Source organism: Durio zibethinus, chromosome 9 (genome assembly GCF_047325235.1).
Source record: "Durio zibethinus cultivar Kanyao isolate XHJ-2024 chromosome 9, ASM4732523v1, whole genome shotgun sequence".
NCBI lineage: Eukaryota > Viridiplantae > Streptophyta > Magnoliopsida > Malvales > Malvaceae > Durio > Durio zibethinus.
In genome coordinates this window covers 6,427,207-6,567,796 of record NC_143170.1, presented here as the reverse complement: position 1 = coordinate 6,567,796, position 140,590 = coordinate 6,427,207, and the positions used below count along the sequence as shown (strand labels likewise).

Below are 140,590 nucleotides of genomic sequence, written 5' to 3'. Positions count from 1 at the left end.
AAAAAATAATAATAATCTAAAAGAATAATAATAAGAATAGAATATTTTTATTTTTCTTGCTTAGATCCTAGAGGAAATAAAACATACCCTAAAAATATAATTTCGCCTAGATGTTGAAGAATTATATTATTAAAAAATATATAACAATAATAATAATAAGATTAATAAAATAAAAAAAATGATAATAATAATAATAAATCTTCATTAAAATATGTATAAAATATAATATTCTTAAAATTCATGAAAATCGAACTTACTCCGAAAATCTGCCTAGATGTTGGAGATTTTTAGAGATGTTCGCGTTTTAAAATTTTAAAAATTAAAATCACAAACCTTAAAATCGAAAACCTAAACCTCCGAACCCCAAAATCAAAATCTCAAACCTCAAACCCTAAAGTCAAAACCCTAAACCTACAAACCCTAAAATCAAAATCTCGAACCTCCAATCTTCAAAATTAGAACCCTAAACCCTCCAAACTTTAAAATCAAAAACCTAAGCCCTAAAATCTGAAACCTGAAAACCTAACCCTAAAATCCAAAATGTCAAACCCTAAAATCCAAAAGCCTTAAAATTCAAATCCAAAAATCCTAAATTTGGTACACAACTCCGAACCATTACCGAAAAAACCATTCAAACTCCAAAACTTCTAAAACCTTAAATCTATTCTGAAAATCCTAAGAACACGTGTGAAAATCTCATTGGAAGTAATTTGTTCCTGAATGCTACCTAGATGATAGGGTATTTAGGAAACTTTATTTCATTAAGTTTTTTTCACACGTATTCTTAATTCGCATTAATAATGGGATTAATAAATAAAAAGTATAATGGTATAATGAGATCTTAAATATAAATAGTTGCACCAAAGCTCCGCCTAGATGATGGGGAGTCAAGGTGGTCTAATTATATTTAAGAATCCAATTTCAAATTTGCACTTCATTATCATACACAACATTTATTGGCTTACATACATTTATTTGTTACTATTTGCACTTGTTTGCATTTTTTTTCTTTAATTGTTACTTGCTATCTGATAATACTATCATTTACTCTTTTGCACAAAAATGTTTTTTAATTTACTTACATTTAAAATTATAATATTATAAAATAAAAAAAATAACATTCTAAAGAAAATAATGCTTGATACTCTGTCTAGATGTTGAGAGTCACCAACAATTATCTTTCACAAAAAATATTATTTTTATTTTAAGGAGTATTTTATTTAATCTTAAGCGAAAAGAGTTATTTTAAATTTTGTCTAGATGTTGAAGAATTTTAAGATAATTTTTTAACTTAAAGATTTCTTCAATATTCCTAAAAAAAAATTTTAACCAAAATTTATTTTTTAAAAGTGAGGGGAATTAGTGTTAAATGTTAAATTGAAACTATTTTTATCCAATACCGAAAATAATGCATAATTAAATAGTACCAATTTATGGGCATTGTGGGGGTGTTAATCATTCCCCACACGTGATCGACTCCCAGACCTAACCTAATTTTCGCATATCGAAATTTATCTTTTTGATAAACTTTAAACTCGCTTTTATAATTTTATTAAAAATATAAACTTTTGGGTGGCCAATCACACCCTAATAAAAATTGGTGGCGACTCTATTTTATTTTTTTCGATTATAAAATATTTTACGACTGACGGTCCCAAAACCGTTACGGCATAGGTGATATAATAAAAGTTTATGAGCCTTTGGTAAAAGTGTTACACATTATGGATGATGATGAAAAAACAATAATGGGCTTTATTTACAAGGTTGTGAATAGACCTAGACAAGCAATTCAACAAAATTATCGTTATTCTGCTAAATATGAAAAGATTATTGATAATAGATAGAGTTTCGTGCACTCTGACTTGCATTCAGCTAGTAAGTAAACCTAGAGTATTTATGGTATTTAAAAAATGTGTTTATTTTTTATACTTAAATTACTTATATATTATTTTTTTATTACTTTAATATAATATTGTTATAAATTATGTTTAGGTTACTATCTAAATCCACAATATCAATTTGGAGTGAAATGTTCTACAAATGTATTTAAAAAAATATTAGAAGGTACATTAGTAGTTATTGAAAGATTAAAACTTTTTATAGATACTCAAATCAGAATGATTAATCTAGTGTTTAATACTATTTTATAACTTTGACATTTATTTTATGTATTAAAAATAAAGTTATTTTTTATTTATTCATTTATTATTGTATTTTCAATGATGTAATTGTTATTATTTCAAGACAAGTATGAAACATTTGATACTTCATAGACACAAAGAGCGTAGAAGCAAATGAATCCAAATAAATAGTAAATTAAATAATTATAATTTATTATATTTTTTAATTGTATAGCACATTCAAATTTAATTTAAATAATTTTATACACCTAGTGGTGAATGATATATAGCACTTGTATTCCTAAATTGCAAAAACTAACAATCAAAGTGCTTAGTCAAAGAATATTTGCATCAAATTATGAACGTAATTGGAGCACATTTAGCTATATTCACACCAAAGCAAGAAAAAGATTGAAGTTTGAAAGACTTCAGACACTTGTATATACCTATTACAACATGAGACTGAGGATAAGACATCAGAAAAAAATGAGTATTGACGAGATAAATAATAGATTTAATTTTATAAGCCTTGACCATATATTTTTAAGATGATCCATTAACATAATGACTGTAAAAGAAAGAAAATCCTCTGTTAGATGGTCAAAACTCTGATTGGTTACCTGCAAATAATTTTGATAATGAAATAAATGTTGAACGATCATGCCAATCTCAAGAAATGAATGTATCTCATTTAAGTTCAAGTCCAACACCAAGTCAGAGTGATGATGGTTTAAGTCTAGATGATAATGATGGTGATGGTGTAAATTTTGGTGATAATATGGATGCAAATCAACCTTACAACCCACTTGGAGGAAAACTTGCAGTTACTACTACTAGTGGACTCTTCATTAACATAGTAGAATACGGAGTACATCCAACTACTAAAACTAGTAAGGGTTAAAGTACACGTACAGTTCGATCAAAAGAAAAAGCCAAGAAGCACCACTATGATATATCTAGAGGTTCTTCATCTTCAAGTAAAAGACCAAACTTTAGTAATTTTGAGTATAGTGAATTATCTGCTAGTATTCAATGACGTTACTATCCACCAGAACAACCTAATTTTTAACCTTCTTATAGTTATCTACCTCTATATGGTTATTATCCACCATAAATGTATCATCCACCTCAAATGAATCCTTTACCATAAATATATCCCCCACGACAAATGTATCATCCTCAAATATATCATCCACCTCAAATGTATCAAGAACAAAAGCTACAAATATAGGGATAGAGTCAACTTGGCTTTCAAAGTGAAGATAGAAAATTTGATCATCCTTGTCATTCTACTATGCAAAAAATTTTGAAATATATATCAATAATTATAGTTGATGGAATTTGAAATTATTATATTTTTAAGTTTGTAATTTTTAAATATAGATGCTTGGTATTTAACATATTATATTTTGTTAATATTTGATTTATCTAGAATTAATATTGAATATGAACTTGGCACAAGAAAATTTGTGGATAAAACAAATATGAATGCTTTTGTTATAATTTAATAAAATTGTGAATAGGTTTTTTAGAAAATAAAAAACATAGAGTGTCATAAACTCTTTTTACAATTATTAAATAAGAGTTTTTATTATTATAATTATAATTATTATATTTTATAATAAATTATGTAAAAATAAAAAAAATTCACAATCGCGATGATCTAATAACCATAATGATTTTCATTATATTCAAAAATGTAATAAACACGATACAATCTAAAATATGACAGCAACCGCTATTAAATCTCTACATGCATGCTGCTAGGAAATTACTAGTATGCCAGAGTCTGGCTTTGACTCTCATAGCTCGCAACAGAACGTGGGGTTTGGTGGTGGATAAGCAAATCAAGGAAGGATTTAGCAATGAAATTATCGTTTCAGTATAACTAAGACGAAGTAGAAATGATTGAAAAAGTGTTTAGCATAAATGTATGGAAAATATTACATTAAAACTACAGAGTCAATTGTAAAACCCACACACCAAAAAATGAAAATGTCTTGAGAGAAGAAAATTTCTTTAAAATATAAACAAGCAATGCTCACAAATTGTAACGCTTAGGACAGGGTGGATGTTTGAGAAGTAAAAACGCAAGAATAGCGTTTACAGCGCCCGGCCTTTTATAATGTCAAAGCTCATTTCACTAGGATCTGTTGCCTGCAACTCAACTTGAATGCCATCCAATTCCCTCTTGAATCTGTCTTTTGAGCTGGCATACACCATCTTACTTCTCACCTTTGATGAATCGGGTGACCTGCAAAAAACATGAAAAAATATGAGAAAGAAAGACAGACCCCACTCCACCCCACTTTATTTTTTCTCTTGTTTTTGGCTTGATAAATGAAAAGAGGCCATTTCAAACTGACATTCCACCAAATGAAAGTAGTTTTATCCTTGCATTGCATCAAAGTAGTTATCACAAACTATGTTTGGTTTATGAAAATTTTAAAGAAAAAATAAAAGAAATTATAAAGAAATTGAGGGAAAAGATAAAGGACAGAATAAGAAATGGATCCCATTTTAAGGATGAATCATATTCTGAGTCATATAAACTGTTTCTGGGTATCAAAATAACAGAATAGAAATGGCTTATTTTGGTTGTTAATTTTTACCACCTCTAAAGTTTCTTTATTCAACATGTTTTCCATGACTCAAACAGAGAAAAAAGATTCATTCAAACAGGTGGGCAGCTTTTAGCCTGAAGTTTCTTATGTACCAAATTCGAGAGTGTTCCAACCTATGTTTAATGAATGGCGTAAAGGTAGATTAATTAGGGGAAGCAAATAAATAGGGTTACCATGCAATGAAGAAAATTTTGCTTTTCTGGCAGTTCTCAGCAGTAGTGAAATCAAAATCAAAGACAGCATAGCGGCACTCATCTGCCGGTAGAGATGCTGTGAAATCGTCATAGGTTTCATCAGGGCTACCAAGTTTGTCTACCACCACCTGTTGGTTCTGAATCTTGAAAGTAATGAAACGGTAGTTCCTCTTTGCTTTTAGCTCCAAGAATTTCAGCTTGCATTCATCATGCACAGCCATTCCAGATGCCGAGTTCGCCTAATCCAAAGTTTGAGTTTCCACATATGACCAAAAAAGAAAAGAAGTATATGAATCAATGAAGATTTCCAACCAGTATCTGTAATTTCTAAATTAAACAGAAAAACTAGGATCCAGTTTAGATGTGATAACAGCGGTTGCATTAATCTAATTGATACATCTGTTTTAAAATTTGTAGAAAAAGTTATTATAACAAGATACGAAACTATTGGCCCTGGAAAGTTGCAGTGAATCGATGACTTAGGCCTAATATTTGAGAACAAAGAGAAGAAACACTAGCTCAAATTGGCACATCTGATAGGAATTCCATAGGGATGATGTTATTGATGAAATAAGCATTCCTAACAACATCCTGTAGTTGTTAAACCAAATACCACATTTTTTAACAAAGGAGGCGCTGTTTGGGGATATAAATAAAGGGTTGTAATATGACAATTTGAATTTCAAATTTATTAGATATAATTATTAATTTAAAAATAGCTGCACGAACCAGATACTGTATATTTTACCAATTTGCATGCATTACATTCAGTTTCTTTTCTCTTTGCTTTTAAATTATTGCCTTCTACTTCTAAGTTTCAACAACCTAGAAAAAAAGATGGCCTCTTTCTTGGAATTTCCTAATCAATAAATAATGAAACGAAAATCAAAATAAATAAATATGGTATTTCAGATGTTAGAGAATCCAAATAATGTGATCTTTCAAAAGATCGGAAACAATGGAGAAGAGACCTTACCATTTTGTCGTCCAAGGGAAACAAACCTTGTGAGAAATGAGGAGGCAGAGAAGGAGAAGAAGAAAGAGAGAAATGAAGTATGGGATAGGATAGGAAGAGATCCTTAATTCAGGGGAGATATTATGAGGCGAGATGTATGCGGTGGTGAAGAGAAATTTGAGGGCAAAACAAGGGTAGTCAACTTTCCAAACTTCTATCTATGGCTAATCATGTCCACAACAACAGTATGTGTAGATTATCAGGAAACCACGTTGATTGCTGGTTGCATGGCCATTTTTTTGTTGCCTATTTTTATCATTTTGAGTAAAACTTTCTCATTTCGTTTGACATTTTATCCCTTATTATCAGAGTTCCTGATAGAAGTTTCATGTTTTGGCTAGAGCTCTCTCCTGGCATTTCTATTTTCAGCGTTCGCTATACTTTAAAACAAGATTAAGGTCGGAAATGAACTATAAATATATCAAGGTCAACAATATTGAAAGAATTCCTTCAAGTCAAAATGATGTTAAGGGAGAATCAATAATTCCCAATGTTTTTATTTTATCCTTCAAAAATCAAAATGTACTACTTTAGGCCCTTGTTTCTCTTTTGATCTTATCTTAGCATCTTTTGCATAACATGCATCATGGTCTGTCGACTCAAAGTCCAGTGTCATGAAGTCATCCTCGGGATCATCCCCACTTGTGACTTTTATCACTTGCCCTGTAGGCCTTTCTCCACTTTCAATTGCTGGAATAAGGAAATGATGCAAAGGTTAAGGTTAACATTTCAACATCCATAACCTGACACCATGCGCTTGCACACACAGGAAGTTGGAAAACATGATGTCATCAGATGACACGAATTGGAAGTATAGATACAAAGAATTATTCTTTGCACAAACAGGAGTGCAGTACACATACTTGGTTGATTATTGCCTGAATTGGAAGTATAGGTACCATATAGATAATTTCAGTGTTATGTTTAATGATTAAGAGTAACTTGAATTTCTTATTATCATAAGATTAAATATTTGGTCGAAATTAGGACAGAAGAGCAGTCGTGATAATGCTTATATGATGTAGGTCTGCTACATTGACCAAAGAAAAAAAAAATTGACTTCTATGTGAATAATATGGCATAGATTCCAATAATTGGGATTCAGTAGTGTAGATGTGGACTACATGGTGACAGCTTCTGGAATTTAAGGTGAAAATAGATGTAAAGCTATCATCATCGTCCCTTCTTATGTTTATGGAGTGCCATTTTTTTAAAATTCTCTAGTACAAATTTACAATTCTGATTTGAATGCAATCTTTAAATAAAATAATAAATATCTTTACCAATAAGTTAAATACTTAAATTGGAAATCTACTATGGATTCACAATTTACTTTTTCATAAAATGTCCAATTAAACCATAGAGATTCAGACTGGGGATAAAATCTGTTTCTATCATATCCTTTGAAATGATTGAACTTAGTTGGGCGTCGCACCCATCATCTAAAAGTTGAAATTCGATTAGCTTTGATTTGAAGGAATGTTTTTTTTTTTTCTTCTTAATTTTGTTGTTGTTGTTGGTACTGCATCTGCCTTCACTCAATGACCTGATCGAGGTTAGGTTTGATTGATGGTTGCTTTGCTTCTTTTTTTGTCCCTTACTCCACCATTTCAAGCCTTATTCATTGAGTTTCCCAGCAATGGCCAAATGGGCCCTCTTCGCCACCCTTGTTTGAGTAAAGGCCACGTTTAGTAAGCAAATGCAAACCGGCCTCCAACAGATTTTATTATTCGATTAGACAGATGGAAGATGAATAAATGTTAAAAAGGGAAGCGTAAATACGTAGGGCATATTTGGCCATTTATACGAAGTTATTACAAACATTTTTACCATGGTTTTCTAAAGACTGATAATAAATTTACAAATGAAACTTGTATATGTGCATAATAATGAAGTGTCAATGTGTCAAATCTCATAAGTAGTACTAAAAAGTTTCCTAAATTTATGATGGTGACAAAATGAAAATTCGATATTTAATTTCTTTTATAAAAATTCATAGTCGATGATACAAAAAAAATTACAAATGTTTAAATTTAAATTTTAATTCTTTGGATGTAAATTTTTTAAAAAATTTATATAAATCAATTAAATTAAGTTAAATTTCTAATTCAAATTCATTATTTAGTTGTATCTTGTTTATTATGTAAATAAATTTGACTTTGCACACATCATCCTACTCCAGCCAAATAAAGATTTACATTTATTAGTTTATGATCATGTTCACTACATTAAAAAGATCTGATAAACCATTACTGACCTTATTTTTTATGAAAAAATATAGTGTACATAAATTGTCATTAACATTTTTGCGTATTTTTATTTTAATTTTAAAAAGAGAAAAATAGAATCTAAAATTTTTAGTAGGGAATATTTTTAAATTACCACTATATAACAAATTATGCTCTCAAATGTTTTAAAAGATTTTAGATGTAGATATATAATTGTAAACATCCTATTTTGTTCAGAGTTTTTTGTCGATTGAGTTCGATCCAAGATTGATTGTAGTGTTTTTATTCATTTTTATTTTATGCTTTATTTTGTATTTATCCTATTTACTTACTTTTTTATTTATTTTATTTATTTTAAATATTTTGGTGGTTTATTTCTAGTTTAATTTCATTTTTTTATCATTATCTTATTAATAAAAAAAAGCTAAAAGTTTGAAATTGGGCTAAATGATAATCGTTATCAGAAAGTATGAGATTAGGTCCTAATATTTAGCTTTGTGAAACGAATTGGAACTGATCTAAAACTCTATTAGTTTTATCTTATAAATCCTTGCAATTCACAAAAAAAGATGGGGACACGACAAGTGATTAGATTGAAAAGCACAAAAAAATTAGAGTGAAGGAAAACACTAGATTCAAGGGTGAATCACAGAGATAACAATGGCAATATAGAGAAAATATACATAAAAATTAGAGACAAAAATAAAAAGTATACAGCAAATATAGAGAGCAATCAAATCCAAAATTTTTTTTAGAAAAACTGTCTGGCAGAAGTTTTTATTAGTTTTGGGAAAGCTTGATCTGGTTTTTCTAAGGATTTCAAAAAATTGAGGGTTGAGTTGGTGATCTTTGAAGAACTTTTTTAAATTTATGGGTTTTTTCTGGAAATTTCCAAATGTTGTTTGAAGATTCTAATATAGATTAAATTTTTTTAATGGGTTTTTGGCAAGAAACCCAATTTTTGGCATTATTTTCAATTTTCGGCATTGAAATTCTAGAAACTAACAACATTCTGATGATTCAACTCAGAATTTGACAGGGATTTTTCTAGAAGCTTACGGTCATTTAAAATAATTTTAGAGAGAGAATGAAAAAAACACAGGGAAGAGAGAGAAAGATAATAGGTGATCTAAGGGAAAAAGAGAAAATTTGAGCTTTTATATTACAAGGAAACGACGTTGTTTAGGGATTTAAAAACTATTAAGATCCACACATTGACCCGAGGGAGACCTATGCGCCAGCCCAACTTGTAGTGCCTTGACCTGTGGCTTGTCCTTTTAAGTTGCTTTCGAAGCTTGCAGTCGAGTCGTGATACCAGTCAAACCGAGCTGGCTTCCTATTTTTGGTACTTTCTTTTCATTTTCATTTATTTATTTATTAGTTTATTTGTTTACTTATTTTTATCCTTTATTTTTGAAATATTTTTGCTTGATTAAATTTTAAAAAAATTAAAGAAAGTTGTTTTAGAAGAAATAATTATAAAAACAGTATAAAATAAAAACTTTAATAAAATTTTAAGAATGAATAATTAAGTATCTAATGATGAAATTTTTAAAAATTACAAATAGTTAATTTCTAAGAAATTTTTAGGTGATAAATTTTTTTTCTAAATTTGACCTAAATGAAAGAAAATTCTAAATAAAGTTTCAATAATAATAAGTAATATTTATTTTTTAATTTTTTTAAATGAAAGTAATTGTATTCTTTCCCAAATAAAAATTAAATATTAAAAATATAATTTAATATTTTTTTTAAAAAATGATTAATAAATAGAGATTGAATTTTAAGAAAAATATATCTAAATTAGGCACAAATGGTGAAAATTTTAAAAATAAAACTTGTAAAATAAATAATAAATTTCAATGATGAAATTTTTAATAATTGCAAATGGATGATTATCTAAGACATTTCTAGATAAGAAAGTATTTTTAATTTTGGCCTAAATGGTGAAAAAATTAAATATATTTTCGACAAAGAAAAATTTAACAAAAATAAATGATTAAGTTTTTCCGATGATAAAGCCTCTTCAAGAAAACAAATGGGATTTTTAAATACTCTCGAGGTGACGAAATATTTTTAAGAATTTTTCGGGATTGATGAAAAATTTTAAAAGTTATTTTCAATATTTAATAAAAAATTATTAGAACCAAGATGATTGTTAGGATAATTTAAAATAAAATGATACTATATTTTAAAATGGGCATGTAGGGGTGCTATAACCTTCTTTACATGTAATCAAACTCTCAAACATAGTTCTGTTTAGAAGATCAAAACTTATTATTTAGAGACTTTTAGTTAAGCTTAAGATCTCTTTAAAATGATGAATTCATTAGGTGGTCAATCACACATTAATAAAATATTAGTGGCAACTTCTTAAGTTGTATTCGACAATAGGTCTATGGATCTATACGTTACGACAGTTTGGTGACTCCACTAGGAACTCTAAGAGTTAGGCCATTAATTAATTTTGAATTATCCTAATTTTTTGTTTGCTTGGCCTTAAATTATTTGTTTTGCATTCTTGGACTTGGCTTGTGAAAATTGTGAATAAAGATGTATGTATTCTTTCACATAGACTATTACATGTATGTGCATTACATGAGCTCTATACCCTAACTTTGTCCTCCTTATGAGGGAGTAAAGTATCTATGCTCTTGTGATATGATAATCTCCATAATGGTTAGCGAAATACTCTCACTCAAATTAAATCTTTTCCGTTTATAACCTATGATAGGCGATGATTGGAATGTCTTACTACTTTATGATGGACAATAATGTGAGAACAATTTACGAACCTTTAGATTTAACCTAAACCACATGTAGTAAAAATAAAAAGCCAACCTTAGGTTAGAATCCTATCTACCTATCATTAGAATGTAACCCTAGTTAAAACATATAAGTGGGCATTTTGAGCTTCATTCATATCAACTTCATGATAAATTTTATTTGATCCTTATTTATTATTATGTTGTGTGTTGTATGTTGTATTCTAATCCAACATCACTAGCATATGTATTCATCGACGTATCGTAATGTGACAAACATCAGTATATGTATTCATACATTGTTGTGCATACATTTAAGTGTTTATGAATCATAGTTTGTTATGTCAAGTATTCAATGCATTCATTTATTCATGCATATAGGATTCTTAAAAAAATTAGGTTAATTTTGAAAGCTTTTTCATATACACATTTAGTAATATAAATATACTAATTATGATACATAAAGTTCAAGGATAGCTCGACTATCCAAGTACCCTGCTCAACCGACCTCCCATCAACATAACACTAGAGCTTGAGTCAGACAAATGAAACAGAAAAATGTAAATTATCTTTAAAAAATAGAGAAAGCCTAAGAAAAACTTGAAGAATAGTTGAGTAAAATTTTAGAAGCCCTAAACAAGTTAAACAAAAGAAATGCTGTAGAATAAGATGCCAGCCCACAAGACCATTCATCACAATATGTTGTTGATCCTCTTTATCCTTTTAGTTATGGCTCATATCAGGTCCAGCCTACCCAAAGCATTTTTTCATAGCAATTCTCATATCCGACAGGATATACCTACTTAGGAATACTCTCTACATCAACTTAAAGTCATTTTCAGAGTTATGCCAATCATATCTTTACAAAAACGTAAAAAGAACAAACATAAGTCTCTAACTTAGATGATCCAAAAGAGAAAAAAGAGTTGAGGTCAAAGGTGGTTGAGACTTTAAAGGGCTTAAAAGCTAAATAGAAGATGAACTTGTTGGATAAAAGATTACGAATAATTAAGATGATGGATTTTTATGACTCAATGAATGCAGTCAATTTTTGCTTAGTTTCAAATGTAATAATTCATTGAAATTCAAGGTCCTGGGTTTGAGAAGTATAATAGTACAAAGTTGTTACCATATACTGTTAAAAAATAACTACTTACACAAGCAATGAAAAACTATTAATGCATGTGTTCTATGACAATCTTATTGGTTTTGTTACTAGATGGTACGTTTAATTGGATAAAACTCACATTATTTCGTGAAAAGAATTGACAAAAGCATTCATCACCCAATATCGACACATTATAGACTTGGCTCTAGACTATCTTTCTTTGCATAGTATAAAAAAGAATGTCACATAATCTTTCAAAAAATATGCCTAACGGTGAAAAGATATAATTGCTCAAGTCTAACCACCTCTTATTGAGAAAAAACTACCTTCCTGTTTGTTAGTACCTCTAAGGCTCTTTACTATGAAAAAATGATAATGCAATAAAAGACTTCGTTAATATGATAATCTAAGGAGAAATTATTGAAAATTTCATAAAAAATGACAAGCCTAATAAAAGAAAAACCACTAAGAAAAAAAGATTGCCTAAAATGAAAGAAGCTAAAACCCAAGCTATGAATTTTGATGGGCAACAATTTAGCTATACTCCATATCCACCACTTGTTCATCCTACTTACTATCCCACAGTTAATGGTATTGCACATGCCCCTTACCAACCATATCCACAATTAGCTTACCCAACAACTTGCCAACCAGCCTTTCAAATACCTACATATTAGTAAGTCATATCACTACATCAGCTTCAAGGCCTAATAACTAATTAAGTGGTTTGATAAGATCTTGAAATAACAAAAAAAGGGCCCATATTGATCTTATCCATATGACTTATACTGAATTATTACCAAAACTGGTTAAAAATAACTTTGTGCCTTCAGTTATTCTAAAACCATTGAAGTCTTCTTATCTCAAATAGTATGATGCTAACGTCATATGCTATTACCATAATGGGAACATAGGTCATTCTATAGAAACTTACCCTATTTTCAAACATAAAGTGCAAAGTTTGATTCAAAAAAGCTTGATAAGCTTTGACAAATTAAGAGAGCCAGATGTTAATAAAAATATTTCGTTTGATCACATAAGGGTATAATTTTGTGAAAGAACAACGATGTTAAGGCTAGTTAAAAGTTGCTTATCATTTTAGGATTTTTTTAAAGTAATATTAAGATTTCATTTTTTATCATATTAATAAAAAATAAGTCATTGCATTTTATTACATTTTCTCTTTCATCCAAGCCATTATTTCATGTTGTGTTATTTTCCATATCCTTTTATTCCCATTATTAAATTCCAAATGATGAATATTTGGACAATGATAAACAATAATTCTAAGATTTAATTTTGAAAACTCATTCACATTGATAAGTTCAATTTGTGAACACTATTTAAGTAAAAGAAGCAATCTATGAGTAGATATGAAATATATATATATCTTAAAAACATGTGATCTTTCATAATGATCTGTGAGTTTGTCTTTATTCAATAAATAATCTTCAAAAAAAAAAAAACATTCATGTTTGAGATGAAAATTAACCATCTTTCTTTTACCATTCATAAAATCATCCATTGTTACCCTTTTTTGCTTATTATGATTTTTTTTCTAAAAAATTTCAACCAAATATTACCCTTCATACTAGGATGAATTTTCGAAGAACCTACTTGAAAAAAAAAAGGTAAAAGATCATAAAAAATCTTAAAGATAAAAAGTAAGAAAAAAATAAATATCATAACTTATTCGAGGCAAAGTAATGATAGTCCTTTTTGTGAAGAATAAGATGAATGAAAACAGAAAAAAAAATGATGAATAATAGGACATAGTGTCAAGTTACATCACATTATGAGAAATGACCATTTGGTTTTGAACCTTTTAAACATATGTTTTCAGCCTATTTTATCCATTTTTTCATAATTCCTTACCATAGCCTATATTACAACCCTTAAAAGTCTATTTTGATTAAATGTGAATGCTCAAATTGAATGATCATGTATTGAACTAAGGTATGCTTATAACGGAGTAATGAAATCATGTTATGTTCTTGTGTTTTAAAAATTAATGTATAGAAGATATTAATAATGGATGAAGTGAAAAAAATAAAAAAGTAAAAAAGTAAAAAAATAAAAAATGAAAAAAAAAGAGTCAAATTGAAAATCCGAAAAAGTAATTTGGGTAGAAAAACATCTTAGTTGACAGTTGGATGGACAGTTAAATATATGAAAGATCAATGTTATTCAAAGATTCTCCAAAGCTGGGGTAAAGTTTGATGAGCTTAAAATGATTTTGAAAGTCAATGAAATGAGTTTTTGAAAAAGAATTATAGATTAATGTTAAAAATTATTTGAATATTCATTGTTTGGATATTATTGTACCATTCAAATACCATCCCTACTGATATACTTCAAATTTATTCCTTCACCTATTTGTTTTTATGATAGACTTATTCTTATATTGATTATCTTTTCTCTCAATTCATCTTATACTCTCTTATTTTTGTATCCCCAAAATAAATCAAAAAAATGTATGATTGCATTATATTTGTCATGAATTGAAATGGTAATGAATGAAAGATAGTGTTCATAAAATATTATTGCATTCCTTTAAAAAAAATCCACGATGACAGAGGTAAAAAGAATATGAAAAGATCTAAAAAGATGAATTGAACAAGCAAATAGGGTGACCAAGTGACGAATATTGTGATGGATGGGTCAACATAACCTATAAGTTATGATCTGATAATGAAAATAATGTGGATTAGTTGACAAAATATATTTTGAAATGCCAATGTTGAGATGCTAAAAAGGAAATGTGAGATGATGAAGTTTTAAGAACCATATTACCACAATTAATTAGAATTTCATTGATTTTATTGACATCTACATTACATGCATTACGTTTGCATTATTGTTTGAACAATATATGCACATAATTTGTTGAATATTTAAAACTTTTGTTTGGCCATACATTTACCTCATACAATGAACATTTGAATTATGGTTTAGAGTATGGCATTTGCATTATTGTGAGAATCTAGATTCTTGCACTTGCATCATTAAGAAAATATTTGCGTCATTATCATAACATTCTTTATATATGAAATTTTGACTTTGATGAAAGATTGAGAATTTTCATGACAAGAAATTTTAAACTTTTTTAGGAAAGCTTTTTAAGATAAGATTGTGAATCATCGAATGAAAAAATGTTTTATGTGGAAAATGTTTAGAATTTTAAAGTGATGGAGCTTTTTTAAGGAGCATTTTTAATGTTGAGAATGATTTATAAGACTTCAAAGCATAATCCCTAAGAATTTTTAAATAAGAATTTTTTAATTTTAAATGGTAATCTTGAAGTTTTTTTATGTGAATCTCTAAAGTTTTTTAATGAGAAGTTTTGATCTTTGGATATGAACCCTTGAATTTTTCAAATGTGAACCTTTGAATTTATATGTGAAAGTCTAAAATTTATTGAATTTATATCTTTGAACTTGAATGAGAATTTTGAAATTTTGTCTAAATCTCTAAAGTTTTTTAATCTGAATCTTTGAAATTTTGGATGAAACCCTGAAGTTTTTAAATGAGGAATATCGGATGTGAAATACTAAAATTTTAATAAGAATTTTTAAATTTTTAGAAGTGAATCTCTAAAATTTTTGAATGAAATGTTTGAACTTTTGGGTGTGAATCTTCAGAATTTTAGAATTTGAATCTTTAAATGTTAGATTTGAGCCTTGCAATTGCCATGCGAATCCCTAAATTAAAATTTTAGATGTGATTCTTAAATGCGAAACTAAAATTTTGATAATCAAATTCTTGTAAATCTTTCATTCTTGCAAATCTAAAATTCTTGTGAATCAAATTCTTTTGAATTTGAGTTTTACGAACCTGAAATTCTTACGAATCAATTTTCTTGTGAATTTGAGAATTTTGAGAATCTAAATTCTTACAAATCTAAAAATTCTTACAAAACTAAAAATTATTGCAAACCTGAAATCCTTGAAAATCAAATTCTTGTGAAACTGAAATTCTTGCAAATCTTTGAATTACGAACCTTTGAATTTCAAAATTGTGATTATTTGAACTCAAATTGGTTATCCTTAAGTCTAACTTGCATGGTAGATTGTCGAATTACAAAGTTCTTGAATACTTTAAGTTGTGAATCTTTAAAGTTTTGGGATTTTGTAACTGTTGTTAGGCCACACCTTGATATAATGGATGTCTATAGCTTTGCATAATTCCTATTTCACAGAATATGCGCAAAAGGGACAGTTGTAAATACCCCATTTTGTTTGGTTTTTCGTCAATTAGGCTTAATCCAAGCTCAATTATAGGGTTTTTATTCATTTTTATTTTAGGTTTTATTTCGTATTTATCCTATTTACTTACTTATTTATTTTATTTATTTATTTTAATATTTTGGTGGTTTATCTCTAGTTTAATTTTATTTTGTTATCATTATCCAATTAATAAAAAAAGAAAAAAAAAAGCTGAAAGTTTGAAATTAGGCTTGGTGATAACCATTATCAAAAAGTATGAGATTAGATGCTAATCTTTAGCTTTGTGAAATGAATTGGAACTTATCTAAAACTTCATCAATTTTGTCCTATAAATCCTTACAATTCACAACGAAGGACAAGGACACGCAAGTGATCAGATTGAAAAGCACAAAAAAATTAAAATGAAAGAAAACACTAGATTCAAGGGGAAATAATAGAGAAAACAATGGCAATACAGAGGAAATATACACAAAAATCAGAGACAAAAATAAAGAGTATACAACAAATATAGAGAGCAATCAAATCCAAAATTTTTTTTTAGAAAAAGTTTCTGGTAAAAGTTTTTATTAGTTTTGGGAAAGCTTGATCTGGTTTTTCTAAGGATTCCAAGAGATTGGGGGTAAAATTGGTGATCTTTGAAGAATTTTTATAAATCTCTTAGTTTTTCTAAAAATTTCCAAATTCGGTTTGAAGATTTCGGTATAGATTGAATTTTTCGACTGATTTTTTACTAAAAACCCAGTTTTTGGCATTATTTCTAGCTTCTGGTGTTAAAATTCCAAAAACTGATAACATTTCGATGATTCAACCCAAATTTGATAGGGATTTTTCTAGAAGTCGATGATCATTCAAATCAATTTTATAGAGAGAAAGGAAAAAACACAGGGAAGAAAAAGAAGGAAAATAAGTGATTTGAGGGAAAAAGGAAAAATTTGAGCTTTTATATTACAAGAAAATGACACCACTTAGGGATTTAAAAACTTTTAAGATTCATGTGTTGACCCGAAGGGGACCTATGTGCTAGCTCGACCCGTAATGCCTTGACCTGTGACTCGTCCTCTTAAGCCGTTATCTGAACCAATAACCGAGTTGTGATACTAATCAAGCTGAGTGGACTTTTTATTTTTGGTTTTTTTTTCATTTTCATTTATTTATTTTTTAGTTTATTTGTTTACTTATTTTTATCATTTATTTTTGAAATATTCATGTCTGATTAAATTTTAGGAAAATTGAAAGAAGCTATTTTAGAAGAAATAATTACAAAAAAATAGTATAAGTAAAAACTATAATAAAATTTTGAGAATGAATAATGAGTATCTAATGAAGAAATTTTTAAAAATTACAAATGACTAAATTCTAAGAAATTTTTAGGTGAGAAACTTTTTTTTCTAAATTTGACCCAAATGGAGAAAAAATTTAGATAAAGTTTCAATAATAATAATTAATATTTAGTTTTTAGTTTTTTTAAATGAAAGTAATTGTATACTTTCTCAAATAAAAATTAAATATTAAAAAAATAAAAATATAATTTAATATTTTCTTTTTGTTTTAAAGTGATGAATAAATAAATATTGAATTTTAGTAAAAATATTTCTAAATTAGGCCAAAATTGTGAAAAATTTAGAAATAAAATTTGTAAAATAAAAAATAAATTTTGATGATAAAATTTTTAATAATCTCAAATGAATGATTATCTAAAATATTTCTAGGTGAAAAAATATTTTTAATTTTAACCTAAATAGTGTAAGAATTAAATATATTTTCAACAAAAAAAAATTTTAACAAAGAATAAATGATTAAGTTTTTCTAGAGCCTCTTGAAGAAAATAAATGAAAATTTTAAATACTTTCAAGGTAATAAAGTATTTTTAAGAACTTTGTCAGATTTATAAAGAATCTTAAAAGTTATTTTTAATATTTAATAAAAAACCATTAGAATTAAGATGATTGTTGGAATAATTTAAAATAAAATGATATCACTTTTTTAGGATAAGTATTGTAAAGGTGTTATAACATTTCTTATATATAATTGAATTCTTGAACTTAATTTTGTTTAGAAGGTCAAAATTTTTTTTTTATGAACCCTTAATCAAGTTTAAAATTTTTTTTAAAATGATAGATTTATTAAATAACCAATTACATCTTAATAAAATATTAGTTGCGACTCGTTAGTTTGTATCTAATGATATTTCTATAAATTTATATATTATGATAATAGTAAATCTAAAAAAAAAAAAAAAAAAAAGGAAAATCATGTTCATGTGCTTACAGAGAACATAGAAAATAGATCCAACATAGATACCAAATCCTACTTGGAATCTTGGGGACTTGAAACAACCAAACACGCCCTTGCCACTAAACCTGTTTCTTTTGTGCTTTTATCCGAAAGTGGCAGTCACACGTTCCTCTTTCAAACTCACGTGCTCCCGTTTTCCACCCTCAACGCACGAAGGCCTTGAGTCACACTGTCACAGGAGACAAATACGTCATCGCACATAGGGAAGGCAAAAAAATCCGTACCCGACGGATTCCGGTCCGACCCGATTTTTTAGGGTCGGTTTTTTTTTTTTTAAATCAGGGGTCGGGTCGGGTAGCATGAAGACAAAGTCGGGGTCGGGTCGGGGTCGGGTTTTAGGCAAACCCGACCCTATATATATAAAAATAATTTTTTTAATTAATTTTTTAATTTTTTAATTATATATATTTATATAATGATATTTTTAAATATTTATATTTAAAAAATAATATTTTATTAATTTCGGGTCGGATCGGGTACGATTTATATAGTGTCGGGTCGGATTCGGGTTCGAGTATGAAAAAACAAAAAAAATTTTGAGTAAGATCAGATTCAGATTTTTTAAGCATTAAGTCGAATCGAATTTGAAGCGAACAAAATCTGCCCCGAACCCGACCCGATACCAACCCTAAGTCACACATGATGACTCGCAACCCGCGCATCACTCTCCATCCCATCAAGTGCGCTTAAAAATCCTGCTCTTATTAAAACCCAAACGGAACCTCAGTTTTTTTTTCCCCAAAAACTTTAAATTCAAAACTTCCCCTTTCTACCAAACAACGCCTTCCGTCGCCTCCCCACTATATAAACCATCATTTTCTCTCTTCATTTCCAATACAAATCCATATATCTAAAAAAAAAAAAAAATAAAGTCCTCAAAAATTTCACTTTGTTTGTTTGTTTTATTCTCTAAAACCTTTCAGTCTTTGATAAAATGCGTGAGATTCTTCACATTCAGGGGGGCCAATGCGGCAACCAGATCGGTGCCAAGTTTTGGGAGGTGGTTTGCGCCGAGCACGGTATCGATTCCACGGGACGGTACCAAGGAGACAACGATTTGCAACTGGAGCGCCTGAATGTTTACTACAATGAAGCGAGTTGCGGTAGGTTCGTTCCACGCGCCGTCCTCATGGATCTGGAGCCCGGCACCATGGACAGTGTTAGATCCGGCCCCTACGGGCAGATTTTCAGGCCCGACAACTTTGTTTTCGGGCAGTCCGGCGCGGGGAATAACTGGGCCAAGGGTCATTACACGGAAGGGGCTGAATTGATTGACTCAGTGCTTGATGTGGTGAGGAAAGAAGCTGAGAACTGTGACTGCTTGCAAGGTAAAGTGTGTTCCATATTTTTAAGCATACTTTTTTTTTTTTGGTTTGGATTTTTTTAGCGTAGATGATTATTAGCCCGTAGAATAAGTATTTGATGGCTTCATTTCTTTTATTGGTTGATTTTAATTTGTTTTTGCTATTACTTTAGTGTATGGACCTGAGAATTTATGGACGTTTTAGGATTTTATTTGCATGTGTGCTTTGATTTTTCAAATTAATAGCAAATTTTAAGTTTCAAATCAAGGTTCTATGTTTGTTTGCTGAAATAATTGATAGTAAATCATACTTAATTTGAATGTTATGTTGAAAAACCTGTTATCAAGCTTGTTAGATGGTCTATTCCAATATAGAGTAAGATGGTTCTTAAAAACATGCAATAACTCGTACATGGGAATTTGCTTTCCTTTATTACCTGAAATCTATTCTTGTTGATTTTGATTTGGTAATCGTTTTTTCTTTAATATTTTAGGATTTCAGGTATGTCACTCGTTGGGAGGTGGAACTGGATCGGGCATGGGAACACTTCTGATTTCCAAGATCAGAGAGGAATACCCAGACCGAATGATGCTCACTTTCTCTGTTTTCCCATCCCCTAAGGTGTCTGACACTGTTGTCGAACCTTACAATGCCACTCTTTCTGTTCACCAACTTGTTGAGAATGCAGATGAATGTATGGTTTTGGACAATGAAGCTTTGTATGATATTTGCTTCCGTACTCTCAAACTCACGACTCCAAGCTGTAAGTCAAAATACTTTTTCATGCTCTTGTTATTGTTTGTCCTGCTGATTCTTATTTCCCTTCCACTCTTGGTCGTGAGAATTCTGTTGATCTCATCACTGGTTTCTGTTTGAATGCAGTTGGAGACTTGAACCACCTAATTTCTGCCACCATGAGTGGTGTAACTTGCTGCCTTCGCTTCCCTGGTCAACTCAACTCAGATCTGCGCAAGCTTGCTGTTAATCTCATTCCATTCCCTCGGCTGCATTTCTTCATGGTTGGCTTTGCTCCACTTACATCTCGAGGGTCCCAGCAGTACAGGGCTCTTACTGTCCCAGAGCTCACTCAACAAATGTGGGATGCCAAAAACATGATGTGTGCTGCTGATCCTCGCCATGGGCGATACTTAACTGTTTCAGCCATGTTCCGTGGCAAGATGAGCACAAAGGAGGTTGATGAACAGATGATTAATGTACAGAATAAGAACTCATCCTACTTTGTGGAGTGGATCCCCAATAATGTGAAGTCTACTGTTTGCGATATTCCACCAATTGGCTTGAAGATATCCTCAACATTCATTGGAAACTCAACATCAATTCAGGAAATGTTCCGGAGAGTAAGTGAGCAGTTCACAGCTATGTTCCGCAGGAAGGCTTTCTTGCACTGGTATACTGGAGAGGGAATGGACGAGATGGAGTTTACTGAGGCTGAGAGCAACATGAATGATCTGGTTTCTGAGTACCAACAATATCAAGATGCAACAGCTGATGAGGAGGGGTATGATTATGAGGAGGAGGAGGAGGAGGAGGATGAACTCCAGGAACAGTAGTGTGCTTGTGGCTGACTTACAGTTTTCTTTGTTAATGTTGTGAGTTGAAATTTTTTACCTGAATACCTTGTTTGGGTGTTTGGATTGTGGTTATGCGTCTAGTCTCCTGGCCTATGGTTTTTGTTTGCTTATGGTAATGGTTTAGAGAGTTTTGTTTATGAACATCTTGACTTCAGTAGCTACTGAATGCATATGAATTTTCGACTTTAATTCTTTGCAATGTTTGTATTGCATGTTGCTTTTTGTTAATCTGCCTTAGTTGAGGAGAATACGTTCTCTCATTTGTTATCAAATTCCCATTAGTTTTCTGATGTGATGTGAGGAGAACATGCCTTGTCCTTCAGGCTGTATGCTTTGCTTGTCTGCTTCTGTTTCATAATTTCACACTTGCCAGGTTTTGTCTAAACTCTAAAAGCATGTGTTGCCAAAGTGATCTGTTCAGTTTTTTAGGCCTTTCCAAACAAGATAAGAAAACTCTTTGGCACTTGGTTTGCATAAAAATTTCACAATGTTATGGTAGGATTCATTCTACAAATTAAAGTTTTGCTTAATAGGAAGTATGAAAAGAGGTGAGGATGAAAATTTTTTAATCTAATGGTTATGAATTTTAATTATTGGATCAAAATGTTTTTCATCATTCTTACCAAGCAAAGCTTAAGAATCTAATTCCATGATACGGAAGTATTCATGTTATATAAATATTAGAAACCATTGTTTATAGGAACAACTCTTAATTATTTGTGAAGTTACCCTATCCCCATATGTTTGGAATGGAAGTACTTTTTGTTTCTCACATGAAATCAGCGCATATGGTATTTACTGAGGTTACAGATTTGGGGACCTCAGAGGTGGAGACTAGAGCCAAGGAAGTGATGTGCAGTCTGCAGTCTTTGGGAGATAATCAGTGATAGAAACTTTCTTTGGGACTTTGAAAGCCTGCAAAACTCCAGCACCTCTGCCTCGCCAATATTCCATCCTTCTCTTGGAACCATTCGCAGTTTATTACCCCATAGATAATTAGCATTCCTCTAATTAAAATTTCTTGTATGTGGAGCTTCATATATACCATCATACAATAGCTCTTTTAAGAGAAAGTAAATTTGATTGTTACAATGTGGGATAAATGTTTAAAAGGCAAAAATAACAATGGTGAGATAAATTATAATGAAAAAATAAAATAATAATTTTAAATTAAAATAAAAATTAATAATAAAAAATCAAAATAAAATTTATTTATTTATTTATTATACAATAAGATTTATTTTTTAATTTATTGTATAATAATAAAAAATAAAAAATAGTTAATAGGAGCGGAGCTATTTTAGGGTTTTCGTAAAAGTTGATAGGAGAATAACTGACGTTGCTATTTTTTTTTTTCTCTTTTTGAAATAGAGGTTGGTAAATTTTTAAGTACGTGAATAACTGACATTTTTAGCATCATTTGTTAAACATACTTTAATTAAGGAGTTAAAGTTAATAACCGCCGGTTGTTTATAAACATCATTAAACGCAAAAAAAGTTACTAAAAATCTATTTCCTATGGTGTAATTAATTCAAAGTACTTTTTTAAAAATAAAGTATAAAAATATTAATATTAAGGAATTAAGGTAAAAAAAAACCTTTGAGAAAAAACTCAACTATTGAGTTGAACCATGTAGTTGCTTTCATCTTCTGCAATTGGAGATATATAAATGGTCGGATTTTTTACTTATTTATTTATGATATTTGATAGGTTTTTAATTTTGGATTATTAAGTCTCGAAATTATTTTGAATAAATTTTTGGTCTTATGAAACTAGCTTACTAGATAAGGGCTTGTCGAACCTTTGTTGTTTTATGAATGTATAAATATATATTTTCTTGAAATAAATCAAATATGATTTTTTCTATTGTTATATAAAATTGTATAGATTATTTTATATTTTATGAATATGAAAATAGTTTGGAATGCATGAATTGATGATTTTATTATGTTTTGAATCTATCCTAAAATTTAACCTTGAGAATTATGTTTGAATTGAATATGATTTTCAGAAATGTTATTTGTTATTATTATTTTAAAAATTTATACGTGAACTGGACAGAACGATTTTCTGTTTCTGAATTTAACTACATCCTGAATCATGTCATTAGAGATAAATACAATTGTAGTGTACATACTAGCGTTGTACTTAGCTTCGGTGAGGTTAATTTTGGAATTTGAAACTTGACATTAGAGTGAAAGTGATCGTTTCTCATGTCTAAATTTGAACTTGCACATAAATCTATATCTGAATCTCTATTCATGACCTTTCACGTCATTTGAAGAGTAAACAATTTATTAAAATGTAAAATAGTTTAAAATTTGTTACCTTACATATTTGCAATGGTACGTGACAGCTATCATATGTTATATAGGCTGGAGTCGGAGGCATCAGGCGTGACAGAATTCATATTGGGTTTTCGGCAAACAATTTTGAAGTGTGTAAGTTCAGTGACCAGGAAAGAGCCTCCTGCTTTTGCAGCCAAAAGGTTTCGTAGAAAGTGTTTAATAGAGTATCTTCCCTATATTGAACCATGCACACAGCCAGAAATTGTTTTCATCAGATGAACCATAACAGTAGCTTTTTTTTTATGAAACAAAAATAATTTAAGCAGTATTGCCTTGAGACCTCTTATCAACAAATCAAAAACCTTCATGGATCAAAGCCGGAAGAATCCACACTTTATATCCCGGATGATCTCATGCCTTACAATATAGAGATACATACATAAAAAAATTAAGGGAACAAAAAAAGAAAACTTATCTTACTGATAAAATCCATGCTTTTTCCACAAAAGATTGAAAAAAAAAAAACGTTGAAACATGGGAAGGGCTTAGCAGGATGAACAGGAGGCTTGATAAAAATATAGAGCTAGTGATGGAAAATTCCGAAGGGATCGCATGATCCAATGAGTGAACTGAATCAACACGAGCTCTTAAAAAACAACCCAATTAATGAATTCGTTCAGGAATCCATGAACATTAGATCAATGCGATCCCTTTGGAGCTCTCCACCTGCACTAAGAACATGAAATGGCAAAATTAATGGACTCTTTTTTTCTTTGAAACAGGGATTGACAAGCGGCTTTTCTATGAAGCATATGGTAAAATCCGAGGCCGGGTATTGATTGTTTCTTTGATTTATAGGAGAAGAAAAAGGTTTGGCCGCAGCGCTCTGCCTACTATTTTGGCCTGATGTCAAGTTAGGCGGCCTGTAAGTATGATCTTTCTTAGGTGAAATTACTAAATTAGCTCCGCGTAGATATTAGTGATCTCTCACCAAAATGAAAGACCTTAATTATGTTCAAAGCACAAAATTTCCGTACGACTGCTACATTTGTGTTGACTTATGCATATGCCATATAAATACAAATTATCTTTGGCTTTTAATTCTACAAGCATCAAAGAGAAACAATGGCGCATAAAATGAACAATTATTAAGGTTGTTAATTATCTTGTAATAATTTTAAAAAGCTATCAAATAAATTTATACATTAATTTGTCACACTCATACATTCATTTATTATTTAAATGAACAGTGAATTTTATAATTCTTTTTTATTTAGTAATTAAAATTAAATAGACAAAATGCTAAACAAACAATCTTACTTTGTAGAATAATTAATGCATCCAAAGGAAATATATATTTATATTTGTATAAGATGGAATCAAGTTATATACAGACGTAAAATTAATTTGTTTTATTTATACCTAATTTTATAAGTTCATGTACAATTAATATTTTCAAATTCAATAATCTATTTATGTTCGTCATGCACCTAAAATTTCAAGTAAATGTAATATTTTTGTCATTTTAATTGAGAATAATATTCGTCTTTTTTAATCTATACATTAATTGTTGAAATTTTATTAAATCAAATAAATAGTTAAACAAATTAAATTAATTTGAAATTGATTATACATGATTTACATGAATATAACAAAAAATTCAATGTCTGAATTTTAAAAGAAAATGTATATGTAAAAAATAATGAAATTAATGTGAGTAAATCCTTCCTCAAATATATATCGAGTCTCTAGTAATTTGCAATCATATAGCTGGCAACCAATTGCTTGTATATACAGTTGTATCACATGTGAACGACTCTGGATAACATGGAAAGTAAATCTACAACAATATGCAAGGAAAAACAATTAGAGAATCGATTTAGTAGAGTAGTATTTCAGAAAGTGGGTTTCGACGTTTACATTTAATGCCATGCAGCTTGCATGTGCTGAAACAATAATCTGGAAGGTGAGTTTGAAAGCAGCAGGATGATGCGATCGCTTTCTAAGCCACGAGGGGTCTCCTGCCCAATCTTGGCAAAAGGTTCTGTCCTCATCAATGGACTTGTCAAACTATTGTTTTGTGTAGAATGGGTATTTAACCTACTGATAATTCTGGCTTGCATTGATAGTTTGATACCGTTGTAAATACAATCTTTTTCAAATTAATATTTTTATCATCGAGTTCGAGACACATGCTGAAGCTAAAAAGCAAGAGATCAATGGCATGCGAGTAATGTCGAGGAGGACAGACAAGATAATGACAAACAAATATATGGTTTAAGGCAGGTAATTAAGAGTAACAATCAAACAGCTAATGAAGTTGTTGGGAAGAAACTGACCACCAAGTTTACTTGACAAAATGACTGAATCCCTTCTCCTTTCTCTTCTTTATTATTGTTATCTTTATCCATTTTTCTGCACTAAATGCAATTTTGCACGGACTCGACATATATGCATAATTGCCAGATTGTTCTTCGAAATCTCCGCTGATCTTCAAATTTTCATTACAGGTTTGGCTTCATCAGTTGGGCAATTGGGTCGATCAATATGATAGAAACTTTAATTCTCCAAGAAATATGCTTCAGATTAATTAATCTCTTTTTCAAGCGATGGAAACATGCATGATCGGATTTTGGATCTATTTCCATCCTTATAATAATAGTAATTTTTTAGAGCTGTATCAAATAATTGGTTTGCAAGACCTCTCTAACAAATTAAAGATATCCATTGAGTCACTGACATAAAATCAATGAGTGCAGATGAGGGAGTACATTTGTTTGAAGAGTTTTCACATCAACTTTTAGAAACATTTCAGAGCGGATATAGGCTTTCGTCCTTAATCATGTCGTTGGAAAGTTTCCATCAAGTGGTGGTTAAGAAACTGTTGTACAGGGATGGAGAAACGTGACTTCTCGTGATTCTCTTCCAAATTCTAAAAAATTGTTCTGCCAGCTAAGTGTAAGTGCTAGCCAAAATGAAAAAGATAGGGCAGGACGATTCTAAAATTTACCCAAGATTTCTCCTCGAGTCACGGGAATGGATTACAAAGTTCTAGCCCTCGGATCATGGATACAAATCGCAAGTAGTATTTGCTAGGAATAAACCATAACATAAAAAAATTAGTTATTACAATTTAAATAACATATGGTGAAAAAAATACAAAAATAATTAGATTTATTAAAATTAACAAAAAAAATATGAGTTCGACAAAATTTAAATTTATCTTGTTTGGTGCATCGATAGGTTTTTTTTATATTTTATACATATTAAATATAAAATAAAAATATACGAATTGACATATCTAAAAAGGATTAGTGAACCTCCTACCCGTCATTTATTTCATTAGCTAGCTAGCTACATATGCTCGTGGTATTACAGTATTCTTTATGGAGATTTCATAATCGATTAATAAACGTGACAAGTAAATATTCGTGACTGTAAAAGATATTGCCCGAGAGGAAAAAACTATATAGTTATATTAGTTAGAAGTTAGAACCAATACGAAATGGAAGGTGCGGCCACTAAGAAAGCAGGAAAAAGCGCAAGCAAAAAGGAAGAGGAATTTTTGTGGTGGAAATGGAATGATTTGAAAGAAATTGGGCAGTGCAGAAGCTCATGAACTTCTCTATGTCTCCGCCCAATACAGTAAACAGGTTCAGATAAGGGAAGGGTTAACAAAGAAGAGTTCAACACGCACACAAATGAAATTATGAAAGCATTGATGAATTCTCTTGTGAGATGGTGAGGTCAAAGCTAGCAAAGCCATATTTGAGTCACATCATATCAGAGTCACCACTCGCACATGCCCCGCACGATCTCCTTCTGATGCTCCTACATCGATATGTCTCCTCGATTCGTTACCAGTGGGGTCTCTTTGTTCTTTTGCAAACTCAAATGGCAAAAGTTGCTCTCCACTTTTCTAATTTTTCTTCCTCCGACTTTACTAGATTGCCCACTTTGATGAACAAACCCCTTTTTAACTTTTATAATTCAGACTTGTCACAAGGATCTGGCTCCATTATTTCTGTGAGAAAGGAATATAAAATATCAATGGTGAGCAGTACTTGTAACAGTAACGACTGAGAGGAGAGAAATTTTTGTTTGCCTGCCGATCAAGTCAAGCTGAAATATTGGACAGCCGTCCAACGTACAGTTTCTGTATAGAAACTTGTAGCCATGCTTTGGTGCCTAAAATGTTCGAACTCCAATGTTAGATTAGTCCTCCTAATCCCATCTCCCGAAATGAAAATTCTTTGTTTTCCAAATTTTTAGGCTGAAATCTGTTAACCACTCACGTAAAACAGAAGCTATTGAGTTTTAATACAATTACAACTTAATTATGTTATTATGAGTGGTCGAATTGTTTTGAAATATATACTATATATTTAGGTGAAAATGATCAGAAAATTTTTACTTCTATCTTTAAATATATATATATATATATGTGTGTATATTTTTATAAAAAAAAAATAATTCAAAAATAAAAAAATATTTGTAAATATTAAAATTTAAAATTGTAGGACATTAACTCTTGAAAATGATACAAGAATTAATTAAATTAAAAATTTTCCCCTTCTTTATCTTTTGATGAACACCAAAATTTATCTTAACTCATTTACAAACAAATTTATTTTCCAAGGAATAAATTGATATATTCGTCAAAATCATCCCCGAATACGATTATTAAGAATCTTATCAACAAAATTAATTGGCTCTTCTCTTTATTAAGAAGACAAACATCATGAAAATCTTCGTTTAGGTCGGCCGTGTGGGAGTACTCATGGATGACAAAAACAGTAGCCAGGCAGTCCAAATGAACAGGAGAGATCATGTTAATTACTCATTCTCTTGAGCGTATTCAGAGATTCCTAACCCAAATATTTCCAGTTGATTAATTTGAAACAGATTGCCAACAGAGGAACAACTCTGAAATACTTGTATATAACAATGTAAAGCAGGCCTAAGGCCTGCCGCTGCAAGCAAAGTTTGTGAGTCTGTTTACCAAGGCCCTGATGTTGGCTACCTACCTGCATTACTCAGCCCAAAACAAAAGCACAGAGAAAAAAATAAAATTCACTGAATAAGGGCCCAACCGGATTCGAACCGGTGACCACTTGATCTGCAGTCAAATGCTCTACCAGTGAGCTATGGACCCGTTTAGTGGCATCGTTACATAGAAATTTCACTGAAATGTTTTTCAGTAATTCTGACCTTCTCCATCTAAGCAAGCCAAACAACCAACAAATCAAATACGCCGTCCATCTAATGCCCAGTCACTTCGATAATCTCGTCGCTGTAAATAAATCCATAACTCCCCTCAACATACAATTTATACATATACTAAATGAATTTATTGCTTTATTTGCACAGAAAGTTTGTAAATGTCTTCTCCCGCTAGGACCGTTAACTCTCCAAGCCATTTCACGGTTCAAGGAACTCACGACTTCTTAAAGGCAAGAACAGTTTCTCCTGATTCGAACACAATTCGTTCAAGCTTTTATTCTCGAACAACCTGGTTCTTCCATTTTTATTCATTTTAATTTTGTTCTTTCTTTCTCTTTTCTTAAATTAATTATTCTCTGTTTGATTGCTAACAAAATGTCAACAAGAGGGTTTAAGTTCAGTTCCTTTTGTCTGGTAAAGAAAGTAGTCAACTGGGATTGCAGATAATTTTAAAATCTCAAAATTTAATTGAATTCCTCTATCTTAGAATTTGATTGGTAGAAATAATTTGCAGTGGTGTGATCATGCAGATATATAACGTAATCCATCGTTGGAGATTTCCCAAGTCCTTGATTATTGTCTCCCAGAAACTTGATAACTAAGTAATCTCTTCATTTCTACCAACATTGTGAAGCAAGGACTGAGTAATCTCTTCATTTCAACTGGAACTCTTTCTGCAATGGTTTATAAATATCACTGCTCTTTCATTATCTATGTTCTAAAATGGAGATCACATTGTTTTGGCATGCATCCGCCATCTGCCCCCAACCCAAAAAAAAGGCAATCAAATACACGAAAAGTCACATGCTATATAAAAAAAGGTCGAAAGTTGGTGAAACAATTGGGTTATTAACAATATTGAAGAAACAGTTTTTGTAAGAACTGAATATGCTGGAAATTTTATAGTGTAACAGGAAAAGATGCATCCAAGCGTGAATAAGGAGGACCAATGAAGTAAAACAAAATTTAAAGTATGCGAAATAAAAAGGCAATTTAGCGGCAAATCAAAACCTTGTAGCCAACCAGAGATTTATAGCCCATACATTGCTGCAACAATGGGTAATGAAAATGGAGAACGTAAACTGTAAAAGACAACCATTTGATAGGTAAAATGACAGTCATAAGCACTGACTGAAATCCATAGTAATAAAATTTCCATTCATCTCATGAGTAAACCATAATGCATCAATCTGTTTAGCTTCTAACTACTATAAGTTAAGTTGAAATCAACCTTTGAGAAAGAAAAATGTACGGGCAGATGACCGGTTTCTGATTTTTCATGGCCACTCCAATATGAATATCTCATAGCAAAATTTTTCTTACATTAATCAAACAAATGAAGAACACAGGAAAACTAAATCGAATGCAGTCAATTCTAATAGTAATAAGCTCTGTGACCCTTGGGCTGCACTCTGGAAATGAACAATGCGACCTTTTTCTTCTCCTTGTTTTTTTTTAATTGTTCCAATTAGTATATCTGACTAAGATCCTTGAAATCAAGGGACCACAAACAGGGTGAAGATGTGTTTGATGCCTACCATTTGCAGATTGCCTCTCTTCATAGCCTGCTGCTTATCAGTTTCAATCAAGACAATATGTTCATTGTTCTAAGCTACTAAATTAAAGAAACTTCATTAGGGTCCAACACATTTTATCACTTCCATCATATATGAATTAAAATTCACCATCTGAGGATTGAAACTAAACTAAGAATCAATAGTTGGTGTCGCCAAATTGAATCCTGCGATGTAACTGTTTGGATTTCAAAATATGTTTCCAGGACCAAGAACAAGTCATAGATATCTTATTACCCCCATTTCATCTAGAATTACTCCCTCGTTGACTCTTCGAGAGGTACCCTCTAGATTGCATGTTTTCTTCTTATGTGTTACATTTTCTTACAATCAAACAAATCTCCTTTTTGTCCACGGAAACTCCGCTTACTCATCAAAGAAACAACAGAGAAAAAGACAAAAACAGCTCCTAAACAAATTAAACCCATAAAAGAAAAACAAAAACACTTGGAAAATCCACTGAAACCACTCGAACCTATCACTAAATTCCAATAAGAACAACCAAGCATGCATAAAACCCGAAATAGAAGAACCAAATCCAACCAGAAAGTCGGTCCAACCGCAAAATGATGATTTAAGTATATATTATACCAAGATAAAATGGGGTCTTAGCTGTCGGATAAGAGAACGGATTTTGAAGTAGGAGGTCAAACGGGTTCTTTCTCGCTTCCTCCATTGTTAAAAGAATTGGAGCCCTTTTTTTTTTTTTTTCCAACCTTGTAAATCATAAATTTAAGAGGACCAAGACCCAATAAAATATAAAGGACAACCTTTTTTGCTTCCAGCCCATAAACAGGTAATTTATTGACAGGCACGCAGGGGCCTTGATTTTTTCGTCGGCAAAACCAAGTAAAAAATTTTTTCGTTGACTCGACTGTTTCTTTGATACATGGACTGGAATCGTACTTGCTCACCCATTGGATTTAAAAAGTGTGTTTCAACTTCAAAGTCCACTATATATATATACACATATATTATTAAAATTTGGTTTAAGATAATAAGTAGTCGCATAGCAGGGTTTCAACGAAATTTAGTAAGAGCTTCTAAACAACAACAAAAAATTAAATTATATATCTCATAATTTTGAGATCAATTATATGAAATTTTTTTTAAAAATCATATTAATTCGTAATTTTAAATTTTTTTATATTACTCATTTTTATAAAATATAACAATTTCATCTATTTTTTAACTTATATTATTTATTCTTAAAAACTTTAATCTCTTTCAAATTTAAAAACTCATTTTTCTTAATTAGTGGACAAATAATTAAACCTTCTACTATTAAAAAAAATAAATTGACCAGTTATATCATTTTTTATTTTAAATTAATCGAATTTAAATTTTAATCATTAAAGTTAAAAATTTAGCATTTTACAAATAAATTTTGCAACTATGACCATACCATATTGTATCTCACTTAGAGAGACCTTTTCATTCCGATAAGAATAGGTTGTATTTAGGAGACTAGGAGAAACTTTTTCATTCAAATACCAATAGGGTTGTATATAGGAGACTATGACTAATACAAGCGGACTTAAAGAAAGTATGATCCGAGTTATTCTTTCTTTGATTTCCTTTTTGCCAAAAAAAAAAAATCACATGTATCGATTTAAAAAAAAAAAAATTGTTGTTGCAATTGTGATTAGTTATAATCATGAGTTCTATATTAATAAGAAGCTGAAATTAATAAGTTCATGATTACATTTTTCAATTTCAGTTCATGGAACCAAAAAAATAAATAAAGAAAATAAAAATCCAATGAAGTTACAGTCAACGGCCATCGGATATTTTGAGTTTTGACCAAAGATTACAAAAAAATAATTTTGTTAAAATTTTTTATGAATTAGTTTAATAAAAAAAGTTATTATTAGAAAAAAATTACAAATTTTAAAATTAATAAAAAAGTTACTTTTACTATTTTGATTTTAAAGAAGTAATAAAATCTTATGAAATCCTAATTAAATTAAAGATAAAATAGTAAATGTAATTTTTTTTATAAATTTAAAATTTATCATTTTTTAATAAATAATATTTTGTGTCAATTATTAAAATTTTATAATAACTCTAACTAAATTGAATTTTTTGGAGGAATCTTTTCATCTACTTATTACAATGAATTTTTTCAGTTAACATATTAAAAATTTTGACAAAATTGTATAGTATTCAATAGTATTACTTATATAATTTTAAAGAGTTTTAGCTCTTATATGTTAATCAGATCTGATAGTTCTTTTATCACATTTCATATCATCAAGAAATGAAATATTTAATTAAGGCCTTATAAGATTTTATTTTTTCTTTAAAATTAAAATAGTAAATTTAACTTTTTGATCAATTTTAAAATTTATGATTTTTTATTAATAATTTTTTTCATTACATTAATTTATAAAAATTTTAAGTAAATTTTTTTATATTTTTTCTTAAAATTTCACAAATTTTCCTTTTATGGAAATGAATTTCTAGAATATTATAAAGTTTACCGAATATGGATATATGAAAACTTGTGAAAAATGTATTTAAGTAATTTTACTTGTATTTTTTTTTTCAAGTAAGATGTGAAGACAAAAATTCAGGGTGCATTTAATTTGTCTTATAGTATTAAAAGAATCTTTACACATATTCAATATAGAAAATAACTATTTTATCCATTTAGGAAGTAGTTAGTATATAAGATTATGATGGAATAGGATCATATGATATTATAATTAGTATTAGATTAAAAAATGTTATACTATCTTATGTTTGATGTATGTAAGTATTAAGATAAGATAATTTAAATTTATTTATTATTCAAAATTATCCTTCCTCAAAGTTTATAATACAATTTAAATTATTGATATAATTTTTAAGGGTATAATAAGATATATAAGTTTAATCCCAAGAATTTAAAATAATCCTCTCTATTTTTTAAGGATTGAATCATCCTAGGATGATTAATCTTTCTTGTAGTTCTATCTCTTTATTTAAATACAAATAAAATATAATATAAAATGATTATCATCTTATCTTATTCTTTATCCTATTAACCAAACATGATCTTAATACATACCTTTTAAATAGATAATTAGGTAGATGGATTTCTTGCTTTGGGTTCATCCGTGTGTTGTACAATCCAATCAAATAAGTTCAAATTCATGATAAATTCAAATTAATTCAAATTCAAATCCAAGATCAATCCCAAATTAATCCAATAAAAAATAATTTTTGTAACTAAAAATCAAACTTTAAAATTTTAATATAACAAAATATAATTTAGTATTTTATACTTTTATATATTGTATTAAAAAATTTTACCTTTTAATTTGTATATAGACACACATAATGCATGAATAATCACCCTGCAACTAAATTTAAATGAAGATTCAACAAAAAACTTAGGAAAAAAGGTCATTTTCACCGCTTGTAACTTGTAATTGAAAATTAATGTAATTGTGGAGTTTTCTTGTATTAGTATAATATAATTAAGGATGTATTTAGTATAGAAATTTATAATAAGATAAGATGATATTATGAATAGTATTAAATTAAATAATATCATCTTAACTTGTATTTAATATGTATAAAGATTATGATATGATAATTTATTTATTGGTCAAAATTATTTTTCTCAAATTTTATATAATTTAAATTATTGAAGTAATTTTTAATGGTATAATAAGAAATATAAGTTTAGTCTTATGATTAAAAATAATCATCTTCACTTTTAGAGGTTGAATCATCCTATACAAAAAGGATGATCAATCCTCCTTATAATCATATTCTTTTCTTTAAATCCAAATCAAACATAATATATAATAATTATCATCCTATCATATTCATCATTCTATACATCAAACATGACCTAAAAAAATGAATATTTTGGAATTAAAAGTTGAAGTCTTAAAAGTAATTAATACCTAAACTAGATAAGAAAGATTCATGCCTAAAATAATAAAAAAAAAAAGTCTCTAAACTTTATCATTTTATTTAGATAAATTTTTATATTTTTATTATAATCAAATAAACTCTTAACCTTTACTTTACATCCAAATATACTCTTTAATTTTAATTTATATCTAAATAAGTTTTTGTCGTTTAATTTGTATCTAAATAAGTTCTTAATATAAATCAATATTTTATTTGAAATAAAAGTATATTTGAATACAAATTAAAGAATAAAATCTTATTTGAGTATAATAAAAATATAAAAATTTATCTAAATAAAAAGATAAAAATTTAAGAACTCGTTTAATATTTTAACCTTATAGATTCATATTGTAAGACTGCATGCTCTAGATTCTAGAATATATAACATCTAATGGTGATGTTTATGTTTTCTTGGCTGTTTCAAGTTACCAAAGCATTTTTTGGCCTTTTGGAGTTGTCGGCAGGGAGGCAGAAATATTAATTCCTTTCCATATTGAGAAAGTATGTGTTCATAAACTTTGTAGGGAGTATTTGGGACAGTATGAAAATGTTTCTTCTATTAATTAGGCTTCATAAATATAGTGTCCAGCAGTGTGTATGTTTAATTTGTTTTCACATTAGTTTTTTTTTTTTTTTAATTAAAATTTCAATTTGACTGGGCTTGACCTTTTCTCATCTGATATTCCAAGCAGTGGAAACCCTAAACCCAGTCAATTAAACTCATAAACAAATCATCACATAAACTAATAATATTATTACATTCCTCAAAGAATCCAAACGAATTCAACTTTTCCACGGTCCAAAATGGTGGAGGTTAAAGCCTGAGGATTTATATACGATCACATATTTGTAATTTGTTTAAATTAAGTATTTTAGTAGTAATTCATTCTATTTTTTTTATAAAGACAACTATTTAATATTTTTCATAAAAAATTACAAAATTTGAATTTCAAATTTATTATATATCATTTTTAAAATTGACTACATGAATCATCTAGATTGATTATAATTTCAACAATACTTAAGTCTTAACATAATTAAATAAATTTTTTTTATATCCAAATTACTTGAAACTTAGAAGACTCAATTCCGTAAAAGGAAGGATTTACTTAAAGTAGTAGTACATTTGTTCAAGTAAATTAAGCCTTATCTGAATTCTGATTAATTATGGTATATTTTAACTGAATATTAAGAAAGAATTGAATTACTTGTCGTTCACAATAAAAAATATATAATATATTATGCTTTAATTGGGGCGATTGAGCTTCCTAGAAATTCATGGGGTATAAAAAAGTCCATGTGTGGTGTGGAAACCAGCTCTAAATTAGTCAAAGGATCTAACGTGGAGGGAATCGATTGGGCCTTCATACAGAATATATATCCCACCGTGTATGTTGAAGGCGCATGGAGACCAAAACTCCAACGGAGACCAAGATTTGACAAAGACAAAAGCAGGCTACAGGTCGACAAAACAAACCAAAAGCAACGATAAACGTTTATATGAAAATATTCTATATATATAATTATTTTATTTATTAGCACTAGTCCTTTACTATTAATAATATTAATTAATTAATTTTTTTACTAAGACAGTATCGACAACAAATCAGATTTTTAAAAGGTTCAACATGAAAGACTAGAAAAATGTTCAAAACCCAAAAATGGGTGGAGCAATTAGTCAAAACTCCGACATCCTTGAATTCCTCTCTCTTCTTCTACAAATACCCACTTCATTCTCTTCTTTAATTATCAAATTAACTCGAAACTAATTGGGCTGATATCTTATTCTTAAGGTGCTTATAATTAAAGAGCCTGCCAGCTAGATATCGAGAGAGAGAGAGATTGTTTGCCATATACATGGGGTTTTTCATTCTATCCCTAGCTTTTTTCAGCTTAGCCATGGTGATTTTTCTTCTCTTTTTGTTCTCGAGATTGTTATTCTCTTGCTGGGTTCGCCCCATTCGAGCTTACCGCAAGCTTAATAAGAATGGGTTTGAAGGTCCAACTCCTAGTTTTCCTCTGGGAAATATTGGAGAGATGAAAAATGGTAAGAATATTAATGATTCTTCACTTGGATCCTCTGTTGTTTCCCATGACATACACGCCACTGTGTTTCCGTACTTTGCTCGGTGGCAAGAGATTCATGGTAAGTCTTTGGTTCTTTCATTTAATCAAAAGATTCAAAACCCTCTCACAAACAAAACGAAAACCCTTAATTTTGTTACTGTTTTTCTTTTTCTTTTGGTTGACTTTAAGTTACGTGGGGATAAATTAACGTTTTTTGTGTTTGTCTTGTAGGAAAAGTGTTCATATACTGGCTGGGGACGGAACCATTTTTATATATTGCTGACCCAGAGTTCCTTAAAAACATGTCGTCAGGAGTCCTGGGAAAGAGCTGGGGAAAACCCATTGTGTTTAAACAGGATAGAGAACCTATGTTCGGAAGAGGTTTGGTCATGGTTGAAGGAGATGATTGGGTTCGTCATCGCCATGTTATTACTCCTGCATTCTCTCCAGCCAACTTGAAGGTCACTCTTAATTTCTTTCCTTTCCCACACTCACAATTAAAAGGAAAAACTACTCTAAGACTCCATAATATACACATTCGGTGGTGGAAATTTTACGATAATTTTGTTCATAAAAATGCATTTTCCCCGAGTGACAGCGTCTCTTTAGTGGAAAAGGTCTAAAATTGTATACTGGGAAAGCTCCGTTCGGTTTGAAAAAATATTTTTTATTTTTTGTTTTTTAAAAAATGTATTTAGTAAACGAAAATAAAATTTTTTTTTAAATGTAAAAATAAGAAAATAAATTAAATATTCAATAATATTACTATTAATGTCATTTAATTATAAATATAATATATATTTATTAATTAGTGACATTAAAAAGTTTTTAAATATAGTAACTTACAAAACGTAAAGAAAATAAAATGTATATCTCTTGTTTTCACAATTAAAAATATTTTTTTTTGTTTTCATATTTTACCTCATTTTCATTTTTATTTTTTAAAAATTTATTTTTATTTTCAATTATCAAAAAAGTTTTCACTCATATTTTTTTATTTTTTTAAAAAATAAAAATAAAAAATAACTATATTTTCTGAAACTAAACACCATCTTAATCACAATGCACTATATTCGTAAAAGAATATTAAAATTTTAATTTTAATGATAAAAAACTAAATATTAATAATCTCAAATATATACAATAAAAAAACTTAGTTATAATTCATTTACATTATGAACACGGTGTAAGCCTTTACAAAATGATCATAAAACAATTAATATAGTCACTTTAAATACATCTTTACAAATTGAATGTACACTTATAATTATGTCTTAAAACTTTATTATTTTTTTTTCTTTTTCCTTCTTCGGATAAATGAATAAGCCAATTGATAACAACTTAGATTTGAGAGAGTGATTGTTACCGGTAAATTTAAATCCTTGCCTTTTTCTTTAGAGAATGTACCATAAGAAAAGAAAGATAACATCAAGTTAATGGGTAACCCATGTCCAAAATTGACTCTAATTTTCCTCACATCGAAGTAATATATGGTACTAATTAAAAATGGTAAGATGCTGATGAATTATATTTTCTAATTTTAATAATGTAGGCTATGGCGAGCTTGATGGTGGAACCGACCATAAAGATGCTAGACAAGTGGGCTACCCTAATAAATTCTGGTAAACCTGAAATCGATGTTGAAAGAGAAATCACGACGACGGCGGGGGAGATCATTGCGAGGACAAGCTTCGGGTTGAGCTACCAAAACGGGAGTAAAGTGTTTGAAAAATTGAGAGCCATGCAAATCACACTTTTCAACTCCAACCGCTATGTTGGTGTTCCTTTTAGCAAATGGATGTGCCCTAAGAAAAACCTAGAAGCCAAGAAACTTGGCAAAGAAATAGACCACCTCCTTTTATCCATCATAGATACTCGTAAGAAAACTTGGGATGGATCCACTCAGAAGGACTTGCTGGGTTTATTGATGGAAGGCAACCACGTCGAAGGATGGGTGGGGAAGAGCATAACGGCAAGGGAGCTTGTTGATGAGTGCAAGACCTTTTTCTTTGGTGGCCATGAAACCACCGCATTGGCAATCACATGGACATTGCTGCTTTTGGCCATGCATCCGCCCTGGCAAAACCAATTGAGGGAGGAAATTAGAGAAGTGATTGGAGATGAAGATCAGATCGATTTCTCTAGGCTTGCTAGCTTAAAGAAGGTACGATCAGTTTTGATTTGTATTATTCTTTTCTCTTTTCCTTGATTATTAGAAAAATTTTAATATCCAAATCTATTTCTAGATTAGTCGTACGTAGTCTGAGAATTTTCCTATATCCTGAAACACAAAATCTTGATCCCACCGTGTTGAGTGGAAAGTTCAACAACATGTTCCATGACAAAGGTCAAAGTTGAACCAAGGCGCCATGTGACGATGCAGATGACGTGCCATCAGCATCATAAGTAGAAACAAACTCCTTTTGATATTTTGACAACTCGCCATTACTTTGGACTTTAACCCCAAAAAAAAAAAAAACCAAAACAGGAAGTTCAACTGACGGTGCTAGTGACACTTCAAAAACCTGATACTAGTTTTAGTTTGGTTAATTAATTGGGGCCCCGGGTCCCAACGGGCCAAACTTGGAGTCATCTCGAGTCCTACCCATTTCTTTGATTTAATTTCTATTACGTGGACAAATGTAGATATAATTGTGTGGCTATGATTTGCAGATGGGATGGGTGATGAACGAGGTACTAAGGCTATACTCGCCAGCACCAAATGCACAGAGACAAGCAAGAGAAGATATAAAGGTGGGTGATCTTATTATCCCTAATGGAACCAACATGTGGATCGACGTTGTGGCCATGCACCATGATCCAGCGATATGGGGCGATAACGTTAACGAGTTCCGACCAGAGAGGTTTAAGGATGATCATCTATATGGCGGGTGCAAGCACAAGATGGGGTTCTTGCCTTTCGGGTTTGGAGGGAGGATGTGTGTTGGGAGGAATTTGACAATGATGGAATACAAAGTTGTCTTAACCCTTATGCTTACTAGGTTTTCCTTTTCCCTCTCTCCAAATTATCGCCATTCACCTTCTATTTTGCTTTCCTTAAGGCCTAGATATGGACTGCCTCTCATAGTTCAACCCCTTTAGGCTTCCCCTCTCCACCCCACCCCCCCCCCCCCCCCCCTCCTTTTTTTTCCATTGGTATACTGGAATTGGATTTGGAAAAGGGTGAAGTACTAGAATCTTAAACCATAGTTATTAAAAGGATATCCAATTCTAGACCAAACATATGTATCCTCTTCTTTTCTATTTGTTTCTTTTGCTTACGTGTGTGTATTGTTTGCGCCATGTATATAGCAAGGCTTTCAAACGTTCTTTTATGGTGAATGGAAATTAATAAAAGTAAATTTCATTTTCTCTGGATTCATCTTCTGTTCTGTCTATTCCAACATGCATATAGCTCAATTATATAGGGGATTTGGGGTATTTGATACTTTCGTATGCCTTCTTCCATCATTATCGGTTATATCACCTAACCTAATAATTTTCTTTTTCTTTTATAATTTTTAAAAATTAAAAATTTTCTAGGAAAAGGAGTTTCTAATGATTATTAAGACTATAATAGCAACTCCTTTGAGAAAGCCAATTAATATATATATATATATGAGGTTATAATTACTTGTCGCAAACATCATTTCTCGTGGTACATAACCACTAGGATTATTAGATATAGCATGATTATATTTTTCGTATTTTTATGTAAAGTATATACTATCTATTACTAAATACATTTTTTCTTATTCTTAAAGCTAGTGAAGTTTGAATTTTTATGACTTAAATTAAAAGTTTAATATTTTATTAAATATATATATTTTTGGATAATTAAAGATCTTATATACCCAAGTAACCATTTAATTTTCATAAAAATATCAATAAACATATAATTGATCATAACTTATTTATAAAATAGGCTAATGCTTTTATTTTTTTAATTTTTTATATTTAAAAATTTTAAAATTAAACTTTAATCGTTAAAATTAAAAATTCAATCCAAGTCAGCGAAAATTTTAAAGTGATAATATGTTATTGACATTTCGGCTTTCAGTCCAAAGTTTTGCAGATCCATAAGGCCCTGGGCCCAGCCCAGAGAGCACCTCTTCCAGGGTTCAATTGCAAAACTTCACAATTAACGGTTTACAGTTAAATTTTAGTAAAAAAAAAAAAGTAACGTACGTACAAAATACAAAAAAGATCAAAATACTGGGGCCTTTTTGTAAATTGACTAAAAATCTTGTTTCCTTCGCCTCCCACGAGAAAAAGCGACCTTATTAATCATCAGAGAGCAAAAAAGCCTCTCAAACTGTACAAAGTCCAAGGTTAGTGCTCTCCAAAATATCTCCTCCACTTTTTTACCTATTTTTAATCCTAATTTATTTACTTCCACTTCTCCTTTTGCTTCAGATCTTTACTCATCGCCTGTATGTAGATCAAATTTTAGCTGTACACTTTTTCGTTAGAATATGTTTATGAATTTATTTTCTTTATTATTTTTTAATTTATAAGCCCTATATTGTTAGTAGTTTTCTGGAGTTATTCCCTGCGTGATCTTAACTTTCTGATTTTTTTGCTGCGATTTTGATTTATGTGAAATTAAAATTTTGAGGTAATTTTATGTACATTGACGAAAAAGAGACATGAGATGTAAGTTTACCCTTTTTTTTTGGTTTTCTTTCTGAACGGAAATGAAAATCTTAGTTCAATGTCACTGGTTAAGCAGTTGGGTTCGGCGTAATGGACTTGGGGCTTTATAGAATTAGAAACATGTTGAATTAAGATAGGTATTTAGTTAATTTTATTTTCTTTTGGATTTTAGGTTGTTTTTGGCAGAATATTTTCCTTCGTGTTTCTGTTTGATTGTTGAGATTTTATATGTTAAATCAGAGGAAAGAATGTTGCCAAAAAGGGTTAAATAGACGATGTGGATATTACGATTATGCAGACTAAATAAATGGATAGCTCATCTTTCCATTTTGGAAGAAATCCAAATCTGGAGTCCTTTGTCTTGCTCACTTTTGTTCAAATCTTTTTTATTTATTTAAATTAAGAGTCCCCATTAGAGAATTTGATCTTGAAAGTGTAACTCTGCAGTGAAATTGAAATGCTTTCATTTTTTCTTTCATTTGTTAGTTTCAGGAAAACATGATATATTTTTTCTAGGGGTGCTTCACCTTTCCTTGATCTAGCTACTTTTGGTTTCTCCTTTATTATTATGTGATTTAATATTTCTTGTTTGGCATAATTGTTTTGCAGGTTGCATGGATTTCTCTGCTTAAAGTGTTCAACTGTTTGTTAGAGGAATAGTGCAACTTTGGTTTCAAGCTTTATCTTGTGTTGTATTTGATTTATGTGTGTAAAATACATACTTCAGATATTTGATCCAAAAGAGCAGTGTGCTTAGTTATGGAATCTTTGTGGAGGCTTTTATATTTACTTGAGCCTGCCCCTGTTACCCTGATAGTTACAGCAGTGGCTGTGACATTTGGATCTGCATTTCGTGCTCTGAATTATGGGAAAGAAATGGAGCGGAACCGTGACTTGTCAGAAGCAGCAATTACTTTAGATAGGTCCCAAGCACTAATGATCCCAGTAATGAGCTCCTGCAGCTTGCTTTTGATGTTTTACCTTTTTTCTTCTGTCTCACAACTCCTGACTGCGTTAACAGCTATCGCTTCTGTTTCATCCCTTTTCTTCTGTCTATCCCCATATGTTGCCAATTTGAAATCTCAGTTTGGTTTGGCTGACCCATTTGTGTCTCGGTGCTGTTCAAAGTCTTTTACCAGAATACAAGGGTTGTTATTGTTGGCGTGCACCCTTACAGTTGCAGCTTGGCTTGTTTCAGGGCATTGGATATTGAACAACTTGTTAGGTATCTCCATCTGTATTGCATTTGTCAGTCATGTGCGCCTTCCAAACATCAAAATATGTGCGATGCTTCTTGTATGTTTGTTTGTGTATGACATATTCTGGGTTTTCTACTCTGAAAGATTTTTCGGGGCTAATGTCATGGTATCGGTGGCAACACAACAAGCATCAAACCCTGTTCACACAGTTGCTAATAGTTTGAGTCTTCCTGGCTTACAATTGATAACAAAGAAGCTAGAGTTGCCTGTAAAGATTGTTTTTCCAAGGAATTTATTGGTTGGGGCATCCCGTGGTGGGAGTACAGCAGACTTCATGATGCTTGGTCTTGGTGACATGGTATGAAAGTCCTTCTCTTCACTATGAATGAAGTAGTTTTTGTCAGCTTTTGAAGGTGTCTTATTTGATGAAATTAGCAGTCATCAATGCATCTCATATGATTTTGAGCTCAAATTTTCTTCAACAGAGTTTTAGAATAATTCAGATCTCTGTCTGCTATGCTGCTTGGGCAGTAATTACTTGTGCAACCTTACTGGATGGCATACTACTGTTTTTCTTTTTCATTTGAAAGATTTCCTTCACTGAGAAATTTTATTTAGAGTTGAATGTATGAAGTTCATTCTTCTCTTTTCACATGCTCATACTATAAATCATGCAGCGCTCTTGAATGTTTGCATGTAGTGTCATGCTTTGTTACTGGATCAATATTTCTTAGTATCTATGAAGGTGCAGATCCTTAAATCTTCATTTCAGCTTCAAGCTTGAAAATTCTATTCTCATTGCCCTTGTTCCTGGTATGAGTGCTATTAGATGAACAAAAGAACATGTCCTCTCAAACAATTTTGGTGTGCAGATGACACTTGAACAAGGAATATCAGTGTTCTGTACTTGTGGACCAACCATATGTTATTTGCAATTCCTGCATTTGTAGAGACAAGCACTCCAACTTATGCGGGTGACTTATTGAGATTAACATTGTGGCATTGTTTACCAGTTCTAGATTACTTTGCTGGTTAGTGTCATCTTTTTTCTTATCATTAGAGGCTCTGATTAAATTTTTTATGTTCATGTAGGCCATTCCTGCCATGCTTCTAGCATTAGTCCTGTGTTTTGATAATCGAAAGAGTAGGGAAACAGTAAATCTTTTAGATTTACATTCCTCGAAGGGGCACAAATATATATGGTATGCCCTTCCTGGGTATGCTATTGGATTAGTGACTGCGCTTGCAGCTGGCATTTTGACTCACTCACCTCAACCTGCTCTTCTTTATCTGGTATTTTGTTATCACAGTTTTATTCAAGTTTACTGGTTCTCTTGATATTTTGCATTAGTTTTTGCAAATATGATGTAGTCATTCTGATCATTTGTATTCTCCTTATTTAATTGGTCAAAATTCTATGATGTTTTCAGCTGTTAATTAATTTTATAGGTTTTTTGGATTTATCGAACATCTGTCACACCTAAATAACCTTATAACTTATATCCTCAAATCTTTTACATGCAGGTACCTTCAACGCTGGGACCTGTAATAATCATCTCCTGGTTAAGGAAGGAGCTAGTTGAATTATGGGAAGGAACCATGCCAAATCTCAATGACAAGGCTAGACAAATAGAAGTCTGAACCCTTTCTTTATGTGGGATGATGCCAGACCACGTTAGGGCATGCTGAGCCTTTTGTTTGTATATTCCTATGGATGTTTTGTTATTGGAAGGTGGAGTAATTTATCAACAACAATTCAGTGTTTTACTTTGTGGAATCTAACTTTGCCTGTGAAATATTTCCCTAACGGGAGGCAGAAAAAGCAAATTTGGCGAGCCAAGTGTCTCAACAAGTAGCAGATTTCAACACTAATGACTTTCTCTAAAATGCTTTCTGGTCTTCCATTTTCGCTTTAACAAGTATAGCAAATATTATTTATGTATTATTTGCCTGGAGTATAGTACTAAATCAACCAACAGATTCAAAACACAGATGCAAGCGCCCAATGCCCTTCTACCCTCCCTTGTGGGGAGGGCAATTTCTAATTATTTTGTTCAAAATTCGGATTCCTAGTGTCATGTGAATAGTTATTGAACATATTTGATTTTTAATTGTTTATATTGGGTTATTAAATTTAATAAACAATCGTAAATAATATTTTAAATTTTGTTAATTAATTGAATAAATTATGAAATAATATAATTTATTTACATTATAACGTATATGATGTAAAGGTGTAAACTAAGAGAACGATGAATAAACGTATTTTGAATGTATTTAGTTATTATTTATTTTTATTTGTTTATTAAGTTTAATAAATAATTATAAATGACATTAAATGGAAAAAAACAATTACAAATAATATTTTAAAAGTTATTAATTAAATGAATAAATCATAAATATAATAAAATTTATTTGTATTTAATTCATTTACACATCCCACTTCAAATAATAAAATGGATCAGGCTCATAGCACTTTTTTTTTATTTGAGTAGATGACATTGCATGTTATCAAAATTCTTTTTGGATTAATATGATTAATGATTTTTAAATTATAATGAAATGTTTAATTTGATACTTAAATTTTAAAAATTTTTAATGTGATATTTAAATTATAAATTTATTAATTAATGTGATCTTTACTTTTATATGACAACATATTTTTTCATCTGTAAAACTTTAAAATTACGACATTTAATATAATAAGTTAACCTATTATTTCTTAGGATAAGGCATTGTTTTGTATTCCTATTGGTTAGCTCTATTTATTTAAGCTTACCTATCCTCCCTTTTACAATCTAATTAACAATAATAAATATATTATTAAAATAATAATAACAAGTATATTATTAAAACCTATTTACCCAAACGTTTTATGCTTGGATTACCAAAAAAAATTCCCATTTTCTATCACCCAAAAAGCCTCTCCCTTCCTATATGTTAAAATTAAAGTTGATCTCGAAAAAATACTGGATTTGAAATTTTTTTTCAAAAAGAAGTTTTGCTTGGAGCATAAAACAACAAAATTTAAGAAATCTCTTCAATTTCATCCATGACTAAAACTTCACCATCTATAGATGTTTTTGAATCTTTTCACTTTTACAGCAAAAGCAAATACACTTATTACCTAATTAAATATTTAATTTTTGGTGATAAAAAATAATGTCATGTAGACAATTCATAAAAATAATTATTTGATTAAAATATGACTTGAATTGTTTTTAACAGTTCATTATAATTATTTTTGTTATATGTACCTTACTATTTTTTTTTCATTACAATTAAAAAAATAAAAGATCAAATTGTTGGAACCATAATTTTCTTTTACCATATCAGATTTGCATAACTTGATAAGAGAAATTTTTTTTTTAACATCAAATTACTTTAGTTACATTATTGAATATAAACTTATTATTCTATTAAATTATACCAATTTTTAAATATTATATTAATTAGTAAATTTATAATTTAGATATAATATTAAAAAAAATTTTAAATTTAAATATCCTAAAATTAAAAAAAATTAGGACTATTCATGACATTTTTTTTTTTTTTTGTTTTTCTTTCATTTTTCCGCTTTTCCCAGATGTCGTTCAGATACGGCAGTCCTAATTTGCAATGCATCAGGGACACCGTTTAAGCGGTCTTTCTCCTCGTTCCCTAAAACGGTAAAACGGCGCGTGAAACTGAAATTTCTGTCTTTGCCCTGAATCTTTATTTTTACCCCTACACTGAAGTAGGGCAGAATGGGGACGTCGGTTCAGGTAACTCCACTCTGTGGAGTATACAACGAGAATCCGCTATCCTACTTAGTCTCGATTGATGGCTTCAACTTCTTAATCGATTGTGGCTGGAATGACCTCTTTGACCCCTCCCTTCTTCAACCCCTCTCCAGGTTCTTCTTCTTCTTTAATAATGCCTATTCATTGATCACCATCTAGTCTATAGAGAAAGAGGAAAAAAACCGACTGTGGCTGGTTTTTGCAGGGTAGCTTCGACGATAGACGCGGTTTTGCTGTCGCATTCCGACACGCTTCACCTTGGCGCGCTCCCGTATGCTATGAAACAGTTTGGACTCTCGGCTCCCGTTTATTCCACGGAACCGGTTTACAGATTAGGCCTTCTCACTATGTACGACCAGTATCTCTCTCATAAGGTGAAAGTTATCTTCTTCTCTTTATTTGTTTATTTTCCACGGTTATTGAGTTAGAATTTCGTTTCCAATCCACAATGTTTTAGCCATATTTTGTTGGAAATGGGGGCAATTACTTTGTAAAGTTGATGTTGTGGCCATGAATTTGTTGTGTATGCCATTTACTCCATTATGCCTAAAGTCTGAAGTTAAGCTTCTCTGTTTGTAGTGGTAATTATTTATGTTTTGTAGTTAAAAGGTTTCATGTTGACATGCTATGCTCTATCTCAATTGCAGCAAGTATCAGAGTTCGATTTGTTCACCCTGGATGACATTGATTCTGCTTTCCAGAATGTGACTCGGCTAACCTACTCCCAGAATTATCTTTTATCTGGTAAATTTTTCTAGTAAATTTACTAGTAATGATCTCAATTTCTACATTTTTTATTTTGAAACTAAATTAATCTTGAGGTCAATGTTATTTTATGGGTGAAAGCTCAAGGGAATTGAATGTTGATATGACTTAGTATTGGGTGGAGACTGTCTGTTTGGATGGATGCCATTGCCCAACCCCTTAGTTCCCTCTGTTTAAAATGTTACTTGCTTATTGGTTTTTTTTTCCCATTACAATCTTCATAGGAAAAGGTGAGGGTATTGTTATTGCTCCTCATGTTGCTGGACATCTATTGGGTGGTACCGTCTGGAAGATAACAAAGGATGGAGAAGATGTTATATATGCCGTAGACTTTAACCGCCGCAAAGAAAAGTATATAGGCTTCCTTTTATCTGATCCCAAATTGCAGTTCTATTCTATGCATTTTCTTTATATTCTCAGATGAGTGGGTTTTATCAGGCATTTGAATGGAACTGTTTTAGAATCTTTTGTTCAGCCTGCTGTTCTGATAACTGATGCCTACAATGCTTTGAACAATCAACCTCCTAAACAGCAAAGGGAAAGGGACAGAGATTTTGTTGGTAATTTATGTTTTTGGTGTTGAATATTATTAAGTCATAATATAATTCAAAGTTCTTCATCCATCCTATAATTCATTCTTTTCTAATGCACTTCGATGCCTGCACATATGGTCATGCACAAAACTTAATTGAGATACTTTCTGCAGATACCATCTCAAAGACTCTAGAAGCTGGTGGAAATGTGTTACTACCTGTTGATACTGCTGGTCGTGTGTTGGAACTTCTCTTGGTTTTAGAAGAGGTCAGTAGGGATACTTGATTAATAACTAGGTGGATTTTTTTATTAGTCTTTTCGTTAGCTATACTATTGATTGTGAAGTTTGAATCGTGATATAAACAGAACTGGTCGTTCAAGTCTTTGGACTTCCCCATCTTCTTTCTGACATATGTTGCATCAAGCACAATTGATTATGTCAAGAGTTTCCTTGAGTGGATGAGTGATGCCATAGCTAAATCCTTTGAAACTTCACGTGACAATGCTTTTCTTCTGAAGTAAGTAGTCTCTTTTTGTCGAGGTTATTGATACTTGCTAATATTCTGTTATTGTCAATTTTGTACTACTTGTGTTTATTCCTCAGTTTGTATCATTTATATGTGCTTAACAAAATGTAACTGATGTGGATGGGGCTATAAATTAGATGAGAATTATGTACAATGTATTTATGCCAACATTGCAGGCATGTCACACTTTTAATTAGCAAGAATGAACTTGATAAAGCACCAGATGGTCCTAAGGTTAGTTGATTGCGCCACTCTTAAAGGGCAGATTACCATAATCTTTGTCAGCCTAATAATATTTCTTTTTTAGGTTGTGCTAGCATCCATGGCCAGCTTGGAAGCAGGTTTTTCTCATGATATTTTTGTTGAGTGGGCAGCAGATGTCAAGAATCTTGTGCTATTTACTGAAAGGGGCCAGGTGAGTTCGTTAGGACATAGGACTTTAGATTGATTATTTTTGTCAACTTTTCCATGTTTCAACTCATGTAGAGTTTAGATGTTGATAAGCATCTAATTCATGACCAATAGAGGTTTATTTGCTCAAAGACCAAAGGTTTTAAGCTCTTTTTCACATTCAACTTGTGGTATGGAATTATTTTGTGTTTCATGCTTGTCAAGTTCATTTTCTTCTTTGCATCAGGTTTATACAGTAACAATTTGTAAAAATTGTTTACCTAGCATGTAATTACAATTTTGTTTAATCAAATGACTACATTATCTCTTCTGCCACATAATATATACTTACTGACACTTTGATCTGTTTATGTAGTTTGGCACACTAGCTCGTATGCTACAGGCAGATCCACCTCCAAAAGCTGTTAAAGTCACAATGTCTAGGAGGGTTCCTTTGGTTGGGGAGGAGTTGATTGCTTACGAAGAAGAGCAAAACCGTTTGAAAAAAGAAGAAGCTCTAAAAGCTAGTCTTATCAAAGTGGAAGAATCTAAAGCTTCTCATGTGCCCGATATCAATTCAAGTGATCCAATGGTCATAGACACTAATAATAAGCATCCATCTCTTGAAGGTATTCTTCTTCTATTCCCTGAAAGCTAATCAATGTAACTTTATTCTTAATACTGAGGAGTAATATACATGTTGGGATTTTTGAGCATTCAACCAATTCTTAATGCTTTCACGTTACAGTTTTCATGTGCATTTGAATGGTTATTTCCTCTTCAAAGTAAAAGGAGGATGAGGGGTGAGGTGGTTTGGGGTTTCACAAAAAAGGAGATATTCTTGACCTAATATTAATTGATTCTTGAAGGTCAGAGGGTCTTCTAAATTGCTAAATGCATTTGGATGAATTATGCCTTCATGTCATCGTTGTCTATGTGCATTCCTGCAGTAGAATCAACAAATAAATACATTTCTTTTAATGGTTATGTGATGATGTGATCTTTTTTATTAAAAGCTTGTTTTAATTATAATTACCTTCTCATTGGATGTAGGATTTCCCTACTTTTTTTGTGAATAAACTAGTGATGGGTTTTTGTTTATTTTCATTGATTCTTGATGGTTTACATTTGTTTAAAGAGGAACAAAATCCAATAAGATTTCAGATAATGATGAATTATAATTTCTTTTCATCAATTTGTCTCATTCAAAAGTTTCTCCCCACCCTGATGAGGTAAGTTTGTGTGGGACATTCATGACGCATTGTTGAGAGTTTGATGTATCTTTTACATCATCATGTGTATCCTCAGCTGGTATCTTTTTATCTGCTTTTACTGTACAGGGTTAGGTCAACATGGGAGTGGATACCATGATATTCTGATTGATGGGTTTGTGCCCCCCTCCACTAGTGTTGCGCCAATGTTTCCCTTCTATGAAAATACTTCTGATTGGGACGATTTTGGTGAGGTCATAAATCCTGATGATTATGTAATTAAGGATGAAAATATGCACCAAGCAGCTATGTGCGTAAGTGCCTGCTTCTTTGTGTCATCTGAACTTGATTACTTTAGAATGTTATATCTCTCTTATCTTTCTTCTGTTGATATTTGGGTTATAGATGCTGTTGTCGGTTTGAATAATGAAATTGCTTTATATTTATCTCAGACTGGTGGGGATATGGATGGAAAACTTGATGAAGGCTCTGCTAGTTTGATACTTGACACAACACCTTCAAAAGTCATATCTAACGAGTTGACTGTAAGTTGAATTCTTGCTCAAGTCATAGTATAATCAGTTCTTAGACTTCTCGTCATGAAGTTACTGGCATTTAAGTCTGACTGATGATTCTGTTGGTTTTGTTTGACAGAGTACATGAAAGCACCCAAATTATCATTTGAATTAATTTCATTTACTCTCATTATAGAATAGTTTGAAACCAGGAAAATTGATATACTAGGATCATAGAGAGGATTCATCTTTTCATTTTATCACCTATGGGTCCTTTACGGATCCCTTGGATGCCTTTATACTTTAATATTAGGGTTTGATTTTTATATTTTTTCTTCTCTGTCCACATCTTTTCCTCTTTTAATTGTTATTCTCATTCTTTTCTTCAGGAATACGTGTCCTTTCTCAAAGTCATTTTAGTATCAATTTATATGTCATACTGACATCAACATGAAGGCTACTGCTTTAAGATTGTTGGGTTCTTTTTTTTTTTTTTTTTTTGTAATTTTGCTACTTAACTTGAATTTGGTTGAGTTTGTCTGTGAACATTTCAGCAATTCTAAATTGTGATTTCATTATTTCATTGTTTTGAAACCATCAAACCAATCAAGCTGCAATATACTGAATTTTGCCGTTTACTGAACTCTGTTCTTTAATGATGGTCAGGTGCAAGTAAAATCTTCACTTATTTACATGGATTATGAGGGGCGTTCTGATGGTCGGTCTGTCAAATCAATTCTTGCCCATGTGGCTCCATTGAAACTCGTAAGAATATTTCTTGAGGCAACTTCATAGAATTCCTAGTTATATATTTGCCTTATCATCTTTATGAGCTGTCTGTGTAAATGTGGCTTATGTTATTTGAGCAAGCAGTCGGTTTCCTTGCACAGCATGTTATTACTTGCCATGCATTTATGACATTACCATGATTTTATATGTGGATGTGCCATCTTTTCCATGGACGATGAGATGTTAATCCTGTGAGGCAGAGTATGCATTAAAAGAGAATAAAGGCATTGATAACTGTAGAATAATATCAGACAGTTTATCCCTATATTTATCATAGCTCTGTCAACTTAGATATGACTCTTTGTTGGTTAAGCCATATTTAAATGCTACCTCATTTTTCTATCCAGAGCTTTTTTTTTTTTTTTTGGTTGGATCTATTTTATGTGGGTGCCTAATTTGTTGTACTAAAAGAATTATTTTTTCCACTTGCAGGTCTTGGTGCATGGATCAGCTGAGGCAACAGAGCATTTGAAGCAACATTGCTTGAAACATGTTTGTCCTTATGTTTATGCTCCTCAAATTGAAGAAACAATTGATGTCACATCTGATTTATGTGCTTATAAGGTATAATTCAAGAATATGTGTTTACTTAAGGTGAGCTGATCATTTTAGAAATCAGAATTAATTTTGTGACCTTGTGTCTAATATAGGTACAACTATCTGAGAAGCTGATGAGTAATGTGCTTTTTAAAAAGGTAACTAATTGAATTTATCTTATATGTTGATGAACATATTTGAGTTATTCAATCTTTGTCTCTTTGTCTGACATAACTGTAATTTCAGTTAGGAGACTATGAAATAGCTTGGATAGATGCTGAAGTAGGGAAGACAGAAAATGACTTGCTCTCTTTACTACCCATCTCTACCCCAGCTCCACCACATAAATCCGTTGTTGTAGGTGATCTAAAAATGGCAGATTTCAAGCAGTTTCTTGCCAGTAAAGGTGTCAAGGTACTGCTTTTTCGTATGTGTTTAAACATGTTGCAGTGAATAAATGAAACTGATCTTAAACTTCCTATTTAGAGCCCAGATTCTTGAAAATTTTAGCCTTCCCTTGATATCCAAAGGTGTTTCTGTACAGGTAGAATTTGCTGGTGGGGCACTGCGATGTGGTGAATATGTGACGTTACGCAAGGTTGGGTTTGCCAGCCAGAAGGTGAGCAATTTGGCATTTTGATGGTTGTTGTGTGGCAATCTTAGGAGACTAGTATCTTTGGTAATTTTGTATCGGCCATGTGCTTTGGATGGATATACATTTTTTTTTTAATTTCTTTGTCGATTCTATCTTTCTGCAGGGTGGGGGTTCTGGTACTCAGCAAATAGTTATTGAAGGCCCCTTGTGTGAGGATTACTACAAGATACGCGATTATCTGTATTCCCAGTTTTATTTACTTTAAATTGTGCAATGAAATCTGCAAGGGCGGAAGTCATTCTGCAACCCTACTCTGGAAAGAGTTTTCACTTTTCACTCATTACTTTGTTTCTCTGATGTATATTATTGTACAACTTTATTTATACAAGAAAAACATAAGATTTTAGGTTAGTACGTGCCAAATCATCTTACTATTCTTTTTTTTTTTTAATCTTGAACTTGTACTTCAATTTTTCGGAAGTGGGGGTATGTTTGAATGTCTTTCAATACTTGCAATTACTAGAGTAGAGGCAGAAAGATACAAATTTCCATTTTTTGAGAGGGGGGGGGGTGTTCAAATAGTATAACTTGATTGAGTGCAAATAATTATTTTGTGCATGCTCTGGAAAAAGAAATACTCGTTAATTAATCAGTATTAAAATAATAAAGAATGAAATGGAGCTTGGGTAAATTATATTACTATTTTTTAAAAAAATTTATAACATTCAAGGGGGAAATGTTAATTTTGAGTTGTAAAAAAAGATTTAATTTAAGACTCAATTGCCCAAATTGTTCGGACATGCTCAGACAAAAAATAAGCTTGGACAAAATAAAATCGAACTGGGGCTGCGGAGGAAGACAAATAATAAAAGTTAGGTCCACTCAAATATAAATAAAAAGTTATGAAGGTGTCCGAACCCGTATTTCCGGTGGCCTGTCTTGGGTTTAATATAAACAGTTAGTCAGTTTCCCTTGCGGAAAACGTCATAAATAATTTTGTACATATTAAATAAAAAACAGAGGGACAATCAAATTGAAGCAATCGTCGCGTCATAATCATTATATAGAGAGGGATAGATAAAGAAAGATGACAAAAGAATCCGAGCACTTCCCTTTTTCTCTTCCATACCAAAACAAACAAACAAACAATCAAAACCAACCAATAACCCTAGAAGAAATCACCCTTCAATCTTCTCTCTCATCTCCTGGTTTCAATTCATTTCAATTAAGCATTTTCAGGCGAGGCGGGATTTTTATTATTTTCTGATGGCTTCTACATCTACCTCGTGGTCGCCGAACTCTCCTCAGCTCCGCTTGGCTTTGCGTTGCAGGAATTGCGCGGAATCACGACCGGTTCTTATCGGGGCGCGGACGAGGAAGATCGATTATCACCGTGTTCGTCTGCTCTTTGTTGCACGAAGGAGTAAGGGACTGGAACGGCGTCGTAATGGTGCTTCGTGGATTGTGTCGGACTCCACAGCTGGGTCGGATACTTTTTCCGGATGGTCTGATTCGGATACCGTTGAAGATTCCATTGACTCTAAAAAGAATGAATGGTTTGGAGGTATTAATTTATCATGCTTTGCAGAAACAAAAGTTGTTATTACATTTCTTGGTTGAATTTTGTGCGTCTATTTCGTTTTCAAGAGTCAAGTGGAAGAGAAAAAAGAAAATTTATCTTATATTTTTGTTGGCAAAGGTGATGAAAATTATGTAGTATAACGTGAAACTGGGTATAAATATCAAATTATGCTGTGTTGCGCTTGTTTCTTTGTGGTTTTCTTTGTTTACTCATAATCAGCCGGTAGAAGCTATATGCTTTGGTAGATTTATCCAACCATAATCTCTTCAATTTTCAAGGTTGTGAAAGAAAATTTGGGAAAAGAGTGGAGGTGGGAGTGGGGTGGGGTGTTCTAATCATGCTTAATTGGGTTTAAATTAAAATAGTTGGTTTGCAGTTTTATGAACTAATAACAATTTGTAAGTAGTTTACTTTCAGGAATTTTGGGAGCCATATCAGCTGGACTTGTTCTGGTAGCAGGGCTTTCCTTAGCTGCATTGTCCCTAAGCAATAGAAGCACTTCCAGTAAGGGGTCTCTTTCGATTGCACTAGGTTCTGTTTCATCATTATCTTCGATCTATTTATATGCTGTTACTAATTTGCTTTCTTTGTTTATTAGACTTAATTTAGATGGATTTGACAACCATCTCACGAGCACTGGTGATGAATGATTATACCATTTGTTGACTGCAGGGCCAAAACAGCAGTTGGAACCCTTAACAGCTCAACAGGACGTTTCGTTGGCCTCTGATAATGGGAGTGATAAAGTTGAGAATGAAAGCGAGACAGGTATACAAGAGGATCTTTTGTCACCTTCAGAATTGAATGGCAGTTTGACAGATAATAAACTTGATAATGATAATGGGACCTACTTGGTAGACAGTTACACATCCAATGGTGATAGTGTCACTAACACTGTTCCAGCTCAAGAAGATTTGCAAAATGTTTCAGCTTTGGATGGAATGTCATTTGGCCCGGACATAACTCCAACAACTCCTAAATTGCCTGAATCTGAAGTTGTTGGTGGCTCTTTTGTTGTATCAAGACTTGGACAATTAGATAGCAAACTTGATATAGATTCACCTGAAGCAACTACTGAAATTGAAGACACACTGATTAATGTCAGAGAAACTATTGATACTAACTTGTCTGAACCAGTAAACCTAGATAATGATCTTGATGAGGGAAAGCTTGGATCAGAAGGAAAAGAGAATTCCAATATTTCAGTGGATTCTTCTTCTAGTTCCAATTCTACCAATGAGTCTCTGATTGTGAGCTTCTCAGTTAGTTCAGAGTTAGAACCAATTGTAGAACCTCAGGCTGTACCCAAAGACAATCTGGAAACCATAGAATCATCTACAACTGAAGAAAACCTTGAGAATGGGAAATTGTCGCAGTTCTCAGTTGAAATAAAGAATTCATTTCTGGAAGTGAACAACTTAAATGAGAGTGAGTTATCTGAAACAACCTCTGTGTCAGCACCAGCTTATCCATTAAGAAATGAACAAAGCAAAATTGATTATAATGAGATAAATGATAGCAAACCAGTTTTTGAATCTCCAACTCCTGGGAGTTCCTTCTCCCCTGCTGGTATACCTGCTCCCTCTGTAGTTGCTGCGGCTCTACAGGTGTATCCAGGGAAGGTTTTGGTTCCTGCAGTTGTTGATCAGGTTCAGGGGCAGGCACTTGCAGTCCTTCAAGTTTTGAAGGTATTTCATTCCCGCTGATATGTGGAACAATTATGGTATGAGCCCTGCAGATAATATGAGGACTCGCTACCTATTGCTCATATATTGTATCTTTTCCAGGTTATTGAAGCTGATGCTCAACCTAGTGATCTATGTACACGTCGCGAGTATGCTCGGTGGTTACTGTCTGCAAGCAGTTCCCTTTCAAGGTATAGGTGCCTTTCTTATTACTCCTAGTTATGGCAGCATGTGCGCGTTGGGAAATTAGCATCTAACTAGCAATATAAAATAGGGAATTTTATACTTCCAAATTGTTATAGGAAATTTTGTTTATATAAAATAGCAATATAAAATAGAAAATTTTGTTTCCTGCAGGAATACAATGTCAAAAGTTTATCCTGCAATGTATATTGAGAATGTTACTGAACTTGCATTTGATGATATCACACCTGAAGACCCTGATTTTTCATCCATTCAAGGTTAGAGGAGGATTTCATGTTCTTGGCCATAATATTGGTAGAGTAACTTTCCTTTTTTGTTATAATCATTGCCGCCAATGGAGTTGGATATTTCAGGCTTGGCAGAGGCTGGACTTATCTCAAGCAAGCTTTCAAATCAAGATCTGCTTAACGATGATCTAGTCTCGTTAGACTTCTTTCCTGAAAGGTTATTACTGTTCACATATTGAACTTGCAATATAGGTCACCCTATTTAGTGTGGTTATTGTTATCTCCAATACAAATGTTCCTGTTATTTTATTGCCCTAAACATCTGTAGGGCCTTTTTTTTTCTATATCAAAGAATGATTCTCCATTATTTTACCAAAGTTGTGGTTACCCGCTTTCATTTTAGTTTATTTGTAAAATGTTCATAGAACATGCGCGTTGCCTGATATAACTCTCTGACTTACCCTGAATAAAATCTAAAATAATAAATGGAAATCGCATTGCATTTTTACTTTTACAATAACAATTGCTTTATTTTTGGATACAAGGGTGCTTTACTTTTGTGGCTTTATGATGGGCTTCTCATTTTCTCATTTTTTTTTATCATCATTTTTTATGCTCCAGCCCTCTATCACGCCAGGATCTTGTTAGTTGGAAAATGGCCTTAGAGAAAAGACAACTCCCAGAAGCTGACCAAAGGGTTGCCTATGTTTGAGTTTGTTTATTTGTTCATCTCATCTTCTTTGTTGTGTGTTGTAGTGAATATATTTGGTATTAATTTTAGCTTTGTGGTCATGTAGATACTCTACCAACTTTCTGGTTTTATGGACATTGATAAGATAAATCCAGGTGTATGGCCTGCGCTTGTGGCTGACTTGTCTGCTGGAGAACAAGGAATAATAACACTTGCTTTTGGTTAGTCATCTTTAATTTTAATTTCTTTCTCAAAGTTTCATCTTGATTTTGATGATTGATATGCCTTTGTTGTTATTATTGTCCGTACAGGTTATACGAGAATGTTTCAGCCAAATAAGCCTGTGACAAAAGCTCAAGTTGCTGTTGCTCTTGCAACTGGTGAAGCATCTGACCTAGTAAGTGAGGAGCTTGCACGTATTGAAGCAGAATCTATGGCAGAAAATGCAGTATCTGCTCATAATGCTTTGGTAGCTCAAGTTGAGAAAGATGTTAATGCTAGTTTTGAGAAAGAGCTTTTGATTGAAAGGGAAAAGATCAATGCTGTGGAAAAAATGGCTGAAGAGGCAAAGCGTGAACTGGAAAGGTTAAGAGCTGAGAGAGAGGAAGAGAATATTGCCTTACTGAAGGATCGTGCTGCTGTTGATTCAGAAAAAGAAGTTCTTTCAAGATTAAGGCGTGAAGTGGAGGAGCAGTTGGAAAGCCTGATAAGTAACAAGGTAGAGATATCATATGAGAAGGAAAGGATTGCCAAACTACAAAAAGAAACAGAGGATGAAAGCCAAGAGATTGTCAGGTTACAGCATGAACTGGAGGTGGAGAGAAAAGCCTTATCCATGGCCAGGTAAGGAAAGAAACTTTATTATTAAGTGGTTTTAAATTGATATTGCAACAACTTGACAGGGAGGAATGACACGAGGTTTTTCAAATATGTATCTATATTAGATGCTTTATTTGCAGAATAATATTGAATGATACAGATTGTGAGATGGCATATGTTTGTTCTCTTAGATCTTTGTAGCTAAACTAATTGTAAGAAAGATACTTTGGCCAATGCTCATTTCACAAGAATTTGCTTTTATGAGATTTAAACGGATTCTTGCCCATCTGCTTAATCAATAAATGTCACATGTTTTCCTAGGCAGAACCGGTGAACAATGCATCAGACATGATGTTCAATGTGTATTGACTTGTACTTTTTGTTTAAATAGCAAAATTCTTTTTCTTCAAAATCTGTGTTAAAACTGCTGAAGTTTTACCCTCTGCTAACTGCTAGACCAATATATTAGGTAAAGTTACCTTGTTGAGGAAGACAACCTGGTTTGATTTTTATTATGACTTCTCAATGGCGATCGAATTAATATTTTAATAATTCAGGGCTTGGGCTGAGGATGAGGCAAAAAGAGCAAAAGAACAGGCAAAAGCCCTGGAGGAGGCTAGATGTGACTGGGAGAGGCATGGCATCAAAGTGGTTGTTGACAATGACCTCCGTGAAGAGAGTGTTGCAGGAGTTACGTGGGTAAATGCAGGGAAGCAAGTTGCTGTTGAAGGAAGTATTAGCAGGGGCGAAACTTTGGTGGGCAAGCTCAAGGTATTGGCAAGTGAAGTAGAAGGGAAATCTAGAGAGTTCATCAATAAGATTGTCCTGAGGATTCAGTATTTGATTACGCTGTTGAAGGAGTGGGCCTCCAAGGCAGGAGCAAAGGCGGAAGAAGTGAAAGACATGACTTTGTTGAAGGCAAGGGGATCAGTACAAGAGTTGCAGCAAAGCACGGCAGGATTTAGTTCGGCCCTTAAGGAAGGTGCAAAACGGGTGGCAGCAGATTGTCGGGAAGGAGTTGAGAAACTCACTCAAAGGTTCAGAACATAGCCATAGCCGTCCCCCATGATTATGTTTTTGTCGTGAACACCAATAAATAAATTTTGCAGCTGAGAATAGGGATTTCAATTTTACCATAAACTCGATTTTTTATCTGAATAGTGATTGAGATAAACATTACATTGTGAATATGAGTACGAAAATGAATATGAGTTTAAATTTTTATTAGGTATAAAAATAATAATTGGATAATATAACATCTCTCTCGTAATTTGACAGCATTTAATAAATGACTTTTTTATTTAATAATATAAATTATTATTTTAGATTAATTAAAATTAATAAATTTTTATTAAAAAACATATGTTCATAAATATATATTTATAAAAAAAATCTAAATATATAAAATAAAAATAAAAAACTTTAAAAAACATTTGTTTTATTTTTTTTAATTATTAAGTACTTTTTATGCTAATTAAACATTCACAAAAATAAAAATAAAAATTAATTTAAAATAACTATTGAACATGAATTAAAAAAATAAATATAATATAAAAATTTGAAGATAGGAATGAAAAATGCTCTCTTTTCATATCCTACTCATAGATAGAACTACGTAATTCATCTCCTCCCTGGTCAATTATTCACAGCGGAAAGAACGTAGTATCAAATTCAATGATGGATGTAAAAGAAAGAGTACTAATAAATTATAACTGGAACCATTTCGCATTTCATTGATTTTTTAACGAAAATTTAACTTGAAAATTTCTTAGTAAAGATAACATTAAATTTCAACAAACACAAACTTTCCAATTTCTCAGCTCTAATTCAAATAAAACAAGTTCCAGTGCATAGTTTTCAGCAAAACATTATGCTAAACAAATTTCTCTAACAGCTCCTAAATGAGAGACAGTCGAACATGTCAACAGCGAGAGCAAGTCAAGAAAATAAGCTTCACTTCTTCTTTTCTCCACCTCCAGTGTGGGCCCTGCAAGGAACATGATACCCAGGAAAAGACTTACTACCATTTTCAGATTGCAAATGTCCCCTCAAAACATAAGACAAGAAATACTTTGCTTGTCCTAAGATATAAGTAATTACCTCATCTTGCGGAGAACACTAGACATCTCCTCACGCTTCTTCTTTGCCCTTTTGTGAGTTCCCAACTTTCTTTTAGCTACCTTGAGTGCTCGCTTGTCCTTACCAACTTTCAGAAGCTCAGTGATCCTCTTCTCATATGGTGCAAAACCAGCAACTTCCCTGATCAAGCTCCTCACAAAATGGACTCTTTTGCTTGTTTTCTGAATAAAATGGAGAAATCAGACTGTGACTTCAAGCAAGAAAACACCAACTATATAACAGGATGTAATTTGCTAAAAGTTCTGGCTAAAACAAGGCCTTTCTCGAAATATAAATTCAAAGAATAACACCACGTTTAATATGACAATTTATATGCAGTTTTCCCTCTCTCCTTCAATACAAGACTATTACTTATGATCAATTACTATTATTCTACATAGAATCTATTCGGTATAGAATCTACTTACTCCTTTTCGATTAGAGGGACGTGGAGCCAACTCCTTTTTGGTTACAATGTGGCCCTTGTTCAGTCCTACATAGAGGCCAGTGTTTGGCTGCTTGGTAGTCATGCCTGTTTAACGCCAAATCACATCCATAAATAAAATGAAAAACACTACATTCAATCAGAATTTTAATAATCTCTTAAATCCAAATCACCAATCCCATTTATTTGAACTCCTGTTTTAAACAGGAGTTGACAAAACATAAATGATTTTCTACTTAGGACTCAAACCCTTAAAATTTGCTTCTTTCCTTCATAAACCTCTCAAATTTCACAAAATATATTAGCATCAACAGTTAATCCAAAACAAAACCAAAAAATAAAAAAATAAAAAACAAAAAAAGAAAAGGTGAATAGAATACTCAAAATATCTCGAGACGAAGTTCCCTAATTATGTAACATACTAACATTTTTACTTCGAGTGAAATGAATATTGGCCTTTACAACGTAACACAAACTTTTAAAATATACTTTTTTTTAAAATGAACGTCCAATGCATATCCAATCACAAATACACAGAATAACGAAGCAAAAATCAAAGCTTGTGACAGAAATAAACTCTAGACAGCCAATATCATATTGTCTAAGAAACCCATCAATCAAAGCACAGAAGTTAACAAACACAAGTTAAATCTCCTGCCGTTGATAAAACCAGCTATAGCTTCTCAATAGTTGCTCTTACTCTTTCATATTTCTATGAAACCTAACCAATCTGACACAAAAGTTTGGAGTTTTAAGCATAGCACTGCGAACCCTAAGCAATAATAAAGCACTGAAAGGGCATAGAGAGATCGAGAGAGTAGAGTACCTGTTTAGACGGAGATCTGAGGCGGAGTAAAATGAGGGAATTAGGGTTCCGAGTTTGATATTGATTTTATAGGCAACCATCATTATATGACCCGCACCCGATAAGCCGGTCCAGAAAGCCCAATGTCTGCTCCAATTTTAGCCCATTCACCCCAAAACCATTTTAGGATATGAGTTTTTGATGTTTGGGCCTGATCTACTTAAGCCGAAACATTTTGGTGAATGAGTTATTGCTTCCACTCATTGTTCCAGAAAGGTATGTATCAAGAGAAAGTTCAAGAATTTGTTATTGTTTGATTAGATTATTATTTGATGGATTATCGATTTAGTTTTAAAATTTTATAAATGAAATTAAAATATTATCATTTATTTTTAAAATATAAATAATCTTTTTAATCTTGCCGTGTATTAAATAATTTTATATATATTAGAACAAATTATTAATTTAGTGAGTCCATGTTTAGTATCATAATATTTAATTTATTGACATGTGTATATATTTAATGATTTTTATTTTTTAAATAAAGAAATATTCATGAAAAATAATTCATGTATTGCTTTTATATCATTTTATGAAGGTGGGACCATTTGATTAGACTATATATGAGATAGGATAACGAAACTAACATATTATATTTTCACCAACCAAATAACTAAAAATATAAAAATATATATTTTTAACTAACAACTAACCAAAAAAAAAAAAAACAATTATAGGTAAAGTCTAGGAAGAAGAAAAAATTATTATTAAAGGTATTAAATTAAAATAAAATTTTAAATTATTTGATAATTATGAAGTTAATATATATTTAAAAATTATTAAAATTATTTTTATTTCAAATAATAATTTTTTAATAAATATTTAAAAATTAATAAAATTGGTAGTAATATATAAAAATTAATTTTTTAAAATATTAATATATTTACATAAATTGATAATAATTTAGAAGATGATAATTTTTATATTAAAATAATTATTATTTTTATTCAAAATAAAATTAAAAAAATGAAAGTGGCAAGTCTAAACTCTATTATTTCAATGGCAAAAAAAAAAAAAAAAAAATTTGCAACATGAACTTTCTTAGAAAAAAAGGTTGCGGTAAAAATGAAAAATTCTACCGAATTCCTTTACCTCCATTAGGATTGTTTTACCCACGCTGCAAAAATTTTTTATGTAATAGCACAATAGCAAGGCATCCAAGTGGCTTGTCAAGCTACGATTGCACATAAATTGAGGGTAACCTCATCGTAATCGAGGTTCAGTGAGATTCAAATGTAGCTTATTAAAAATGATAATAGTAATAAAATATTAAAAATTTTATATTCAATTATAATTTTTAAATATTTTATAATTATTTTATATGATTTTTTTAAAACGTAATATAATAATTTTGTTATCAATACTTTCAAACACACTCTTTAAAGATAAGTTATTAAATTATCATTCAACTATTGATTTTTTATTAAATTATGTAAATAAATATTTATTATTGAAAATACTTTTTCAATTGTAACAATAACAATTTATAAAATTAATATTAATTTTAATAATAAATTAATTAATTAGTAATTTTTTTATTTATCTAAAACACATAATTCAAAATTTTTTTCCTCTCAGTTGACCTAAAGCTAAATCTCTTTTTATATTTTCATTATTTTAGATTTATAAACCCAAAATTAAGATATATCACATATTTTAATGACGATTTATATTTAATTTATAAATCACTTATAAAAAATTATTAATAAAAAAAATAAAATATTTAATTTTTATCGATTCAACCAATTCAATAGCATTATTGCGCACATTTTCTACATTTATTATATTACTCCATGGAAACATCATGGAAGATTTTCTCCGTTTATAACATATATTTCGCTATTAAAATAATTCTGTTTAGTTTGACAACCAACTTCCTTTTTTATTATATCAAGCAAAGTCCGTGGACGTTGTTCATGTTTGTTTTTTTATTATTATTATTTATTTCTATTGATTGGGTGAAAATGTTTTGAATATCCTTTTAGTAAGCTGTAAAGTGTAAACGGTCCAAAGTCCAGATGGATGAATGATTAGAAAGCGGACAAAAATGAATTATTTGTAAAAAGACCATATGCCACTTAAATTCTCAACTTATTTACACATTAACCACCTTTGACTGCCAGTTAAAAGCAGACAAATGACAAGCCTTCGCTTCTCTTATGTCATGTCGTCCTTCTACTTCTGCACCAAACTCTAACTGGACTTTGACTAGTTGGTAGCAAGCCCTCTAAATTTTGGTCCTTGTCTAATTCCGATGTCTGTTGCCTGTGACAGCCTGTCAATTTGACTCCTTATAATATAACTCCGAATTAACCCAGTCCCAGAACAACAAAGTATCCCTCATACATGTTCTTAATCATTAAGTCTTCTTTTTGCTCTAAATTTTTGCCCTTTTTTTTATTGATCAGAAAGAAATCTGGTACCTTGGGTCTTTCTTATTTTCTCTTTTATCTCTAGGCTGCTCCTTTGTTTTGTTATTTTAGTGATAAAATTGTGATCACTCAGCAGCTTATGACATTGAAACCCTAATGGTAGAAGGACCCAGATCGGTTTCTTGATACAGCTATCAATTCTTTCTGTAGCCATCATTTCCTGTCTCTGGTGAGTACTGTGTTTTGACCCTTCAAATGGTGTGGAAGCATACTTCTCAGTGATGCTCATATTCTTGTTGTTCCAACAATACCAGTATATTGACTTTGCTCCTGTTTTGTCTGCTTTGGAATCCGTTCTTGATATTTCTTTTGGTAGGTTCAGTTGATTGTGCATCCTAGGGGAGCAGTTGAGATCATCTTCTTGAGTCCTATTCATCATCTCCTACTCTTCGGTTCAAATTCTTCTACTTATAATCATTTTTTTGCACATTCTATGGAGTTTTGTAGCGTTGGTTTACGTATTGTCTTTCAATCCATTTACTGAATTGGAATACTCGTTCAAGTACTTTTTTCGTAGTTGAAATCTATAATAAAACCTCAACAAGTTAGATTTCCTTCTCCTCTAATTGCATAGTTTGAATTCTTCAATTTCTATGCTCACTTCTACTTGAATTGATGTGAATTTTGGTATCTCATCCAATTCTCAAATCATTAATCAAGTTCCATATTCTAAGTTCCTGTCTGGTATTTCCTAAATCAGGGCACCATTTTTCTTGTTTCTACGCCATTTGCATGCAAAATCCATGTTTTATGATCTACATTGTCATACTTAGAGGGTAGGCATCAATGTCAATTATATGTGGCCTTCCACTCCTTGAATGTGTTTACTGTCTGGCATGTGCACGCTGGGCATGGAAAAGATGCCTCCATACTGCTGGCCATGACAGTGAAACATGGGGCCATGCAACTGCTGAAGAATTTGAGCCTGTCCCACGACTATGCCGCTATATTCTAGCTGTTTATGAAGACGATCTTCGGCACCCACTCTGGGAACCCCCTGGAGGCTATGGGATCAATCCAGATTGGTTGATTCTCAGGAAAACTTATGAAGGCACTCAAGGACGGGCTCCTTCATATATATTATATCTTGATCATGATCATGCTGATATAGTCCTTGCCATTAGAGGTCTTAATTTGGCAAAAGAGAGTGATTACCAAGTGCTTTTGGATAATAAGCTGGGGAAAAAGAAATTTGATGGTGGTTATGTTCATAATGGACTCTTGAAGGCTGCTGGATGGGTTTTGGATGCAGAGTGTGAAGTGTTGAAGGAACTGGTGGAGAAGTATCCAAATTATACTTTGACGTTTGCAGGACATTCTCTTGGGTCAGGTGTAGCAGCCATGTTGGCGTTGGTGATTGTACGGCATCAGGATAAACTGGGAAACATTGACAGGAGGAGAATCAGGTGCTATGCTATTGCACCTGCAAGGTGCATGTCGCTGAATTTAGCAGTCAGATATGCAGATGTCATCAATTCTGTGGTTCTTCAGGCAAGTTGATTTTTTTTTTCTTTTTCATTTAATGTTTGGGTTTATTGTTTGTTAGAAATGATACTATCAGTTGGTCTACTATAAACATCATGATATTAATGGCATCTGCAGAAGTCCCATGCAATGGAATTGTAATTGTTCATTGCAATACTTGTTGTATTAAATCGTGCTGTACTACATGTTGTTTAACTAAGAAATACGGGATATGAGCCATGTGATGTCTTTGTTCTGAGTAAGATAAAAGGAGTTCTTAGAGAGCAAAGGTATGAATGGTCGCTGGAGCCCGTCGATTAGTTCTTTGACACAATGTGCTCAATTTATTACTTCTAATAATTACCGCTTATTCATTCACTTGAAAGTTTATGTCCAATTGTCACAAGCTTGGAGGGTGGGGAAGGTTCATGCTTGTACAAGACATGTTTATGATAACGTGGGAATTCTGGCAAATGGACTTCCGAGGTTGGTCGTTAAGTTCAGTTCTAATTTCAAATGAAGAAGAATGGTTATAAATGCAACTCAAGATGCATGTTTTCTGATGAAAAGGAACTAACTTATGAAATAAGAAGCATCTGACAGAGGAATGAGGAATCAGCTTTCTGCAGAATCTCCCATATGAAGGTGAAATTTTTTTAGGAAGTGACTCCAAGATCACATTATCATCATAGTGAAATCTTATCTGTCAGTAGAACCTACTGTAACTGGCACTCCTCTTGTCCTTGAAGGATAGGTGCTTAACATGTACCTTCAAGAGCAAAGTTCAAGAGCTGGTAAGGAAAGGGAACCAAAAAATAAAAAGTATAAGTTCGAGTAGTCCAATGGATATCTAAACTCTAAAGTACATTTTTAGGTGTGACAATGTCTAATACTGTGGCATAGACACCAAAAGGAATTGTGTTATGCTTTTTAGTGAGATATGTCTGATATGAATACAAGTAGCTTTGCAAAGCTTAAAATGTATGTTCTTTCTTCATAGCAGAAGATCTTATCTCATTTACACTGATATTGGCACCAAATGTTGAAAGCATCTGGTTGGGATGATATTTAGTTGGTGATATTATATCTGTGAATGATAGTAATTGATGTCTGACAAGCAGTTGCAACTATTGTCTTGATTGTTATTAATTTTACATCTTCAATCTATCAGTTATTATATTATTATCATTATTTTTGTATGTTTAATTGTGGTTAATGCTGAATTAGGATGACTTCTTGCCACGAACAGCCACGCCTTTGGAAGACATTTTCAAGTCACTTTTCTGGTATAGTTGTTGGATTTTAACACCCATTTTAATTATAGTTCTGTTTACATTTGACTCTAGTTTCTCCCCATAAACAATATTTATTGACACATGAAAAACAAAAAACAAAAAAAAAAAAAGGAAAAGGAAAAGGAGAAAGAGAGAGTTCTAGCTCCACTGTTCTTGCAAATCAAAGTATCCTTACTTTGGCGGTTATCTTTTATCTATTGACAAATTTTCGCTTTCTCCATTTAAACAGTTTGCCATGCCTACTATGCCTGAGATGCATGAGGGACACTTGTATACCAGAGGAGAAGATGCTTAAAGATCCAAGGAGGCTGTATGCACCTGGTCGCCTCTATCACATTGTGGAGCGAAGACCTTTCAGGTATAATGAAGCATAAAAATAGTAATTCTCTCCAATTTATTTGCTTAGTGCTTAATGATTTTAGTTATTTTTTACTTAACTAAGGTGGTGTCGTTGTTGAGAATGCCTTGCAAGGCTGGAACTCAGTACAGATTTGTATGTTGGGCAGGTTTATAATATCCATTGCAGTTAGTGTTGTGGTCATTATCTAGCATATAGAAAAACTGACAGGCGTCTATCTTATGCATTTATCTCATATCTAAGACATTCTTAAATTAAAAATGAATAACCCAGGAGTGCTTTATGATAAAAAGATTCATCACAATGCAAAAAGAAAATTTGACCTCTTGATGGGCACTTCATTTTACATCACTCTTGCAGATTAGGAAGATATCCCCCAGTTGTGAGGACAGCAGTGCCGGTGGATGGGAGGTTCGAGCATATCGTTCTTTCTTGTAATGCCACCTCAGACCATGCTATAATATGGATAGAAAGAGAAGCACAGAGAGCTATGGATGTAAGTTTAAAGCTGCTTTATTTTCATGGCAGTTGTTTAATAAAATGGAGCAACAGCCAATTGATGAAATAAATGCATACACTTTATGTGATTCTCTCTCTTTTGGTTGGTTTCCTATGCAATTTGTTCTCCAAAGTACTTTTTGAAATTAAACCTCACCATCTTTGTCTCTTAATTTTGCTTTAGTTAATGTTGGAGAAAGATGGAATAATGGAGATCCCAGCACAGCAGAGAATGGAACGGCAGGAGACTTTGGCTAGAGAACACAGGGAAGAGCACAAGGCTGCACTCCAAAGGGCTGTTTCATTGTCAGTGCCCCATGCTTTTTCACCTTTCCAATATGGAACTTTTGATGAGTCCCAGGATGGGGAGAACTCCCATAAATCTAGTGGCGAGTCGTCTGTTGGATCATCAGGGAAAAGCAAGAACAAAGAAAGCTGGAATGAATTGATCGAACTTCTTTTTGACAAAGATGAATCTGGGCACATCGTGCTCAAGAAATCACATAGGGATGATTGACAATGTAAATTAAGAGAATAAATGGATAGAAGAAGTTTATGCTTGCGATGAACAACATTCATTGATTCATTTGTACTCGGTTTCCATCCCATAATAATCACGGGCAGTTGTGGAAACGCCGAGAGCTAAACACGTCATTTGGAAAATGAGCCTAGACGGGGATATATAAATATATATATATATATATATATATATATATATATATATTAAACCTTTGAATTTGAGTTGAGTTTCAACTTCCTGTCGGTCTCTAACAATCGCTGTTGCATCCATTCATGGCTTTCCTTCGGTCAATTCTTCTTTCTTCTGCTTTTTGCCTGTTCGTTCTCCAACTTCTCTGCCGAAAGGTAAAGGAAACCCCATCTCATTTTTTTAAGCTATATTTGTATATTTTGGAAATGAGCAGTGGAAATTTATCCGTACTAAAATGGTTGTCTTAATTTTGAATGAATGAGACAATCAATCCATTTCCTATACGGGATTGATGAATTAAATGGTGTTCTTCATCTGGGTTTTTGTTAAAATCTCGTATGGTCATGCATACGCTGACGTTTATCCTGGATAATTTTTTTTTTAATAAATTTTGTGGATATCACTATTTTAGTTGATACTTGATAGTAAGTACCCTTTCGTTGAATGATTATCAATTAGAAAAAAAAAAAAAAAAAAAAAAAGGGACAAATTTGTGTCTCATGAGTTTATTGGCTGGCTGGCTTTTGGTTATCTTTTATATTCTGAGTAGTTGCTTACTATCTTTTAATATATTCTTTTACAGCTTATATTTGAAGGAAATTGTGCTTTCAGCAAAGCAGGTATCTTTCTTTTTATTTCAATATATTATATATGTTCTGTTGCAGCTTTAGATATTTATCGTTAAGTTGCAAAGCTTGTTTTATGTTGTTGTTTCCCGTCCAAATTTTGGTTTGGAATTTAACTCCTGCGGCACCTTGAATTTATAATTGGTTGTTTCATTTCATCTTCGGATCAAAGGATTGATGAGAAAGGAAATTGGCTAATGGAATTTCAGTTTTTTTTTTTAATTAAAAAATAAAACCCACAAATAACTAAAGAAATAGAAAGGAAATTGAAAATTAAGGAAAAATTCAACCCCAGCACTGGATCATTGATTAGATGGGGAAAACAAAAAGAATTAACGTAAAATCAGTTGACTTGAAGAGAAGAGTATGGTATATGGTATATTTACATCATATGGTATGATGAAGCAAGGCCTGCATTTCTGGTAGCATGCGTTTTACATTCTGAACCCTATTATTTGTGTTGTTAGTGAAATTCATTTTCAGGGCACGCCATGGCCAACATATGTGCCTCACCTTATGTCGACTCCTGTCTCTGCTCTCTGCTTCTTCTAATTGTTTCGTTAACTCTTCAATCCGCTCGCGAAGTCCTGCAGCTCTGCTGTCAGCTAGCTGCAGAGACCTTTCTGCGGCTGCCTGGGCAGCCATAGCAGCTGCTGCTAGATCTTCTTTCAACTTTAACTTGCCATTGGATATTTCCAGGGCTGCCTTTGTTTTCTCCAACTCTTGCTTCAAAATGACAACCTAATGACACCAGCAAATAGCGTTAGGATTTCAGACTTCTCTTATACTAAAATATGTTCTTTCATAATCATCAGGGCACAACTTAAATCAGATTTTTGGATCTAAGTATGTAGATACCACAGCCATCTAAAATCTCTAGGCTTTAGTAGAGGAATGCAATGTCATGACAACCATGGAGTTATAACATTATATGGAACATGAGAGTAGCTCAAGAATGGTATAATATTAACAGAATAAAGTTTGTACCACTTTGTCACGTTCATCAACCTCCTTTTTTCCGGCTTCTACTTCCAACTCACAAGCTTCCTTCCATCTTGCAACTTCTGCTTCAGTTTCTTTTATTTCCATCAGGAGTTCCTCAACCTTATAGGGTTTAAAATTTCAAACAAGAAAAATCAATTAAAGGAGAGAACATGAAAAAAAATGAGGTTAGGAATGAAAAAGAACAGAACACTTTCAAGAGATGCAGAGAGGATATTCATTCCATTTCTATAAAAAAATAGATACTAACATTTTGAGCTAAAACCCCCTCCCTGTCTTCCAATTCTTTAATGTACAGTGAGTTTTCTTCAATTTTTTGAGCTTGTTTCTCTGTAAGACACTGTAGTCGCTCAGTGTCTGACCTGGCATAGCAACGATAATAAATAACCACAAACCAAATGGCAGGAGAAAAAAAACGACTTAGTTAAGAATAGGAGAGGATAGATTCACAATCTTTGCATCCTCCACGAGAGGTGCAATCTTGATCAAGCTTTTATCTCTTTTTCATACACTATCTCTGTTAAAGTTATATATACTGCAACCAAAGGATGCTCTATAGGCATCAAAAGCAAAACACTACGTAGGAATTGTAGTAGGAACAGTACACTAATGAAATACCTAGATTCCTCCAAAGATCTTCGTAATTGAGAAATCTCAAGTCTTAAATTCTTCATTATCCTCTCCACTGTCGAGGCCTGTCGAAGACAAAGTTAGGATGGAAGACACTATGCTCGTTGCACATTTATCAATGTATAGTATAGATGCACAAAGCTGATCAACCACATTCTGAAGCTCTGTCTACTAGCTAGCATTTCCAACTATCTCTAATGCTTCTAGTGAACAGTGTGTGCCACCCACGTAAGTTTGAACAAACATGAAAATCTTTTTAGGTAGCGAAATTGATACCCAATTGAATGGGAAATCTGAAGCATCCAAATGAAGCTAATATGTAAACGCAAACAAGAAACAAACATAATCTAGTTCAAAATTCAAAAGATACAATGAACCTGAACATACCAGGCTAACCACCTCTTCTTCGCACTCACTACTATCCGATTTACCCCCGGTAGTACTTGTAGTAGTACTAGTAGTATTAGTAGTAGTAGTAGTAGTACTAGCCGCTGAACTCTCCATCACTTGCTCATTACTTCCACTTCCCATCATAAACCCGAAGCCTACTCTCTGCAACCCCCTTTCAGCAATCTGCAACAATGCCACTCTCTTCTGCTCATTGTTCCCTTTTAACTTATGCAAGCTCTTCTCCACAGCTTCTTTCTCCACCAAAGCAATCCTCAGCAAGCTATTGATATCGCGATTCTCCTCCGTTAAACTCACCACGCTGCTCTCCAGTTCTCTTTTCTCCTTCTTTTTTGCTTCCTTGAACTCATTTACTTTCGAGTTAGCTTCACTCGCAAGTTTCAAAACCATGGTAATTTCTCTCGAAAATATCCTCAATTCCTCCTCTTCTAGTTCCAAATTCTCGCTTTCACTATCAACATTCTCGATCACTTCCTTTTCGTCATTTAAATTTTCGATGAGTTTTACCAGATTGTCCTTCACTGACCGGATTGAATCAAAGCTTTTGGCAAATACCTCATTTCTGACTCTGGTTTTGGATTCTAACTCTTCGATTCTCCCTCTGGAAACTTCCAGCTTTTTCTCTAGTTCTAGTTTTGCTTTTGATTCCTCATCCATCTTTTTCACGAAATCTTGTTCGTTTTGTTTTAAAGTAATTTCAAATTCCTCGATTTGGTGGCGAAGAAAGTCTCGCTCGAGAGACAACTCATGGACTTTTTCCATTAACATGGTGTTTTTACTAATATCTTCCTCTCTTTGTTGCTGGAGGAGACGCAGATTCTCCTCCATGGATGAAGATTTTGATTGGAGAGCATGGTAGCACTCTCGGAGAGATTCGAGTTCGGCGAGGAGATCATGATCGGAGTTTTCTTGACCGTTGATTGGTACTTCATCTGCGCTGGTTTCCATGGTCAGTAGAGCATATAGAATGATTTAGGGATTCTGGCGCACAGAGGCATGGTGTAGAGAGGGAGGGGAGTTTTTAAAAGCTACCAGTCAAACGAATTGAAGAAAGTCAGGTGGCCCTGGCGATGAAAACAGTTATGGTGGTTTTGGCGGGGAATTTCTTAAATATTAAAGAGTTTATATTTGATAAATTGAAAGTATATAAATTTTATATATTATCAGTTAATTAAATTATAATAATTTATTAACGAAGTGAATTTAATGATAATATTTTATTAATGAATAAATTATTTTAATTTATGTATATTTATTATAAGAGTTGATATTTACTCATTAATAAATTATCATCATTAATGAAAATTACATATTATATATTTACAATATATCAAATATAAATTTAATATGAAATTACATATTATAACCTTCATAATGCTAAGCTTTGTATTAACTATGTAAGAAGAAAAGAATAAAGAATGAAGACTAGTGAAAAAAATAATTCCTTTCCTTTTTTTTAGTAGAAAAATAAACGGAGAGCTAAGGAAAATAGGTAGATTTACGTTTTTTTCTTTTAAATTTATTTTTTTGCACCAAAAAAAATTAATCTTTTTAAATTAAGAAAAAAAACTATTTTTACTAAAATTAAATATTTTTTTCTTTTTTTTAATATTTCATTTCCTATCAATATAATGTAAAAAAAAAAAGTAATAATAATGATAATCAAACAAATTCAAATCACTCAAATTAAAGATTATTAGATGAAACATTTAGATACATGAATTTCATCCATGGAAATCAAAAGAGATAAGGATCCTTTATTTTTATTTAAGACTTAGTGAATTACACACACAAAAAAAATGCATTACTTTTATATTCTGTTTGTGCTTTTTATATTCATATACTAAAAATAATTATCCAATGCACCAGGATGAATTTCTTTTTGTTAAAATTTTTTATTATTGTTTTTCAATTTTTATTATTTTGAATATATTTATAATCATTTTAATATGTAATTTAATATGGGTATTATAAGAATTTTCAAATAAAAATGTCACATGTCATTGTTTTATTAAGCAATCATAAATGTGTTGTTGTAATTATGATACGAGGCATTAAAATAATTTTGGCCAATTATAGTAAAGAGAATATTTTATGATTATGATAATAAAGATATTATAATAATTTTGATAAATTATAATAGGAAGGGTATTTCATAATTATAATAGTAAGGGCGTCATAATAATTTAACAAAATTATGGTAGAAAGGCATTATCATAATTTTAATTAATTTATGGTAAGAAAGATATTTATGTAATTATGATAAAAGATATTATAATCATTGAGGGCATGTGTCAATTCTTAATCAAAGAACCATATGAGCAGTTTAATAATCTCAATGAAATTAGTAATTTAATATATAATTAATTTATATTATGTTAAATTTTAATATATGTGATTTAATAAGGTCATGTTTAATACACAAATTTATGATAAAATCAAATAAAATAATGTTATATATAAAATTAGATTAAATAATATCATCATATATTATGTTTGATATATACAAAGATTAATATAAGATAATTTATTTATTGGTTAAAATTATTATTTTTCAAAATTTATACAATTTAAACTATTGATGTAATTTTACGGATATAATAAAATATATAAGTTCAATCCCATGAATTAAAATAATTCTCTTTGTAACACTATCTTTTTCTTTAGATACAAACTAAATATAATATAAGATGATTATCATTTTATCATATCTATCATTCTTTATATCAAACATGACTTAAGAGTATTATAGTAATTTTCAAATAAAATTTCACACTTCAAATTGTTATGAAACGATAATAAGGGTATTTTAATAATTTAATATATGATTAATTTTATATTATTATATTAAAAATTTTATACATAAATTAAAAGGTGTATTATAGTATTCAAATAAAATGGTACATATTAACTTATTATAAAAGCAATTATAAGGACATTTTTGTAATTATGGTAAGAAGCAATGAAGCATTATAGTTTTTTGACCAATTTTTATAGGACATTTCCATTGTTATTATAGGACATTATAGTAATTTTAGTCAATCATGATAATAGGGATATTTTTATAATTATAGTAAAAGAAATATTATAATAATTTAAGTTAATTATAGGATGAGAGGTATTTTCATAACTATAACATAAAGGTTTCATGATAATTCGTCATTTATAAGAGGGGTATTTTTATTATTTAAGATGTAAAAGTTATATTTGGTACATAAAATGATGAATAAGCTAGTATGATATTCATTTTATATTATGTTTGATTTATATTTAATTGAAAGGGATAATATTATAAGAAGGATTATCATCCTCTTGGTATAAAATAATTTAATCCTCTCAAAGTGAAAAAGATTATTTTTAATTAATAGGATTAAACTTACATATCTTATAATACCTTTAAAAATTATATCAATAATTTAAATTATATAAACTTTGAAAAAAAATAATTTTAATTAATAAATAAATTATCCTATTTTAATCATTGCATGTATCAAACATAAAATAAAATGATATTATTTAATCTAATCATATTCATTATATCATTTTACCTTATTCTATCGTAATATTATGTATCAAATATGACCAAAAGGCAATATAATGATTGAAATTTATAAAAGGGGTATTGTTGTCATTTAAGAAAAGAGATTTATTATAGTAATTTATCATTTAAAAAATATTTTTGTCATGTAATACTAAAGTGTTTTATTGTCTTTTTAAATAAGTGTCAAACAATTGATAAAAATTTGGAAGGGCAAAATAATCATTTTGCTAGAGGTTTACTTTTATGTATAGTAATAGATGTTTAGTTTAATGATATGACGATTGACCAATATATATATATATATATATATATATATATATATATATCATAAATTAGAAAATTAAAAGTTAAAAAGTAAAAGGAATTAAGATTTAATTCGGACAAATTAAAATCACATCAATTTTATTCAACCTCAATTTGAGTAGATTATATTACAACTGCCTCCATCCCAAAATATTTGTCATGTATTAATTTTCATGAAATTAAAAAAAAAAACTTTGACTTTAATAAATTTAATATTAAATTTTAATTTTTTTATAAAATTAAAGTTTCATGATTTTAATGTCAAAAAGTAAAAAAAAAACATAAAAAATAATTTTAAAATATAAAAAAGTAAGAATTTAAGATGTTTAAAAAAAGAAATAGTACATAATTTTGAAATATCCAAAAAAAAAAAAGGGATAGAGGGGTACATAGGGTTGAATTTAACTAGTTTTTAACTCATAACAAGCTAATTTTGAGATATTCAAACCATCACAAAGTAACATCCAAATCTTTTCAATTAGCTACTCCTACGGTTGGTGCTTTTTTTTTTTTTTTCTTTAATGATCGATTAGTTAAATTTTGATTTTTTTTATTTAATATGCAATTAATTCCTTTAACAAAGAATCGCATGGGCATTTTAGTAATATCTATAAGATTAGTAATTTATTATGCAGTTAATTTTATATTATATTAAAATTTAATATATGTAATTTAATAAGGTTATGTTTTGTATATAAGATTATAATAAAATAGAATAAGATGATATTATATATAATATTAGATTAAATAATATCATTTAACTTTATATTTGATGTATGTAAGAATTATGATAAAATAATTTATTTATTGATCAAAATTATATTTTATAAAAGTTTATGTAATTTAAATTATCCATATAAATTTTAAAGATGTAATAGGATATGTAATTTTAATCATATATATAATATTTGGTGCATAAGATGATGAATAATACAATATAATAATCATCTTATATTATATTTGATTTATATCTAATTGAAAGAAATATAATTACAAAGAGGATTATCATCTTTTTGGTATAAAATGATTCAATCCTTTTAAAGTGGAAATAATTATTTTTAATTCATATGATTAAACTTACATGTCTTATTATATCCTTAAAAATTATATCAATAATTTAAATTATATAAACTTTAAGAAAATATAATTTTGATCAATAAATAAATTATCTTATCTTAATCCTTATATATATCAAATATAAGATAATATCATATATTTATCATAATCTTGTGTATTAAATATGATCAAAAGGTATTATAATGATTGACATTTATAAGAGGAGTATTTTTATCATTTAAAAAATGAAGGGGTACTATAGTAATTTATCATTTAAAAATATTTTTGTCATTTAATACTTAAAGGTATTATTGTCTTTTTAAATAAGTGTCAAACAATTTATAAAATTTTGGAAGGGCAAAATAATCATTTTGCTAGAGGTTTACTTTTATGTATAGTAATAGATACTTAGTTTAATGATATGATGATTGACCTAATAAATATATATACATATACATATCATAAATTAGAAAAATAAAAGTTAAAAGTTAAAAGGAATTAAGATTTAATTCGGACAAATTAAAATCACATCAATTTTATTCAACCTCATTAGGTTATACTACTATTCCTTCCATCCCAAAATATTATTATGTATCGACTTTTGCGGAGTTTAAAAAAAAAAAGTTTTGATTTTAATATATTAATATTAAATTAAAATTTTTTTTATAAAATTAAAATTCTATGATTTTTAATGTCAAAAAGTAAAAAAAAAAAATAAAATAATTTTAAAATATAAAAAATAAGAATTTTATATGTTAAAAAAATAAGACGTAATTTTGAAAAATCTCAAAAGAAAAAAGATAAATAAAAAAAGATGAAAAAAAATAACGTATTTTTTTTTGTTACTTCAATTAATTACTAAATTGAAAAATTGAATTTTTTTTAATGCAACCAAGTTACATGTGCTTTTCAATTACATGTGCTTTTCGATGTTTTTTCTTATTAATAAAAATATGTCTTCTAAATTAAGGGGAAAATGTAATATTTTTCTAATAAAAATAAGCTAATTTATGTGAGTATACTTAAAAATACTAAAAATGTTGGGATACTTCTATGATAAAAAAATTTATAACTTTCAAAAATAGAAAAGTAATGGAATTTATATTAATCTAAATTTAGTTTATGTTTAAATTTAATTCAAAAGGTAATATCATATTACATATATATTTTTTGTTAAAAATTGATCTTAGCATTTTCTAATCCATACTTTGAAATAATTTTTTTAAATATTAGATTTATTAATATTATCTCTTATGATTTATAAATAATTATATGAAGCAATTAAACTCAATTTTGAATTCAATCAAAAATAGTTTTCACTTCTCATCTTTTTTATAAATATAAAAAGAAAAAAAAAGTTATATTTCCTTTTTAAAAATAAGTTTTTAGATGAAAATAGAAAGCAAAATAGTCAAAGATTAAAAGTGCAGTGGATAAATCACAAACCTAAGGTTTGCATACATTATATTCATAAAGATTTAAAGTAAAATCAAGTGATTGTTCAATAGGTAAAGTTATTCTTTTAAATTTAAACCTTTGCTCAAATATTAAGAAGATTTAGATAAAAAAATCAAAATTTATTAAATATGTTTGAATATAATTTTTAGATCAATTTAAATTTTGAATTAAAATTAAAATAAATTATTTAAAATTCAAATTTGATTCAATTAGATTCAAAATCATATAAATATATAATTTTTATTTTATATATAAATTATATAAAAATTAATTTAAATATATATTAAAATATATATATATTTAAATTTAATATTTTTGTATAATTTTTATTTTAATTATAAATATAAATTAAATTTAATCTTATTAAATTTAATTTAATCATATATGTTTTAAAATATTTTATTATATAAATTAAATTTAATAAATAAATTTAAAATTTATTTTTTAATTTAAATCTAACTTAAAATTTTAAGATCTAATCGAATGTTTGAATTTAAATAAATATATAAATTATTAATATTAAATATGAGGAGAACTTCCACATTAGTCATTTAACTTTTTAAGAAGGAAAAACTAGTTAATGTAATAAATTAATGCATTCCATTTCCATATAATTGTTTAAAATTTTTCTTACACTTTTCCTCTATTTCACACTTGTCATTTGGCTTTTTATTCCTTCTCTATCATCTTTTTCGCTTCGCTTTGAAATTCTCCTGACTTTTTTTTTTTTTTTTTAAATTTACCGTTTAAACTCGTCGTTGAGTACAAGCAACTCTCTCTTTCTTGGCGTTTTTTTCAAAAGGTTGGTTAGACTTTATACACAAATCTAACGCTTAAAAGAAAAAGAAAAGGCCCACTTTTTCAACTCGGTGACTGACTCACTTACCGAGTCAATTCGGCAATTTAAAGGTGGTCCTGATTATAATTTCCTTGGAACAGCATGTGTATTCTTAAAGGGGAAAACAGAAGAAGAATCTGTGGAGAGATGGGGAGTCTGGTGGAAGAGACTGAAGGCCAGCGAGAATACGATGTTGCGGAGACTATATTCGTTGCAGTGGGGAAGAATGTGGAGAAGAGCAAAACGACGCTTTTTTGGGCTGTTCACAACTTTCCCGGGAAAATGATATGCTTGCTTCACGTTCACCAGCCTACTCATGAACCCGCGTTGAGTAAGCTTTTGGAACGTGTTGAAATTTGATTTTTCGACTTTCTTAATGTTTTTGTTGAGGTTCTGTTTGGTTCCTGAGAAAATTAAAGGAAAAAAAAAAAGAAGAAATTTGGATGTTGTTTTTGTTGTTTTCTGTTAAGCATTTTTTTTTCCTAAAATTCAAAACGTATTAATCGGTTTGCTTGTTCTCTTTTATTGGAGCTCATTAAGAAAATGAAAATTTTTAGTTTGTTTATTTTTAATTTCTTTTTCTTCAACTAGAATTTCATGAGCTGATCTAGTATAGAATTCAACATCGACGAACAGAAATGAACAAGGATTGGATTTTACTAACACTTTCTGATAAGAAAAGAACTGCCCGGAGAAAGTTGTTGGAATAATGAACAGTTGACTATTATGGAAAATTAAGGAGTTTGTTGGAAAATGTACCCCCAAAAAAGAAATTTTGGTTTTTTGGTGCTTTATGAAATTGAATGCTGTAAACAAGTATCAATTTGGACAAACAGATCGGGAGAGTAAACTGTTTCTATTTGCTATTTGATTTTAGAGTTTATTTGATTTGGTTGAAAATAGAAAGCTTGTGGAGTTATTGATCAGAAATCCTACTTTATATTCACTTTAGTGGATGTTCACAATTTGATCTATGGGTAGTGATTATTATGCTAATATGTAGTTTGATAGCTTCGATCATGTGGTGCAATTTTAAGATTATTCTTATATCTTTAATTGGTAATATAAACAGCAGATGGAAAGCTTGCGCACAACAAATTGAAACAGCATGTAGTTGAGGCACCCCAGAAACTTGAAAGACAAAAAATGCAAGAACTCCTAGATGAATACCTTCTTATTCTAGACCATGCAGGGGTAATATTTCTTTTCATTCTTTTTCCAATTAAATTCAGTAACTGATGTGACTAACATTACACTGTCCTTGAGTTGTTTTTATTCTGAGGAAGAATCATGTAACTTGATATTTCTCTAATTTTTTTGCTGTTTAAAGCATTTCATTTTTCCCTGTTGGCACTTTTTCTGAAGACAGAGTTGATGCCATTAGGTTGACGTTGTTATTAACTAATAACATAATGATGTGTAGGCACAGGCAGATACAGTATGGATAGAGATGGACAGTGTTGAAAATGGGATTGTAGAAATTATAGCACGGCATAGTGTTAGATGGCTTGTCATGGGGGCAGCAGCCGATAAATATTATTCAAAGTATGAATGGTTTATCACAATCCAATTGTTGTTCAATATCAGTGAAACTGTTATACTTGAGGAGATTTAATTGAAGCTTCTGTTATACCTAAGTAGTATCTGTATCATCATGAATGTGTATTGGTATTATGAATTCGTCTTAACATAACCTATCTAGCTGGTTACATTGGTGTAGTGAGCCCGTAGTTTAAAATCTTTTTTCACTTTTGTTGGTTTGGTACTCAATTTCTGAACTCAATCATTTCTATTTGAGATTGCAGGAAACTAGTAGAAGTAAAGTCCAAGAAAGCAATCTTTGTATGCCAAAAAGCACCAGTGTCTTGTCATACTTGGTTCACTTGCAAGGGTTGCCTCATCTATACTAGGTAATGCTTGACCTTATAATTAATTGTGTGGTTGGTTGACATTCTTTTATGTTGGAAGAGACATGGGGACCTCCTTCACTGCTTTTGTGGTCCACTGGATTAGCAATTCCAAATTTTAACTCATTTCTTGTTAATTAACATCATAGATTACCCTTCTTACTATCTGAAATATACCTCTCAGCATCAACTACCTCATGGCAGTTTAGCTGTTAGGTATGTGTCTTTGAATAAATTAGGTTGACCAGTGGTGTTTAGCTTGCTCTGTAAGTAGTGGATTAGCTATGTTCAGGTTCACAGAGTTTGTAGAATCTTGCACTGAAAACTTTAATGGTTCTTTAACTGATTGGACTTAATATGAAACAGAATAGGTAGAAAAGATGGATCTAATATTGAGATTGCAACTCTATCACCACCACTGGATTCTTCCCTATTGACAGAGAAATTGGAACTCTTGCTGTCAGAATCTGTATTTAGGGTGAGATCTATTGGTAAGCTCACTGACCCAGATCATGAACTCATTTGATCAGGAAGATCTTTGGCTTTGACTTTCATGTATAAAGTATCAAGTAGTTGTTTTCCCCAGGGAATAACTTTGTTGCAGAGCTATGCAGATGTAGAGGAAGATACTGATGTAATGGGTGGAAAATTAAGGCCTATTTCCTTGTGTTCAGAACATCCAAACTTGTCTAACAATGGAGTCGTTGACAGTTATGGGTCAATCCCATTGCTGATGGATAAGGTGAGAGAAGATGCTTTAGTTTTAACTTGTTGGTATCATTTCCAAGATATTTTTGTTATTTTCTGGTTAGGTGTAAGATTGTAAGCTGTTCTAGCTGTGCCTGTTCAAAAATGCATTTAGAAAAAAAAAAAAATTCCAAGGGACTGTGGTTTTTACTGTTGAACTCATGAAACTTTTATGAACCAAAGCTTGGATTCGTTTGAGTCAGATTGTGCACAGAAAATAATTAGTTCTCTGCTAGAGAAAAAGACCAAGGTTGCTCGTTTGGAAATTTTGTTATATATCTGCTTCATTTCTTCTTGTTCTCGAAGCTAATGTTATTACACTAAACAACTAGATTATTTTACTATGATTTGCTGATTTTCAGGAAGAAGGATATCAAGGACGAGTGAATAATGAAACTGATCAACAACTAGAACTATCCATTATGGATGATCATAACTTAAAGCAGAAAGTGTTTGCAGAGACAGTGAAGCAATGGAAGGAGGAAAATGATTGCATGGAGGCTATATGCAAGGTGAAAATCACTTGTCTTTTTCCTTCTTTCCTGCTAGGTTGACAAGATTCTGAAATCTGGTTTTAGACTGAATGAAGCTTCTGAAAATATCTTGCCTGAAAGTAAAGTGATTGAAGATGAAATAAGTGGTACTGTTTGCACCACAATCCACTAATTAATCTTATCAGTTGACCTGTTATTTTTTGAAACATGGGGCTTATGTTCAACTTTGGGTTTTTAGGCATGCTATACTCTATCCACCTACCAGAATTTTTTTTTTTGGTTGGGGGGGGGGGGGGGGGGTGGTGGGGGGCTTTATGCTAGTTTGACTGCTGTCATTATTTCCCTTTTTTCCAATGAAGGGTTGTCTATCATGCTTTCCCTTCCTGATGTTGGTCAAACTTGCTACACCATCCAGCTAATATTATCATTAAGTTATGATTAAGAGAATTAGGTTCTAAATTTGACTTTGCTAGTATTCATTCAATTAGGTTTTTATAGCATATTCGAGTTAGAATCCTGAGGTTGTTAGCATGCTTTTCTTTGCTAACCTCCCAATTTATTTGCCACCATTGATATTATAATGCAGATGGTAAATTTTGGAAACTTGTAATGGCAATTTTATTTAAGTTGAGAAGTTTGTTTCCATACTGCCACTGAATTTGTTCCCCCCTACCCCCTCCACAACTTCCTGTTTATCATCCTTCTTTTCTGGCAAAGGCTTAGAATATTTATGTGTGAAGGAGATGAGCCAAAGAAGAGAGATGGAGGAGTTTCTTGAAAGAAAGAAGCAAGAAATACAAAAGGTGAAGGACCAGCATGATGAATTTATGAAAGAATTGCTGATGGTTAAGGACCAGAGGCCAGTACTTGAGAGCCAAATTGCTGAGTCCAAGTGCACTGAGAAGGAGTTGGAGGAGAAGATAATCTCAGCTGTGGAACTTTTAATTAGCTTTAAGAAAAAGCGGGATGACATGCGGATGGAGCATGGAAATGCCATAAGAGTATTGAAACATTTAAAGAAATCGGTAAATGGTGAAGATGTAAGCTTTCCAGGGACAGAAATCCTTGAATTTTCTTTCATGGAGATTAATAATGCCACTCGCAACTTTGATCCATCCTGGAAGATTGGAGAAGGAAAATATGGAAGTGTATATAAAGGTCTCCTTCGCCATGTGCATGTAGCTATAAAAATGTTGCCCTCATATGGCTCTCAAAGCGTCTTGGAATTTGAGAATGAGGTAAACTTTATCTAAAAATCTCCACATCTCTACAGCATTATAAGGTTTTTTTCAAGTCTCCAGCTAGATTCATCAACATAAGATACATATGATGAACTAGAAGCTTATATTGTAAAATTATGATTGTTTAATAGAGAATATCAATGTAAAAACTAGAGGCTTTGTTATGCTACACCTTGGCAAATGGTATAGAAATATGGTACTACTGATCACTGACTTGCTGCTTTAACGTTGAAATATTTTTTGTGTACCATTTCAACCATTTCAATGATGAATAATTCATTTCCTATCAGACTAAGATCAAAGCGTGAGAATAATGAAACCTGTGAAAGAGCAATTCATTATTGTATGTATCCTATCAGGTTCCAAATCTTTTTATTGATTAAAAAATTTGAGGTGCTGCTTAAAAGTAGTCTGACATATTGATGTGGGACTGCTTATTATGTTCTTAAGCTGCCTGTTCTCTGGTTCAAAAATGTTGCGTTCTGAGACAATTAGATCTCTGTTACCTATTAAAACTAAAGAAATTTTCTGATGATGGTTTATTTTCTGATCATTGGGTTTCAGGTAGAGATATTGAGTCGAGTGAGACATCCAAATCTGATAACAATGATTGGAACTTGCCCAGAGTCTAGGTCACTTGTCTTTGAATACCTCAGGAATGGCAGTCTAGAAGACCGCCTTGCCTGCAAAAATAACACTCCGCCGCTTCCATGGCAAACTCGAACTCGCATTGCTTCCGAGATATGCTCTGCCCTTATCTTCCTTCACTCTAATAAGCCTTGTATTCCCCATGGGAACTTAAAACCCTCTAAAGTCCTTCTTGATGCTAATTTTGTATCAAAGCTCAGTGACAGCGGCATCTATCGCTTGATCCCACAACGTGAAAGCACAGCTATTTCTGCTTCATTGTGTACTAAATCTAACCCTAAGGTTGCATCCGTTTATATGGATCCAAAGTATCTGGAGAATGGACAAGTTACTCGAGAATCTGATGTATACTCATTTGGGATGATACTGTTACGACTTTTGACTGGGAGACCAGCGTTGGGGATCTTGAAAGATGTAAAATGTGCAATCGAGACAGAAAATTTTAACATGGTGTTGGACTGGTCAGCTGGTGACTGGCCACTTGAAGAAGCCCAATTGTTGGCTCACTCGGCATTAAGATGTTGTGAGAAGCAGCCATTGAATCGACTGGACCTTGTGTCAGAAATATGGAGTGTGCTTGGGCCAATGAGGGACTTGTGTATTGAATCGGTATCAAGTTTGGGAGCTAAGGAGCCTCGCCGGATCCCTTCTCACTTTGTCTGCCCAATTTTTCAGGTAACAATATGTACATTTCTTGGCTGGCATGTTTGCACAGCCCAAATATAATAGCTACTTGCTTTTATGCTTTTGATTTTGGGAACAACTTCCTTTCTTTGCTTTAGAACTTGTGCCTACGATTTGTAAAGGAAACTTCGAAAGGAACAGTAGTAGGAATTGGTGTTTCAAAGAACCCCTTCTGTGACTTGAACATGTGAATCAATATGTTTACTTAGCTTTTTTCTATGTAATGAATTTAATGGTCATGTGATCATGTTTTATGTTTAGCATGTCTGAAAGATCCTCCCCTTCTCACTTTTTCTATCCACTATATATTTCTTTTAGCTAAAAAAAGGTTTTAATGGGCTTCTTACTACCATTATGGCTGCCTTTAAATTTGCAGGAAGTGATGAAAGATCCACTCATAGCAGCAGATGGCTTCACATATGAAGGAGATGCTATCAGAGGATGGTTAGAAAGTGGCCATGACACATCACCAATGACTAATCTTAAGCTTGAACACTGCAGTCTGGTCCCTAATTATGCTCTTCATCAGGCAATTCAAGAGTGGCAACATGCACAATACTAGTAATATTTATCTTTTTCTCGTTTCCTGTACATCTGCCTATATGTCGACCGTATCCCTCCAACCTTCATACCTATTCTTCGTGAACCAACTGAACCGATTAAACTATAGCATGCTCATACTCTCATGTACAGCTCAAGGGATTTCAGTGCCATTGCTGTATCCAACGTTTCACCTCATCCATTCTTTATGGAAATGTTTCAGTTTTGTCTTCGAATGGAATGCTTTTACAGTCGATTCTTATTTAGAGGGAAGTTGAAGGGTGGACTTGATTGCTCCAATTAACCTTCAACTCTATTGTATTATTTTGAAGGTCACAAGTGAAACTTCATGTAACACTGGAGTGTTGCCCAACTGATGCTTGGGCCATTATCATGGAAATTGCTCAACTCATAATATGATTTTTCTAGCGTCTTCCTCTTATTAATATTTTAAAATTAAATAAAATATTATTTATTATAATGTTATATTAAATATGATAATTAACAATTAATGTTACAAATTTATATTAAAAAAATAAATGATTTAATATAATATTGAAGAATGCTATTAGAGCCTTTAGAAAAAACTCTTTGAAAGTAGATTTACAAATATGATACAATGATATTATATAAAAATGATATGAAAAAAATTATGTGTATTTTTTTAAAAATATGCTTTGTGTTTATTTGTGTTGATACGAATTTTAACATAAAATAATTTATGTTTTATACATATTAATACATCCGAACACGTAATACGGTACGAATAATACATTTAATTTAATTTTATCACACGAATATATATTTAACATGTTTAATATTTTTAACATATTTAACATGTTTAACATATTTTTTATATTTATTTTAATTTAATATAAATATATAAAGATTATTTTAATTTTTAATTTTTTAATTATGATAGTTAATTAGCTATTTGATATCATATAAAAATTATTTTAAGCATTTAATTATGATATTTATTTAATAATTATTATAAAATTATTTGTTTATATTAATAATATAAAGACAATATAAATATTAATATTCTTCTTATACATTATTATTTTATTTTTTAATTTTTAATAGTTTATCATTTTAAATTTGATACAAAAATTAATATAGTTATATAATATATATTAAAATTTAAATGTATATATATATATTAAATACATATTAAATAGGTATTAAAATTTTTTTATTTTTTTAATATGTAAGTTTTTTTATATTATTAATATGTCAAATTTATTAAATTATAAATGATGGGTAATTTATAATTATTTATTATTTTAATTATTTTCTTTTATATATTTATGTTAGTCGTGTCTATTCGTATGTATTCGTATTATTTATATATATCTGTGTTATTCATGTTTATTTATGTTATGTTTAAATAGATTAATTATACACATATCAATTTTATTGTATCATGTGTAATACTTATAATAAAAATATCATATTCATATTTAAGATTTAAACATATTTTATAATTTGTATTCATGTATATCTATGTTATTCATGTTTATTTATGTAATGTTTAAATTGATTAATTATATACATATCAATTATATCATATCATGTGTAATACTTATAATAAAAATATCATATTCATATTTAAGATTTAAATATATTTATAATTTGTATTATGTTCATGTTTTAATAATTAATATCATTATACATATTAAATATAACATAAAATATGAGAGAAAAACATGAATTACCATATCTATTTGTAATAAACAATGTGGTCTTTCAATTCAATTAATAACAATGAGAATTTTGTTTTTCGTTGAAGTCGAGGAAAAATAATTTTTTTTTCAGAGATGACATCAAAGCCCAATGTTCAAACTGTGGATTTAGGGCTTTTCTTTGGAAGAGGGAAATCAGAGTTCGGCTTTGGGCCTTTGCAATTGGACTGCTTCATTTTTTAAGCGTGCCGTTCACGTTCCTCAATATCGCGTTGCGACGAAAATCTCCCATGTCAAAATGAAAGTATTCATTTTTACTTTCTATTTTCCATTTTTTTTTTTATAATTTTGTTTTTGGTTGAAGTCGAGGAAAAACAATATTTTTTTCAGAGACGACATCAAAGCCCAATGGTCAAACTGTGGATTTAGGGCTTTTCTTTGGAAGAGGGAAATCAGAGTTCCGCTTTGGGCCTTTGCAATTAGACTGCTTCATTTTTTAGCGTGCTGTTCACGTTCCTCGATATCGCGTTGCGACGAAAATCTCCCATGTCAAAATCATGTAAGTATTCATTTTTACTTTCTATTTTCCATTTTCTTTTTATAATTTTTCTGCTGAAGAGGGTTCCAGTTTCCACCTTTATATATTTTTCTCCTACAATTCGCTCCCTCGAAACTCTCTTTTTTCCTCCGCAACAATTTTCTGGGCTGATCACTTCTTTGCTTTTTCTCGGTGATTTACCCTCCCGCCAAACACTCCTCAATCCCCTGCTCCTTGACTCTAAATCCTTGCGATCGCTTAAAATTCTGTCTCTCCTCATACCGATCTCTCTCTTTCTTTCTCTCTTCACTCATTCACTGGTACGTTAACCGATCAATTCACATACTCTTTCGTGGATATTATTTTTGTTTTTGTTTTTAAATTCAATAACATGCCTTGATCCCATATCACGTGACTCAAAGCCCTAATATTTAATTCGTTTTATTTATTTACTATTATTTTTATATTGAATTTAATTGTTACTCTATGTGGAAGCTTTGTAAAAAATGGACTAGAAAGTTGGAATTCGAATTTTACATTCGGTGAAGAATGAAAAATGGCCAAAACTAAGTTCAATGGTTATATTGTGGCTTAGTAGAAGAAAGTTTTAGAGAAGGCGTTTATTTTTGCTGCTAATGGAGAGACGAAGGTTCGAAAAGTTAATTTTTTGGATATGTAGACAGAGTTAAGAGGACTCTGTTCTTCTGCGATCTTTCATTATCATTGTTATTGAGTTTTGATTTGGTTAGCCTTTTCTTGTAATTAAAATTTAGATATTTGCTACCTGCCTTTGGATCTTAATGTTGATTTGTAGGTTTAACTATTTTGTTGTTTTGCTGTGAAATATATTGCTATAGGACGATTAGTCAATCAATTAATGAATTATTATTCTATATGGTTGGTATTTAGTTGTACAAATTTTGCTTGCTGGCATTGGTGGCATAAGTTGTCTGCTGTTTTATAGATGGTTAGAGTGCTTGATTTCAGAGTTGGACGTGGATGTTACAATCAGAACTCAGTCCTCCATGCTCTCTGGAATGGATGTGCTCTCTGTATGAATTTAGTTTAGGATATTTCTGTATTTGATCTTTGGATTTGGTTATCATTCCGGAACTGGTAAGCATGGCTATAAAGTTATTGCATTTGTCTCTAGGTTTACCACAATGGAGATGCAGGACATGCATGTATATTTTTGGAGTGAGATAATGATAGATGACACATCTTGACTTGTTATTTTAAAGATTTTTGAAGCAGGCAGATGCATATCACTCTATTGTTTTGATTCTTCCGGATGTTTGGTTGCATTGCTAACATGTGAGCACCTAGTGATGTCTGCTAGAGGCACATGATAATATGATAATATTTAGACACTTTTTTTTTTTTTTTCTGGGTGGACGGCCGGGAGTGGGAGTGTTGGAGGGTAGCATCAATTTAAAACATTGTCCCGGGTTCCAGATTCAGTAAAATGACCTAGATACAGAATAAAATCCGCTCTTTTGAATAATAAGTGGTTACTATTATCCTGGTTATTTAACCATTCTTCTAAGTCATTTACTGGCTACTAAATAGATTTCTTGTAGTATTATTCTTTCCTGAATCATTGTCTAGTAGTGTAATTCAATAACAAGTAAGTCATGTAATTTAAGCTGTTTTCATGATCTTAATTTCTTCTCTTTCCTCCCTTTTAGTTGCAGTGGCATCTCTGAGTTAGTGGTTGTGCTCTGTTTGTGTGCATAAATGTCAGTTGCAAAACTCAAGGCTGCCAATTCTGCAGATGTAATGAAATCAGAGGAGCCAAATGATTCTTTGGACACTTTCATCAGACAAGCTATTGGAAAAGAACCTTTTCTTTCCTTCTCAAGGGCTGCGGACAGCCCATTCCAATGGATTCAATTGCTCCATGCCTTAGATCAACAAGGTACTTCAAAATTATTTGACGTTTCAAATCATTGTCCAGGAAAATACCATATTTAATGCTATATATATCTTGATTTTCTTCCCTATATCTCTGACAGATCACCCTGGATGGCCTTTGCTAACTCCTTTGAAGGTGCAGATGCAAAAGTGTGATAAGTGTTTGCGAGAATTTTGTTCACCCATTAACTATAGAAGGCATATACGTGTGCACCATAGGTTGAAAAAACTTGATAAGGTTCTCACTGTCTTCAAAATGTGATTAGTCTATTATGTTGATTTTTTTTTTTGGAGTATCTCCCACAATTTCTTTTTCTTCTGATGCTTCTTTAAGATCCTAGCCTCTTGGAAATTTGAGATTTGCCTTTCCTTGGCTACTTTTGATGTTTTTGTTACATCTCTTATGACTCCTCTAAAATATGTTGTTTTACATATTTTAGGATTCTGCTAAAAATAGGGATCTATTAGCGGCATTTTGGGACAAGGTATTTATCTCTCTTTCCCTTTCCTCTCTTGCTTATTTGTTTTAGGTTATCCTCTTTCTCTGGTTTTTGTCGTTCTCATTGGTATTATTTACAGCTGTCAGAGGAGGAGGTGAAGGAAATCATATCCTTCAAGGATGTGTCATTGGAGGTAATTGTTTAATTTTTCTCAGCTGCTTAATCATTGTCGTCATTTAGTAATATTCAAGTGACATCTGGATCTGGTTTACACATTGTTCATATATAACTTGTTACTGTTGTAGCATTATCTTCTATGGAAATGGTTATTTCTTGCTAGGATAAACAAGCACGTATTGGATGGATTATTGTTTTTGTTTGTTCTTGTCTCCTTAAACAATTCCTTCCTTTCTATCTATACCTTCTAGGAAGTTCCGGGATCTTCAGTTATAAAATCATTGACAACACTTGTAAAGAGACCGGGGTTTTTGCCACAAGTTTGCTTGAGGGCAGGTTCTGCCCTTCTGGTAAGGAACATATTTTCTTGTTCATTAAATGTTGTCTTATAGTTCTGAAAGCATGCTAATACATTCTTATGCTGTGGATGTTGTATATCCTAATTCTTTGCAGGATATTGTCCAAGCTAGACCTTCAAGGTTTCCTATATCTTCACAGGAATTATTTAGTATCCTTGATGATGCAAGTGAAAGGACTTTCCTTTGTGGTACAGCTGTGTCAATGCAAAAATACATTTTTGATGGGGAAGCTGGAAAGATTGGTCTTGAAACCAAAAACTTGGTTGCTTGTACCTGCTTCTTGGTGGAACAGAAACTGGTACCTTTTTTCTTTTCTTTTCTTTCAAGGGTTGATTTACTTAAAGTTTTCATGCGCACACTTACGAATAATTTGGTGGGCAAGTATATTATGTTTAATCCTTAATCTTCAAGACAAGCAAATCTTCAAGACAAGCAATAGCATAGTGGGATATGTGTGAACATGAATTCATCAGCTTTGTATATTTTTCTCTTTATCGTTTCATGATCAAATTTGTCTTTATTTTATGTTCAGGTTAAAGCATGGCTTGCTGACAAGGATGCTGAAGCATTGAGGTGCCAGAAGTTGCTAGTGGAGGAGGAAGAAGCTGCCCAGAAGAGGTTCATATCACTAATTTTCCATATCTAACAAAGTTATTTTTAAAATTGTCACATTTGACTTGTGCAGAAAGGTTGGACCATTTGCAAATCCTATCCTTCCCCTTTTTCTCTAGAAAGAGTTTCTCTCATTGTGTCAAAACTTGTCAGACTATAATAAGGGAAAGTAATTCCCTATGAATTGTCTTTGAGTAATTATGTCTAGGAGGAAAAAGATCATAAAAGTATCTTGAGCAATTTCTTCTTTTTCACGAGCTTTAGAGTAAGCCACACCATGTGGTATAATTCCTAATTTGCTTCCAAAAGATGTAATGCAGAAAACGTTTCCTCCTCAACTAATTCAAAAGAAATAAAAAAAAAATTCAAGAAGAATATATTGCTATAAAATACTTTCTGTATTTCTTGAAAAGAAATGAATCATTATAATATGAAGGCGAAAAAGTGCTGGATGAACTTTTGAAATTTTAGAAACCATTTTTCTATTTCAGCAATCAACATCTTTAGAGAAACATGCACTGGAGGAGAAAAATGTTAGCATTTGTCATGCCAGTTCTAGACTTCTAAAGTTTAATCTTGGGCTTTTTAGTTCCTAGATACTAGCTTATCATGTGATAGGGTTTGACAGTGGTAACAGGTAGGTCCTAACTCCTAAGTCCAGTTTTATTGATCAATGTCTTGCATGTTGTATTTCAGAAACAGTTCTTCAACATCTTATATAATGCGAAATCAAAGAAACTTTTACTAGCTCATTTATTTCCTGATACTCCACTGTAGGCAAGTTGAGCTTGTCGAAAGAAAGAGGCAGAAAAAGCTTCGGCAGAAGGAACAGAAAGCCAAGGAACAAAGACATGGGGAGATGGAAGAAGGTAAGGAGAACATGGATGATTCATTGGAGGTTAACAGTCCTGCTGAAACATCCAGCTCTTTAGCTGCTTTTGATTGTGATGGACAAAATCCGGTCATGTCAACAGATCAAGTTCTCCCATCCGAAGAACCCATTCATTTTTCCAACCCTGAGGAGGATGCAGATGACGAAATTCAGATGGGGTTTAGCAATGGATATTGTGATCCAGGAACTAGTCAGAATGTTGCAAGACGAATAGAGCAAGTTGGTGGATATCGGCATATTGGTGTTACTCGATGGCAGATTCCACCTAAATCACAGAGAGGGGCACTTAATGGTTTCCATTCCAGTCAGAATTCTCATGGATTTAAGTTTGGAGGCATGAACAAACATGGAACAAACAGGGAAAGGGCTGCTGCAATAGGTACTAGTAATAAAATTTGGAGCCGAAAACCTAAAGCAGTAAATGATGGTAAGAGTTTGAAGACTGGAGCAGAGAAACAAGCAGCAAATCAACTGGATCAAAATAAGAACCTTGAGGTTTTAATTGGCTCTATATCTGTCACACTTGGAAATTGTAGCCATCAAGAGGGAAATAATCTAGCTGAAGCCCGTGACAGGAGCCTGGTGGAGTGTCAAATACCAAATAAGAACAAAGTTAAGGAGATGTCCAGCAAACTTGATCCTGTTCAGGGTGTTACAAACCGATCAACCATTAAGTTTTGGAGGCCGGTGAGCCAATATGGAAGCAAAAGTTCACTGCAAATACAAATTGGTGTTAGGGAATTTGAAGTGGAAGCGATTGCTGAAAAGGATGGAGTCCAGGCCTCCTCAGACGAAAGCTGTCTAAGGTCATGTGCTACAGATGGTAGCAATGGTGTAGTAAGCATGAATATTTCAACACTTGAGGAAAGTGTGGAAGCAGGAAGCTTGCAGTTTGACAGCCATGCTGCCAAGGCCTTTCTTGGCCAGAGTAAGTTAGGAGGTTTGATATATATATATATATATATATATATATATAATGTGTGTGTGTGTGTATTAACTATATTGCTATGGTTTCATTTTTACCAAATTAACGTATCTCTGATAAACACTCTGATCGGCTTTGTAGGGTGGAAGGAGGCTATTGCAGGCGAACATGTGACTTTGGTTCTCCCCCCGAACCTTGAGCCTCCAGGGTGCTCAGAGGTTGAACTTGATTCATCAGAAAAGTGGACGGTTAAGGCAGGGGCTTTTGAGGCTTCCACGGGTGGAGTTGCCAAAGGCAAGTTCAGAACGAAGCCTGAAAAGGGTGCAAAAATAAAGTACATTCCGAAACAAAGATCTGCCACCTAAGAGGAGAGATATGGGAATATTTATTGTTGAGATATGCACAGTTTAGCGGATCATCATTATATTCTTAGCGGAGGTTCCAGTTTTACCAGTGGTCTTCTGTCGGAGATTTGAAGAAAGGTTTTTCCGGAAAATGTTTTATAATTCCGTCCTTTTTTCTTAAGGTGGTATAGCAGTTCTACTAGTCCTAAGATATTTCTGTTCTATTTTTTTTTTGGCTTAATTGTCTAAATTTTTGCTGCAATAAATTGGTTCTATCGCAAAGGTCTTTTTTGGGAACCTAAAATATTGAGAGCTTTGACTTTTGGATCTTCTAATTTTTAATGCTCGTGCTCGATGTTTTGATTTATCTGGAACTAATTTGGGTTTGCCAAAAGCCCAATTGCGCTCCTAAAATGTTTTATGCTATCATATCATTAACGCTTTTGAATAATTTTTAGTACTTAATTCTAAGATTGTTGTCCGGACAAATAATTTACGGGCTCAAATTTTGTTTAACTATTTATTAACAAATTTTTAAGAAGTATTAATGTTATGAACATTTATTTCCAAAAATAATTTTGATTTACTTTTACAAAGTGAGATAATAAAGTTATGAAAAATATTTTTAAAAAGTTTGTGAATGTTACAAAGTTAAAATAACTTTGATTTTGATTGTTATACAAAATTTTTGTTTTTAAAAATTTTAATCTAGTAGGTTAAACAACGTCAATCCCTAGGAAAAGAAAGGGCTGGTGTTTTGTTTGAAATTTGCACCCAACAGCCAATATGCCATGCAGCAAGAAACCTCGCACTGCTATCAGAATTTAAAACCAAAAAAAAAAAACACACTCACACAACACTAGTAGAAGACGCGGAATCGAATCCAAAGGTGTTGAACGTGGCTCCCAACATTTGAACATCCAGTGTCGACCGCCAAACAAAATTCACTACCCCTCTTTTCTTCCTTAAATAACTTCCATTTCTCGCAAGCTTATTTTGGTAAAGTAGATCATGATTAAATACAAAACCAAGCCAATTTTAGAGATCAGTGATTAGGTTGATAGTTTTAAATTAAAAAGAAAAACCCAATTATCAAGCCTACGTGGCAGAAATGGGCCGCATGTGGCAGCAGGAGCTCGGCCCACCAACATACCCGTCTTCTGAATTTACAAGAGAGGACGGGATATACTAGCATCAGAAACCCTGGGGATATTTTCGTCAACCTGATTTACAACGGCTCTCTGGCCAAAAGGCAACCGTTGGGAAGACTAAAAAAGTACTCACAAATTTATTTAACTCTGCTTATCTCTCCCTCATCGGTGTCAGTATATGAACTCATCGGTGTCAGTACTTACAACTCTCGCTCGAACATCTCCAACAAAAGGCTTCTTTCCTCTCTCATTTCTCTAATTTTCTGTCTCTAAGTTTTTTTATTTGATTTTTTTGTTTATCATTTTTCAATTTGATTTGAATTTTGCAGGTTCTGGGTTGGTACTTGGTATAGATATAATTTTTTGGATTTTACTCAACTTTTTCTTGCATTTTGTTTGTTCATTGTTTTTACTTCTCTTTATTATTTGTTTCTTTTGTTTTCTTGGGTACTTGACATTATGGATGCAGGATCTTTGAATTCTTTTTCAAACTTGAAGGGGCAATCTAGATGCCCACTTCAGGAACAGCTTCTCCAGAGAAGGGATTCTAAAGAAAATGTAAATGTTTCAACTTATTATATAGTATTATATTTAGTTTTAATGATTTCAAATCTGGATTTTCTTGTTCTTGATTTGATTTTGGAAAACAGCTTTGATAATATGAATGGTTTGATACTTTGGTTTATGATTTGATAAATTGGCTTTTGTAATTTATGATTTGATAAATTAGCTTTTGTAACGACATTCAAATTGAATGCTTTCTTGGTACTGGCAGATGGACAGATTCATACCAAACCGTTCGGCAATGGACTTTGAGTATGCACATTACATGCTGACCGAAGGAAGGAAGATCAAGGAGAACCAGACAGTGTGCTCGCCTGCCAGGGAAGCCTACAGGAAGCAGCTGGCTGAGACCTTGAACATGAATAGGACCCGCATCTTGGCTTTCAAGAACAAGCCACCAACACCTGTTGAACTCTTCCCTTCCGAGCACTCAAGTTCTTCTGTTCACCCTACCAAATCCGCAAAGTCCCGAAGACACATTCCCCTGGTAAGCAGAGCATGTTATGTGCTACTTGACTAGTTCAGACATTAAATATTGGTTCTACAGTGGCTAAATATGTTCATTTGATCCTCCAGAGTTCTGAGAGAACATTGGATGCTCCTGACCTTGTGGACGACTTTTACCTGAATTTATTGGATTGGGGCAACAGCAATGTTCTAGCAATAGCACTTGGAAACGCTGTGTATTTATGGGATGCTTTAGATAGTTCTACCTCAGAACTTGTTACCGTTGATGATGAAAATGGCCAAGTAACTAGTGTGAGTTGGGCTCCTGATGGTCGGCATATTGCCATTGGCTTGAACAATTCTGAAGTACAGTTATGGGATTCTGCTTCCAACCGACTGGTTTGTTGTTACACACATCTCTAAAATTTTTGCAACTTCTTCTGTTTCATTTTTCCCTCATTTATAGCTAAAAACATTGCCGGTATGTTATTATTTCAATTTCCTCTCTGACACAATCTTTACCTTTGTTCCTGCAGCTGCGTACTCTGAGAGGTTGTCACAGATCAAGAGTGGGTTCGATGGCATGGAACAATCACATTCTTACAACAGGAGGAATGGATGGTCAGATAGTTAACAATGATATAAGAATTAGATCTCATGTTGTTGAAACCTACAGAGGACACCAGCAAGAGGTTTGCGGACTGAGATGGTCAGCTTCTGGACAACAACTAGCCAGTGGAGGCAACGATAATCTTGTTCACATATGGGACAGGTCCCTGGCATCTTCAAATTCCCCAACCCAATGGCTACACAGATTGGAGGATCATACTTCTGCAGTCAAAGCCCTTGCCTGGTGCCCTTTCCAGAGCAATTTGCTGGCCTCTGGTGGAGGTGGAGGTGATCGGACCATAAAGTTTTGGAACACACATACAGGTGCATGCTTGAATTCAGTGGATACTGGCTCTCAGGTTTGCGCTTTGCTGTGGAACAAGAATGAAAGGGAGCTCCTGAGCTCTCATGGATTTACTCAGAATCAATTAATTCTTTGGAAATATCCATCAATAGTAAAGATGGCAGAGCTAACTGGTCATACATCTAGAGTACTTTACATGGCTCAAAGCCCAGATGGTTGCACGGTGGCATCAGCTGCAGGGGATGAGACACTAAGATTCTGGAATGTTTTTGGGGTCCCAGAAATGTCTAAACCTGCTCCAAAAGTGAACCCAGAGCCATTTTCTCAGTTGAACCTTATCCAGTGATAAAGAAGAAGACTAGGAGATGGTGTTGGATGGCCCCCTTGAGTTCTAACCCGAACTCAGCTGGGTGTTCCAGTTCTAGTTCCTTCAAAACCATGTTCATACTTTTTGAAAAAGATTATATACTCAGTGTTTTTTGCCCAAACTAAATCTGCCTTATTGGTTCATGTTTTGTTTTGAGCAGGTGATGTGGGGATTTTAGTTTTCTATCAAGATTCACTTCATCCGGAGCAATTGCAACAGTGGGTGCTTTGTCCAGCCTTTGTTTAGGTGGCTTTTGTGTTTTTTTTAATCTTTTCTTTTATCCAGCCCAGAATTATATTATGTGCAAAGTTAGTTTGAGGTGTTTGGAGATATACTTTCTGACAGTTTTCATCCCATACTTTCAAATGCATAGTGAAATTGTTTCCCCACCTTCTTCCGTGGATGTAGGCTTAAAAGCAGCCGAACCAAGTATAGTTTTTTGTGTTGGTTTTTTTTTTTACATTTTAATCTTCATTCAGATAGGGTAAAATTTTCATAAAAACCCGCATTAAACGATCTCTTGGATCACACTGTTTAACGGTTATTTTTTTCTCTTATTCAGTCTTACACACAAACGGACTTTGACATTTTACAAAATTACAACATTTTCATTCAAAATATGTTGATGCCAGAAGCACACAGAATTGGCAGATGCAGGACCTTTGAATTAGATTTCTTCAATTTACATGCAAATCAATTACCATTCAGCTGTGGCATGTATCATCACGATTGAAGGTACAACTGAGTCAGACCTAACCATATAAGCCCAACTCAGTTCTTCCCTATAATCTTAAAATACTTCTTGCAGCCAAGACTTTGCCCATACTCAAGTAATACTCAAGATATTAGGCAACAAACTTTTGATCAACGCAGTTCAGTCAAGCATTAGTTGATTTACACACTCAACACTGTACAGATTCATGCCGCATCATATTTATAACCACTTACCACAGCAAAATTCTTATTTGATAGGAATAGGTTAACCTAAATGAATGGCCTATTGAACATCTAACTTAAATCAATTTTGTCGATAGCTCAATCAATCACAGAGCATTGAGCCTGAACTCCGATCCCAGTTACCGCACTTCCCTGCATTTCAACCTTATTCCTCAAACTTCTGTTCTGGTTCCTTTTTTGAATGATTTGCTTCCCTAGAAGTTAACATGATAAATGCAAATCCATCCCATAAGACCCAATAAGCCTTCAAAATTGCATTTAGATAATAACACTGGTCTGGCTGCATGGAGAGCTGGGACTTAGATCTAGGGATGGGCTCATCGTTACATGATCCTTCATAAGCTGTCGAGAAACACAATCAGCCAATATAGACCGCCCATTGTAAGATTCCACCTGAACCGATTTTCCAATTCCTAAAACATCATTTTCTGATGGCACCAGCTTAAAATATGTGAGACCCTGATTGCAATCCTCGAAAAATGTCAGGATTTGTATCGTGATAAGAGGAGCCACTGACATAAAGACCATTTGAGGGCTTTGGCATGCTTCCAAAACCCTCTTGCAAGTAAGTTGATTGTTTCAGATAACCAAAAGGTATGGCACCACTGCCACCTGTCAAAGGTGTAGATGAGCCTGAAGTGGTCCGCGGGCTAGATATGGGAGAAGGAGATACTCTTCCCTTCAGATGTTGTGGTGACCTTGAATGCAAAAGAGGGCTTCCTATGGGTGATACAGGGCAAGATATATTCCTTGGAATATTGATGTCACTGCATATCAGGGAACTGAAATGAGACCCATAAGCATACAGTGTTGATAATTATCCATTTTACTGTCTGTATTCGTGTGTGTGTGTGTGTGTGTGTGTGTGTGCACGCGCTCGCGCGCACGTGTGTGATAGAGAGAGACCTAGAATGCAGTTTCAAAACTCTGGATGAATGAACTGCAAGTTGCTCTGAATCCAAGGAGGAATAATTCCTTTCTTGCCGAATGACCTGAAACGTCAGTGAGCCAGAGCAACAGTAAAGATTGGTAAGATGTGAAAATTCATGAATTAAACATGCATACAAACTCAGGCCACAAAGACAAACAAGCATAACAAACCACATAAAAATCTGCATCAAGACAAAGCTGAAATATAAAAATCAAATGAGAGAGTAAGCAGTAGGTAAACTGGTCTCTGCCACTGGACAATCATTAGAGTTGTACATAACTAAGATTAGAGCAGAGACAGTAGCATTGCTTGCACAAATACTAATCTCAAAACATTTTCTATCGAGTTAATAATAAGCATGTTTGTAGCACACTAGCACCAATGCAGTCATTTTCATTCTCTAAGCCTTACCGGAACAACTTACTCAGAATTTTAGGGAACTCGGAGATGTTCTGCTTATAGGCCCCTTTTACCGTTGCAACTTATCTATCATAAGAGTTTCAAAACTTTATCCTTAACAAATTCACCATGCTGATTGTATGAAGCTTGAAAACAAATTGACTATTTTATCCTACACTTTTCTCTATTGTGAGCCAAAATTCCAACGAGAATAAGTACTCAAATACCAAAATTCCATAGGGGGGTATTGGGGGACCAAATGCAGATCAGATAACAATTTTCAGCTCGTTTCATGCTCATTGGTCGTTTAGTTACAGCTGCAGGAGGGTAGTAAAGGTCCATATTATAACCTGCTAACTTAGGCATGGCAAGACCTAGTAATTTTTTGTTTTTTCTTTGGTTTGCCCACTCTGCACCACTCTCCCCCTACCTTAAAAAATGAGAAAGAAGAAAAAGTGCACTTAAAAAGTCAAAATCAATACATGCCTTTAGTTTCTCATCAGCTAATCATGGAGCTCTAGGACATGAAGTAATGAAAAGTAATGAAAAATTATCATTCAGAACAAATTATTCAAGTTAAATAAAGGAGAGGATAATCTCCACTGCATTATCATTTAAGCATGGAAATTAAAACAAGGATGATGTGGATTATTTAACATGTATAGAGAAATTGATTTCATTGCCTAAATGAACTGCTGAAGGTAATGAATGCAACAATATAGGGCATGCTCACAACCTAATTACAAATTGCATAAAGCAATATGAGTAAGAAAAATACCAGAGCTTTCACCCCATTTATAATAGCAGGGGTTGGATCTGAAGGCTCAGGATCAGGAATAGGCCTGTCCAAAGGTGCAGCATATTTTACAAACGGGTAATCTAAAAGCTGAGCTGCTGTAGGACGATGTAGTGGGTTGCGTTGCAAACACTGCCGCACAAAATCTTTTCCTTCATCTGAGAGGTAATCTGGAATGGGTGGAAGTTCCTTGCTATTCCCAATCTTGAACGTAGCAGCAACCTGACATGCATATATCACACAGTAAGTAGAAATAAAATGGGTACACAGAAGCTTGTCCTAAAAAACTACTATCATAGATACAATTCAACAGCTTCTAACTTTAAAGTGTCTATCTTGCTATTGTTATAACTGACCCCTTCATACTGACTCCAAGGAGGTTTTGTTGTTGCCATTTCCAAAACAGTGCATCCAAGACTCCATATATCCACAGCAAGGTTGCAATAGTTTGAGTTCCTTATAACCTGGGCAAATGATAGAGCAGAAAACTGAGATACATTACAAAGAAGAATTTACAATTGAAGAAAGCTCAAACCAGATAAACCGTGTCTATTCCCCTAAAGTGATGGACTTGTAAGAACTTGAAATAAACCTTAAAACCAAAGAGAAAAATAAGTCTGACCTCAGGTGCTAGCCAGTAAGGGCTTCCTTTAAACGAAAGTGGACATGACTGCCCTGCAATCTGCAAAGCACACGTTATATAAGCAGGAAATAACCTTGTGGAAAAAAGTCTAATCATAGAATAATAATGTGACATTAAATAAGTCAAAATTTAATCTTCACAAGGTTGGACTAACTCCAATTAGTCTGATTGAGTTTATTTAGAACAAAAATCGATCATGCCTACACTTACATGCTTTGCCATCCCAAAGTCTGCCAACTTAACACGACCATTAGGTTCTACCAGTATGCTTGCTCCTTTAATTCCTCTGTACAAGAAATATAGGACAGGAAGATGAACAGTATTTCCCTTGATGCAAATATAAATAGACAGCTGTCATGAAGTTATAGTTCTAACATATCAGATAAGGAATAGTTGAATAGATAACATAACTCACCTATGGACAGTAGACTTGGAATGTAGGTAGGCAAGCCCAGACAAGATCTGTTGAGTATAACTGCGAATTGCTGGTTCACCAAGTTGCCCATACTCTTGGAGAAGTTTATAAATAGACCCGCCAGATACATACTCAAGGTATATGTAAAGTCTGTTATCTACCTGCTCAGGAATTTATTCCAAAGTTCTGTAAGTGAAGCATAATAATCATTTGCCTTTAGCCTTTTCTTTCATTTTTATTTTCTGAGAAATTGCTTATCAAGTTATAGTTTTTTTGTAGTTAGGAAGTCAAGAGACCATAAATATAGTTCCCAAAAGCTTCTTTAACATTATATGATTAACTATTTCTCAATATATAAAGAACAACTCTTTTAGATAGAATCCTTTGGTCAATGGAACTTTTAAATATCTTGATAGCAATTTTAAACAACCAAAAGGACTAGATGTCAAGACAATTAAACAGCTTGTCATAACCAAAAAGACTAGATGTCAAGACCAATAAAACAAATTTGTCATACATAGGACAAACCTTTTCAGACCCATAGTATTGCACAATGTTTGGATGTCGTAAGCAGCTCAATAAAGCAATTTCCTGTCAGATCAATGAGAATATGAATTTCTTTCATAGGCATTTTTTCTTTTGGCATCATCAGGACAGGCCAAAACTTCTTAATCTGATGGAGAAACAGCTTACCTGCATCAACTGTTTAGTGCTTTCCTTTAACTTGGCATCATCTGCAAATAACGTAACCTCCTTCATTGCACACATCTCACCACTTTCACTGACGAAGACAGAAAATAAAATCAGATATAAAGAAAACCAATCACTGACAATTTTTTTTGGATAACTGAACTACTGAAATATTTCAAAAGAGCAGACAAGAAGAAATCCTCACATGCACACTAGTTTAATCAATCATGTAAGATATTGCAAGAAGCACATGCAATTGATAAAGCAAAATAAACAGTGAAACATCAGTCTCCATTACCCAGCTCAAGTTGGACTAGCGTAAGGCATAAACCAAATACATGTCAATTTCTCAGCCTAAAAGACCTAAGAAATTAAATTAAACAACTATGTCTTTGGAGTATTATACCTGTTAAAACCAACATAAACATGACCAAATGTGCCTCTACCCAGAAGCTTTCCTTTTTTCCACTGTGACCCTGGGTTTACAGGATTCTCTGTCCTTCCTGGACTTCGTGGCACAGAGGGAGATGGTGCTGCTGAATTTGAGTGAGAGAAAAGAGAAGAATTGGAAACTGTTACAGGAGGAAGGGGTAACCTGTGGCTTTGTTGTTTCCCATCATCATGCCAGCTAGTAAGTGACTCAGTGGCTGTGCCTGCTGATCTAGGATGAATAGGAGTGACAGCACCACTATGAATTCTGGAACTGGGACCAGCACTGGTCATCCTGGGACTTGGTATTGGAGAATACTCAGGGCTGCCCCTACTTTGTTGCCAAAATAACTGTCCTGACGTAACTCCGACCACTGAATTATGACCAGAATTGTGACCTGCACCAGGACTGGAACAATGGCCAGATCCAAGCAAAGTGACATCAGTATAACTCTTTCCTGCCAAGAAAGGAGAATTCATTACTTGCTCTGTGCCAAAAACTCTCATTGGGCTTCTAGAAGGACTTGACATGGAGCTGTCTGGAGTGCTGCAGAAAGCACCATGATTTGGAATCTGGAGATTTGGCACATGATTGCTTAAAGGTCTCCTTTTAGGTGATTTTGGGGAAATAGTATTGTCAAACGATATTTTAGCCTGTTTTTTTGCCTCTCTTGAGTTACCTTCGCTGACTGTTGAGGATTGATCATTGAGCATCAAACTTCAGATAAAAAATAAGTAAAAATTTGTCAGGGACGAGTTTTTAGCAAACAAATTACAGAAGATAATCGGAAGTAAAATGTAAAACACTACAATATCATGTTTGTACAAGAATAAATCCTCATTGCAAGCACTATGGTTAACATGAAACGGGCAGGCTCACCTGGAAGGGCTATTTGCAGCAGTTCTAGTCCCATTGTCAAAATCAATTGCTTGGGGACTACGATAATGCAAGTCAGTGGGATCATCACTTTCAGCAGAGCCCTCACTGGAAACTGAAGCAGTAACATAATCTCCGTCTAAGTCATTAGGATTTGGCCTATGACATATGCATCCAGGTCTTGGAAGAGGCAGAAATAAAGATGATTTGGAGCCTTTTTCTGGCCTTTCTTTTGTTGATATGCCAATTCCAGAATCTGTACGACCCACAATTGCAGGGTGCAGATCAGGAAGTGGAAGCGGTTGAGCATAAGGCCTTTCAGTAAAACTTTGAAAACTAGAAACCTGTTTAGAAGGTGAAGGAGACCTTGATTCTGCTTGGAAAGATCCCTTTTCTGAAACTGTGTCACTGCAACGTCTTCTTGATACCCCTGATCTACTTTTTGGTTTACCTTCAGATGGAATCTTAAATTTCCGGTGTAAGCTATCAATGAAACTTTCCTTGCTTGTTTTCTTCTTTACTTCTTTGGATGACGACTTTCCCCACCATGAAGGCATGTTTCCAATTTCTAAGACCTACAGTACTAGTTGGCAAGTTTTTCTAAAGCTAATAAATTTCCAAATATCATACTAAAACTCTAGAGCTCAAGACAATACAGGATTCAGTTCTTTAATCCAACGGTTGATTCACAATAGAGAAGCTTTGGAAAAGTCTGGGTTGTGAGCTGGAATCCTATGAGCTTCACAACTAACACCAAATGCTAGAATCTGCAGACAAGAAAAAGAACGGAGGAGGGACCAGATGCTTAGTTTTCCTCAACACTTTATATACCATGCTCAACAACCAGCAATATCACAGTCATACTCCATACCATACACAAATTAACTACTTTAAGTACTTAAAGACTGGAAAACATAACATTGCAATTTTTTTTTAGGCAAACAAGTGCATCTGTTTATGTTAATGCATGTTTGTCTAACTTCTAGACCAATAGTTTTAATCACATGGATTGGAACGACAATATATACAAAAGCATGCTACAAGGAAACCACAGTATGCCAAATTTCTTAACTAGAGGAAGGGACTTCATGGCGTGCATACCACTCAAAATTTAGAACAGACATTGCCATAACTCATAAAGCTGAAACCAGCCTTCTTAAATCTCAAGTCTCTACTGCCTTCTGCCTTCTGCTTTAGGGGATTTCCCTTTTAGGTCCCCAAACTACCAGGTTATCACTGATTCACTGTACTTCATTGAAAACCCCCAAAGAGGACAGCACTTGACTTCACCAATATAAAAAAATCACATCTTTTTCTATAACCATAAACTAACCCAAATTCAGTCCCTAAAAAATCAAACATCTCTTAAAATCCATATTACAACCGAAAAAACACATAATTTTGAATCTCAAACTTTTTATTGTTTAGACCATGAAATAATACTTACTTTATTTTCCCTCACAAATTTTCTCCGAAACCTAACAAAAAGTTACGATCTCAAAAATGGTAAAAAACGTAAGTTCAAGCCAAAAGATCTACATACAAACTCCAAGAAAATACAACAAACTCCAACGAACGCCTAAACTAACTGAAAAACAATAACTAACAAAAATTGTTCAACATCAAACGAAACAAAAGGTAACTTACTTCACACGCTTGGAGCTACAATCTGAGCTCCAACACACCGATAAATTGACGAAAATCGAGCGAGAAGTTGCTTTAAGTCATCCAATATATCGCCAGCAAAGAAGCAAAAACCAGAACAAAATTATAAAAAGACAAAAAAAAACTAGAAACCACAACTGAAAGAGAGATATTTAAAAGATGTTAATTTGTTTTCTTTTTCTTTTAGCTTTTGATAAATTGTTAGAGTCTGTTAAGAGAGGACGTAGAGAAAGATTGATAGTAATGGAGAGGGAAAGAACGAGAGAGAGAGAGAGAGAGGCTGTGTCAGACATTGAGTTGTCTGAACGTTGATTTTAGAATATTATTAAAAAAATTAATATTATTAATCATAATGATAAAATAATAAAAAGTAGGAACAGCAGTAAAATTTCCACGTACGGTCATTTTTATATTCTCCTTCCGATTAGCATTTGATTCGGCCTTTTAACTTTTCTTTTTGTCAAAATGATTTTGATTTTTGAAAAATAAATTACAAATCTTCCGCTACTTCATTCTTTACTTGAAATATATGTATAATCTCTAACAATTTTTTTTGACAATTGTATTAAAAATTATTTCAACAATAATTATTTTTTATAAAACCTTAAAATCAAATTTAAATTCATAAATTATAAAATTTAATGTTAAATTCAAGCAATTCGTTTTTCAAATTATAAAATGTCAATTGGAATTATTTTTATCACTAAACTTTATATTAGAAAAAGAAAAAGACGACTTGATTTAATATTTTGTCGGTGGAAAAATAAATTTACAGGGGTTGAAATAATTTTGATTCGCAAGGTCAAATTTTTTTTATTTTTAATTTTAGTATATAATAGTATTTGTTAATCTGCTTCTTTCCGCCACGAAACTGTAGTGACGATGGATGGATTCGGTAACAAATAAAATTCAAGGACTTCAATTGTCGACCTGTCTGTCTGCAATTAAGCTTTTGACAATGGGCTCCAAGTCAATTTAAACCGACTCAAATCATATGATTTTGGTCCTTTTTTCTATGATTCTTCTGACAAGACATTTACATAACTAATCAGAAATCATAGCCTACGTAAGTCTTCAACTCTCTTTCCATCTCTGGCCAAAAAAAAAAATCTCTCTTTCCATCAAAGGAAGTTAGTTAATGTTTTCATATCCAACTTGAAGAATTGATGGAACTTTAAAACATCCTAATGCTAATAGTACTAATTTATGGTTATTTGCTTTCATTTATTTAGATAAAATTTTTTATCTGAGCATTAAATTCAATAACTGGTACATGTATTTCATGCTTAAATGTTAATTAAATTTTTCCAAATAAAAAAAATTGAGTAAAAAATGATGCATGAGGTATTCAAATTGAAAATTTATCATAACTAATGACATCTTGATTTAAAATCTTATCACGAAAAGGAAACTTAACATAATATTTGTATACAATTATAAGCTTCTTTTTAATTGAAAAATTTTTGAGGACATAAATATTAGTACTTCACTTGTAAACAAGATTAAAACATTTAGATGCATGGCACTTAAAATTGAAGAAGAAAACATGAGGAAAGGGAAAAGAAAGTGAGAAAGAGAGTGTTATAATTTGATGAGGCATGGCAGATGGAGAAATTCAGGGAGGCTTTGGAAATGAAAGAAGAAGGTTGGCAAAGCAGTGAATGGGGAGATGCATGTGGGAAAAGGCTTGGGATAGGAGGAAAAGATGGGGTCCTTTGGAATTTAAGCCCCATCACCAGTGCACGTGGCATGACCCCACAATTGCCTTCTTTCTTTCCTTTTTGCTTTATCAATTACTATCAATCATTATGTCTTGTAGGCAACTTGGCATAGGTACATCTCCCCGTTGCTCACCCATCTCTTTGCATTTGTCCTGTCGTTACCTTGCTCTATCATATGTTTCATGAGGGTTGCTACATGCTAAGGCCGCCAAGCGTTACATCCGGAACGTGGGTCCTGCTCCGACGGCTCTGATTTTATATTAAATTTGTATATGTAACTTTTTATTTTGTAAAAAATAAGATCTTAAATTAAAAATCGAAAATATCTTATAGTAATACAAAAAAGGGACTTTTGCAAATTCTTCTCCTTCACTTAAGCGAGCTGTAAAGCTCATGCCGAGACAGTCGAGGCGTTAAAACTTAAAAAAGAGATGGACTGCATGAATTAGTCCTTTTAGAAAAAACCACAAATCTTTTGTCCTTACCCCCTTTATACTTCCCCCAGCTTCCCCAAATTTCTGGTAAAGGATCTATGACTATTTGAACTTTGGGATCAGCCACAGTCACTTCCTGGGATCCAATTGGGGCCAGATCAGGTGATACCAGGCCGAAGTCCATGTTATGCAAGAAGGAATTTCCTAAGCCAACCACAAAAAATTTGTCATCTAATCATTGATTTAATGAGAACCATACAACCGGAAATGCATATGTTCTATTATGCTTCAATAAAGAACAATTGATCATACCCTGAAATGCTCTGTGATTAAGTATTGTTTGCCATGATCTTATCAGTATCAAGCCAATGGCAGTGACTAAAAGAGTGGAAGGGACTCCGAATTTGAGATGGTTCCAAAAGATTAAAATGTACCCCAGATTTGGAACACGGCAAGTGTGATGGTCTTAGAGAAAAACTATGAATTCAACGACGGCTGTGTATTAAAATTGGTTTTCAGGTATAAATGTTCACAAAATCTTAAATTTGTGAAAGTAGAAGAAACTTGTAACTCAATGTGCATCTCATAAGTTAATTTAAATTGTGATATTTGATATTAGAGTCGATTATAAAAATATTTATGATATTTTATCAAAGGCATTGAATACTTGTTAGAGTGAAATGATATTATAATTCTAGAGAAAAATCGTAAAACTCGTATCAATTGTATAGTAAAATTGATTTTAAAATACAAATATTCACGTAACTTTCAACTATGAAACACTTTATACGAGATAAAATTGTAAAACCCAATAAATCAAAACAAATAATATCGTGTATACCCTAACAGCTGCAGGACTGCGCACACACAATTAAGTTGGCAGCAGATCCCAATAATGAGCCGTTTCCAGCCACAGTACTGACATAAAGCTAAAATGAGCCATGCCTTCTTCTCAAAGGCTGTTGAAATCAATGCTGCTGATGCTCTGCCATCCTTGCCCCAAGCAAGAGAACTGAGACAAGGAAAATATGCTGGGATTAAGCTACACGATCCCCCTCATATTTACATGGTTTAAATGATGTCACCTATGGTGTCAATATTAATTCAAGACAAACAAAAGCTTCATCATAAGGACAAAGAATTAAGGCCAGTATGCTTCCACTATAGATATCACACACACACATTCAAGACAAAAATGCGAAAGAATTTAAGTCAGAGATGATATTCAAGAAGTTTAAGTCCAGTGGCAACTGAGAATCTATAAATTAACTAATTGACAGATTAACTGAGGCATCCTGCCTTGTCCCAGAGACCTGATCCAAATGAACACCAAAGCAGATGTTCAATACTTGAACAAAATTTCAAGCATCTAGTCTAGGAATGAAAGTTCTGTTATTGTTTCTAATGTCTGTAGTTTTGTACTGTAGTTTAACTTTAACTTGCAATTATCTGCACTTTCTGTTTATTTGGTGAAAGGAAAGAATGAAAATATTGAGAGCTTGACATAGTAATATCCAACCCAGGGAGTGATCCTTGAGAGCTAGATGATGCCAAAAATGACATTGTGGCTGAAAACCAGTGAGAACTCACACTATCCTCAGTAAAGAATTCTGCTGCTGAATCTTCTTCATCTTTCTGAGCAGATGACCAGTTCCAATACATGAATATAAGAAGAAAAGCATTGACAACAACTCCTAGTACAGTCGCAGGGAGAATTCCGGATAAGAGTTCCCTGAAAGAAATCCCATTCTCCGTGGCTATAACCAAATTTTAGAGGTTACCAATAGCCAATAAGAGTTGCTGTAGATCCATTATTAGTATTTGAGGCAAAGGCAAGTAGAAAGTTTGAGACAGGAGATTATTCTGCCTTGCAATTTTCAACACAAATTCAGTCAAAACCATACAAGATGTGTAATTGGTGAACAAAGCACTTGCAATGGCAGAAATTAAGCAGATTCTGCATATTAAGTCCCTTGCTCCTCACTCTTCCATGTGAGCCACCTACATAAGTACTTAAATCATCTGCTTTTTCAAGATATCCACTGACAACCATATTACCAATAAGTGTGATTACCTGGATGACAGGGTCGTGTGCCAAAGCGTGCTGTGAGCTATAGGGGGAGGATTTTGGATATCTCTGGGGTGTGTGGGCAACCGTGTTGACTGGAATTCAGAGTTCATTTGGACTAAGAAGACTCTCAAGGGCAAAGCATTGATCACTGTTTTACTAAGACTGGCCTGGAGTGCTGTAATATATTTCACTTGGAGGGATAGAATTAACAGATACTTTGGCAAAGGCTCCAGTTTCTACATCAATGCTGTAGTCACCAAGGAAATTAGAATTTTTTTTGAAGAGTTGATATTACCAATGACTCTAAATTATAGTAAAATATTTAAGTGATGTTTGATACATAAGATTATTGATAGGATAATAATTATCTTATATTATTTTTGATTTGTATCTAAAGAAAAAGAGATGGATTGCAAAGAGAATTAATATTCTCATAATATAGAATTATTTAATCTTCTTCAAGTAAAGAGGATTATTTTTAACTCATATGATTAAGCTTACATGTTCAATTATATCCTTAAAAATTATATCAATAATTTAAATTATATAAACTTTGATAAAAGATATTGATAAATAAATATATTATCTTATTTTAATTTTTGTGTATATCAAATACAAAATAAAATGACATTATTTAATTTAATTTTATTTATAATATCATCTTATTATATCTTATAATATTTTGTGTATCAAATATAATCTTAATGTAATATCTTAATTTAAAAAATTTGTACCTAAATTATGATATATACTATTCCTTTTTATTTGGTCAATATAATATGTTTCAATGATACATATACATACCCTTTCTTTTAACCCGCAGGTTATCCAATGAGATGTGGCATAAGGCTTTGGTAATTGGAATAAGGAATTCAATTGGGCTATAACAAACCTTAGAGGACAGCCCCGATCACTTTGTCAGCACTGGGGAGTACATAATTTTTTCCTGTAATCTGCAGTTGTAAATACTGTAGCAGGCCATTCCCGCTTCTTTGGATGGTGAATGGAATTGAACCTTTGAAAACTATTTACTTCGTTCAAAACGACAGTTCTCTTACTATTCTTGAAGTTTTTTTTTTTTACACTGGATAGAAGTTAGGGATACTAAGATTTGAACTTTCATCTTATATATCTTCCTAAGTTTTTTTTAATCATTAAATCAAAGAGCTGAAAACAAAGTTCTATTAGTCTTGTGGTCCTGTGATGTAAAGTTTAGCCATAAATTTTGTAGTTTGTTGATGAGCTGTGATTTTGAATCATATAACAAGAAAAGAAAAAAAAAAAAGGAAACTTTGCTTTTTGATTAAAATAAAAGGGAAAATTTTCCAAATAAGGGTGTAAAAGTAAAATGAATTTGTAATATGAACGGCAGGAGGCACCGTTTGACCCGACCCCAAATGTAGTAAACTGATAGCTGAAGTATAGGGCCATTTATAACCATAACAAGCCGAATCAACCCAATTCTAATTTGTTGTCTTTTCTTTTTTATTTATTTTTCAAAAAAATTTTAGGACATTTTTTCTAATTTTAAGAAGAAGAGTCTTGAAACTTTGGAGTGAACTCCTTAAAATGTGAAGTTTGGATTCACTCGCAAAAATTCAAGTTCCGAGTTAACAAAACCCAATCTACTATAATGCTAGAAAACATCAAATTTGAAGCATTTCTCAGATGCTGAAAAACAGTAGAGCAGAAGTGAGTCCCAAAAATCCCCTATTGATCTTATGATTTGTGAAGAAGAACAGTTCATTCCTGTTGGACGCAGCCTATTCCATCTTTTCTGCCAGTCGTTTTGTTAGGATAAGTGGGCGGGACAGCGGACCTAGACATTAGCCTTGGCTGTTACCTAACCAACGTTGTTCTGCTTATCCTTAGCCAGCATAGAAAATGCCGGCATCAATTACAAATGGGCATCATTTTTTGGTCAACCAAAAAACTTCACTCTCTTTACCGATCTATATGCCCTACAAAGATTTGTCTATCAAAATCATATCAACTCATCAACTGCTACTGCACCGAACTGGTTTTTCCGACTTGAATGCTATGCCAATGCAAGATATTAACCATATAAATCATCAAATGAACTGCAGGTTACTACCATGACGAAAAAAATCATCCTTCTTATTATTACATGTTTAAAAGAAAATAATAGCAATCCTATCACAACACTATATGTGAATATTATTCATTTTTTTGGTATAACATCAGGTAAAGAAATATTAAAAGAATGCCCTATCAGTACCCACACTGTTGATCCCTATGAACTATTCCCTCATTGGATCATCTTTCATGTCATAAGGAATAAAGACTCTTCTGACCTCTTTAGTCCAACACCATCTAATTATACCAGACTGTTGAAGCTGTGACTCTGAGTAGGTACAATCTTCAGATCAAACAACCGAAAGGCTAGTGGTTTAGTATCGCAAATCTATGCATCGAGGTGAAACTAAGTTGCATAGTTTCAAAATCAGCTGACCTATGGCTGTAACATAGGGAAGAAAGTCCAGTTACCAGGCCTAGCTTCCTTTCCAGCAACATTTTCGTTGGCCCACCACTCGGACCTGATGGTGGGTTTATCAGAAGCTTCTCTTTTTGTGTTGTCAAAGATGAACTCTTTAATTGAACCAAGAGTAACGGAACGATGCTTTTGATAACAATGCTCCTCTTGAGCTTCTCCTGAAGCTTTTTCAACTGTTTCATTGGAAGTTTCCCTAATAAACAACTCACAAGAACTTTCTTGATCCTTTATTGTTAGATCTCTTTCTATCCTGCCCGCTGCCACCAAGTCCTTTGGATATTCTGACATGGTTCTACTTGATACCAGTGACTTGCTTTCGAGACAGCGTGCAATATCTTCGCCACTCAACTCAAAAGAGACTCTGTGATCAACTATAATTTCATCAATTTTAGGTTCAATTGCTGGGTTAGCAAGCAATGCTACCTCAGAAATCTGACTCTCCACAAGAAAACCTTCTCGTGAGGCAGGACCCAAACCATCAGGAGTCAATGATCCCGAACCCAACCTTGAATCCAAGCCCATACCATCTGGAGTCACACATTCAGAACCCAGTCTTGAACCTTGCCCCAGTCCGTCAGGCGTCAATGATCCAGAACCCAACCTTGAACCCCATTTGCGAGTAGTAAAATGTTCAAAGCCTAAGACTTTGGGAGCCTCCCCCATGCGGAACTCAAGGATTGGACGTCTATCAGGGAAAGGAGAGGATGTGCCAGAATTTGAGATTGCAGACCCAGGTGATATGAGATTACCCCCAGGGCTGCCAGGGTATATTTGATAAGACTGAAATTCATAATGGGATAATCCAAATTTCTGATTGATCCCACTGTTTCTCCGAGCATGCTCCAATGAAGATGTCAGTAATTGAGCAAATGGTACTTCAGGGGATGAAGGTGTAGTCAATTGAACAGATTCAGGAGGGGGTGTAAAAGGAGCAGTGGATGGTTCAGTTGTCCAGGCAGAGAACACCGGTGGTGTTACTAACTGGGTTTCATGTGCATAAGGGCCTATGGCAAAAATGGATGCAGGTCCACGGGGTGAGTAGGCATTAGCCGAAAGAGAAGTTAGGGATAGCAATCCAGCTGGTGACTGGATAGCAGAAGGAGGATCGGATTGGAGGAATGATGCAGGAGATGAGGGAGGGGCAATAAAGGGCATTACAATGCCAGTTGAATTACTCACATTTTGAGCAGTTGAGACTGCAACTCCAGCCACCACTGGTTCAGGGACAAGGACAGCATGGCCAATTCGCTTACTGTTTCTGTGAGATCCAAAACACCAGTAAAGACTCCAGCAGCTTCCCCATCTTTTCTTCTGTAGTTAAATGAAAGAGTGTGAATCAGTATTCCCTACAGAAAACAAGTTTTTCATCCTCAAGTATTCTATATAAGGAAGCAAGCACTCGAGGTACATTGATTTGAACTCTCAGCCGCTAGAATAAGATGGGGGCAAAGGATTAAATGAAGTGCAAGATGAACATAATCTTCAGTCTCTACACCTCACCTCCCCTCAAGGAATGTATTACAGCAGTCATGAATAATTTGATTTGAAAATTAAAAACCACCCAATGTTAAGCATTGGCTCTTATGCTGCTTAGTGCAGAATCTTTGGAGGATACCTGTGCCACACACTTTATCAACACAAAAAATTTGAAGTCTAGAAATAAACATATAGTTTAAAAGAAAAGGGAGAGTGCACTTCACATCTAATGGCATCTATCTAGACTCTAAAATAGCATTTTCCTCCGTCTGTTACAGAAAGACGATAATAAGTACATCAGGATGATTAATTCTGCATCAAAAGTTAATAAAATTTTCTCTGCTTGGAACAATATCTTACAATTGCAATATGTTTATTAAACTGCAGTTTTTCATATTGCTTGGCTAATTCGCATGTACAATGTGGTATACATGAAAAAGAGTTCAATCGCACTAGCACAAGATTCAGATGAAAGCAGCAGAAACAAGTCTCAACATGTGCACGTATGTGTTTTATGACAGCATTGACCATTTAAATCAAAGCCAAAATTGTTGTAAAAAATGCAAGGAGAGCAAGCAGTTAATGTGACTAATTACTGTTTTAGAATTCTAATGAAGATTACACATTAGACGGCAAATTGCACTCTTTTTAAGAATTACTTTTAATGCAAGAATACCAGACTGCAAATTTCATTCTTCCCAGAAGATGTTCCATAGGCATCTCATTCAAATGGGAAATAGAACAAAAAGAAAAACCGTAAACCATTCATATAAAATGACCAATTAAGCTCCATTTCTTTTAAATTGTGTTAACCAAATCTCCTTATTTTTCAACCATAACCTAATATCATTTAAAAAAATTTGCTGTAATTCACTCTAGCCTAATATCAGAGAATTTTTCAACAAAAGACACTAGAATGAATAGAAAGCTGCCCCACCTAGCCAACGCATTTAGGAATTGCAGAAAACTGACCAAATAATCAAACTACAGAAAAATTTTACATTTTTTACTTAAAAATAAATAAATGCCTAAACTTTCTAAAATCAAGTCTCGCTTTAAAAGTATATATAAACTATCAAGCGATTTTTGTATTTTTTTTTTCTAATTTGAATTCTGATGTTAAGATTTTTCCTTTTTTATCTTATGTTTGTATGAAAACCCAAAAAGTAAAACCGGAACCTTGACTGAGCCTAGCTCAGCTAACTGACTCTGCTAAGACTAAAACAAATTAAAACTCAACATCCGAATTTCAACTCTGTTTACTTTTCCCTCAGTTTCTCGGCAACCAAGCAGAGAAAAAGAAAAAGCAACAAAGTTCAATACTGATAACAATCAAGAAATGGAATTTCAGACTTTTCAACATAAAAAAAGCAAGCAAAGAACAAAATTTCCAAGACTCCACTTTCCGCTCTGTCCTTTTCTCTGTCCCCTACAGATTCTCAATTCAAAACAGAGCTTAAGTAATCTCAAAATTCCAAATTTTCCAGTAATTTTCCCGGTAACCAATCAGAAAACAAACAAATAAAAAGACCGCGTTTAAAAATGGCAAAAGAAAATTTTAGAAATAATACTAATAAAAGTGGATGTTAAAATTCATATTATATAATACATACATATGCTCAAAAAAAATTAATATACATACATAAATATATACCTTAACGGTGGTAGGCTGGACCCTTGACTCAGCGGAGACGATGGCTGTGGCAGCGGCGTTGACGGTCTCGACGCTGTCGTTTACGCTTCTCATCTTCGATTTCTAAGCTTAAAACGATGTGTTAATAACATCAGCTTCATGTAACTTTGAATCTGTTCTAGCTCTCAACGATTTGAAGACAAAGGGAGTGAAATAAAAGAAATTAAAAATTTTACAAGCTGAAAATGTGAGTTTTTTTTTTTTAAATCAATACATATAGATTCCTAAATCAGCTCTGTATTTCTTTTTTTTTTTCTGCCTTCTCCACCGGTTCAGATTCAGTTCCCCCTTCAGTCGTTATCCTCCAGTTTTCATCCATTTTGCACCGAGTTATTGCCACGTCATCTTAAAAATGATTGGGACCCACTGCTTTTTTTTTTTCATTTCAACCTGTATTTTGTTTTCTTTTTCGAATGAAAAATTTTCTATTTTGTTTCAATTTGTAATTTATGGACTCATGTGGAAAGTTCATGAACCAATTACTCTTTCCTTACCAAAATATTTCTCATTTATTAATTTTCACGATATTTAAAAAAATTTTTAACTTTAATATATTTAATATTAAATTTTAAAAATTTTTATAAAATTAAAATTTTATAATTTTTAATGTTAAAAATAAATAATTTTAAAATATAAAAAAATAAAAATTTTAGATGTTAAAAAAATAAAATATAATTTTAAAACATTTAAAAAAATAAAAAAGAGAGTACAAAAGGAATATATCATTCATTTATTCTATTTTTTAAAATAAAATATATCATTTATTTAAAAATATTTACAAAATGACACTTTGAAAATTATTAATTTCATTTCTTTTTTTTTTTTGGTATAAGATTCATAATATGACGTGGTTAAATCATACTGCTCACGAAATAAAGATGACAGAGTGGACAAGAAACAGCTGTCTATCCTCACTCTTTTGGCTTTCTCTAATTATTAATATTATATTTTTGTACGAACAACAGAAAAAATAATATTGATTTTGTAATTATAATACTTTTGGGTTTCGTAGTCAAACAAACGAAACCTTGGCAAAAATACTAAGTTTTCACCCCAAGAAGATAACGCTTCGCATATTTTCGTAGCCACTAGTCTGACGGGATGGCCCTTCACTTTATTCAATTTCATGATGCCAATTGCCACGCAGCCAGTTATGGCGACCCAAAGAAGGGAAAATGGTGTGAGAAACTCGTGATTTTTTGTAATGCAAATGTAACGTGCGTGTGCATTTGTGACCTGCCCGCCGCCGATGCCCCACCCTCCACCCCCCATGCAAGACTCTCGTGAATGCCTTTCTGTCACCTGCCTTTTGTGGGCCATCCCACTAAACAAAACAACACCACCTCAGTACGGCTAACCCAATCATCAATCTCCACTTAAATGGATGGAACAACTATTTTTTGCCCGTGTGTTAGAGGGATTGGATCATTAAATTAGTCTTGATTTATTGACAAAATATAAAATTATAATTTTAATAATCAAAAATTAATTTTTAACTTTTAAATATAAAAAAAAATTAGTGAAAGAAATGGGCATGAGAGTTTTCTTATGAATTGTATTGATTTAACTTCCATGTTAAAGATATGCAAATTTTATTAAGGATAATTTCTTTTATACGTGTAATTGCGTCAAAGTTAGTTGGTTTTTGGTTTAATCAATCTTTTTATTTTTTAATTTTATCTTTCTCTTTTTAACTTTAAATTTGAAAATTCAAAATAAAATTTTTAAAATTTAATTATTATGAATATCACGAAATATCATATTGATAATTAAGTATATATTTAAAGATTTTGATTAAAAAATATTTTATACATTGACTAAAAATTCAAAGCGCGATGGTAATAGTTTCTCATTCCTCATATTTTCATATGAATTCAATGTCAAATGAGAACTTTTTATTAAAGCTAAGGATAATTAAAATTTTTTTTGATTAATGGATTCTTATAAGCTCTTAATAAGAATAGATAAAAATACCATTTTAGTAAAAAAAAAAGTTCATTTAATACAATGTTTCAATAAATTCAAGATAAAATAATGCATTAATTATAATTTTTTATATAAATGCCACCTTAACAAGGGTTAATAAGTAGTTTGTTAAACATTTTTAGTTTATAAATGATTTTTATATTGAATGCATTATTATTTCAAAATAAGATATGATATTGCATTAATTTAAGTTTTTAAAATTAAACTTTAAGCGTTGTTTAAGACACTTATTAACATTTCTAATGATTAAAACTTATATTTATTTTATAAGTGATTTTTTTATTTAAAAAAATGTTTATTTTTTTTAGAAATCCATCTTAAGGATCTAAGCGTTGCTCTTATGCAACTTAAATGAAAGTAAAAATTTAAAATTTAATTTAATTAATTTATATACTCACATTTAAAAAGTGGTACATGATAAGTTAAAGATTTGAATTTTACACTTACAATTATTTTCATTATTCCTAAGTTACGATTTTTTATTTATTAAAAAACCTTACATAGAAATAAAGAAAAAAAATCCTTAATGACAAAGGCAAGCAATGGTTGGCAAACCAGCTAAATTTGTTAAATTTAATAATTTAATAATTTATATCATATAAAATATTAAAATTTATTTATATATATTATAATTTGTGTCGATATAAAAATATAAAATATATATTTTTATTTTATTAAATTCATACATAATTATTATTAAAAATTTTAATTTTATTATATTTATATTTTTTTATTATATTAATATAATATTATCATATTATATTTTAAATTATAAAATATTTAAAGTGATATTTTTTATTCACAAGAGAAAAGCAAGCAATTCCGTATGTGGGTTGTATGGTGCGCAAAAAATTATCATTCTCTTTAACCTCGATCGTTCGATTGTGAGGGACAAATTATAGCTGTTGGATGGAGTCGATGCGGCAAAGTGCTTTTGCAAGTTGTAGTAACGCAAATAAAACTACATTATCAAAAAGTAAAATTACAAAAAGTGTGGATTTAAAAACTGTACTGATTGTTACCGTTAAAATAATTATTTATTAAAAAAAACTATCATTTTAATAATTATTTCTATCAAATTAGATTTTTTTTTGTTTTTAAATCAATTAATAGATTTTTCTTCGTAGAGTTTAAGGAAAAAGGTGTCGATTAAAAAAGCAAATTATCTGTTTATCCTCAAATTTATTTGTTTAAAACATAAAGACATGAACAAATCTGAATAAAAGTAAAATAAACATAAAAAATTTTTACAAATTAAATTAAGGTTCTATTTAGATGAACTTTGAAATTAGTCGTTATGAGATTAAAAATAATAATAAAATTTATTATAATTGTGATTAAAAAAAATTATTATAATTATAATTAAATTTTTTTTAAAATTTATGTTAACTTGCTCTCACTAAAAAATTGATATTTAAATTCGATTGAAGATACAATGAGTTTAATCCCATCACATTAAAAATACGATATGATTCGAATAACTACTAAATCATGTCATGATTTTTAAGATAAGGATAAAATTAGACTCAACTTTCAATTAAACTAGAGAAGAAACAATAATAATATATATAAATTGTCCCTATAAATTTCAATTTGCTTAAATGATAATTTTCTGTCATATCATCAAGTCTATTATTTATTTAGATGAAATTCATCTTCTTCCCTACTTTTGTCAGATCTCAAATCTCATTAAATTTATAATTACTGAATGTTAAGGTTTTAGATCTCTTTTAACTTTTCATTTTGAGTTTCAACTTTAAACCATGTTATCAATAAAAAGGAAATATATAAATACTTAGAAAGAAAACATTGGAGTCGGTCCCAATTTTTGAATGAAGGACAAACTAGTGAAATAAAAAACTTATTTACTTTGAATTCATAGGTTGCATAATAAATTACATCGTCATTTTTGCTCATAATTGATTATCCCTTTCTCATGCCACCAATCAATGAATGTCGAGTCAACTGTTGGAACCAATTACAATGCAAGAAATCACTTGAGAAACCACTCAACTATTGAAAGGTGAAATAATGCCAAAAAAATGACCAAGTAACTCAAAAGTATAAATAATTAACAGTTGTTTAATATTATAAAATAATCATTTTATTATAAAATATTTCAAAAAAAGCTTTTGGGTCCGAATTTTGAATTAAAGTTTTGAAAAATTTTATAAAATTGATTAATTTGAAGAGAATTAACTAGCCGGAGATTTAAGACCAAGGTTTTTAAAAAATGGCCTGACCTCTTTTATGAATAATATCCTAATTTTGTTTACATTTATTATTTGTATTTAAGTAAAAGTACATATAAGTTAAATTTTCAAATACATTTTTATTATGTAATTTTTATATATTTAATTTTCATAATTAATAAAATATGATTATATCAATATTAATACATACATTTAAATGTATAAAAAATAAAAATTATTGAATAGTTTTTATTTAATATAATATAATATAATTTAAAATCATATTTTAAAATTAATTAAATAAAAAAAATTTATAAAAAACCTCTCAATGAAGTGAGAACATCAGTCTAATTTTAAAATAATTTTAATTTTAATTAATTTACGTGTAAATAGAAGAGTGAGTGATGATAATAATTTTGAGTTTAAAAAGCAAATTGAAAGAATAAGTGAAAATCTGAATAATCCATATGATTACAACTCAAACTTAAATTTATTAAAATTTTAGTTTTATCTTTAAAACTTAATTTGATTTAAATAAGTAAATATTAATAAACATAACACAAACTATTACTCTATTTAGTAACTTTAAGGGACAATAAAAATAAAATCTCTCATTACATATTTATGTATTAAAAATTAATTTAATTAAAAACAATAAAATATAACATAAAATATCTTCCGTTACGTCCTCTTTTCTTTCTATAAATGATTATTGTTACATTGGAACAAGGGAACTCCTTTGTCAAACTGCGCACGTGCGCTCATCTACTTGTTGGAATAATGGGTTTTATGCGTAACGTAGGACAGCGACGCGCCTCTCTCTCTTTCCATATATATATTTTTTAAATTAAACTAAACTTTGCACGGTTGGTTCCCCTTCTCTCTCTCTCTCTCTCCACGCCCTTATCTTTTTCCTCTTTGATAATGATATCGCAACTCCCATTCTTTTGGCTCTTTCCCCTTCTTTTCTCGCTCTTTCCATTCCACCTTTTCTTCTTCGTGTCGTTTTTTCCTTCTTTATCATTACCTTATCAAATGAAATCTTTCAAATGGTTAAAAAGAAACAGAATTGTTTGATTAAGCCTCTCTTTTATTTTTCTTTTTTGGTGGTTCTAAATTTTTTACATGGATTTCATTACTTTTACCTCTGTAACTAAAAGATGATAGTGATTGGAAAAGTCGGATTGCAACGGCAATGATTCGTATATCAACTTCTAATCTTATAATCTTTGGAGGGTTTCTTTTTAAGTCATGTTTGCCTTTATTCCCTCTCATTCTTTTTTTTTATTTTTATTTTTTGATAATGAGTTATAAAGTTCCAAATTATGATAGATTCACTTCTTTATTCTCCCACTCGTGTAGTCGATGACAAAGGTAAAGCAATATCGTTGCAAAAGGTAACAATGTTAATTAAAGTTGGTAATTGTTGTTCTAGAAAACCATGCATATATACATCTTAATTTTGTAACTAATTAAGCAAATGAAGCCATTAAAAAAAACCCATTAAAAAAATTTTCATCATATAGGGGGGAGGGGGGTCCAAGAGGGTGGATGTTTCAGACACTGACCCGCATATGGGGTGGCTGAGTATGGTTACGGTCCTACCAGGCAAAAGCTAAACCGGCACACCACATGTTGAAGCTTTCAAGTAGGTGAGGATTTGATCCAAAATTTATAAAGTTCATAAATAAAATCTCGATTCCATCCCATCTTACAAAAAATTAATTCCACTACCCATATGTTTCTCTCAACACTATTCTTTTTCTTCCCCCAGAAAAAAAATGCGAGGGAGGAGGGATCTCACAGATACATGCATGGCATGCAGATGCCTTGTTACCAACCGCACACCACGTGCTTCATCCATCCCTCCTTATCATGTATATAAGCTGGCTTTCTTCTGAATCACTTTCCAAACTCAATTTACTAACAATTTGCCAAAAACTAGATTATGAATCTAAATTTGAATCAAAAGTATGTTTGTGATCGAATGGATTATAAATTAAACTTGAGTCGTTCAAGATGCTTTACCACTCTGAATTTTTTTTCCCCCATCATTTAGTGGATTAATCTTGACTAACAATTCAAAAGTGAACGATATTAGAATAAGGAATTCCACGGGCATGGTACCATTTATGAGATGGACAATATTCCATTAATGGATGGGCCAAGCACTTTAGTCCATGTAACTGAAATGGAAGTATTATGAAAGTCAAAAAAAGAGATTAGCATTTAACAGTGCTGCAAATGCAACTTTAGCCTTGTGGGGAAGACAAATAAACATCAGCTTCAGCCGATTCTTATCGCCAGTCATGTAACTCATGTTCATTGAACAACGAGGATGAGCCCAATAATTTGGGTTACCCCAAGCACGATGTAGGAGCCTGTAACTGCTCCAATCAAGCCGATAACTTGTCATCTCTGAATTCTGATGGATTGAGAGAGTCTAGTCAGGACACATCCAAGAAAACTGGGCCTGACAGGCAGGCCTTCAGGGTAGAATAAGATCAGCTCTGACTCTGGGAGCATTTTCGACGTCTTTCAATTCGAGATAATCTTGGTCCCTCCATGTCTATACTTCGAAAAATCTAAGCTCTGCTAAAACTCAAAAGTAAATTACCTCTTCAAATGACCACAATCATGGTCATGGCCTCACCAATCTCAACTTCCACATTCTTGTGCACTTCTTCCGTTGCCTCAAAGTCAACCACCTGCTATTTCTCTCCTTTGGTTTCATATCCCAAAGCCTCGAATTTCAGTTTCGCCAAGTGGTTTCCTCAATTGGATCCAGCTCTTTTTTGTCAATGGAGCGGTCTAAAGCATCTGGGCATTTCAATCTCACCAAAATCTCTTAAATTAGGTACCTTTTGTTGTTTCCTTTTTAAGCTGTATTTTTTTCTTTAAAGATAATTTATTTTGATTCTTAATTATGTTTTTTTTGTTTTTTATGAATGATGGTGGTGCAGAAAAAAAGGGGAGATGTAAAGGTAAGGTGGTTCAAGCATCTCTGTTTGGAGTTGGAGCTCCCGAGGTTCTGGTTATTGGGGTAGTAGCTTTGTTGGTGTTTGGTCCCAAGGGTCTGGCTGAGGTATGTTCTACCTCTATATTTAGGTTGATTCATTGATATTTACATGTTCTTTCAATTATAAACAAGAACACATCACTTGTCCCTTTTGTGGCTTGTAATATTTGATGATTTTCCACACTGTTTGTTTATGTATTTTCATGATGGTATTCGATTTAGGTAGTTCTAATCTTTGGAAACATAGGTCACTTGGCAATTATTTTCAAATATTAATCTCTGATAAATACTTCAAGTAATGAACAGCCCGAAACAGATGGTATACGATCTAACATAAGTCAGGGAAAGGTATGGTGTTAGAATTTTAGTTTAGGGATTGGGAGGATAAAACGTTTTTCCAGAAATTTGAGCGGTTCTAGTGTTGGATTTTCTTGAGAAATGATTTTAGCTTTGCCTGAAATCGATGTGGTTTCTTGTCGACATAGCAGTTTTGAATATTTTGAGATTTCTTAGATGAGAATCCACTGGACCATCTAAATAAATAGACGGCTTCTTAACATCTTAGATGATAAAAAGATCATTGATAATCCTTCTGATGAGATGAAAGTCTTATTTTGTTCTATCAACAGACTAAAATACACTGTTAGCTGCTGTTACCATACTTAATGTGGTGTCTTTTGACAAGATAATGCGTAATTCTCCTTGATGAGAAAACCTTTTCTTCGTGTGACAGTCTAAGCCCAATGAATTCCGATTGTTGATCTTTGTTGACTTTATGGCTCCCATGACTATCCCATTGTCTGGCAAGAAAAAAACATTGTGTTACCCTATTTTAAACTCTTAAGTTCCGTTGTCCTCTCCGAGCTCTTGCTAACTTGTGCCTCCCTGATGGGCATGCTTGGGGGTCTTTAGTGATACATATCTTTAGGATTAAGTGTTATGTCTTTACCTGAGATGAGATCCATCTTGTCATTTTACTAAATGGCTCGATATTTAGAAGTATCTAACTTGTGGAGACTGTAGAGTTAAAAGATGTATTGATATTGCTATATATAAAATTTTATCAATTAGACTCCACGTTATTAAAATATGAGGGTTGAATACTTCCTTTACTATTGTGATAAGGGTCTGTAATCAATTTTTAGGTATGATGTATCCACAAAGTCCGAAGTGCCATAAAGGCATTAAAAGAAGATAGGTTGGTGCCTGGCTGCTCTGATCCTTTAAGCAAATGTTGCATCGTGTTACTTATAAAGGCATCAAGTTTTTTTTTTTACAACTGCATAGCAATCATTTTGATGCCTTTCTGGAAGTTGAATGATTATTATGGGAGTTTAACAAGATTTAATTATTAATTGTTGGTGCCTGGCTGCTCTGATCCTTTAACCAAAAGTTGCATCGTGTTACTTATAAAGGCATCAAGGGTTTTTTTTTTTTTTTTTACAACTGCATGGCAATCATTTTGATGCCTTCCTGGAAGTTAAATTATTATTCTGGGTGTTTAGCAAGATTTAATTATTAATTGTTTAGGCTGCATTTAATTGTTTCTTTTGCTACTTATTTTAAATGATGAAAAATAGAAAATAGAAAATTTAGTTTTGGGGGTAAATTCCACTTATGATCCCTAACCTTTTATCAGTTTCAGTTTAACCCGTAATCTCTAATTGTTTCATTTGGGTCCCTCACTTTTCAAAATGGTTTTATTTTGGTCCTTTTGTCAAATCTTGTATAGAATACATGATTTTCCTTTTATATGAGATAATTATGTTTAAATATGTGTCATATTCGAGCTGCATATTCATTTTTAGTTGAATATGATTTTCCTTGTACCATTCAACGTATTCTTTATAGCAACTTTTGAGGAAGCAAAAACCAAGTACCAAGTAATATGCAACCAAACAGAACATTATATAGTTAGGATAATATTCTGTTCAAGTTAAAATCCTTTTGGCATCTCAATGGCCTACTAAAGTGCAGGTTGCTCGGAATCTGGGAAAAACATTGCGTGCATTTCAACCCACCATTAGAGAACTTCAGGTATGGTATGAGTCCTTTGGTTTAACTTATATCTTTACCTTTTGATAGCTTTGTCCAATTGTCCTTGACTTCTTCACCTTTCTTTATTTCTGTGAAGGAAGTTTCAAGGGAATTCAAGAGCACCCTTGAGAGGGAGATTGGTCTTGACGAAATGTCAAGTTCAACACAAAATACACTGAATAGAAACAGCCCCTATCTAAGTAACCCTACCCCAACCCCTTTATCAGTTACCAGCACTGAGGAATCTGGTGCTAAGGCTGACCCCAGTGAGTGCTTTATATTCTTATATTTAAGGCTATTAGTGGCATGAATTTGTCTTAGGGTTTCTGGTCCTTCATGAGATTTTTCCTTCGAATCTCAATTATCTTATTGCTTGATCTCTTACCTTGAAGCCTGTATTAAATGCTACGCAACAGTGGTCAATCCTGCTGTTTATGGCTTAGTGGAGTGGTCTTTCTTATTCCTTTTCCCATTCTCTCTATGTCTTTCAAAGAAATTCAATGAATCATGCAATTTGTCACCCAACTGCAGATGGTACTCCATCCCTGAACGAGGCTTATACTAGCGAAGAGTACCTAAAGATCACAGAAGAGCAGCTAAAAGCTTCTGCTTCTCAACAGCAGGGCCAGACTACCTTTCCTGGAGAAAGCCAGTTAGAATCCCAAATTCAACATGAAGGTTGGTTCTTCTTCTTCTTCTTCTTCTTCTAATTCTCTCTGTCTTGCCTCTCCCTTTCTCTATGTGATGTTATTTGTGTAAATTGGTGACAGCCACTGCCAATGAACCTGCTGCTGCAATGCCTCCATCTCAGAAACCTGAAAGCGAGACATGAAATCCTATGAAAGCAGACCCGAAGGAAATATCTAATCCATTAATTTTTCAGAAGCCTCAGAGAAATGGATTCAACCTCCTGAAAATATATAAATGGAGAAGGAAAAGTCATGCTTGTCCCTCTTTGTTACAGGCTGAATGTTGTAATCAGGTGTTATTGGGTTTGAAATTTAACTATGGGCCTAATTTATTTAATGTTAAGCTGTTTCATGTATGACCAGTGCCAAGGCCTTTATGCTCTTGTTTTATTTCCAGCTGTTAGTTACAGATTAGGCAAATGGAGTGTGAGAGCACTGTAAGAACCTCGAAATGCAGCTGTCATCAGTGTTGGCTCAGCATAAAGGGGAGCTGGGGGTATTGTGCATGATATTCAGTTTAGCAATATCAAAAAGAATTCTCTCTTTCCAAGTTCACCTCTAATTCTATCTTCTTCCTCTATTTTCTGCTTCTTCATTCTTTATTCTCCTTCTCTGTTACTATCACTTTCTGTTGGGCAATTTGGCTCATATCACTCTTTTCCTTCAAAATTTTGGTTAAATGACTGTAGAATAGTTCTTACAAATATCTCTAGTCACCAATAGTAATTGTATAACGTAATTTCATCTAAAGTAGATGCTGACTTTTAGGATACTGAAGGTGAATCTTCTTTTGTTCATTTCTGGATATGGTTTTCTGCATTTCAGCAAAAAACTATGTTCGAAAAACATGTTGTCTCATCTACTGAAAGGCTTTCAGCAATAATTACTGGAAACAGTATATCGAATTTAGTTCGTTTTTTTTTTTTTTTTGGGGGGGGGGGGGTGGGGTTGGGGAGGTCCTGTGGCAGGTAACTTGAGATGAACAAAACATGGCGTTTCAGGCAGTTGGAAAACATCTTAGATAACTTCAATAGAAACCAATAGTAGTAACAACATCAACCAAAAGGCAAAGAACGAGAACCGATCGTTCTGTTTTGGTAGTGCCTCGGTTGTGTTGGCTTGGAGAAACGAGCCGAAGGAAAAAGAGATGTCCTGTTGGTACAGAGAAATCACCAAAAGGTGTTGAGTTAGGTTTACTTTTACAGAAAGAAAGCTGTGATCTGTCATTTTTGGCAACCGAGGTGAGGAAGTACCACGTTGCGAATTCCTATAGTCCCATTAGATCGGGATGAATTTTTATTTATTTTAAATTTAATTTAATTTTTTAATTATAAAATTTGTATTTGTATTTGATTTAATTTTTTTTATTTTTTCAATACTTGAATCTAATTCAAAATTTGATATTATATAAATCGTATTCGATTCGATCTAAAATTAACAAAATATTTATTTTTAAATATAAATATATAATTATATATAAATAAAAAATTAAAAAATAATTTTTAATATAGTATCGGATCAAGTTAAATTTACCTAAAATTCGAATTCGATCCGATTCAAAACTTAATTTTCAAAAAAAAAAATCGATCTTATGAGGTTGAGTCGAAATCCATCGAATTTGGATTGAGTTGTCAATCCTAACTTTGCCAAATAAAAATATGAAAATGGGTGATAATGAAAATTTTATTTATTTAATGATTAAGTTATAAAATAAAAATAATTATATAATTTACTCATTGAATTAATAATTTTTTATCCTTGTCCATTTTTATCATTTTTATCTAGCAAAATCTAAAGATTACTTTTAGATGGATTTAAGTTGCAGTTTTACAATACGCCGTACCTATAATAATAAATAAATAAATAAATAAAAATTGTCTCTAAGTTTTGCTTTTTTAATTTGCTCAATACCTTTTCAATGTCATGAAAAAAATGAAGGATAAATTTGAAAAGAAAAAAAAATTAAAGCTTCTCCATAAGCTTTTTCATTATTATTTTTTTATAACTAATTTACTATCCATGTGATGAATTAATTATTTTTATTTTATTTAAATTTAAATAAAAATATAAATTAATATTATTGAATTATTTATATATTTAAAATATATAAATAATATAATTAATATAATTAAGAATATCAAATTATAATAAAAATAAAAATTTTAATTAAAAAATTGACAAACTTTAAAATTTATAATAAATAATATTGGAGGAAGAAAAAATATCCAAAAGATATTGCAAATAATATCATTAAGTATATCAACAAAGTATTAAAATAGAAACTAAACGTTTTATCACTTCAAATGAACTTTATTTAATTTGCATCATGTCCAGCTTCTCTTATCATTTTTATATACCTACAGATTTATGTAATTTTAAGATAAGTTTTATTTATTTAAGAGAAATAATGATTTTAAATGTTTAAATAATATACATAATAACTTAGTAGCATGTACATATTTTTTTGGTAGGAGTTTTAGTAATATCATGATCTTTAGCATCTATATGATTTCTCAAATACTTATGCCTTTCAATTGTTTTGGGGTTGACATCTAATACAAAATTATATTCATGTAAAAATTGAAATGAAATAGTTTTAAATTTTGAGTAAGTAATAATATTAAATTGTAAACAATTATTTAAGAAAATTATTGGCAAAAGGTTTTAATAAAATGTATTAAATTACTTGCCTTTTGTATTTTTTCAAGTAAATACCAACTTTTCTCTGCATCATGTATCTTGTGAACATGTATAATAATCAATCTTGAACTTCCATGAAAAAAATTGTAATAATTGAGTTCTACTTTGAAAATATATGAACGACTTATTAACTTTTCCAATTTTTTTCCATTTTGGCATCTCCATTTTCCTAGGAGTGAGTTTTATATAAATTTAATTAAATAACATTGATATTCATACGAATTTAGAAAATTATTTTGAATATAATATAACCTCAATTTTCATTTGAAACAATTATTCAGTTATATACTTTAGAATTTGATTAACTTTTCCAACAAAAAGGACAAATGGTGCATTACTAAGCTCATTCGATACGTTAATAATTAACTTGTACCTATGATAAAATATTAATAATAATCAAATTTACCTTCAATTGAAAAAAATGAAAAAAAAAGGAAATATCCAAATGATTATGTTTTAAAAAATTACTTATTTAAAAATTTCTTAATAAATTTTACTTAAATTGACATATAATGTTGATGGAAATTAATGATGCCTTACGATTGGAAGTTGGATTTGATGTAAAAAATCCTTGTAGGCATAACCTCCGTCAACTTCTAATACCTTTTTTTTATGCACTGCACATGACAAATAATACCATCCATATCTTTTGTCGATTGGCATTAAAGTACCTCGACAGGTGAAAATTTCTCTTATTAGTAGTAAAAATAAGATTTTTTTTTCTTAATTATAATTTTATATATATTTAAATTGAAATATATTTAACTAAAATCTATAGTTTTTATCTTGCATGAATTGTCATTCATGACACAATAAATATCAATTATCAATCTCTTATTTGCAAATAACATTTCTTTGGAAAATATGACTTTTTTTATTGTTGTTAGGACTTGAGAATCACCAGCAATTTGGCTGTATTTGCATAAGATATTATAATATATATATATATATATTCTTTTAAATACATTATATCTTTTTCTTGTTTTAATATTTTTTTTAAATAACGTATATTTGCTATTGATAAATATGTAAGTACCTATTTATAGTTATAATAGCTTCAGGTATATCCAAATTCTTATATACTTATGTTGCTAACGTAGATGATTGCATTTACCTGAATTAAATATTCAATATAAGAAACATTGTTTAAATAATTGGGGTTAAAACTAAATTAATTAAAATACAATTTTATTAACTTACCTTTGAATTGTTTGACAATGGTGGAAGTCACAACTAATATAATGGTTTCATTTTTGCTTGCTAAAATACTATTATAGATACCGAATTTTATCCAAAATATTTTAACATTGTTGATACAAGCTAAGACCATTATTTTTAGACCCATTATATTGTTTATTTTAAAGGCTTATTTTAAAGCAAAAAATGTGGTCCATATTGCGACCCTTTTAAGACCTTTTACGAAGCTTCAAAATGGAGCCCACATCGACCCAAATGAAACATCCACAAATTCACTCATTTAGAGACCCAATTACAAAGCCTAATTCATGGCCCATTTGGGAGCCCATAATCTTGCCCATTATTCAGCCTAACTAAAAGCCAAAAAATGAACCCGTATGGATCATGAAGAATGGCCCCAACAAGAAAGATAAAAGCAAAAGACAAAGGCGATGAATTTGGCTTGAAAGTTGACCAAAGGAAAAAGCTCAACTATTTTCTTTATAAATAAAAAAAGAGAGAGGGAAATGAGGATGTCACATGAAAGCTATAGGCTTTCAATGGAAAAACACTAAAGGAAAAAAGAAAGTAGAGGCCCAAGATTGCTATTTTTGAATAAAGGAGACAACCTTGGCGTGAGACAAGTTGGATTTCTTGTAGTGATGGCAACAGGTCAGGTCGGGGTGGGTTTTTGCCTGTCTCGAATCCAACCCAAATATATATAAAACTAGATGTGTAAATGATACATTAATATTCGCAAGCTACTCACATTCGACTTGAATAAAACTCAAATTTAGCTTGGTTATTATCGAGTCGAGTTCAAGCTCAAGGAGCTCGACTTATTAATCAAGTTGAGTTTAAGCATTCTTATATCTGACTTGAGTAACTCGTGAGCCTAATCAAGCTTTGATATTTTAATATATTTTAATTATTTTAACTGATAAAATATTTTAAACTTAAGTTCGAGCTCGAGTATAAATAATCGAGTTTTTATTGCATATAAGATCGAGCTAATTTTTATATGTTAATTGAGCCTAATCGAGTGAGTTTGAGTAGGTCGATTTCTATCTAGAGTTGAGCTCGAGCTAAAAAAAAACTCGATTAAGTTCGAGCTGAGTTTCGACTCTTGAATTTGAAATCGAGCTCGAGTTTAATACTTTATCAACTCAAATTTGATCGATTACACATTTATATAAAACTTAAATCGAACCTGACCCCATGATTTTTTTTAATACTTGAACTTAACCAGACCTGATATTGTATAAAATTATACCCGACTCGACCCAAAATTAATAAATTATTATTTTATATATAAAATAATATTTTTAATATAAATATAAAATTAAATAAATATATAAATGTATAAATATAAAATTAAATAAATAATTAAAAAATATTTATATATATCAGATTGGGCAAGGTCAAGTCTACTTAAAATCTAACCTTGATTTTTTTCCTATATTAACCGACCAGACCTAACATGAACGATACCCGTTAAAAAAAAAAGACCCTAATAGGTTGGGTAGGGTCGAAACCCACTAGATTCAAGTTGGATTGCCTTTCCTAATTTTTTGCCATGGTTGCCTGCAACAAAAGAAGCCAAAAGATAGTGGTCTAATAGTAGTATAGTAAAGCATGAAGAGAGAAAGAAACCTAAAAGCTTGGGGAAGAAGGTTGGGGGGTTGGATATAATGGGAAGTTGTCGAAACCAAAAAGAAAAAAAAAAGGATTTTTGAACAGCAAAAAGAAAGAAAAAAAAAAGAGTTTTTACCAAAAACATAAAACAAAAAAAGAGAAGCATTCAAAAAGAGAGAAAAAGGTTTTTGAATAGTAAAAAAAAAAAACCTAATTGGTCTAGAAAAAGTAGAGAAAAATGAAGGAAAACAAGAGTAAAAAGGTAAAGGTCTTTGAAAAAAAAAAAGACAACAAAAAAAAAACTTTGAGGGAAAGAAAAAAGGTAGCCCCTTTACTCCATGTTTTGTTTATTTCATGCACATGTTCTAGAAAAAACAACTTACCAATGCTCCATGCAATTTTCAGCCTCTCATTTCTTAGCTATTTCACTCATAATTTAAATTTGTTTTGATTCCCTTACTCCTAAGAAATGGTTTTGTGTTTTAAAGGTTTTAAAAACATAAAGTAGTTTTCTTAAAATCATATTTTGGGGTTTTTCAAAGTTGAAAGTTTTTCTAGTTGTTTTTTTTTTTTTTTGTGAAGCTATGGTGATAATTTTTTTTTGCAAAAAAAAAAAGAAAACATTTTTGAAAAACAGACAATCTTTCGAGGCATAAGCAAAAATGAGTTAAAGTAGGTTTGAAAATAAAAATGAAAACTTCTTTAGGCAAATTGCTCCAAGTTAAAAAATTTTTTTATTTAAGACTTATGAGAAAATAATAAGAGAATGGGGTTTTAAAGTTCACAAGCACGTTTCAGTTCAGCCTAGGTTTTCTTTTGGTTGCTTATGAATTTCAAAACTCTGCTAGTGAGGGATTAAAACTGGTTGTAGGTTACTTATCTTTTTTTTTTTCCCAATGTTTGCATGCTAGGCCTTTGTTTGCTCACATAAGCCAGGTCTTTCACAATCCATAAGTCTCTTATTTATTTATTTATTATTATGATTATTATTTTTTTTATGGATAGAACAAGTACTTCAGTTTTGGTTTTTTTGGTGACCCTTCTTCTACATGTGATTTGTTGCATGAAAACATAAAAGTTTTCTCCTTTCACGTGTTACATGCATGATGTTTGCTTGTGAAAAGTTCAAATGTTTTTTTTTCATATTTGTGCCTAGTTGTGTCACTTGTAAAAGGAACCTTAACACTTCAATTTGTTTATTGCTTATGTTTTATTTTGCTACATGGCCATGTTTATTGAAAGATCTAAATATTTAAGTTTCTTCTATGTGTGCTGGTAAAGTGGTACAAAGGTGGTCCTCTTTTACAAAATTATATATATATATATTTACATATATAATAATAACATCATATAAACATTAAAAGCCATGACGTGAGGACTATGATTGTGAAGTTGTTGTATTTATATTTCCCTTTTGCCTTCTTTTGGTTTGGTTTAAAATGCGATAGATCTGGATAATTTTTATTAGTTGGAATTCTATAATAAATAAAATATAAAATATAAATCATATAAACACCAACAGCCATGACATAAAGACCTTGATTGTGAAGTTGTTGCATTATATATTTCTCCTTTACCTCCCATTTGTTTGGTTTAAAATGGGATAGGTCCAAATAATTTTTTTTAGTTAAAATTCTATAATAAATAAAATTTTAAAATATAAAGCATAAAATTTGTTCCCAGTAAAGTGTACTTCTATATATATTTAACATGAATCATGCCTATGCATATTTTTTTATATTGTTTAAATTTAATTACAAATTTAATTTTAAACATTTTTAGTTTCCTTATTGGTTAGATTCCTATGCTTGTTTTAATTTAATCTTTCATACTTTAATTTATGTTTGGCATATTTTATTTTTTATACATTTTAGATATATGTAGCACAAATAATAATAATAATAATAATAATAATAATAATAATAATAATAATAATAATAATAATAATGACGACGACGACGACGATGATAATTATAAAAATCTCTGAGGATGAGATTTTGAGGAAGTTTGAATAGTGATTCTTTAAAATCTTTAATATTTTTCTAAAAAAATACTTCCAAAGTAATAAAATATTTAGGAAAATATTCAATACAAAATTTTTTTTATTCATTTAATTACCTAAAATTATATCTACAATTAAATGGTGATAAAAAATAATAATAACAAAAGAAAAGTTACTTTTTAATAATTCATGAATGTTATATTAACTATTTTTATTTTTCAAAAAATAATTACAATTATTTATAAATAATGATAATAATAAAAATTAAAAATTAGAATTAAAATTAAAATTGGAATAAAAATAAAAACAAAAAAGAGAGAAAATAAACGAAATCTCCGAGGATTGAATTTTAAAGAAGTTCCAGCAGAAATTCTTAAAAAATCCTTAGGTGAGAAAATTTTTCTAAAAAAATACCGCTAAAGTATCAGAGTATCTAAAAAAATTTTCAATAATAAGATTTTTTTTACTTTGTTCCGTTCAAAAGTTTTAATAATGATTTTGGAATAATTAAATGATTAAGATAAAATTTAAATGAGTAAAGAAGAAATATAAGTAATATGTTTTAAATATATATATAATATGTAATAAAATATAATAAAATAAAAATTTTCATATATATGTGAATATAAAAAGAACTTTTGTATGCATATTGCACTTTATCATTGGCATTATATAATCATGAAAGTATCATGAGTTTCCAATGATGGGACTCTAAGAAGTCTGAGTAGTGATTTCTACGAATTCCCTAGGTAAGAGTTTTTCTAAAAATATTGCCAAAGTATTTAGAATAATTCTCAATACAAAAAACTCTCATTTACTTTTCTAAATACGAACTTTTCTATAATGCAAAGGAATCACAAATTAATCCATGTGTACCATATTAAAAAAAGGTAATAATAATCAAAATCCTTGATGATGAGATCATAAAAAAAATTCAAGTAGTGATTCTTTAGGAATCTTTAAGTAAGAAAATTTATCTAAAATACTGCTAATGTATTAGAGTATTTAGAATAATTTTCAAAAATGATTTCTCATTTTAGTATAAAAATGATTTTTTTAAAAAAATATTAGTTGATTTTAAATTATAGATATCATATTTTATGCTTATTAAATATAAGTATGGAAGATAAATATGAACTGCTAAGGACATGATTCTTGAGAATTTTGAGTAATGATTCTTAAGAACTCCTTATGTGAGAACGTTCCTATTAATATTATCAGAGTATTGGAATATTTTTAGATATTTTTCAATTTGCAAGGTTTGTATTTATTTTTCAAGCAAACAACTAAAAAAAATATGTTTTTTCATTACAATAAAGAAAATAAAGAAAATAAAATTTAAATACAAAAGTTAAGACCATTTTAATCAAAATTAAAGGGTAATACATAATTAATTGGTACCATTTTAAATGGATGATATGGGAATACTAATATTTTCCTATGCATAATTGACTCATGAACATAAACTATTTTCACATACCTAAAAATTATCTTTTTAATAAATTTTAATTAAGAACGTAAGTTTAAATAGGAGGCCAATCGCACATAACCAAAAAATATTTGTAGCGACTCCTTTTTACTTTCAAATTTGTTTAACGGACTTCAAAACCATTACAATAACTATCATCAAGTTGATATGCAACTCCACCCCAAGAGTAATTTCCATTGAGTTTCCAATTAATTTAGAGATATGTATTATGACAATTAAATTTTCATTATGTATAAAAATAGTAGCTTTATTTTTTGTCTTTGAATATGTCAAGTTATCCAAGATTTTAAACAACTTATGACCAAATGTAGTTAAACTTTTATAATATTGTTTCATGAATAATGTTTTTGCTTGTAGATTAATTTTGACATTAAAACATAGACTTGAGTAAGAAAGTATGGATAACTTGCTAAATAATGAGATAAAAGGTAAATTAAAAATATGATTTTGTATCTCTTCAATTTCTTTTATTCCTTGATTTTTCTTATATTTAAAATTTTACACTTTAAGATTTTTTTTTTCAAAGTTGGTAAATTAATCTATCTTTTAAATTTTCTTTATCTTAAAAGTTGATGATTAAAAGGTTTTTGTTAAAATTCTTATTTGAATATCATCACTTTTTAAGGTTTAGTTATCCAAGACAAGTGATATACATAAATGGTTGTTACCAGTTATGATTACTGATGTAGGTGTATGGAATTTATGTTTAATTTAAATGCTTATAGTGTAGGTTGTTTCATTGCCTTTGAATTAAATTACTCATTCCCAAATGTCTTCAAATTCACTATTTAAAAATATTATTATAATAAAAGGTGTTACCCTTTTAATGTATCTGACATGGTTATTTCAATTCTTGTAAATGATAAGTCCCAGGGCTTATGGTTTACACTAAAAGAAGGTAGCCATTATCACCTGAAATTCTCCTTCCAAGTTAGTAACAACATTGTATATAGCCTTGAAAGTTAGCTTGGTAAGGTAATTTGTTATCAATTTCTATGAAGTTAGCTTGACTGTATTATGACAACACTTGGACTGGTCATTTTAAGATTTTTTTTCTCATTTAACTTACAAAATTTAGGGGAAATTATTTGATTCCAATTTGATAAAGCATAGTCCCAATTCAAAAGGAATCAAATACACACGAAAAAGATTTATGAGGCATTAGTCAGGGTCAAAGGTTGTTGTGATAGAGAATTTAACCAATGGCATATTGGTTTCAAGTTTTCAACTAATGAGATTTTTGCAATCATTTGATATTCAAGTATGCCTTTGAAAACATTCATTGGATATATTCAATGAAAATAATTAAAATTTATAAATTTTGGTTTAAAATTAAAAAAAAAAAACCAAAAATTTTATCAATTATGTTTTTTGTTTTTAAGGTGTGAACATGATAAAGTCTTTTAATGAATATGAAAGGTAACTCTAAAAGTTTAGTCTTATGGTTGAGTATATACAGCCGACAAAGATTTTAGTTAATAATTCATGATTGTCTCTCTATAAACTAAATAATTTCTTTATTTTTTTAGAATAATTATTCTTTTAATATTTTAAATTGCTATAATAGATTTTAAGAAGTCGATAAGAAAACGTTACAAAAAATGTAAGTTTTTTGAATAATTTTTGGCATCAACCATATACAATTTATTTTTAATGTCTAATTTATTCTTTTATCTTACACTGTAATATTAGTGTTTTTCAATCTCTCTTTGCATACTTATGAAAAGTTTTGTCATCATTTAATTTACTTAGCCTTTCTCTTATTTTTATTTTTAATCTTTTAGAATTATGTCTAACTGTTTGTAGTCAATATTTTTATAATATGTTAGAGGTATGTTATAGTTAGAAAATAAATTAATAACTTGAAAAAAAATATAAGTGGTCAGAGTTTAAAAAAAGGCCTAAAAGATTTGAGCATAACAATATTAAAAGATTTAAAAAAAAATCCTAAAACAAAAATTAATTGATAGAACTTCTTATTTAAATCAAATAGCAACTTTGAGATTGTAAATTTGAGTAATGTAGAATTCTTGAATGAAAAAATCTAGAATTGTGTAGTCTCAAATTTATATAAATCTAGAATTTGTAGAATAATGCAAATGAATGGTTTGATCTAGAATTTGTAAAATTCTTGAACGGTTAGATCTAGAGTTGTTAAATTTGAAATCCTAAATTATCTTAATTTTAAGTATTAAAATTTCATTATATTTTATTATTTTTTGAATTTAAGATTAAAAAATATATATTTTTATACATTTCTGTAAACTTCTCATAACATAGCACAAGCCTATATTTAGTAATAATAAAAGGAGAAACATCTAATTTCTCATTTCATTTCTTCCTTAAAGAGGCTCAGATAATTCAAATCAGAGTTGTTTTCTTGGTTATGGAATCGTTGGCAATGATATAGGCCATTTAATTCAAGTTGTAGGTTATAGTGCTCCTTAACTTTCCCACTATAGGGGTTTAGGTTTTTAGTAGCAATTTTTTTAATGTTTAGCGATGTTTATAACTGCTACTAAAAAATTTGTGATGTTTGCAAAAAATATTAGTCAGAGTATCGGTTATACACATGTAAAAAAAAATAACAACGTTTTCTATAAAACGCTGTTATATTAGCGATGTTTGTATCTAAAAAATACTGTTATTTTAGTGGCATTTGTATCTTTGAAATGCCGCTGATTTAATGACATTTTTATAAAAAAAATATCGCTAATATGGTGGTGTTTATATGATAAGACACCACTAAGTTAGCGGTGTTTGTATAAAAAAAACACCGCTAATTTAATTACATGTTTTGATAAGAACGTCGCTACTTTTAGTGGCATTTTATGGTATAAATGCCATTAAATTATTCATTTAACGATATTCTTGAATGCAAACGCTACAAAATTGAAAAACTTAATTTTTTAATAAAAATTTTTTGTTAATATTTATTATTTTCATTAACAAGAAATGTTAAAAGAAATAAAAATGAACTTAAATTTAGAAATTGAAATTAATAAATACTTAATTCACATTCAAATATGAATATAATTAACACAAAATTTAATAATTAGTACAATAACATTCAAATTTTTTTAATACATTAAAAAAATAAAATAAAATGTATAAAATTGATGACTGCATAGATTTGAAAGACTGCCAATTGATGAAAAAAAATTTTCACATTGGTCACTAACGTGTTTAAGAATCTACTGAAAATACCATACAATTTTTACACTTCATAGTCAGCTTTTTTTATATTAAAAAATATAAATATTTACTAAATATAATACCTGAGTTGGCAGACCATCGAGATCAGTTCCTGAAAATTATTGTTGCATAAAATTCATAAGATGATCGAATCGATCATGCAATTGCTGAAATTTTACATACTCTTGCTCTATTCTAGCACGTTCTTTCTCAATTTTGGCATACTTATGTTCTTTTCTTGCTTTCATTTGCTGAAAACATTGTTGCATAGTTTGTAACTCCTTTCTCAAATCGAAATGTCTCGCGAAGACTGACTTGCTAAAAATGTAAATTGCTGAAAGCTACATCCATAGTAGGTAGATGGTGTTGGACCCAATCCAAGGCCTCAACCCGTCCATGCCTTTCTTTTCCAATAACTTCCATGAATATTCAATTTTTCAATTGTTGCATATTGACAAAACTATCACATGCTACTTCAATCTCAGCAGCCATTTTCTCTTTCGCTTTCTTTTGTAAATTAGTCATATACAACTATCAAGTTTAATGATTAATTGATAATATGTTAAAAAGAGTAAATATTTACATTCTGTTAAAATAGATGTTACAAATTACCGCAATTTCTTGTGATTTATGTAAGATCCATTTTTTTTGTGTATATTAAGAAAAAAAGTTTCACACGTTCAATTTTACCACCCATTTTAATCTCCTATACAAAAACATATGTTATTGTTAAATACAAATCAATCGTAACTTATTCAAGTATATCAAGCCTGTCAATCAAGTTCAAAAATTTTGAATAATTTTAATATCATGTATTTAATCCATCTAAATTGTTAAAATATAAATATAACCATAAATTTCTAATTTGGCCCTTTAACAACATAATAGTCTTAAACAGATGTAAACAATAAAAGTATTTTAGCCTTTTACACATATCGATTATGGAAATCGAATTCAATTATTTGGACAAGTTTAATATCATGGATTGAAGCCATTCAAACCGTTCAAAGCCATCCAAAAGTTTATTTTGTATTTTTGCCTTTTAAAGGCAAAAATAGTCCCAAATAGATACAAACGACAACTTTTTCACATATATCAACCGTAGAAACCAAGTTTAATTAATGGGACAAGTTTAATATCAAGTATTGAAGCTATCCAAACTGTTAAAATAGAACAATAGCCTCAAATTTGTATTTTTACCTAAATAAATGTAAACAATAACTTTTTCATACATATCAACCGTGGCAACTAAGTTTAATACTTTCGATAAGTTTAATATCATGTATTGAAACTATCAAAACTATTAAAATAGAACAATAACTGTTAATTTGCATATTTACCTTTTAATGGTACAAAAAGTTCATTCATTGGAATAAGTTTAAAATCATAAACTTACTATTTCTTTTTGCTTTCTTGCAAAACTTTTTAATCCACTTGTGTGGCTATATTTCTATTGTTTTATGCTACCAATCCTAATCTGTTCTCTTTCCTGTCATAAAAAATAATTACGTATATGATAGAAATACAAATATTACAAACTTAAAGCATAAATCACTTTCATTATTTCATTCTACTATACAAAGTTATAAATTTGTACCTCTCATTTTCGTGAAAACCAAAATCTAACTAATTGTTCATATTGCCACCTAATCACATTATGGGGTAGATTTTTATTTGTTGCCTTTACAATAGTATTTTGATCAAAATACTTATTCTTCAAATTATGCTTATAGTCTTTCCATTTTTTTCCCAATGATTTAAGCATAAATGAAATTGGTATTTCAAGTATAAATTTTAACTGTAATAATACAATAAGAAAAGTTTAAATAAGTAAACAAAATGTAAAATAATTATATATTTATATGTAATTAATTATACTAATACCTTAATAAAGTTTAAAGCATCAACCTTAACTTTTACTAGAACTTTATGCCATGTTTTATAATGAATAGGCAATTTCATTCCATTACGGGCAAGCATGCCTAGAAATCCAACCAATAGTTGAGCCTTTTCACCAATTAGTTGCCTATCAGAGTTTGCAGATACTACAATACGCTCGTTCGAAGGTAGTGCAAACAATTCCTTTAAAGTTGTTTAGCCTCTAATTTTCTGTTAATCATTGTTATCAACTACAAAAAATAAAAAATCAATTTGTAAAATGCCAATGCTTTAATCATTATAATCGAATTCTAAATATGAGGTATATAATACCTGCATTCAAATTTAAAGCATAATCAATTGACGGGATACTATCTAAACCTGGATCTCCTATATTATCATATCTAATAGCAGTTGAAAGGTTAGAAGTGACTGAGTTAGAGTCGATAGTATGTTTATTTCCTCTAAAGGATTTAGTCCATAGCCAATATCAACAGGTGCCGTAGATGGTTCTGAACTAATAACTTTGATTTGTATTCCTTTCAATATACTCTTTCGTATTGTAGCTTACCTACATCATAAAAGCGAATATATAAAAGATATTAGTTTTGAACATATATAAAGACATTGAAAAGTTACGAAATCATAACCTACAATATATAAAGAACATATTAATTTAATTAAATCAAAAGATAATGTATGATTTATAATACAATAAATATATAATAACAAATGCAACATTAATTACATACAAGCATTTACTACATTATGTCTTAAACACTCGAATTACAAAATATAGATGATCCATCATAGTTCATAAATGTCTTTATTAACATCTTCATGGACCCCTGAGCATAGGTACTGTAGATAATTTTATCTAAGTTCTGTTCAGCAAAAGGATAACATTCAGCTTCATGTTCAACATCATCTCTAGTATCTAACCCTATATCAAATAAGTCTCTAGGTATGTTTCGAAGAACAATAGCCCAACCCAATTCTTTGGGATCTTTAAAATAAAAAACTTGTTTGACTTGAGATGAAAAAACATATGGTTCATCAATGAACTGTTGTCTAGTGTGAATTAATTAAGAAAAAATCACAAATGTAAATCCATACTGATATTTCTTAATACCTCTCGTATTATTCACATTAGCCCAATCACACTGAAATAAGATAACTTTTTACTTGTCATAATAATCCACTCAATGATGTCATTAATCATGCCATAATAGTCAACATTTTCCTTTAAAGGGTTTGTGTCCCTAGTAGTAGCATAGCTAGTAGTTGATGAAATAACAACTCTTAAATTTTATGTACTTTTAAATCTCTCATGGGATTTAGTGTGAAATATAAATCCATTAATGATGAACCCTTTGTATCGTTTCACAATCCTATTCAAATCTTGTGAAAAATAGTTCACATCTTTACTGACAAGCCTTCCACTCCAAACCTATAAAGGTAGAATAAATATATACATGTTATTAATGTTAGTTATACCGTAACCATTCTTTGTAGATTTCTTATAATGGGAAGTATGATATTACTTATAGTTCTTCTTAACCATTCATGAAAGTTTTTGACAGATAACTTATCAAGCTTTCAAGGGTTTGATCGTCGATAATGTGCACGAGCTTTCAAATTATTTCTATACTCACTACAAAACATCATGATAAAGTATTAACAATAAAAAAAATACAATAATCTATGCTTAATGGAATGAATTATTTTTTTGCAAGAAAACTTACATACGAAACGATTTAATTGAGTCATGATGGAAAAGAACATATCGATGTGCTTATGTTCAAGATTTATCATCTAACTCTACCATGTCAGCTTTGCCTATTGGTTGTCTAAAAGTTTGAAAAAGATAACTGTAGACAAAATTAGTATGTTGCATATCAACATTTCTCGATGGTCTATTAAATCTTGTTTCAATATCATCCAAATAACGAAAATAAAATGTCATACATTCTTCTGCTAAATATCCTTCAGCAATAGAACCTTTCGGATAGCGTTTGTTGCAACAATAAGACTTTAACCTTCCCAAAAACCTATCACATAAAACATTAGTCATATATCTTTTTAACTAGAATGGCATGATCATCAATAACAACCTAATCAATCTATTAACAAATAATACCTTTCGATAAGATACATCCATCAATAATAAATCGACCTACCGACTTTTGCTTCATATGGAATGTGGATAACCAAATGCATCATAATAATGAAAAAGTTTGGAGAAAAAATCCTCTCTAAATGGCATAAAGTAATTGTGACTTGATTTTAAAGTTTATTAAGCTCTTCCACATTCATACATTTCTCACATAGAGATTTAAATATGTTACTCAATTTAATCACCACAAAAGTGACTTGCTTTGACATTAATAAACGTAAAGCAATTAGAAGTAAGTCTTACATCAAAATATGATAATCATGTGACTTCAATGAAAAAAGTTTTAGCTCCATTAGATTTACACATCTTAATATATTTAATGCATAGCCATCTAAAACTTTGACATTTTTCAAAACCTTATAAAACATCTTTTTTAGCTTTACAAATCCCAAAACAGACAGGAAGCAATTGGTATTTGCCATTAAGAAGCAACTTTGGATGAAGGTCAAGGCAAATCCCCATATCAACTAGGTCAAGTCGACTATTTAATTCATCCTTTGATTTTTTATTCACATTGAAAATTATCTCGATAAAATTTTTGCAAACATTCTCCTTTATGTGCATCAAATCAAGGTTATGACGTAATAATATTTTCAATAAGGCAACTCAGAAAAGATACTTTTTTTTTTCACAACTCAGACTCATTAGGGTCATCTTTTTCATCGTTTTTTTCATTATTTTGAATATCAAGATCACCAACTTGAATATCAGTATCACTAACTTACGTAATATGAGGCCAAATACTTTCAAAGATGTCCCTCACTATTTTTCTTGATATAGTCATTTTTTCATAAGTGAAATTGATATCTTTTAACTTTGACAAGATGTTAGACCCACTGATTAGTAAAGATGATCTCCTTAACTCTTTAATTCCATCAAAGAGATATTTTTGAAATCTAAATCGATGATTATCATCTAACCATCGATGGTGTCCTATATAATAAAACTTCTTACCATTAGGTAACCACTGTGAACATGTTTGTACAGCACAACATGGACAAGCATAACGATCTTTTATACTCCAACCAGATAAATTGGCATAAGCAAAAAAATCATTGATAGTCCATAACAAAGCAGCATGCATGTCATAACGTACAAATCCATGGATCTACCGTTAGACTTGGAATGAAAAGCAGTCGTCACCAATCTTTTTTAGTTATGTGTGATTGGCCACCTAGTTGAAATTGATCTGCAAAATAGAGATTAGATTCGAAAGTCGATTATGCATGAAAAAGGTTGTAGCACCCTAAAACGTCCATCCAAAGGATGGTATCAGTTTGATTTTGAATTATCCAGGCCTTGCACATTTTTATGATTTACTAAGTAAGAAATTTTTCCTTTTTTTTCATTTTTATTTTTTTTTACCTTTTTTTAAAAACAAAGATTACAAAAATAATCTTTCCTTCTTTTCTCTCTTTTGTTTTTTTATAAAAATAGAAAATAATGAAAAAAAAGGTAAAAAAAAAATAAAATAAATCAAATAAAAAAAAAAAAAAAAAGAAAACCAACGATTGGGTCGGGTTAGGACGTAGGTTGGTGCACGAATCTTCGGGTTGATGCACGAATCTTGGCTTACTAAAATGATGTCGTGTTGAGGCAATATATAAGGCACCATTTAGTGTTTTTTCCTTAAAAACCTCAGAGCCTCTCTCTCTCTAACCCCAAATGCTTTTCTTTCTCTCTAGAAATCTCTTTAGAGCCTATCGAAAAGTTTAACCAAAAATTAAAAATCCCACCAGTTTCTAAAAACTTCACAAAAAAATTCAATCAAAAACTAAAAAATCCATCAATTTTTAGAAAACCTATTAGATTCTAGAAACCTTGTAGA

The 140,590-nt window shown here is 31.4% G+C and overlaps 14 protein-coding genes, 1 non-coding gene and 2 pseudogenes across 32 annotated transcripts; 10 read left to right on the top strand and 7 right to left on the bottom strand.

The window, feature by feature from the left end:
* Nucleotides 1–3,917: 3,917 nt before the first annotated feature.
* On the bottom strand, nt 3,918–6,301 carry LOC111316442 (actin-depolymerizing factor 7). The gene is made up of 3 exons (XM_022918395.2): nt 5,915–6,301; nt 4,918–5,177; nt 3,918–4,374 (listed from the first exon to the last, which is right to left on the bottom strand). Exons 1-3 carry the CDS (start codon nt 5,915–5,917, stop codon nt 4,224–4,226), a joined length of 414 nt encoding a protein of 137 aa, XP_022774130.2. The 5' UTR covers nt 5,918–6,301; the 3' UTR covers nt 3,918–4,223.
* Nucleotides 6,302–19,372: 13,071 nt separating this feature from the next.
* Nucleotides 19,373–21,660, top strand: LOC111309976 (tubulin beta-1 chain). The gene is made up of 3 exons (XM_022909024.2): nt 19,373–19,903; nt 20,373–20,642; nt 20,762–21,660. The coding sequence occupies exons 1-3, from the start codon at nt 19,510–19,512 to the stop codon at nt 21,448–21,450; spliced, it is 1,353 nt and encodes a 450-aa protein (XP_022764759.1). The 5' UTR covers nt 19,373–19,509; the 3' UTR covers nt 21,451–21,660.
* Nucleotides 21,661–28,843: 7,183 nt separating this feature from the next.
* On the bottom strand, nt 28,844–28,915 carry TRNAC-GCA (transfer RNA cysteine (anticodon GCA)). Its single transcript has one exon. It is a non-coding gene; the product is annotated as a tRNA-Cys (tRNA).
* A 7,288-nt stretch (nt 28,916–36,203) lies between these two features.
* LOC111316431 (cytokinin hydroxylase-like) lies at nt 36,204–39,911 on the top strand. Its single transcript, XM_022918384.2, has 4 exons — nt 36,204–36,612; nt 36,765–36,994; nt 38,086–38,697; nt 39,207–39,911. Exons 1-4 carry the CDS (start codon nt 36,324–36,326, stop codon nt 39,633–39,635), a joined length of 1,560 nt encoding a protein of 519 aa, XP_022774119.1. The 5' UTR covers nt 36,204–36,323; the 3' UTR covers nt 39,636–39,911.
* Nucleotides 39,912–40,776: 865 nt separating this feature from the next.
* LOC111309964 (signal peptide peptidase-like 1) lies at nt 40,777–44,155 on the top strand. Of its 2 annotated transcripts, none has more exons than XM_022909003.2 (4): nt 40,777–40,864; nt 41,799–42,746; nt 43,481–43,681; nt 43,913–44,155. In XM_022909003.2, the coding sequence occupies exons 2-4, from the start codon at nt 41,949–41,951 to the stop codon at nt 44,027–44,029; spliced, it is 1,116 nt and encodes a 371-aa protein (XP_022764738.1). In that variant the 5' UTR covers nt 40,777–40,864; nt 41,799–41,948; the 3' UTR covers nt 44,030–44,155. The 2 variants fall into 2 exon arrangements, with proteins under 2 accessions (XP_022764738.1, XP_022764747.1); XM_022909012.2 differs by having other exon boundaries at nt 40,846–40,966.
* Nucleotides 44,156–45,914: 1,759 nt separating this feature from the next.
* Nucleotides 45,915–52,444, top strand: LOC111309953 (cleavage and polyadenylation specificity factor subunit 2-like). 2 transcript variants are annotated; one of them, XM_022908988.2, is made up of 18 exons: nt 45,915–46,283; nt 46,376–46,544; nt 46,818–46,914; nt 47,160–47,286; nt 47,374–47,495; nt 47,642–47,736; nt 47,836–47,987; nt 48,173–48,230; nt 48,304–48,411; nt 48,763–49,015; nt 49,727–49,911; nt 50,050–50,142; nt 50,779–50,877; nt 51,334–51,465; nt 51,552–51,596; nt 51,685–51,852; nt 51,983–52,057; nt 52,197–52,444. In XM_022908988.2, exons 1-18 carry the CDS (start codon nt 46,135–46,137, stop codon nt 52,296–52,298), a joined length of 2,229 nt encoding a protein of 742 aa, XP_022764723.2. In that variant the 5' UTR covers nt 45,915–46,134; the 3' UTR covers nt 52,299–52,444. The 2 variants fall into 2 exon arrangements, with proteins under 2 accessions (XP_022764723.2, XP_022764729.1); XM_022908994.2 differs by lacking the exons at nt 47,160–47,286; nt 47,374–47,495 and having other exon boundaries at nt 45,977–46,283.
* Nucleotides 52,445–53,068: 624 nt separating this feature from the next.
* Nucleotides 53,069–58,463, top strand: LOC111309947 (uncharacterized). Of its 5 annotated transcripts, none has more exons than XM_089765729.1 (10): nt 53,069–53,597; nt 54,033–54,119; nt 54,288–55,303; nt 55,403–55,491; nt 55,658–55,761; nt 55,858–55,948; nt 56,353–56,428; nt 56,529–56,643; nt 56,734–57,265; nt 57,799–58,463. In XM_089765729.1, exons 1-10 carry the CDS (start codon nt 53,300–53,302, stop codon nt 58,289–58,291), a joined length of 2,901 nt encoding a protein of 966 aa, XP_089621855.1. In that variant the 5' UTR covers nt 53,069–53,299; the 3' UTR covers nt 58,292–58,463. The 5 variants fall into 5 exon arrangements, with proteins under 5 accessions (XP_089621855.1, XP_022764709.2, XP_089621858.1 ...); XM_022908974.2 differs by having other exon boundaries at nt 54,033–54,146; XM_089765732.1 differs by having other exon boundaries at nt 54,022–54,119.
* Nucleotides 58,464–59,029: 566 nt separating this feature from the next.
* LOC111316420 (large ribosomal subunit protein eL36y-like) lies at nt 59,030–60,755 on the bottom strand. Of its 2 annotated transcripts, XM_022918377.2 has the most exons (4): nt 60,631–60,755; nt 59,788–59,891; nt 59,342–59,541; nt 59,030–59,228 (listed from the first exon to the last, which is right to left on the bottom strand). In XM_022918377.2, the coding sequence occupies exons 2-4, from the start codon at nt 59,887–59,889 to the stop codon at nt 59,195–59,197; spliced, it is 336 nt and encodes a 111-aa protein (XP_022774112.1). In that variant the 5' UTR covers nt 59,890–59,891; nt 60,631–60,755; the 3' UTR covers nt 59,030–59,194. The 2 variants fall into 2 exon arrangements, with proteins under 2 accessions (XP_022774112.1, XP_089621854.1); XM_089765728.1 differs by lacking the exon at nt 60,631–60,755 and having other exon boundaries at nt 59,788–59,942.
* A 2,096-nt stretch (nt 60,756–62,851) lies between these two features.
* On the top strand, nt 62,852–67,349 carry LOC111309931 (uncharacterized). Its single transcript, XM_089765727.1, has 6 exons — nt 62,852–63,270; nt 63,418–64,592; nt 65,793–65,851; nt 66,090–66,218; nt 66,579–66,714; nt 66,901–67,349. The coding sequence occupies exons 2-6, from the start codon at nt 63,888–63,890 to the stop codon at nt 67,231–67,233; spliced, it is 1,362 nt and encodes a 453-aa protein (XP_089621853.1). The 5' UTR covers nt 62,852–63,270; nt 63,418–63,887; the 3' UTR covers nt 67,234–67,349.
* Nucleotides 67,350–68,012: 663 nt separating this feature from the next.
* Nucleotides 68,013–71,039, bottom strand: LOC149516759 (uncharacterized protein At3g49055-like). Its single transcript, XM_089765726.1, has 5 exons — nt 70,071–71,039; nt 69,672–69,748; nt 69,304–69,415; nt 69,039–69,155; nt 68,013–68,792 (listed from the first exon to the last, which is right to left on the bottom strand). The coding sequence occupies exons 1-5, from the start codon at nt 71,037–71,039 to the stop codon at nt 68,439–68,441; spliced, it is 1,629 nt and encodes a 542-aa protein (XP_089621852.1). The 3' UTR covers nt 68,013–68,438.
* Nucleotides 71,040–77,233: 6,194 nt separating this feature from the next.
* On the top strand, nt 77,234–83,990 carry LOC111309906 (U-box domain-containing protein 32-like). Of its 4 annotated transcripts, XM_022908924.2 has the most exons (11): nt 77,234–77,251; nt 77,389–77,618; nt 78,360–78,481; nt 78,711–78,832; nt 79,093–79,197; nt 79,561–79,685; nt 79,809–79,936; nt 80,304–80,453; nt 81,176–81,673; nt 82,241–82,999; nt 83,385–83,990. In XM_022908924.2, the coding sequence occupies exons 2-11, from the start codon at nt 77,390–77,392 to the stop codon at nt 83,568–83,570; spliced, it is 2,424 nt and encodes an 807-aa protein (XP_022764659.2). In that variant the 5' UTR covers nt 77,234–77,251; nt 77,389; the 3' UTR covers nt 83,571–83,990. The 4 variants fall into 4 exon arrangements, with proteins under 4 accessions (XP_022764659.2, XP_022764668.2, XP_089621849.1 ...); XM_022908933.2 differs by lacking the exon at nt 77,234–77,251 and having other exon boundaries at nt 77,382–77,618; nt 78,363–78,481; XM_089765723.1 differs by lacking the exon at nt 77,234–77,251 and having other exon boundaries at nt 77,382–77,618.
* Nucleotides 83,991–85,902: 1,912 nt separating this feature from the next.
* Nucleotides 85,903–91,738, top strand: LOC111309872 (uncharacterized). Of its 5 annotated transcripts, XM_022908904.2 has the most exons (11): nt 85,903–86,091; nt 87,460–87,689; nt 87,787–87,923; nt 88,126–88,170; nt 88,265–88,318; nt 88,554–88,652; nt 88,756–88,959; nt 89,194–89,279; nt 90,051–90,142; nt 90,248–91,093; nt 91,232–91,738. In XM_022908904.2, exons 2-11 carry the CDS (start codon nt 87,509–87,511, stop codon nt 91,453–91,455), a joined length of 1,968 nt encoding a protein of 655 aa, XP_022764639.2. In that variant the 5' UTR covers nt 85,903–86,091; nt 87,460–87,508; the 3' UTR covers nt 91,456–91,738. The 5 variants fall into 5 exon arrangements, with proteins under 5 accessions (XP_022764639.2, XP_022764629.2, XP_022764620.2 ...); XM_022908894.2 differs by having other exon boundaries at nt 87,546–87,689; nt 90,051–91,093; XM_022908885.2 differs by having other exon boundaries at nt 87,466–87,689; nt 90,051–91,093.
* A 996-nt stretch (nt 91,739–92,734) lies between these two features.
* Nucleotides 92,735–95,265, top strand: LOC111316411 (cell division cycle 20.2, cofactor of APC complex-like). Its single transcript, XM_089765721.1, has 4 exons — nt 92,735–93,143; nt 93,361–93,636; nt 93,726–93,995; nt 94,133–95,265. Exons 1-4 carry the CDS (start codon nt 93,045–93,047, stop codon nt 94,853–94,855), a joined length of 1,368 nt encoding a protein of 455 aa, XP_089621847.1. The 5' UTR covers nt 92,735–93,044; the 3' UTR covers nt 94,856–95,265.
* A 434-nt stretch (nt 95,266–95,699) lies between these two features.
* LOC111309861 (mitogen-activated protein kinase kinase kinase YODA-like) lies at nt 95,700–102,987 on the bottom strand (annotated as a pseudogene). Its single transcript, XR_016345113.1, has 12 exons — nt 102,661–102,987; nt 101,017–101,780; nt 100,114–100,854; nt 99,711–99,798; nt 99,546–99,608; nt 99,018–99,178; nt 98,813–98,888; nt 98,582–98,641; nt 98,316–98,423; nt 97,942–98,181; nt 96,740–96,825; nt 95,700–96,600 (listed from the first exon to the last, which is right to left on the bottom strand). The product of XR_016345113.1 is annotated as a mitogen-activated protein kinase kinase kinase YODA-like (transcript).
* Nucleotides 102,988–106,257: 3,270 nt separating this feature from the next.
* Nucleotides 106,258–108,798, bottom strand: LOC111302922 (uncharacterized; annotated as a pseudogene).
* Nucleotides 108,799–109,001: 203 nt separating this feature from the next.
* LOC111309850 (uncharacterized) lies at nt 109,002–112,880 on the bottom strand. Of its 3 annotated transcripts, none has more exons than XM_089765720.1 (2): nt 112,550–112,880; nt 109,002–111,034 (listed from the first exon to the last, which is right to left on the bottom strand). In XM_089765720.1, the coding sequence occupies exon 2, from the start codon at nt 110,572–110,574 to the stop codon at nt 109,378–109,380; it is 1,197 nt and encodes a 398-aa protein (XP_089621846.1). In that variant the 5' UTR covers nt 110,575–111,034; nt 112,550–112,880; the 3' UTR covers nt 109,002–109,377. The 3 variants fall into 3 exon arrangements, with proteins under 3 accessions (XP_089621846.1, XP_089621845.1, XP_022764590.2); XM_089765719.1 differs by having other exon boundaries at nt 109,002–110,765; XM_022908855.2 differs by having other exon boundaries at nt 109,002–110,730.
* Nucleotides 112,881–119,296: 6,416 nt separating this feature from the next.
* On the top strand, nt 119,297–123,073 carry LOC111309832 (sec-independent protein translocase protein TATB, chloroplastic-like). The gene is made up of 6 exons (XM_022908836.2): nt 119,297–119,623; nt 119,730–119,851; nt 121,763–121,822; nt 121,920–122,088; nt 122,354–122,500; nt 122,593–123,073. Exons 1-6 carry the CDS (start codon nt 119,392–119,394, stop codon nt 122,652–122,654), a joined length of 792 nt encoding a protein of 263 aa, XP_022764571.1. The 5' UTR covers nt 119,297–119,391; the 3' UTR covers nt 122,655–123,073.
* Nucleotides 123,074–140,590: the final 17,517 nt, after the last annotated feature.

Excerpts from the sequence above, each read along its gene's own strand:
- LOC149516759 (XM_089765726.1), bottom strand. The coding sequence starts at position 71,039 with ATGGAAACCAGCGCAGATGAAGTACCAATCAACGGTCAAGAAAACTCC. Across the intron at positions 69,156-69,303 it reads AGGGGGTTTTAGCTCAAAAT|GTTGAGGAACTCCTGATGGA; the intron begins GTTAGTATCTAT and ends AAACCCTATAAG. Across the intron at positions 68,793-69,038 it reads TTGATGAACGTGACAAAGTG|GTTGTCATTTTGAAGCAAGA; the intron begins GTACAAACTTTA and ends TGGTGTCATTAG.
- LOC111316420 (XM_022918377.2), bottom strand. The coding sequence starts at position 59,889 with ATGACTACCAAGCAGCCAAACACTGGCCTCTATGTAGGACTGAACAAG. Across the intron at positions 59,542-59,787 it reads GTCCCTCTAATCGAAAAGGA|AAAACAAGCAAAAGAGTCCA; the intron begins GTAAGTAGATTC and ends CATTTTATTCAG. Across the intron at positions 59,229-59,341 it reads AGTGTTCTCCGCAAGATGAG|GGCCCACACTGGAGGTGGAG; the intron begins GTAATTACTTAT and ends TGTTCCTTGCAG.
- LOC111309850 (XM_022908855.2), bottom strand. The coding sequence starts at position 112,642 with ATGAGAAGCGTAAACGACAGCGTCGAGACCGTCAACGCCGCTGCCACA. Across the intron at positions 110,731-112,549 it reads TCCAGCCTACCACCGTTAAG|AAGAAAAGATGGGGAAGCTG; the intron begins GTATATATTTAT and ends ATTTAACTACAG.
- LOC111316431 (XM_022918384.2), top strand. The coding sequence starts at position 36,324 with ATGGGGTTTTTCATTCTATCCCTAGCTTTTTTCAGCTTAGCCATGGTG. Across the intron at positions 36,995-38,085 it reads TCTCTCCAGCCAACTTGAAG|GCTATGGCGAGCTTGATGGT; the intron begins GTCACTCTTAAT and ends TTAATAATGTAG. Across the intron at positions 38,698-39,206 it reads GGCTTGCTAGCTTAAAGAAG|ATGGGATGGGTGATGAACGA; the intron begins GTACGATCAGTT and ends TATGATTTGCAG.
- LOC111309964 (XM_022909003.2), top strand. The coding sequence starts at position 41,949 with ATGGAATCTTTGTGGAGGCTTTTATATTTACTTGAGCCTGCCCCTGTT. Across the intron at positions 42,747-43,480 it reads TGCTTGGTCTTGGTGACATG|GCCATTCCTGCCATGCTTCT; the intron begins GTATGAAAGTCC and ends ATGTTCATGTAG. Across the intron at positions 43,682-43,912 it reads AACCTGCTCTTCTTTATCTG|GTACCTTCAACGCTGGGACC; the intron begins GTATTTTGTTAT and ends TTTTACATGCAG.
- LOC111309976 (XM_022909024.2), top strand. The coding sequence starts at position 19,510 with ATGCGTGAGATTCTTCACATTCAGGGGGGCCAATGCGGCAACCAGATC. Across the intron at positions 19,904-20,372 it reads GAACTGTGACTGCTTGCAAG|GATTTCAGGTATGTCACTCG; the intron begins GTAAAGTGTGTT and ends TTAATATTTTAG. Across the intron at positions 20,643-20,761 it reads CAAACTCACGACTCCAAGCT|TTGGAGACTTGAACCACCTA; the intron begins GTAAGTCAAAAT and ends GTTTGAATGCAG.
- LOC111309947 (XM_022908974.2), top strand. The coding sequence starts at position 53,300 with ATGGCTTCTACATCTACCTCGTGGTCGCCGAACTCTCCTCAGCTCCGC. Across the intron at positions 56,429-56,528 it reads TCCCAGAAGCTGACCAAAGG|ATACTCTACCAACTTTCTGG; the intron begins GTTGCCTATGTT and ends GTGGTCATGTAG. Across the intron at positions 56,644-56,733 it reads AATAATAACACTTGCTTTTG|GTTATACGAGAATGTTTCAG; the intron begins GTTAGTCATCTT and ends TTGTCCGTACAG.
- LOC111316411 (XM_089765721.1), top strand. The coding sequence starts at position 93,045 with ATGGATGCAGGATCTTTGAATTCTTTTTCAAACTTGAAGGGGCAATCT. Across the intron at positions 93,637-93,725 it reads CCCGAAGACACATTCCCCTG|AGTTCTGAGAGAACATTGGA; the intron begins GTAAGCAGAGCA and ends TTGATCCTCCAG. Across the intron at positions 93,996-94,132 it reads ATTCTGCTTCCAACCGACTG|CTGCGTACTCTGAGAGGTTG; the intron begins GTTTGTTGTTAC and ends TTGTTCCTGCAG.
- LOC111309931 (XM_089765727.1), top strand. The coding sequence starts at position 63,888 with ATGTCAATTATATGTGGCCTTCCACTCCTTGAATGTGTTTACTGTCTG. Across the intron at positions 65,852-66,089 it reads ATTTTCAAGTCACTTTTCTG|TTTGCCATGCCTACTATGCC; the intron begins GTATAGTTGTTG and ends CCATTTAAACAG. Across the intron at positions 66,715-66,900 it reads AAGCACAGAGAGCTATGGAT|TTAATGTTGGAGAAAGATGG; the intron begins GTAAGTTTAAAG and ends ATTTTGCTTTAG.
- LOC111309832 (XM_022908836.2), top strand. The coding sequence starts at position 119,392 with ATGACCACAATCATGGTCATGGCCTCACCAATCTCAACTTCCACATTC. Across the intron at positions 121,823-121,919 it reads CCACCATTAGAGAACTTCAG|GAAGTTTCAAGGGAATTCAA; the intron begins GTATGGTATGAG and ends ATTTCTGTGAAG. Across the intron at positions 122,501-122,592 it reads ATCCCAAATTCAACATGAAG|CCACTGCCAATGAACCTGCT; the intron begins GTTGGTTCTTCT and ends AATTGGTGACAG.
- LOC111309953 (XM_022908988.2), top strand. The coding sequence starts at position 46,135 with ATGGGGACGTCGGTTCAGGTAACTCCACTCTGTGGAGTATACAACGAG. Across the intron at positions 46,545-46,817 it reads ACCAGTATCTCTCTCATAAG|CAAGTATCAGAGTTCGATTT; the intron begins GTGAAAGTTATC and ends TCTCAATTGCAG. Across the intron at positions 48,412-48,762 it reads TATTTACTGAAAGGGGCCAG|TTTGGCACACTAGCTCGTAT; the intron begins GTGAGTTCGTTA and ends CTGTTTATGTAG.
- LOC111316442 (XM_022918395.2), bottom strand. Across the intron at positions 4,375-4,917 it reads AAAATTTTCTTCATTGCATG|GTCACCCGATTCATCAAAGG; the intron begins GTAACCCTATTT and ends TGTTTTTTGCAG.
- LOC111309872 (XM_022908885.2), top strand. The coding sequence starts at position 87,509 with ATGTCAGTTGCAAAACTCAAGGCTGCCAATTCTGCAGATGTAATGAAA. Across the intron at positions 88,171-88,264 it reads TAGCGGCATTTTGGGACAAG|CTGTCAGAGGAGGAGGTGAA; the intron begins GTATTTATCTCT and ends TATTATTTACAG. Across the intron at positions 88,319-88,553 it reads TCAAGGATGTGTCATTGGAG|GAAGTTCCGGGATCTTCAGT; the intron begins GTAATTGTTTAA and ends TATACCTTCTAG.
- LOC111309906 (XM_022908924.2), top strand. The coding sequence starts at position 77,390 with ATGTGTATTCTTAAAGGGGAAAACAGAAGAAGAATCTGTGGAGAGATG. Across the intron at positions 78,482-78,710 it reads TTATTCTAGACCATGCAGGG|GCACAGGCAGATACAGTATG; the intron begins GTAATATTTCTT and ends AATGATGTGTAG. Across the intron at positions 83,000-83,384 it reads TTGTCTGCCCAATTTTTCAG|GAAGTGATGAAAGATCCACT; the intron begins GTAACAATATGT and ends TTAAATTTGCAG.